We start from the raw sequence: 121896 nt of genomic DNA on the forward strand, positions 1-121896 counted from the left end.
TATTGTTGCCAATTGTGGTTGGATGTATTCCTGGAGGTTTCATCACATAGCATAATGTTTCATTAAAGATTAATCGTTAATTCCGGGAGACTACAGGACAATCCTGGAGGGTTGGCAACCCTAATGCTAATTAGCATTCAAAAGGTTGACTTCACTTCCAGGTCACAATACATGTACATCTCATACAGGCACAGAACCATAAACAAGAAAAGACCAGAATAAAATTGTGTAGAAGAGGGGGATATTAGGCTTATTAAAATAACATAGGACTTCCCCTAAAGGGGGTGATTATCATGATATAATCCCACTGAGAAAAAAATGGTCAGCGCAAGATACCTCACAACATCCCATGTGATTGGTAGCTATCTCATAGAAATATGAATGCTCTAATTCTCTATTACAAAGTTCAGTCTGGGAATCCTGACAGGCTACATGTGAAGGAGAGTAACTGTCTCTGTGAAAGAGTCTAAAACCCGGGGGAAGGGGAATTCATCCAGCAGGCTTGCAAAATGTTACATTTTTTCTGTTTCACATGTTTCTAATTTAGATTTAAAGACACTGTGCCAAATTCTGTCTGTGGTTAAACTCATGCAGTCTGAGTAACCTTAAATAGGGTTTTACATCTAAAGCCCACAAATAATTTGGTTCAGGGATTGAGAGATTAATGATACAAACAGGTGCCCCATTTCCCTCAGAAACAAACTGATCTCCATCTCTGAGAAACTATAAGGCTGACCAAGACTGTCTTGCAAATAGGGGTATTTGTCCTGTTATATTGTCCCTTAATGATCAAAATGATTGGCTTTCTCCTTCATGTATTTTTACTTTACGATCTACTTTGTTAAAAATTCTTCTGTTGTCACATGTTGGTTGTATAGTTCAAGTTTCTATGGCCATTTGCAACATTTATTTTATCTTGTAATTTATAAACTGTGTCCAGTTACAAAAACACTGGGACATAGGCACGACAATTCATAACACACAATTTTTAATCACAAAGACAAGGTGGGTGAAGTAATATCTTTTACTGGACCAACTTCTTTTGGTGAAAGAGACAAGATTTTGACCTATAGTGAGCTCTTCTTCAGGCTCAAAAGCTTGTCCCTTTCACCAACAGAAGTTAGTCCAATAAAAGATATTACTTCACCCACCTTGTCACTCTAATATCCTGGGACTAACACAGCTGCAACAACATTGCAAACAATTTTTAATCACCACAGCCAAAAGAAAAAACTCATCTCCCATTGTAGGCAAAAGCCTAAAGGTCTCTGAAGAAATTAGGATTAAAAAACAAAACAATAAACCAATGATTTTTGCTCTCATGAACAAGCAGCGGAAATGAATTCCAAAGCTAGAAACCTTCAACTGAAAACACCCTGCCACCAAACCTGAACTATTTAAATCTAAGAACTCTTAGTCCTGGTGTATACTAGGAGGTTATGTTGAATTTAGCAGCGTTAACTTGAATTAACCCTGCACCCGTCCTCACAACGAAGCTATTTAGTTCGACATAGAGGTCTCTTTAAATCGATTTCTGTACGCCTCCCCGACAAGGGGAGTAGTGCTAAATTCGACATGGCCATGTCGAATTTGGGTAGGGGTGGATGGAATTCGACGCTAATAGCTCCAGGAGCTATCCCACAGTACACCACTCTGTTGACGCTCTGGACAGCAGTCCGAGCTCGGATGCTCTGACCAGCCACCAGCCACACAGGAAAAGCCCCGGGAAAATTTGAATTCCTTTTCCTGTCTGGCCAGTTTGAACCTCATTTCCTGTTTGGACATCGTGGAGAGCTCAGCAGCACTGGCAACGATGCAGAGCTCTCCAGCAGAGGTGACCATGCAATCGCAGAATAGAAAGAGGGCCCCAGCATGGACTGATTGGGAAGTCTTGGATCTGATCGCTGTGTGGGGCAATGAGTCCGTGCTTTCGGAGCTGTGATTGAAGAAACGGAATGCGAAGATCTACGAGAAGATCTCAAAAGCCATGATGGAGAGAGGATACAGCCGGGATGCAAAGCAGTGCCGCGTGAAAATCAAGGAGCTGAGACAAGCGTACCAGAAGACCAAAGAGTCAAACGACCGCTCCGGATCCCAGCCCCAGACATGAGGTTTCTATGAGGCACTGCATTCCATTCTAGGTGCGGCCGCCACCAGTACCCCACCACTGTCCGTGGATTCTGACAATGGGGTATTGTCAACGGCCGCTTCCTTGGAGCTGTTCGCGGACGGGGAAGATGAGGAAGGAGATGAGGAGGATGAGGCAGATGACAGCGCTTTCAACGTTGATTTCCCTGACAGCCAAGATCTCTTCATCACCCTCATGGAGATCCCCTACCAACCCTCCCAAGGCGGTAACCCGGACTGTGAATCAGGGGAAGGATCAGTAGGTAAGTGTTTTAAACATTTATTTTGAACAGAATAGGAATGGTATCTTAACAATGGGTTTTTCATGATTACTTTGCCCTAGGCGCTTTAGTTTTTAGTCCTTGCCAGTGCAGCTACTGGAAAATTCTGTCAATATGTCCGGGGATAGAGCAGAAATCCTCCTGGGACATCTCCATGAAGCTCTCCTGGAGGTATTGTGAAAGCCTTTTGTGACAATGCGGTTCTGGCGGAACCCAACTGAGAGTGCCAACTCAGGACAAATTGCTCAAATAGGGCAGTTACAGCCCAAGGCTGGGGGTTTTTCCACCTCTGAGGCAAACCAAACCAGCCAGACTAGGAGGACTTCGGTCTCACCCCACTGGCTAACCGCAAGTCTCACAAGCAATCTCCTTAGACACTCCAGTTTCCCAGTATTACCACCAGTGCCACACGTTATGGGGACAAATGGTTATGAAAACCAATACCCCAGTAAAAGAAAAAAGGTTCTCCTGATCCCAAAGGACCAAGCCCCAGACCCAGGTCAATATACAAATCAGGTATTACCCACAAATCACGCTGCTGCCAATCCTTTAGAATCTAAAATCTAAAGGTTTATTCGTAAAAGGAAAAAGATAGAGATGAGAGTTAGGATTGGTTAAATGGAATCAATTACATACAGTAATGGCAAAGTTCTTGGTTCAGGCTTGCAGCAGCGATGGAATAAACTGCAGGTTCAAATCAAGTCTCTGGAATACATCCCCCGCTGGGATGGGTCCTCAGTCCTTTTTTCAAAGCTTCAGCTTGTAGCAAAGTTCCTCCAGAGGTATGAAGCAGGATTGAAGACAAGATGGAGATGAGGCATCAGCCTTATATAGTCTTTTCCAGGTGTAAGAACACCTCTTTGTTCTTACTGTGGAAAATTACAGCAAAATGGAGTCTGGAGTCACATGGGCCAGTCCCTGCATACTTTGCTGAGTTACAAGGCGTATCTGCCTTCTCTCAATGGGTCCATTGTATAGCTGATGGTCCTTAATGGGCCATCAAGCAGGCTAGGCAGAGCTAATCTCAGCTTGTCTGGGATGTCATCCAGAAGCATAGCATAAGTTTGCCATACAGACAGTATAGAGCCAATATTCATACTTCAACTACAAAACTGATACACACATATAGACAGCATAATCATAATCAGTAAACCATAACCTTGTCCTAGACACCCCATTTGACCCCCTTTATACAAGATTTGGGTGCCACCACAGGACCTTGGTTGCAACAATGATCTATACGGTCCCAGTTTATGTCAATAACGTCACACCCCCAACGCAAAATTGATGCAGGAAGGGATGACACAAACATCACTGACTGCATCCCAAGAGCTCCCCATCCTGGGTTCTGTCTCACTACAGCTAGTATTGGGTTAGAAGCCATACCCATGTATAACAGAAATGGTTAATCAAAATCATGTTCAACCACATGATTGAACCTCTTTACAAACTCAAGGTAACACTTAGTTAGAACAATAGTGGATTGGATCTGCTCTGGCAGCATCATTCCTGTATGTCTCATGTGATCTTGCCAAGAGCTAAAGAAAACTGCTACTTTATCCATACAAGCTCGGGCAAATGTTTGGAACCCCATTAACATCGAATAAATGCAGATATTAATGTTCTTCATAGTCCCGGAATCTTGGCATTTAGCCATGAAAGCAATATGGTAGTGTGCCTCAGTCTTCCTTTTCATACAGCACATTAGGTCTGGAATGTCTTTTCCCCTGTGAAAAGTTCCAATATTGTTTACAGGCATTACCTGTGAAACCCCAATGTAACAAGGCCTTTTAACATAATGTGTGTTTTCATGTATTCCTTTTAACATGTTCAAGGGATTCTCCAAAAGATTAGACACATTGTACATTTTTACAGTCTGTGGCAATAGCAACACATTCATTACAAACTTAAGCAATAACAACAAGTTCATTGCAAGTGTCCATCTGCAATCATGGTTGTCATGCCACCCCTTTGGCTTAATACCATTGGAGTTTGGGCATTTTAGGGTTAACCTGTGGCTTCCCTTTGCAAAATTTAGTTTTCTCTGTCCTCCTTGTCCTGCAGAATCAAACCCTGATTTTTCTTGCTTAACAGAATTCACTGGCTGATGGGGTGGGCCCTCTGTGCTAACAGCTATTAGCAAGTCCTCCCTTTCCCAGCCAGGCAAGTAATTTGCACTACCCCAGACCAGAGCCAGTCCACCAGTTTTCATATCCTTAACTGCTATAATTTCCAAGGCTGGACTCTGCCTTAAAGAGATACCACACAAATCCAAAGAGTCTGCGGGTGAGAGTTTGCTTGCTCTCCCCCGCATCCTCAAGCATTCAGCCATAAAACTGCTCTGCTCTGACACATCAGTAACCAAATCTGTCCTCAAACCCTGAAGCACAAACTGCTCGTTTAAAGAATCAGAAAGGAGACATTTCTGTTCCAACACCATTGTCTCCCCAACAAGTTGGCCCCACACAGCCACTTGGTTATAGGGCTGCCTCAATTCCTTAACAACTTTTACTTCCTCTGAGACCTTCCCAAAGCTACCCACACTGGATCTTTTAAAAGGACAGTCAGTGGATCCATTCACAACAGACAATTTCTGGCTGCTAGGAACTGAAACTTCCTTGATTAAATCACTCTCACACCCTTCAGTTGCAGGGAACTGCTTGCACCGAGTACCATGAGGATTCCTTTCTCCAGGAGCTTTTCTAAGCAGCAAATCACCCCCCACAGAAATTCTGCCCTTACCCTCTTCACCTAGGGCTTGCTCTAAAGGAACACTTTCCTGAGCAACAACAGACTCTGTCTGGGTTTTACTTGCATTCAGGATCACCTTTGGCCCATCAGGCAGATCTCTACACAATCCCCTTTCAGGCAAACCCATAGACTTCCTAGATAAAAGGTTAAAAATACTTCCCTTCTCTTTGCCACACACAAGCTTAGGAATTTTTTCCTTTTTGCTACAAGTTGTTAAACTGTCCGTAGGTACCACAACCAAACTACCTTTTCGCTCTCCTTGTGCCCTGGCTAGGGTACCACCCTGATCAGACAGAGTTGTTACACCCTTCTCCAACCACACATGAGCAACAGGCAAAATACAAGCACCAGAATTTTCTGGTCTCTGGGATTTTGCTAAGACACTAACTGGATGCAACCTAGTTATGGTGCCATTCTCCCCAGCAGATGCAAACTTAGGACCATTCCCTTCCTGGGCTTTAGTTGAATCCAGAACCAACTCTGAGACAGCTAAATTACTCTCAACCATCACAGGCCGAAAGGCACCTTCTGTCTGCTCCACAGACAAAAAAGAGTTGGAGACGCATTTTTCTTTACTAGACATACGGTTTGGGATTTCATTTCCCTTGTCCCAGCAAACCGGGCTGTTCACAGACAACTGCTTGGAGACTGGGGTAGCTTCCTCCATAGGCAAGTTAATACCCCTGACAGACACAGGCACATTTCCTTCACTGTCGCTATTCGCACAGGAAACAGATAAGGTATAGGGACACTCATCTTCCACTCTCCTTGCCTCCCCAAACTGCTGACTAGATAAAGCCATCAGTTCACAAGACTGCCTAGACTCATCCAAAATCTCCTTGTTCTCCTCTCCCTTCGCTTGATCTAATTCCAGATTTACTTCTGAGACATTAGATGGACATTCAGAAACTTCATTCACAGCCAAACAGCTACTTTCCAAGGACAAGCTTTTGGAGAAACCCTCCATAGGCACAACCTTAGGATCAATCCTCTCTTGTGCTTGGTTTGTATTAACTTGACTGACCATAGCTTTAATATCATTTCCAATCATGATATCCTTAGGGATTATGTCTTTTACTCCCACAACCATGGTGCCCTCCAAACCCTTCCATTTCAGGTGGATTTTAGCCAAAGGCACCCTGACAAAATACTTAGATAAGGCTACAACAGTTACATCTTCACCTGGCAAATAATCTTCCTTCCTGACAAGACTTGCTTTAACCAGAGTAATATCTGCTGCGGTGTCCCTCCATGCCATACACCTTACTCCATTCACTTCTGCACTGCTAATAAACTCTGCGTTATTTCCCCCATATTTAGCTTTAATGTGAGTTTTAAGGTCAAATTCTTCAGAGACCACAGAAACAGCATTTGCACACAGGGCACCAATGCTGGGCTCTGTGTGGCTTGCCTGTGAGTTTACAACAACAGGATTAGCATTTGCCGTGGCATTTGGGGTTGCTGGTTTTGGGCTGCCCTTCAGTGTCGGGCAGTCTGGTCTCATGTGGCCCAGGATACCACAGTGATAGCATGTAACCTGTTCCGTCCTGGGATGTGAGTTCCTACCCTCCAGGCCCCCTTGAACTCCTTTAGAAGAGTCAGGTTTATTTTTAAATCCTTCCCTCCTCTTGAACTGGGGAGAATGGTGATTACTTTTCCCCGGGGTTTTACACCCTTCTCGAGCCCTGTTTTGGGTATGGGCATCCGCAATCTCTGCTGCCCGTAGGACTGACTCAGGGTCCCTGTCACACACAGCTGCTCTCACATTGTCAGGCACAATGTCTAAGAACTGTTCCAAAGTTATTAAATCCAGCAGTTTTTCAAAACTCCCATGCGCCTTGGCTCCCACAACCCACTTTTTAACAAAACCCATCAGCTTATGTGCACATTCTACAAAAGTACAATCCTTAGGCATTTTAAACTCTCTAAACTTAACTCTGTAAGATTCAGGAGTAACCTTGAATCGCCTTAACACAGAATCTTTAAACTGCCCATAATCCAAGGCTTCTTGTTCCCCCAAGTCATTAAATACCTCCCTGGCTTTTCCAGTCAGTCTGGTCAGCAGGACAGGCATTCGCTGACCCTCAGGGATCTGGTACAGATTGCAGAGGCGTTCAAAGGTAGACAAAAACTCCTCTATATCCTCAGTATCGTTGTAAATGGGACACATCCTTTCCCAGTTTTTCTCATGGCGGGGGGGAAGTGGAGTACCCGGTGGGGATGACTTTCTCCGCTCCTCCATTACTTGGAGCTGAAGTCTGGCCGTCTCCTGTTCAGCCACGAGCAGCTCTAGACGCCCCTTACGAGCTCTCTCTTCTCTCTCATCAGCCTCCTTCTCTCTCTCAGCAGCCTCCTTCTCTAATTCTGCTATTTTTTGCTTCTCCAGCAATCGAAGATCTGCTAGCCTCTGTTCATGCTCAAATTGCAGTTGACTTGTCACCCTTTGCATTCTAATTTTTTCTGCCTCTTCTGCAGCCTCAGGTAAGGGCTGTACTCTTGCCCCCTGATCACTGGCTATTAACAGATTTCTCAGTTCTTGATTTGTAGCTTTCTTTCTAAAGCTTATCATCTTTTCTAAACACAAATTTTCCAGGGCTTTTTTGCCAAGTCCCTCATATGCTCTTTGCTCAGCCATTGCAGCAGCTCTTTAACCAACAAAACTCTCAATCCCAAAATTCAAATTTGGATAGCGTGGGGTTCTGACCCAAAGCTTAATTGACCTGGTTCTGTGGATCCAAGCACGACTACGCCACTGTGACAATGCGGTTCTGGCGGAACCCAACTGAGAGTGCCAACTCAGGACAAATTGCTCAAATAGGGCAGTTACAGCCCAAGGCTGGGGGTTTTTCCACCTCTGAGGCAAACCAAACCAGCCAGACTAGGAGGACTTCGGTCTCACCCCACTGGCTAACCGCAAGTCTCACAAGCAATCTCCTTAGACACTCCAGTTTCCCAGTATTACCACCAGTGCCACACGTTATGGGGACAAATGGTTATGAAAACCAATACCCCAGTAAAAGAAAAAAGGTTCTCCTGATCCCAAAGGACCAAGCCCCAGACCCAGGTCAATATACAAATCAGGTATTACCCACAAATCACGCTGCTGCCAATCCTTTAGAATCTAAAATCTAAAGGTTTATTCGTAAAAGGAAAAAGATAGAGATGAGAGTTAGGATTGGTTAAATGGAATCAATTACATACAGTAATGGCAAAGTTCTTGGTTCAGGCTTGCAGCAGCGATGGAATAAACTGCAGGTTCAAATCAAGTCTCTGGAATACATCCCCCGCTGGGATGGGTCCTCAGTCCTTTTTTCAAAGCTTCAGCTTGTAGCAAAGTTCCTCCAGAGGTATGAAGCAGGATTGAAGACAAGATGGAGATGAGGCATCAGCCTTATATAGTCTTTTCCAGGTGTAAGAACACCTCTTTGTTCTTACTGTGGAAAATTACAGCAAAATGGAGTCTGGAGTCACATGGGCCAGTCCCTGCATACTTTGCTGAGTTACAAGGCGTATCTGCCTTCTCTCAATGGGTCCATTGTATAGCTGATGGTCCTTAATGGGCCATCAAGCAGGCTAGGCAGAGCTAATCTCAGCTTGTCTGGGATGTCATCCAGAAGCATAGCATAAGTTTGCCATACAGACAGTATAGAGCCAATATTCATACTTCAACTACAAAACTGATACACACATATAGACAGCATAATCATAATCAGTAAACCATAACCTTGTCCTAGACACCCCATTTGACCCCCTTTATACAAGATTTGGGTGCCACCACAGGACCTTGGTTGCAACAATGATCTATACGGTCCCAGTTTATGTCAATAACGTCACACTTTTGCATCAGGTTCCTGGGGAGAGAGGCCTTATTGTGTCCTCCATGGTAGGAAACTTTTCCACGCCAGGCTAGCAGCAAGTACTCCGGGATCATTGCCTCGCAAAGCCTGGCAGCATACGGCCCTGGTGTTTGCTGGCATTCACGCAGCATGCGATCTTTCTCTGTTTCCGAAATCCTCATCAGAGTGATATCACTCATGGTGACCTGCTTTGAATTAGGGGAATGTTAGTATTGGGACTGATTGCCTATTCCTTTACATAACTGTAACTGGTGGTTTACAGCCACGTGGTGGAGGCGGGACAGGGGCAGCATGCAGGGATCTTTCCTGGGGACAGCTGCGAGGGGGGTGGGACAGGGGCAGAGTTTATGCTGGCCGGATTGCCGGCAGCAGGAACTGGCCAATGCTAGCATTGCTTGGAACGTGAAAGGAGGGCACTGCTATAAATTAAGCTTTAAGCAGCCAAAAGTCTACGGCTTACCATGTCCGCCTGCTAGCCGAATTCCATTGTCCGGCCCCGCTTGTGTGATCTGTACAGCAAGACCCCAGGCACTCAATGGGAAGGCTGAAAATTCGACCTTGTACTGAGTGCGCATGTGATAGGTACTGTGCATGGTCTTGTTCACAGAGAAAGAGTATATTCATTGTTCGCAAAACTGTATCTGTGTGAGGAATTCACTCCCTTTTTCCCATCCCACAGCTGCAAGTGTCTCCCGAGCTACCCCGGCATCTCCCTCGCAGAGGCTGGCGCAGATCAGGCAACGAAAGAGAAGGACACGGGACGAGATGTTCTCAGAACTTATGGGCTGCTCCCGAGCCAAGGCGGCACAGCAGACCCAGTGGAGGGAGAACATGTCTCAATACCAGTGATCACACAGCGAACGGGAGGACAGGTGGCGGCAGGAAGACCAGCAGGTGACTCAAACACTGCTTGGACTAATGAGGGAGCAAACGGACACGCTCCGGCGCCTTGTAGATGTTCTGCAGGACCGGAGGCAGGAGGACAGAGCCCCGCTGCATTCTCTCTCTAACCGCCCTCCCCTGCCACAAAGTCCCATCCCCCCCTCACCCAAAGTCCCAAGAAGGAGGGGCGGCAGGGGCCGTGAAAACAGTCACTCCACCCCTGCAGACTGCTCAAGTAGCAGAAGGCTCTCATTCCCAAAGATTTGATAAGTCCTTTCCTTCACTTCACCTCACCCAAGCCCCCGTCCCAGTTTCATCCCCTAACCGTGTAGTTGTTAATAAAAAATACATTTCTGTTAATTACTGTTTCTGTCATGTTCTTTTAGAGGAGAGTGTGTTTGAAGGGGGGGGAAGTGGGTTGGTAATTGGAGAGAACAGTCACCTTTACCAGGGTACAGACACGGGGGCAGGTTCAGCAGAAGGTCACACACACATTGCAGTCACTAGGCACCCTGGTCAGTCTGGGAGGTGGTTTTCATGTTCTGGGGGGGGGGGGGGGGGCTATGTGAGTTTGTGGCGGGGGAGGGCGGTTACAGATCTTATACAGCGGTCTTTGGCCTGGATGACAGAGCCACGCAGCAGGGGATCTGTAACCACCCTCCCCCGCCACAAAGTCAGATAGCCCCCACACACAGAGTCCCAAAAAGGAGGGGTGGCAGGCTCCATTGAAACAACCAGTCCACCACTGCGGACCGCTCTAGGAGCAGGAGCCTGTCATTCCTCGAGTTTAGAGCATCCTTTCCATCACTACACCCGTTCCCCACCACAGTTTGCGTCCCAGTTTCAACACTTTACCACGAAATCCGTAATAAAGAAAACGGTGCTAATGAACAAAGTTTCATTTATTTTATTTTTAAAGATGTGTTGGAAGGGGGGAAGGTGGTTGGTAACTGGAGAGGATAGTCAACATTAACTGGGTAAAGAAACGGGGGCAAGTTCAGCTTCTGTTTAAACAAACGTAATAGTCACAGGTTACCCTGCTCACTCTGAAACCTAGCTTTCAAAGCTTCCCGGATGCACAGCGCGTCCCCTGGGCTCTTCTAATCGCCTGGCTGTCTGGCTGGGCATAATCAACAGCCAGGTGATTTGCCTCAACCTCCCACTCCACCATAAACGTCTCCCCCTTGCTCTCACAGAGATTGTGGAGCACACAGCAAGCTGCAATAACAATGGGGATATTGGTTTCACTGAGATCAGAGCGAGTCAATAAGCTTCTCCATCTCCCCTTGAGATGTCCAAAAGCACACTCCACCACCATTCTGCACTTGCTCAGCCGGTACTTGAAGAGTTCTTTTTCACTGTCCTGGATGCCTGTATAGGGCTTCATGAGCCAGGGCATTAGCGGGTAGGCTGGGTCCCCAAGGAGCACAATAGGCATCTCCACATCCCCAACAGTTATTTTGTGGTCCAGGAAATAAATACCTTCCTGCAGCAGTCTAAACAGACCAGAGTTCCTGAAAATGTGAGCATCATGAACGTTGCTCGGCCATCCAACTTTGATGTTGGTAAAACGTCCCCTATGGTCCACCAGTGCTTGCAGCACCATTGAAAAGTAGCCCTTTCGGTTAATGTACTGGCTGGCCTGGTGGTCCGGTCCCAGGATAGGGATGTGAGTTCCATCTATAGCCCCACCGCAGTTTGGGAATCCCATCGCAGCAAAGCCATCTATGATCACCTGAACGTTTCCCAGGGTCACTACCTTTGAGAGCAGTAGCTCAACGATTGCGTTGGCTACTTGCATCACAGCAACCCCCACGGTAGATTTGCCCACTCCAAATTGGTTCGCGACTGACCGGTAGCTGTCTGGCGTTGCAAGCTTCCAGAGGGCTATGGCCACTTGCTTCTGGACAGTCAGGGCTGCTCACATCCGGGTGTCCTTGCGCTTCAGGGCAGGGGAAAGCAACTCACAAAGTTCCAGGAAAGTTCCCTTATGCATCTGAAAGTTTCGCAGCCACTGTGATTCATCCCAGACCTGCAGCACTATGCGGTCCCACCAGTCCGTGCTTGTTTCCTGGGCCCAGAATCGCCGTTCCACAGCATCAACATGACCCATTGCCACCATGATATTCATGGCGCGAAATCCCGTGCTTTGTGAGAGGTCCGTGCCCCTCTCAGACTTAATGTCCTCACTGCACTGCCGTAGCCTCCTCGCCTGATTTCTCAGCATCTGACTCTGAAAAAGGTGGATGATAAGGTGCGAGGTGTTGACAACGGCCATAGCTGCAGCGATGATCGCAGCGGGCTCCATGCTCGCAGTGCTGTGGCATCCGCGCTGTCAATCACCAGAAAAGCACGTGAACTGATTGCCCGCCAGCACTTTCATGGAGGGAGGGCGGGAGTGAGGGTTGAATGACGACAGTTACCCAAAACCACCCTCGACACATTTTTTGCCCCAGCAGGCATTGGGGGCTCGACCCAGAATTCCAATGGGCAGCAGGGACTGCGGGAACTGTGGGATAGCTACCCACAGTGCACCACTTCCAATGTCAATGCTTGCACCGTTAGTGTGGACTCACAAAGTCGAATTACTGTCCTTAGTGTGGATACACACGTTCGACTTTGTAATATCGGTTCCACAAATTCGCTTTAAGTAAAATCGAACTACTCTCGTAGTGTTGAATACCCTTAGCTCAAGTGCCCCAGCTAATCTCAACTGCTGTGATGACACATGGGGAGAGAGGTGTCTTATTTAAAGAGCCAGGGCTCAGCCTCAAGGCATTACACTGCACATAGATCAATGTCAGCAACTTGAATTGTAGTCTGAAGCAAATAGGATGCCAGTGCAGTCTTCAAAGAATTGAAGTAATGTGCTCCTTGAGGCTAACGCCACCAAGCAGACAGCAGATGCAGCTTAGTGAATATAGTGATCATGATAGGCACCAGACTAATGGCGCTGGAGACTGAAACACTCTATCCACAACCAAGTGCAATGTAAGGAATGTCAGTGCAAGCTTCCCATATAGCCCTGCCAATGTGCCTCAACTCTGACCTGAAGGGGCCACTTTTAGGGGGAGAGGGTGGTTTAGTGTTTATGCCCATTTGATCTTTGGCATCTCTACTGAGAGTACCAACAAGACTGACAATTGTGATGAGGTCACTTGTCTATTCTATCTCAGGAGTATCTGAACATCTTCAACTAGTGCATTAAGTAATGTGACTAACATCTGTCACGTGTTTGTTCTCTCATTCTCTCCCCAAGAGAGAAGTGTATACAGTGGAGTGTTATGTTTTGGAATCTCTTTTTTAATAAAATGTTGCTATATATTTATTATTGCAGTGTTGTTGTAGCCATGTTAGTCCCAGGATATCAGAAAGTCAAGGTAGGTGAGGTAATATCTTTTATTGGACTAACGTCTGTTGGTAAAAGAAACAAGCTTTCGAGCTACACAGAGATCTTCAGGCCTGGGAAAGGTACTCAGAATGTCATAGCTAAATACAAGGTGGATCAGATTGTTGAAGGCATAAGGAGTTGCAAGAGACCATTCAAGTTGAAGTGAGCAATTAACACCTCTGCAGTCATAGGACAAAGAAAGTTTAAGTGGGTTACAGATTATTATAATGAGACATAATCAGTGTCTCTACTGAGTGTATGATCTTTATTGGCTGGCTAAATTATGAATTTAAGCTATATGTTTATGTTAGAGAAGGCAAGGTCAAATAAATGCACCTTGAACTTAGATTGAAAGGTGGAGAGGTTTGTGAACTCTTTAGTTCCTGTGGGAGTTCATTCCACAAACTTGGGCTGGCCCATGAGAAAGCTTTGTCTCCTGCACAGAGGAGCTTTACCTTTATTGTACAAAATTTCATTGTGCCAGAGGAGCAAAGTTGTTGACCACAATCTTCATCCCAGAGCTTTGGCGATCTTTTTGATATCCTGGGCCAAGAGCTTTGAGCTCCTTGAAGATAAGGACTGAGACCTTGAACTCAGTTCAATATGCTATGGCAAGCCAGGGTAGGAAGTAGAGGACAGGTTGTGTGTGCTTGCAGTAGTCTGTGTTGCTAAGGAGACACACTGCTGTGTTTTGTACTAGTTGGAGTTTCCTATCACACTGCTGTAGTCCAGCTGAGCGGTGAAGGAGGCAAGAATACCTGAGGCCAGGTCATCATTGCCAGAATGGGATGAAATCTGCTAGTCAACCAGAGATAGTGACAATTTAGCATCAGTGAGCTCTTAAGCTATGGACTGAATGGACTAATTGTAGATGTGTATCTTCAACTAAAGGAGACTGTATTGTGACTGAAAACTCTTCAAAATGCTTTCCTCTGCCCACCAACCTCACCTTCTGCTCAGCTTCAGCTTCAACCAAAAGCTGATCTTGCCCAAGCACTGGGCCATCTTGGTGGTACTGGCATGGACGTATGTGATGATGGATAGGTAGAGCTGTGCACCATTTGCATATTGCTGGCATTTGAGTCCATGTCATCTGACCAGTTCACCAGTTCCTAGTGACTGCATATAGATACTGAATAGGACTAGAGAGAGAATTGATCCTAGTGAGACTCCACAAGTGATGTCTCTAGTATGAAGGTGCAGTTTCTGATCACCACTTGTTAGGCTTTTCCCTCCTGGAGGGACTCAAACCAACCTAGCACATTACCCCAGACCCCTGCCATCCCTCTCAGGTGAGATAGCATTAGCTTACGGTTGACAACATTGATTGCTGTGGAAAGGTCCAGGAGGATGAGAATGTACTGTCTGGCCTCTATCCACTGACAGCAGGAGACTACCCATTAGTGCCACTAAAGTTGTTTCAGTTCCATGTCCTGACCTGAATCCAGACTGTGCCACATCTACGATACTAGCTTCAATTAGATGAACTTGCAGTTGGTCTTAGGCTAGCTTCTCTAGGAGCTTGCCCAGGGATGGAAGATTTGACACAAACCAATAGGTGGCTAGAACTGTGCGGATTTCTTCAGTGGGAAGAAGCCCACTGAAAAAACCCACTGGGACCTGGACTGAGGCCACCAGTTCATTTCTAACAGATCACCAGAGGGCCATCAGACAGTGACAACTGTTGGCTGCCACCAGCTAGACTAAATTAGAACTGGTGACCTAGTAAAAGTGTAAAGCTCTGTAACCTATTAACACCTCACTGCTATTGTTATTAAACTTCACAAAACTAGTTTTACAAAAAGGATGTAAAGATATTTCATTACCTGTGTTTGTTCAACTTGAAATTATACTTATGTCATTTAGAGATTTATCTTCACAACTTTCATTCCCCTCATTCCCAGTCATGATATCAGCATGTCTGGCACAGTTAGACACTAACACAGTGCTTCAAATTTTAATGGTTTCCAAGAGATTCTAAAGAAAAGTCTGGACTTTTTTTTTTTAACTGTTGCTTGAAAATCAGTGTGACAAAGATTTGTTTGCTTCAGTGAGCACGGGAGTTGGTGATTTAATGCATATTTTTTATTTTATAAAAATAGCCTGCCTTCTTCCCTCCCTCTGCTGCACCAAGAGTGCTTGAAGATGGGACTGGCATAATAAGGTCAGTGCTGCAGTGCAGTATAACAAACTTGTCAGTAAATGTTAATATCAAAAGCACTGTTTCAAGATCATTGCTTTACTCAGCTCACCAACTTAGGGAACAGCTTCATGTCATGCAACTTGCTGCTTACAGCAATGAATGATGCATAGATTTAAAAAATAAATAAAAACCTTTCATTTAAAACCAGAATAAGATTAAGAATTTAAAATTTAAGTGACATCGACACATCCCTAATTCCTGTACATTTTGATAATATCTGCATGTCTGCTGTGCTAATCACCAGAGTATTTAGGTTCCTAAGTCCCTAGTAAATCCTCTTTGCACTGCTGTAGCTGAAAATTCACCTGTCATAGGGAAATCCTCTAGCAGTCCAGTGCCTTAACACAAGACCATCCTTCCACCCCTTGACGATATCAAGATTCCACACATTGATATGGCAGAAAGAGCCGGAGAGGGGCAACAAATATTGGAGCACTGAAAATATTTCCATACCAGGAGAGAGTGAAGGGATTAGCAGTGGACTATTGAGTTTTCAGGAGTAATGAATGCGAGGCGTGATAACAGAAAAATGTACAATAATGAGTGATACAGAGAAAGACAACAAATCACTCTTATGCTTTCACATAATGCAAAACCAAGGAGCTGCAACACAAATTAAAACCAAAAATCTAAAACTGATTACATATATTACTTTTTTAACATAAATACATAATTAATCTCTGGAACTCTTTGCCACAAGATATTATTGGGGAATAAACTAAGCGAAATTTGTAAAAGGATTAGATACTTATATGAATAATGAGGATACACAAAGTTATACTAGTTAGAAAAAAATGACAAGAGATATAAATCCCCATGTTCGGCACATAAGGCAACCACTAACTGCCTGGGTACAGGGAGAAAGTTCTTATATGGACATTTTATTGTATAATTGTCTATTATGTAGATTTCGTCTTCTGAAGTATCTGGCGCTAGCCTTTGCAACAAGATTCTAGACTAGATAGACAACGGTCTGATCCACTATGGCAATTACTATCTTCATTGCTCCTGTGATACAGGGCCTATGGAAGCTATGCTCTGCCACACTTAAAATGTGATGCCACCTTACATGCAAAATTACAGGGTTAAAGCTGTTCAGTCAAATACTCTGACTGTGAGTGTCCCCGAGTGCTTTAAAATTTAGCTTCTCCTCTTCTCCTGATGCTTTCTCCCAAACCTCCTCTTTTTCTTCCTTGCCTCCCTGATCCCATTGATCTCCATACTGAATTAGTCTTGCATGAGAAATTATGTACGTGTTTCCACTCCACTTCATTTATCTAACTGAAGGTCTCTTTGGCTCGCTTACTCCCTCAGCAATGATCTGAGCAAGCATCTTATTTTTTAATCCTATACACTGAAAATTTTTATTGAGCAGATGGTTCAAAATGAAGTATCTCTCTGTACATCATTCTGACATTCACAATTAATCTTTAGGCAGATGAATAATTTGTAGAAGATCAACATGCTAGCTAGCATTAATGAAAAGATAGCCTCTACCACGGGCCTTGGGAAAAATCTGTTTCACAGCAATTTTAATGTAAAGAATCATTGAATCAAAAGACTACATGCTTTCTGTAAGGAAGACAGGAATTGCCACTAGGAGTTGAGCTAGCCCGGTATCCTGTCTTTGACAATGGCCAGCACTAGATATTTCAAAGGAAAGTGATAGAATCCCTATAATGGATGGTGATGGCATAACTTGCCCATAGGGAAAATTTCTAAACCCCCATCCGTTAATGGTTGGCTAATAGCCTGAAGCATGAAGGTTTATATATTGTTTTATCCTATCTAATGCAACTGTGCATGTTTGCATTAGCCATATAAATGTCAAATCCTTTTTTTGAATCTTGCTAGGAGGCTAAAGGAAAAGGAGATAATGTAAATTAAGGGAACTTATTAAAATATACGTCACTCTGCTGAACTGATCAGTAAAATACAAAACATCAATAAAAATGGGGTTAGTTAATGGGATATGCTGGCTCCTTAAGGAAAAGAGGCCCCCGTGTCCAAGCTACCTGTTCTAAGCAGTTTCAACTGAACAAAGAGCCTGCAGACAACAGAGGCGAACATAGAGAGAGAGGAAATAGTCTTGTGTGAAGACCAAGTCCAGGGCCAGGGCCTATAGTGTATGGTGGGGCAAGGTTCCCCTCTCTCCCAATCAATCAACCAATCAATCCAACCAACACCAAAACGCTGGATGGGAAAATTGCACAAAAAGCTCCCTCAGTCTCAATGTGAAGGGGGAAATAGATAGGCACTTTGGACTGTCAACTCAGTGGGGCAACTCAGAATCCTCTTCCTAGGCTGTGGAAGAGGGATGGAAAAACCACAACAGACAGTCCACAGGACACTGGCAGCAAGGACTTTTGCTATTTATGTTTGAAGTCATTTGATTTTGAAAGACTTTTATGGCCTGCCCAGGTGAAGCTGGACCAGGGAAATGCAAAGGGCCGGCTGAGAAAGAGGGGGAGAAAGAGGCTCAGGGTGGTAAGCCCGTCACAGTTACCTTACTGTCTAGTTAATCGAGGCACAACCTAAATATGGCAATACAGTAGGAGTAAAAGGAAGTATCCCAATAGGCAGAGCTCAAACTGAATAGCCATGCACAGGTACCTTTAGCTGGCTTGTAATACTGCCACATAACTGATCTGTAGAGCTGTATACAGCTTCTAGGAGGCCACCCACCTCCAGGGATAGGTCACACCTAGCAGGGAATTCTGCTAGAGACTACAGGAGGGAGAGGGAGAGACCATCCCAGTGGCAGACAGGGGGGTAGGAAATAGTTGCCAGCTGAATAGTCTGTGCCGGTGAGCCCATCCAGACCTATGCACAGGAGGGAAAAGTTGGGTAGCGGCAGCTGAAGAGCCTAGGGCAGATCATCACCTGGTATAAATTGTCATAGCTCTACTGAAGTCATTGGAGCTATAAGAGTTTACACCAGTTGAGTATCTGCCTCAGGAATCTGTACTGGAAGTTGTCCCAGCCTGAAAAGAGGAATAATGGAGGAGTGAGAGAAGGTGGGGAAGAAAGTTAGGGTAGTAGTGAAGCACAAAGAGAGAGGGAGAGATATGGGTGAGAGGAAGAAGAAGGAGCTGAAAGGGCCATACATTGTTAGTGAGTGTGAGGGGCAACAACGGAAAAGGATACCCCAGGTTGAGGCAAGACTGGGATATTCAAAAGAGAGACTGGGTGGGTTTCTTGGCCCTCATGCAGGAAAAACCAAGACAGCAATCTAGTACTAAGAGGGTCCAGGAATGTTTAGGTAAGGAAGCAGCGGGGCTGGGAACCAGAGGAAGGATAGAAAAGGGGGTCCAGACAAAGCCCCAGGCACAGAAGGATAGTGTACGGACCCAGACAGAATCCAAGGAGTAACAGGATACAGTTGGGACCCAGACAGATTTTCAAGGTCAGCAAGTTACAGAGGGACCTTAGGCTTGACCTCACAGTGAACAGGCTAGCATAGGAGCTCAGACAGGGTTGCCCCAAGGGAAAAAGGTAGAGCAGGCTGGTTCTGAGTTCCTTCCTACATGCTGATGAGCTAATCAAGTAGCTGGAGTCAACGGAGAGTGAAGTGGAGGCTCTCAGGTGCTGGAGAGAGCAGCTGGCCATGGATCTCCAGTTCACTAAGGAGGAGAAACACCACCTGTTCCACTTGGTATACGACCTCAAGACAGAAGCAGAGGCTCGGCATATAGGGATGGACAAGTTGTGGCATACAGACCCCAAAATCCAGGAGGCAAAGGTGAAGTGAAAGGACTCTTAAATGATATCCAGGTAAGAGAGACCTGTGAGAGTAGACCCTGACTGAAGGGGGGCAAAAGGACTGAAAAAAACACTCTCCCAACAGACATCTGGGAGGGAGACGATCCTGACAAAGTGGGGCAAAAGAGTGTGGTAGAACCACCACCCCAATCCTGTCTGGGGGGGGGAGATGTGTGATGGGGTGAACTAGGCCCAGAGGCCCCTTGCTGGAGGCTTCAGGGTTCTACCATACCCCGTCCCAGAAAGGAGCAGAAAAGAAGTCTGCCAAGCAGCCTAGAGTGGTTTCAGGGGAGCAGCCAATGAGGGAGGCTGCAGGGAGCAGCCAATCAGGGCCCAGCAGACTCACATAAAAGGAACTATGGGGCCAGAGTCAGTCAGTTGCTCCCTGGAGCTGGAGGAATAAGACCTGTGTTCCTGGCTGGCTGAAGGAGCAGCAGGACCATGGACAGTTCAGTTGCTGGCAAGGACTTGGGAAGCAAGAAGGATCTCCTGGCTGGCTGCTGGGACTGAGTAAGGAATGAGAGTAGGGGCTGGTCTACATTGGGGGGGATCGATCTAAGATATGCAACTTCAGCTACGAGAATAGCATAGCTGAAGTCAACGTATCTCAGATTGACTTACCTCTCATCCTCACAGCGCGGGATCGATGGCCGCAGCTCCCCCGTCGACTCCGCTTCCGCCTCTTGCCCTGGTGGAGTTCCGGAGTCGACGGGGAGCGTGTTCAGGGATTGATTTATCGCGTCTAGACGAGACACAATAAATCGATCCCCGATAGATCGATTGCTACCCGCCGATCCGGCGGGTAGTGAAGATGTACCCTAGGGAGGGCTGCAGGAAGACAGTGTTTCTAGGTAGGAAGCCCTGGGGGCACAGCCCCATACCCGGGCTAGGGCTATTTAAAGCTTGGGAGGGCTACAGAGATACCAACAGAGGGGTACTGGCCCCTGGTGCACTGTATACCCCAGAAGGGTTCTGTTTTGTTTCACATACAAACTGCATGTGTGACTTAGCCGGAGGGCTAAGAAATCACCGCCTAGGGTCACCACAAACTGAGAAAGTGCAGGCACATGCATTCGACCAGAAGGCACTCGCAAGAGGTGGGTGCCACACCATTACACCAAGTACTTGCAAAGAACTGTTTTAAATCAATCCTGACTGTGAAATAAATTCACTACCACCAAAAAGAAAATCCAACCATTCTGAAAAATGAATAATCTAAAGAAATCACCGTCTGCTCATGGATTGCCCATAAGAAAAAAGAGGTGGAAAATTTATCAAATTATTCACTGTGAATTATTGGCTCAGCTCTAAAAATAATATACGTTTTTTTTTAAATGAAAGGAGGAAAAGAGATAATGAAATAGAGTTGGAAGAAAAGAAAGGGAAATGATTCCCTTCCATTAGCTCTCATTTATCTAGTTCTGTCTCAGAGTTAGTATTAATGGCCAAATTACTGTCTGCTATGAGGAAGGTAGATAGAACAGGAGAAAAGAGCTGAAAATGATAACACTGAACTCCAAAAGTCAATACAGCATGTCACATGTTGGTGGAAAGCAGCATAACTAACTGGTACTGTCAGCTTTTCCATTACAGTAAGTGAGAAATCTATTTTGGAGATCAGACAGATTATAGAAGTCAGGAATGAAGGTAAAGAGTAATGCCTGCTTGTAACTGCTATATAATATTATCTGGCTGTATCTTCAATACATTCCCTCTAACTTCAGTGGGAGGTGCTTGGTGCTCAGTACTTTTGAAAATTATGCAACTTATATTAAATGTATTTAAGAACTTAACTTCAAACACGATTTTTTAAAATCTTGGCCTTACTATAAGGCTGCTGTTCTCTGACTCTGCTTTTGGAAAAAGGAACAATTGATATGTATTCCTTTTAATTCTTCTTAATAGCTTATCCTGAACTGTTGTATAGCATTGCTGTGTACTGCACACAACTACTGGATCAGACCCCAAAAGTGGCAGCATTTCAGCAGTGAGTAAAGTGATCCTTATGTCAAAGAAATATTGTGACAAGGCTGAATTTGCTAATATATGTAAAATGCTTTGACATCCTGAAAGGTGCTACAGTACTGTGAACTCTTACTATGTCCAACATTTGTATACGTTAGTTATTTAAAAGATAAAGGCAAGATTTTTTCAAATGTGCTCAAAATACTTAACAACTCCCATTTAGGCACCTAAGTAAGTAGGTGAATTTTCAAAAGTATTCAGCCCCCAGCAGCTCCCATTGTTGTAAATAGCTCCCAATTGTGGATGATGAGCACTTTTGAAAATCTGGCCCTAATTATGCATATTTATTACATTAAGATGCAAATTCTTAATGTCTGTGCTACTGTACAACACAAAAAAATCAGAAAATATTGTAATATAGTACATAAAAATAAATATCATTAATATAGCACATAAAAACTAAACATCAACATAAGTATTCATATGCTCTGTTTCATAACATTTAGAAGTAATATCACTGAGTTGAAGATTAATGAAATAATAATATAATTGGAGGGACAGAATTTCATCTACCATTTAAAAGTAAAGAAAAAGAGCAAAGAATATAATTTTCCCTAAGAGCTAACAGCTAAAGCAATCTAAATTTCCATCCTGTGTTAGGCATGATTCATTAACATTCATGTTGCTAGGATTCATTAGCATCTGTAGCCCATTGTTTTGTGTTAATAAAGTCACAACTAAATCTACATGGGAATCAGAATTTCACAAACTACATATTGTACCTTTTGGCCTCCATCCTGCTTATATTTGCCTCCACAAGGTGCTAGCCTTTTAGATACTCTGCAAACCTTGGTTGAACAAGGGAGGATTCTGAGGCGCTATCCAGCCTGACTGCTGCATGGCTTGTTATAGGAGATATGGATGATCATAACCTCTCAAGGAACATCAGGCTTTTCATGTGGAGGTACCAACGATATCTTATCTAGCTGGCTGACCAGCTGTTAATAAGGGAAGAATTTTAAAGAGGATCTCCAGCCCATAAATTAACGTGGACAGGCAGGAAAAATGCAATCAAACTGAAGAATCTGCTCACCAATGAAGATCAGGGAAAAGGAAGGAGCAGGGAGACATACATGATAATGAGTAGAGATCCTCACTGCTACTGCTGATCACAGATAGGAGTAACAACTCCCAGAACAGCAACAGGCTGTGGGAATGTTTTCCTCTCTCCACCCAAATCAAGTTGGTTTTGGTCTGAAGTTTTGGTTTGGGTTGGGTTTTTTGGTCTATTTTTAAATGCAAGAGACAGTGTATTGTGAATTCAGACTAACTGAAATTAACAAAATTTTGAATTTCAAAATTAAAAAGGGGGCAGGGTTAGAGATATCTAAAACATAAGCTACAAAATTACATAGACATGGGATCATTAAACAAAAACGACTTCCATTATCATTGCTGGAACGTGAGTAGTGGAAGAGGAGTCAGAGGTCCCATGTTCCCTGGCAGGACTGTTATTGACAGGACACCAGGAAAACAGGGAATGTGGGGAGTTAGGCTGGAAGCAACTCAGCCACATGGGCAGATCAGTACAGGGGGTTTAACAAAGTCCCACTTGTTCAACTTGCATTCAGCATCACTCTTTCCAAAGGTAACATGGTGGCAGTGTCTGGGCTGTGAGTTCTCTGTGGTGCAGCAGCTGGCAGAGTGAGCCGTGGAACTTGGTCTAAAGCCCCCAGGAGCCCTGGATTTTGCAGACACAAACCTAACCCAGCTCTGACTATGGTGGAAGGAGAAATCTGAGCTGCACACAGACTTGGTTGTGCAGGAGGAAGACAACAGCAGGAAAGTAAAACTTGTTTTACTTTATTGGCGAACAAGGCAGAGAGATCTGCACCAGTCTGAAGCATACCATACCTCAATCCTCATAGCAGTCCTAAGAACCCTGGGGACCTATTTCTCCCCACAGCAGAACAAAACTGTGGAGCATCACAGGGTTTTCACTGGAGACCAATCCAAAGGGGAAGGGATAGACCCCTATTTAATTGCCTTACAAACACTGGCTGCTACATGCAATTTTGGAGACTTAGACTCCCTAATTCAGGACAAGATAGTCTGCAGCACTTGGGATCACCACCTGTGGGAATAGCTGGTCTAGGAAGGGATTCTCACATGAGACAAGTACTTAGACATGGTGCGTGCAGTGGAAGCCTCAAGAGAAAGGATGAAAGCCCTAGGAGGCACAACACGTCCAGAAGTACATGTGATGAGACAACAGCAAAGAAGAGTAGGTGCTAGGTTTCCATATGCATAATAAGTTACACTTACCCACTCGTGCTGTCTCTCACTGTAAAGGAGAAGTGCCCCCACACTAGGACAGCATAGCAAGGATTGTGGCCATTTGAACTGTTTTAGCATTGTGTGCAAGAGTAGAGGAAACGCTGAGCGATTCAGACAGACTTCTACAAGAGGCGGATGGCACATCAGGAATGGTGATAACATCGTGACTCTTTCCTTGAGTCCAAGAGCATATCACAGACAATATCGACCTCTGTGCATGCAACAGTGTAAACAGGGAAATGCCCTGTGAGATTTCAGCTAGATAGTATGGCCTCCTGCAATGTGATTTGTCAGAGTGAATTGGACTTAAACACACCTGTTACAAAGAGTAGGCACAATCTAATAACATACAATGAGATCATAACGCAGCCTGTAGGAAAACATGACCTCATAGTAACTAACCTGAAAAATAACAGATGGTACCAACTGACGTTTGTGTTGGTGTGTGGTAAACTCCACAGACCCTTCTTGGAGAATACTGCCATACAAGCCGTAGGTCTGATCAGGGTGCAGTATCAGAATTATATGATTGCAGTGCTAGAAGAAAATGGAAAGTCCCATGGACAACTGAGACAATTTTAAACTCATGTGGGGATCTTTTCAAATGTGATGGGTGCCTCAAAGGAAAACTGCAACTGGAAGTAGACCCCACTGTGGAACCCATGTGCTTCCCACAAAGGAAAATACCAGTGGCACTATGTAATCCAGTATTCAAGGAACTCAAAAGTCTGCCAAGCAGGGCTATCATAGCACGTGTAGAAGCCAATACAGCATGGTGGTGGTAAAGAAGCCATCAAGCAAATTATGCATCTGCATAGTCCCAAAGACTCTGAACTGAGCAGTTGAAAAGTTGCCACTATCCATTGCCCACAATTGATGACATCTTGCCAGAACTTTCCAAAGACAGAATCTTTCCAATGTATGATGTGAGGAACAGGTTTTGGCACGTAAATCTGGATAAATAATCCCATGTGCTGACAATCTTTGCAACACCACTTGTTCTCTACAGATGGCTGTGCATGTTGAAGGGCATAAGCCCAGCACTAGAGATGTTCCAGAGAAGACTCAAGCAAGTGCTGGAAGGACTGCCTGAGAGGAAAATAATTGCAGATGTAACATCTTCATTGAAGGTGAAGGGAGCAATGACACAGAAGCTGAATGAGACCATGACAGAAAGATTTTCTACAGCAATGTAGGGACAGAAACATAAAACTCAGCTCAGAAAAAATGCAACTTAAACAAAATGAGGTGACGTACATCAGACATCTGCTTGCAGCAGGAGAAATGAAAGCAAATCCCAAGAAAATCAAAGCAGTCAGAGACATGCCAGCTCCAGTCACATGTGTGCTTCATAGGTATGATAAATGTTCTTTCCAAATTCTGTCCACACTGAGCTGCACTAGCAGAACCCACATGTCAGCTCACATGGTAGGATGTTGAGTGAGACTAGGAAGATTCCCGTGATGCGACAGCAAAGGGTTAAAAAGCAGCTTTGGGCTCAGGAGGCCCCACCTCTCTGCCTGTGCCAAGCATGATCCACTTGGGGAGCGGGGCTTAAAAGGGAACCGGCTGGCTCAGTTGGGGTGAACAGGGCAGGGAGACGGACCACCTCTAAGAACTCCAGAGGGGGAGGCAGTCAGACCCAGACTGGGAGGAAGATCATTGGCGAGTGGCAGCTCTTACGGGCCACAGATGGGTAGGCTGCCCATGATGCAGTGCATGCCGGAACAAACTGCAGCATGTCACAGGAAAGGGGAAGATTGGATGTGACCCAGCGAGGCTGACTTGCGGCACCCCAGGGTGAAAGGTGCTGGACAGGCCTCGCAGGGCCCTGAGTCAGAACCCAGTGGAGTAGGAGGGCCCGGGTCCTCTACCCTCCTACTGTAACAACTAGATGGGGTGACCGCCAGAGACTGTAACCACTAGGCAGAGTGACCATCAGCTACTGTAACCACTAGGCAGGGTGGCTGCCCAAGGCAGTGGCCAATAGGTGAATTACAGTCTTAGTTTCCAAAAGGTAATAGAAGCTGCTGTAATACACAAGATCTATATGCTAGGGCTAACCAGGCCAACCATGGGGGATCCCTTGCAGATGCTTAGAAATCTTGTCCTCCCAAAGTCCAAACGGCACAGAGATACAGTTTCTTCTTGTTGTGGATTTTTATTCCCTTCCCCAGAGTTCAAAGTGATGGGATGAGTCATATGCACATCTCCTCTTTATGGGTGTGGTGGGGAGCAATTAACAAAGCCTTTTTTCTTTGATGTTTCACAATGGCTCATTTGGTTTCAATGGACCTTCCTGGTGGGCAGCACCAGGGGTGGCAAGTTTGTATAATTTTTGGTGGTGCCCAGAACAGGTCCAAGTCCCACTACCCCTCCCCACACACACACCTGCCTAAGGCTCTGGGAGGGAGTTTTGGGTGCGGGAGGAGGTTTGGGGTACAGGGCCTGGGAGGAAGATTGGGTGTGAGGGGGATACGGGCTTTGGGACAGAGTTTGGGTGCTGGGTGCAGGTTTTGCACAGGGGGTTGGAGTGCAGGAGGGGGTGCAGGCTCTGGGAGGGAGTTTGGGTGCAGGAGGGGGGTTGGGGTGCAGGCTCTGGGAGAGTTTGGGTGTGGGAGGGGTGCAGGCTCTGGGAGGGAGTTTGGGTGCTGGGTGCAGGCTCTGGGCTGGGAGAGGGGGTTGGGGTGAAGGAGGGGGTACGGGAGGGGGTTTGGGGTGGTGGGTGCAGGAGGGGGTTTGGGTGCTGGGTGTGGGCTCTGGGCTGGGACAGAGGGCTGGGGTGCAGGAGGGAGTGCAGGGCATGGGGGTGGGTTGGGGATGAGGAGTTTGGGGTGCAGCAGGCAGACTGTCCGAGGGCTGGGGCCAGAGAGGAGGACTCCCCCCCCCACAGCCTTCTCCCCACCGGCAGCAGCAAGTTAAGGCCTAGGGGCCTTGTCATGAGCTGGCACCTGGTCTGCCAGTGTCACATATATTACTCTTTTTCTGTATTAACTGAGTCTCGTATCAGTCATTCCATTATCTTGCCTGGGATTGATGTAAGAATGACCTGGGTCATTCTGTTTACCCTTTTTAAATATTGGCAGAACATTAGCTTTCTTCTGGAACTTCCATAGTGTTCCAAGACTTATTGAAAATCAACATAAAAGATCCAGCGAGCTTCTTGGCCAGCTCTTTCAAAACTGTTGGATGCAAGTTATCTGGACGTGCTGATTTAAAAATGTCTAACTTTAGTAACTGCTGTTTAACATCATCTTGAGATCATAGTGGAATGGAAAGAATGTTATCATTCTATATCATCTGTTTTTTCCTAAATAGAGAACAGAAATATTTATTGAACAAATCTGCCTTCTCTGCATTATTACTGATAATTCTACCATTTCCATTCAGTAATGGTCCAATAGCATTGTTATGATTCTTTTTGTTCCTAATATACAAAAAAACTCCTTATTATCCTTAAGTCCACTGGTCATAGACTTCTTCTTGTGTCCCTTTGCTTTCCATATCTATTTTCTACAATTCCTATCTTCTGATTTATATTCATTACTACCAACTTCCCCTTTTTTCCATTTGTTATATATGTATATTATTTTTATAGTGCCTTCAAATCCCCGCTAAATCAGGTCATGGATTCCATTGAGAAGCAGGCTACCTAAAAGCTAGACGCAGGGATGCTCAGCATTGCAATGCCTAATTCCCTTTGTGGATCTAGCCTGAAGTGCACAGCAATGGAAATCATCATCTTTTTCTTCATTCTGTTACTATGGTGATAGCCGTGCTGTTGCACAGCTTGTTCTGTTATTTCCAGTGCTGCAACAAGTGCCTTGGTAGGGCATATGTGATGTTTTCTACCCACATATTTAATGCCTTTCACAGACTAGTAGAGAGAAAATCCTTTTTTCCCCCACTATTTATGCCATGCTCCAACTTTGTTGGAGTGGCGTGTCACTGCCGTATATTTTTTAATGGTTTGAATATTGGTGCCTAGATATTTTGGTGATGGGTGGAATGCAAGTGACTAAGGCACCGATCCTACAAATACATATACTTGATTTTACTACCATGAGTATTCCCATTGCTGCCTTAAGACATCTAAGTATACAGTACCTTATCCAGCTAGTTCTGTGAAATTCTTTATAAAACAATGTCCAACTTAATCTTAAAATGTGAAAACTGTTAGAAAAGTATAAACATACTGTATTTTACCAAAGATTCCACATTTCTGGAATAAACAACAAGGAGTTGAAGTTAATAGGACTACTCAGGATAGGCAAGTTAAGCACCCTGCACAAGCGTTTGGTGGATCAGGGCCTAAGGCAGGCAGGCAGGCAGATGGCAATGTGCAGTTTCATTTTAAATGTTTTTTTCCTCCAACAAAATTTTGAGCAAACCCAAAGCACTGAAAACTGTCAGTTACTCTTAGCAATGGGCCCTGTCGGTGGCATATCTGCTCCTGTGAAAGGCATTGCCACGAAAGAGCCTTTTCCACTGTCCCCTTGTGTACTGCACACAGGAGCTGCTCTGATGATCAGTAAGGCTGGAATCAGAGGACTGCTGCACTCACCCCTCTTCACATGAATACCTAACTCCACAGACACTCTCAAATTTCAGTCGCCCAGCCAAGGGTTCCACAATGCCTCCACCCCACAGCTCCCAGACAGACACCTGTTACATATGTGTTCCTATCACCAGGCCATCTGTCAGCCAGCCAAGGGTCACGCCCCCTTGGTCCCATAACCCCTCATGGCAGGGGAGGTGGGGCTGTGGGCTATGAGGAAATGTCTGGAGGTGAAGACCTGGGCTATGGGGTGGAGGGACTGGAAAGGGAGGACTATAGGGATGTGGAGGGGTGTGGACTCCTCAGGCCCTATACCTGAGTGCAACATTCCTCCACTAGAGGTACAGTCCTCCAGAGGCCTAGAATGGCCAAGAGGAAATACTGACCAATCAAGAACGAGCAGACTATTTAAGAAGACTTGCCTACTTTTGCTCAAGGCAGAGCTGGGTGAGACTGGGACTGAAGAAGAGCTACCCAGGGCTAACCCTGATCCAGGCCCAAGCCCAAGCCCAAACCAAAGCCAGGGCCTTACCCTAAGCACTGCAATTAGGTGCTTCAATTGTGAAGATATCCCCCCCCCACCACCACCACCACCACACTCCTTTGTTTTAAGGTGCAAATAGCCAAATCCCGAATTGCTATTCTGTTACTTGTTTAGAGACTGATGTCAAGCTTATGGCCCTGGCTACCCTGCCCCAAGGCCAAACCCTATAGGCCAAGGCAGGGAGTGGCTGCAGTACCAGGTGTGGCCCTGAAGGGGGCACTACAGAGCAGCCCTGTCTGCCATAGACTTCTGCGCAACTTACGCCAGCAGGTTGCTTCAATGTTCTTTCACCAGTGTAGAAACACTGCTTCACCCTGTCCTCTGCTTTGGCCCAGGAGAGTCAAAACAGCACTACAAACTCTCACATTATTCTTAATTATATTTATTTATAAAACGTGTTTCCACAAAATTTCTTATTAGCTGGATTTGAGTGTATTATTTATCATTACAATTTTTGTATTCTGTTGACATGTTCAGTTCTTTGGGCCTATATTACATATAAATAGCCCTTTGAATATATAGTTTCATTTTTTAATTTGGACCTCCTTATTTTTGAGCATAGTCTCTGTGACCAAAACATGCCATTTAACTCTGCAACTAAGGCTGGCACTCAGGATATTATGGTGACCAGAGTTTACCTGCTATAAAGTTAAATGAGCAAGTGGTGTGCAATATTATGCTATTCTACATCCTGTGAGGTGCTAAGCACCCTCGATTCCTCTGCTATATTCATGTGTACAGGCAGTTTCATTTGCCATTGTCATTAATCTTGCACCTTCCATAGAAACAAATGTATAAGACTAGAATGCTGGGTTATATCCATTAAGACTAGTGGTAGTTACATACATTCATTTCATATACTTCAATGAGAGAATGGGTTTAACTCAGGCAATTTAGCAAATTTTCCCCTCATAATAATGTTTGTTGTCAGACTTAACTTTGTAATTCCTTACTAAACTGTTTTGATAAAGTTGTTGCCTAAAGTAGGAGATATGCTTTCAGCCACTACAAAATATGATCGGTAAAGTGACATTGACATAGTCAGTGAATTATGCTGTTTAATGATTTGTCTTCTCTGTCCTTGGTACTGAAATGTGAAATGGTGAGTTTTTCTGGATGAACAGATATTATGGTTTAGTATGTGCACAAGTAACAGGATTGATTTCTCGTCCTGGTGAATTCCTATGATATGCAGCATTTAGAAGCTTATTTCAGGACACTTTATATGGTCAGGAGTCAATTAATTAAAGCCAGTTGCTTGGATCTTAGTAAGTTCATCTATTTATTTTATCATGTGCTAAACAGAAATGAGAAGAAACCACTGTACTGCAGTTCACAGAAGCTCATTAATATTTGGTCTCTAAATCTCCGTGATTGCACCCTTGACTTCCATCATTTCCAGATTGGTTTTTCTCTTGTCTCTCCCTGTTTTAAAAACTGCTGGTGCTGGTTGGCTGTGTTACAGCACTATTTCCAAACAGTTACCATGTCACCATACAACAAGCCAAAAAAAATCACACAAGAAACTAGATATTTTTGGAAGGCAAAAAGCTACAACTTCTATTAACAGGCTGAGTGTGCTGAGTGTACAGAAATATCCCAGGATAATTTCACCTCTATTGATCAGAAAGAGCCCCCTACAGCTAATTACTCTACAAGAATACCAAGGAGTAAAACAGTACTTCTCCCCATCTAAATTCATCCATTTGGTTATACACAAGACAAAATGTAACGGTTTTCTTCAACTGCAGGAGAGGCTGTTTTCTACTTTGGTTAAGCACTGTGGTAGTTCCTGATTTTGTTGTGGGGGTTAAAATAAATTGTAACATTTATGTTATGGCCAGGTTAATGTTATCTAGGGGTAATTGACAGTCTGTTTATTTTAATAGTGTGTCAGGTTTGCCCAGAGCATGGGATATGGCTCTTTTGTTACAGAGTAGTACACCAAATTGAAATAAATATATAAACTAGCTGCTTAGGCAATGATATATGCAGAGAAGATGAGCTAATTCAAAGAGGTTGTTTACACAGCAAAAAAACCCCGCAGCAGCTAGTTTCAGAGTCAATGGACTCAGGTTCATGGGGCTTGTGCTGTTGGTTAAAATAACAGTATAGATGTTTGGTCTGGGACTGGACCCTGGGCTCTGAGACTCATCCCCCCCTCTGGATTTCAGCCTGGGTTTCAAGCCACGCCTGAATGTCTACACTGCTATTTTTAGCCACACAGCCTCAGTTGACCTAGAACTGTGGCTTACCACAGGTCTTTTTGCTGTGTAGACTTACCCTCAGTCATTTCTTGACCCATGTGACAAAATGGGAGTCCTAGGTGCAACTCTAGAAGAGTAAATCTCAGACTCTGAGGGATGCCATCTTTCTAGTGGATGAAATATAGTGGGTTCAAGGGTCAGAGTAAGAAAAACACCAGACTCGAAGATTCAAGTCAATAAGACAGTGGTGAAGATAACCATTACCACAAACAAGCTGTGGCTGACAGATAGCCTGCAGCAGCAGAATGAGGGGGGAGCAGGAGTTGTGAGACTGCCACACAACTGGATGGCAGGAAGAATATATAGAGGGGCACCCAGTGAATCCAAAGACAACAGAATTCTACAAAAGGTCAATAATTAATTTCCCTCCAAAAGAGTGATGGACTAGAAGAGCAACCCAGGTACTAGGTCTGAGAACCCCACAGAGCATAGTTGCACTGCCTCTCAGGGCTGAGATATCTTTTATTGTAACAGTACCGTTCTGTGACTTTCCTTTCTGTGAGACCTAGTGAAGAACCCTTTTTCTTACTAAGAGTTGGTGAATATTTATTGGGAACCAAACAAGGGTTAGAGTCTATAGGGGCTAGTGCCCAGAGAGCCAACAGTGCTTACTCAGAGTACATGACCAAATCTGTAAAAGGGACTGTTTTTTTCATGGCACCCACAGACAGACCCTGCAGTGGGACTGGTTACAGTATGTTTCCCAGAGCTTTGCTTGGTTTAGTATTAAATTACTCAAACCTTGTTGCTTTCACCACTTTCTTTCAAAGACTATTCCACAGTCATTGATATCACTATAAGGAATATTTTCCTGATATTCAAACTACATTTTTCTTGGCTTAATTTAATCCCATTACTCCTACTCACACCCTTTTTTCATTCTAAGCAATTTCTCCCTTTTTTAGAGAGTGCGTAGTATTCCAATATTAATAGAATTCTGCGTCGTCTGAGTCAGATGTCTCCATTTCAAAGACTGTCAAACATTTTGATTGACATATACATCTAAGAAGAGGGGTGGAATTATTTCAATATTGACATTTATGTTCATAGCATTTGGAATGTATTTTGCTGGAGCATTCTTTGAAAGGGCAGTAAACACGAGCATGACCAGGAGTTTCCAATCCTTCGGATTCATTTATTCATGCCTCTGGCTGGTTTTTGTTCATGCTTAATCTGAATGGGTGAGGCAAAAGGGGGTTATTTTTATATCAGGATATTTGGCTAGGAGCACTTTGTCAGATCAGATCAGTGTTCAATGAAATAGCAGAAGCAGAAATGCAAACAACAGTTTTACCATTAGCATTTTGCTTAGAACAAAGGGGCAGTTCAGCAGCACAGGACTTACTGCATGTTTTGCTGATTTCTGTTTTAGAGGATAGTCACGACGATTGTGCACTCAGGTTCATTTAAACCTCCTATTGCTTCACCCTTTGAGTCCAGACCAAGAAGGAGGTTACCTGTGCTATCCATTTGCCCAGCCAGGGTTCTCTGGAAAGACAGTACTGTGTTATTTCTTCTCTTCTTTTCCAAAGGCAAGTCTTTTCTTCTTTCAAGTTTCCGAGAGGTTTATGCTTTCTGTTTTATTCAGATTGTAGGATCAAATTCTGCTTGCCTTACATGAATAAAACCAGTAGAATTTGTCCCAAGAATCGGTATTAAAAAGATTAAGAAAAATGTTATTTGTAGGAGGAAAATTATTTGGTCATCTTTCATGTTCATAGCTCCAGAAGAATATTTAAATTATCAAGAAATCAACATGTTTTATTTGAGTCAATGACATAGAAATGGCAATCAACTAATGTGACAATAATCCCTACATTATAATTTTCAATACAATAGTCTGTTTAAAATCATTTCAGAAAAACTGCTTTGTTACTATTCATTCCAGGTGTAAATATGTTTACGATATGATTGATAAATAATAAATAAATCTGCTATATGGTGCAAATTAACGGTTACTAGTGCTCACTAGCCAAACAGTAATTATGAATCTGCCTGCAGTTTCTTTAAAAATCTTCATTTTTGGATCTCTTTATTTAGCTTTAAATATTTGCACCAGGACATAGCTTGGCATAAAAGGTGTCAATTTTTAAAAAACTTGTTTTGGTTGAAAGAATTTGGTCAGTTTTAGATAATGGAAATACACCTCTACCCTGACATAACGCTGTCCTCGGGAGCCAAAAAATCTTACCCCATTATAGGTGAAACCGCGTTATATCGAACTTGCTTTAATCCGCCGGCCTGAGCAGCCCCGCCCTCCCGGAGCACTGCTTTACCACGTTATATCCGAATTCGTGTTATATTGGTTCGCGTTATATTGGGGTAGAGGTGTAGTTTTTGTTGTTATTGTTGTTTTGGTTTTGTTCATTGGTTTCTTTTGTTTAATTTTAGGTATTTGTAAAAATAATTTTCTATTCAAAACTGCACATTTTTAAAATGAGACCATCTAAGCTTTTGTTTAAAAATGCAAAATAAAGATAAATGGAGTAATTCAAGTTGGTAAATTTCTAAAAGTGCCCACCTAACAATGTAATTGGCAGAGCAATGCACTCTTTTGTGGGAGATGTGGAGTCAAGAGCAATGGCAAATCTTTTGCTCCTGGGGCCTTCCTGGTAAATAGTCTTGCAGTTGTGAGGAGGTGGCATGTACAATATACATTTCTTTCTAACATTACCAGATTTGGGACTATTCAGAAGCTCATTGATGTTTGCTTTTTTCTTTGGCCTCATGCCACCTATGCTGTGAGGGAAAGAGGGAGATCAGTGGGTTTAAGTGGAGGAAAAAAACAATGATCTTGAACAAAGGGTGGGCAACATCTTTATGGATAGATGTCCTGGTTCGTCATGTTAATAATCATGGTATGCTATCTTTTCAACCTTTAGCAAATGCTTTACATTTTCCATGCTGCCTTCACAGGAAAAATGGCTAGAAATATACATTTTTGAAAAATGAAAGCTGAAATTCTCCTTTACATTTCTAATTCCTCCAACCCTGGTAAGCCCTCAGCTACGGGTCTTATTGGGCCAAATTCAAATTCTACCCTAGCTTACTTCATACTTAGCACTACTGAAATCAATGTAATTCAGGGTAGAATTTGGCCTCAGGAGCCAAAATTTTATTCATATAGGTGAGTACAATTTCATTTGACAGAAATAGGAATTGTATATGCATATGAGAAGAAAGACTGCATATCATATGGAATCATTCCTCTGGCAGTGGGTTAATGAATGTATTTTAGTATGAACTGTCAGTTTCTTTCTTTTTGTGAGTTGTCCAGATCCTCAGCATTATTTTAATTCCTTATTAAATCCAATTTTGATGCATTCAGTGCTGACAAAATTGCCCTGGAAAAGTCTGACTGTGCAACATATCAAAATTAGGGTTCTTTATGAATTCTGTTACCCTCATTGAAATTTTAAATGAGTACACTGTGTTCATAAATGATCATTTTATCTATATTTTGTTTCTATGATGTTATTTAAAGAAGTTAATGAATCCTTGGAATGAGTTTAAATGTGACTGAATTTTCCAGGTAAATTGTTTTCCTACCTTAAAAAATTGTGTATGGGACATCTGGCCAGATTCACTTTTATTGGCATAATTTGCACTTTGCTGCACCAAGCTAGTCTGCTGCACACTAGTGGATTCACCTGAATGGTGATAATTCCCAAAAATACTTTTCCTGGGAGTTTCTGCCTGGGAAGGACACGTTTACTGTCTGCCAGGATTTTGTAGGAGCTTTGTGGAGGCTGCTCAGGAGATGCACTGTGTCAACACATCCCTTGTTGTCCTGGACACACTTCTTTCATGGTGGTGGTAGGGTGACCAGATCACCAAAGACAAATATCGGGACGCGGGGGGGGGTGACGTGGGGGGGCGTGGCGGGGGGCGGGGCCAAAAAAAAAAAAAAAAACCCTTCCTCCGTTCCTCCGCAAGCGCTGGAGGGAGGCCCGGGAGACTCAGGGGAAGCGCGGGGCCGGGGTGAGTAACTTTCCGGCCTGGTCCCTTGCAGGCAGGACTCAGTCGGGTGGTAGGGAGAGGAGGGGGGCGACCCGCGGGGCCAGGCGGCGGCTGTTGTTCTCCCCCGGGCAGCGGGACTTGGGAGCAGCCGCTGCTGCAGCTCCCACTGCCGCGGGGGAGGAAGCGGCCATGGCGCTCCGCGGCTGCGGCGCCTCCGAACCCCCCGAGCCGGGGCCTGCTGCGGGGACCCAGCAGCGCGCACGCTGGGCCCAGCCCCTGGCCAGTCGCGTCTGGGCTGCTGCCCAGCTGGTGCTATCCCGCGGCGGCCCCGGAGAGGGGGCAGCAGGCCCCAGCCCCCCCGTCCCGCAGGGGAATGAACGGGGCTGGGCGGCCGATGCCTCCGCCCCGGGGCCGCCGCGGGATAGCACCAGCTGGGCAGCAGCCCAGACGCGACTGGCCAGGGGCTGGGCCCAGCGTGTGTGCTGCTGGGTCCCCGCAGCAGGCCCCGGCTCGGGGGGTTCGGATGCGCCGCAGCCGCCGAGCTTGGCCATGGCCACTTCCTCCCCCGCGGCAGTGGGAGCTGCAGCAGCGGCTGCTCCCAAGTCCCGCTGCCCGGGGGGAAGAACAGCTGCCGCCTGGCCCCGCGGGCCGCCCCCCTCCTCTCCCTACCACCCGACTGAGTCCTGCCTGCAAGGGACCAGGCCGGACTCTCACTCACCCCGGCCCCGCGCTTCCCCTGCGTCTCCCGGGCCTCCCTCCAGCGCTTGCGGAGGGAGGGGGAATGGCGAGCCTGGGGAAGAGGCGGGGATTCGGGGAGGGAGCCAATCGGGGGAGGAGGGGGCGGAGTCGGGGCGGGGGGGGGGGGTGCGAGCACTTCCGGGCTCTAGGCTCCGGGGCATTTCCTTGTTTGTCCAGTGTCCCGACCGCATGTCGGTCGGGACGCGGGACAAACAAGGAAATATCGGGACGGTCCCGATAAAATCGGGACGTCTGGTCACCCTAGGTGGTGGTGCCCATCTTGGAGATTGTATTAGTTAAGATAGCAGGCCGCCTGTCAAAAGAAAAGTTTCAGATGCCTTGTGCTATCACGACCCACATTCTGACTGGACTTTCTGGTGCCAGGGTCCTATGCTAGGGTCTACTTTGATGGAAGTCAGCACAAATCCTGGGTAAATCCAGCTCATGATATTTTCTAGGTACCACTGAAGAATGACATAATAATCCATAAAAACTAACTTAATTTTCATGTCTTTTTAAAATAAAGAATTAATATTTTGTGCATAAAAGTATATAGCATTTTGAGGAGTTCCAACTTTACTAATCTTAATTTATTAAAATCTGCATAGCCTTTCTGAGTAGCTAAACATTATTTTCATTTTACTGGTAGGTAAACTAAGGCACAGAGATACTAGGTTATTTCCTCAAGGGTCACAAGACAAATAAATGGTAGAGGCAGGAATAAAATGCAGGCGTCCTTGTTGCCACTCTTCTGCTCTAGCCACTAGAGAAAATTTCCTCTCATCATTGAGATATACAAGTTATTAAAGTTAATAGCATATATTCATAGATTCCTATGAAAGGACCATTGTAATCATCTAGTCTGACTTCCTATATAACACAGGCCATAGAACTTCCCCAAAATAATTTCTAGAGCAGATCTTTTATAAAAACATCCAATCTTGATTTTAAAATTATCAGTGATGGAGAACCCACCACAACCCTTGACAGATGGTTCCAGTGGTTAATTACTCTCACTGTTAAAAATTTATTACTTATTTTCAGTCCGAATTTGTCTAGCTTCAACTTCCAGCCCTTGGCTCATGTTGTACCTTTCTCTGCTAGACTGAAGAGCTGACTGTTAATTATTTGTTCCCAGGTAGATACTTAAAGACTGTAATCAAGTTACCCCTTACCCTTCTCTTTGTTAAGATAAATAGATTGAGCTTTTTGAGTCAATCACTATAAGGCATGTGTGCTAATCCTTTAATCATTCTTGTGGCTCTTCTCTGAACCCCCTCTGCAATCTATCAACATCCTTCTTGACTTGAGGGCACCAGAAACTATGTGTATTAGTTTTAACTGTGTGTGTGTGTATTAATACTGTAAACTCTGTGTATAGTTCATAGGCGCCAACTTACTCAGATCCCAGGGGCTGCTCAACCCACACTCAACCCTAGGCCCCACCCCCATTTCACTCCTTCCTCCAAGTCCCCACCCCTACCCCGCCTTGCCTCTTCCTGCCCCCATTCCACCCCCTCCTCCCCAGTGCCTCCTGCATGCTGCTGAACAACTGATCACAGTAGGCAGGAGGCACTGGGAGGGAGTAGGAGGAGCTGACTGGCTGGGCTGCCAGCAGGCGGGAGGTGCTGGTGGGGGAGGTGCTGATCTGTGTGGCTGCTGGTGGGTGCTGAGCACCCACTATTTTTTTTTCTGTGGGTGCTCCAGTCCCGGAGCACCCACGGAGTCAGCGCCTATAGTTAATACTATAAACTCTGTGCATAGTATTAACTATGTATAATTTATAAATTACTATCACTGTTCATAATTAAAGAATGTCAATTTTAAATCTGCCTAATCTAGCAAAATTCTTATTCTGTACAAAAAAGATAAACATTTTCAAAAAGGTACCTATGTCTTTCTTTTACATGACACATTTTAAACAACATTTGTAGTATATATGGATCACTTCTTCTGTCACCTGCGGGGAGAGAACATAGCAGCCACTTTAAATAGCCACCAGCACCACAAACAGTTTAGGACCATATGGAACTCAGCTAACCCTGTCTCCAGTGCTCAGCCCAAGTAGTTGGGCTCAGTGCTAGTAGCCTAGAGGATGGGGAAGGAGATGAATCCTTCATGCCAAGTGGTAGAATAGTAACAGTCTGTGAGGCCTCTACTCTAGTCTTAGGAAGCTCTTGCTCAGCTAATCCCGGAGGCACTCTGAGGGTTCACACCCTCTCCCTGCACAATGGAACCACAGCGGTTTCACTGGAGGCCAGGTTCTCTGGGTTTGGGATTAAGGGCCTGAAAATCTCCCATTGACTTCAATAGGTCTTGGATCCATCCATAAGTAAAGAAGAGTAACATCTAATGCAAGCAAATGGTGATACAGAACAGTTGAAAAAAATCATGAGCTGCCAGTATTTTCAGTGACATTATCGGAGACTAGCTTCTAAAAAAAAATTAAATCACAGTTGATGCATTAACAGTAGATAAGGTAAAAAGGAGAAATCTTCCTTTTAGCAGGGTGAACTTGTTAATGTAAATTCACCTATGAAACTGATGCCAATTAAACTTGTTAAATGTTCTGTCTGGGAAGGGCACTGGCAACACAGAACATAATCATCTCGAAGTAGGAATGCTGATACAGGTAACTCCACTAGTGACAATAGGCATTGAGATTATATATACAGACCTTGGTTATTTTGCTCCACAGCTATCTACTTCTCATAGATTCTCATCCTGAAGATACAGTCAGTGTGCAGGAACTAATAGCAATTGGAGTCATGTTTATAAATACCAGCACTAAATATTCAATCATATATGTAATTACTAAACACATTAAGTCACTAGTGTTCAACTATGGATGCAGAAATTTGCAAATAAGGAGCTGATTTTCCTCTAACTTACACCTGTGTAAATTGAGTGCTACACCAGTGTAAAATTGATATAAATCAGAGGAGCAGATCATAATTGCTTCTCAATGGACACTTTCACCCTGGTTAATACTTAGAGCCAAATTCTCTGCTGGCATAACTGCAGTAAAGTCAATGGACTATGCAAGCAGAAAATGTGACCCTTAGTTTTTAATCTTTTTTAGGAAAATGTGGAATTTGATGGAGAATCATTTTGAAAATTGTTTGTTTAGGTTTTTCAGTCTTTGGGAAATCTTTGTCACTGTATACTGAAAACTAAACAATAACAAATTCAAGTATCTGTGTATGATGAGACATTATATCAAGGACAAGCTTCAGCTCTCTCCTTCTCAGACGCTGTAAGCACATAGGGGCATAATGATCTGTAATGTACATCCTGGAAAAGGCACTATACATCATTTGCAGCTATGCACATCTATTAAAGCTGAATTAAACATTTTGACTTTAAACAAAAGCATGACTGCCATGACATGTCTGGTAGTGGCCCGGTGAATTCCTCAGACTGAGAATGCATCCACTGATATCAATTAATATTGTGAGGGTGCATGGTGAATGGGTTAAACAAAATAAATATTCAGTTTCCAAACAATGGAAAGCTCGTAAAATCAACATATTTTAAAATATTCTGTTATGTCTTAGAGGAAGAATTTTTAAAATCAGAAAGAAAACTATTTTGAAACTTAAATATTTGGCTTTAATACTTTTTGCAGCAGCACATTTTAACACCACTGGTTTTACATTAAAGCAGGGGAATGAGAACTGGAACTTTTGAGGCCTGATTCTCCATTCTGGCTCACTCCATACACGAACAGTGAGGGGAAGTAAAGCTGGGGAGGTAAATACTGTCTAACATTAAACAGAGTTAAATAAGGTTTGGGGTTTGGTACAGAGAGACTTCAGCCTACCTAGTACTATGGCAAACACACTATTAAATATTTTAACCTTTTATTAAAAATCAAGAAAAGAAGGAAAAAGTAAGGCTTTCATTTTGGCCACATCCCTTGTTTCCTTTCCCTTTAATTGGAGAGAGTTTTTAGAAGGAACAAAACCCTTGTTTGACAGTCTCTTAGCTGGTATCAAAGGTGGTAATAACGGTCCTTTGGAGGAAAAGAGAAATAGTTAATTGAGATGGGCTGGAGCTGTTGTTTCTGTTGTTAAAGTCCCATCCAGTTTTTTCCCTGGTGGTGTTTTGGATTCAGCTGGAGCTGGTAGAGGAGAAGATGTTATCTGGGTCCTTCTCGCTGGCCAGATCTGGTCAGGATTTTTGTCAGGATTGAGACGAAGAAGGTCCAGGGTCCCAAGAGACAGTGGGGTTGGAAGCCATGATGCTGAAACTAACTCCAGTAGCTACCATTTGTTCTTCCAACTTTTCTCCCCAAAGTCACTTTTTTAAAGAACTTAATAAGGGAGTGATGGGTGGAATAGTCCACTCCCTCATTATTTTGTCCATTGATTAGGCTTAATATTTGACAAACTAATTTTGGTTTATTAATTACCAGATTTACATTTTTTTTGTTTACTAAGCAAGATTTTAACACATTTTTGAGTTATATTAGTAGGCCTTTTTGTTTAAATTAATTTAGTTTTTCTGTCATTTTTGTACTTTTTTTTATTAACATTTATGATTATAGATTATTGTGACATTTTATGAATTTCTACATACTTTTTATAGTTGAGTTTATAAATGAGGGTGAATTTGTTGGCCTAATTATAATAACAGTACCCACTACAAGTTAGAGTAGGCTCAGGGTTGCTCTAAATTGCATCCAACTTCACAGGCACATTCCAGCAGCCAAGAATGGCCACTTCAGATATGCCCCATTTTCACTGGGAGTACTTTCAATCCTTGGTGATAGGAAGGTTCATATCAGAACCAATACTGGCTTTATACCACCAAAGGATTTCCCTTATGCCAGGTGAATTTCCTGGTGACCGGTTTTCCTGGCTTTATGGCCCTTTATGCTGGTGGGGAAGTGAAAACAGAACATAGAAGAACCAAATACCAGGTGCCACTGACTCACAGCGTGACCTTGGGGAAATCACTTGATTTCAGTTTGTGTGCCTCAGGTTCCCAATTTTTAAAATGAATATCTTAATATTTACCAACTTCTTAGGAGTGCTAAATTAGATTAAATTAATACAAGCAATATGCTTTGAGATCTTTGAAAGAATGATACTATAAGTGAAAAATATTATTATCTTCAAATGATGTTATGATAATATGTATAACACAGTATTTAATTTGTGATTTATATAGTACATTGTCAATACAGGATCAAGAAAGAGATGCTATTTTAACATGTTTGTTGTTTCCTCTAAAGTTATTTATTGAGCTTTCATACCTGAGTATATGGATACATGAAAGTTTAGCAGGAAACAGCTTGATATAATTAATTGATTTGTCCAACTAACAATTCAAATTGCAGAAGCATTGTTTTGGTTTGCAGAATGTTTTCCTTTTCCATATGTTCTACTGCTTAGACCAGAATTTTAATTGAATTAAATGGTTTTTATGCAAAACTAGTAAAACTCCTGTAAATTAATAAACATAGACTTTTTTTGTTTCATAAAATAATTAAATTTAAGTTTAAAATAAATTTTGAAATGAAAAGGGATTTCAAAATAAATAATCCAAACTTTTCATTCTCATAAGGTTTTGGAATGTTTTGATTTTATCAAGTTTTTTTTTAAATGAAATTTAATTGTAATTGAAACATTCTACATGAACATGTTGATTTTGACTAATCAACATTTTCCAACAGAAAAATATTTCATTGGAAATTTTGCTACCAGCTCTAGTCCTGCTATATGTTAAAACTGGCCCTTCCCATCATTGTAAGCCAGACACACAGCTTGTATTACTCACTAGTGAATCTCCCTTCTGAAGCAATGGATTTATTTTGCATATGTTAGTCCTCTGTTTACCACATTTGCTGAATTTGGTCCCTGAGTTTTCATGATTTCATTTTTATTGGCATGGAACTCAGCAGTAAAATTTGCTCCAGACTGAAAATTACAAACTAACAGGTGGGAACAATTTTATTTAATTTACAATTTTTCAAAAATAATATTTACTTGTTTGAGTTTTTAAATGCAAGAGAGTTCTGCAGGGGTGAAATTAAGCCCATTGCCCGTACCAAGTTGATGAAGTAAATTTTGTGTGAGGGACAAAGTGTAGAATTAATCAATCCAGCCTATGGACAGGCCTAGAAAAGTCTGATCAGATCTTTTGCTATTCAAGCCTGGGACAGAATAGCAATCACAACCCCTCTGCAGCCCCTACTCAGGAGTTTATGGTCATTGGACCTGTGTGAAATGTGATGGCATATCTAATTTAAAAAAACAAACTCCTCCTGTCCCTTCTCCAGCCGACCCTGCAGGGTTAAACTGAGCTGCAACAGGCCGCAACTGTGGCATGCAGCAGTTGAGTCCCTCTGCAGAGCTATTAGCAGTTTCCCAGTTATATGAGCAAACTAAAAAGTTCTATGTGTAACCCTTCTGCCCATCTGAGTTGGCAGCAACAAGGGCCGGGTTCAGTATCTAGGGGTTCTGTTTCAATAACGCAATGCAAAACCGGCTCGAGCCCCCACCCAGTGACCTGGGACAATTACATACCACCCCCCTGGGTGCCTCTAAGAGGCAATACTTCCCCTCTCGCAAGCACAGAGTCTGAGTGTAGCAGAAAATGTTTAATTACATGACGTAAACGACATCAGCAGTAAATTGGAAAAACACCACAAACAGGATTCATAACACAAACCCTGAGGAAAAGACCCACCCCAGCAAATTGGGCCGTGTCCCCAAAGTCCAACACCCCAAAAGTCTCTGCCCCTGGTCAGTGCAGCCCCAGAGTTCAAAAGTTTATCTGCAGGGTTTACCCCCCCCCGCCCCCAGCCTGGGTGGAAATGGGGGGGGGAAGAGGGCATGCAGGGTATTATGGGGCACCTTACGTGGTCCAAGGCCGACTGCCCACCTCTCCGTGGGGTTCCGCTGCAGCCTTCACCACGAGCCGCTCCTGCTGCTCCACGAACTGCTCCGCTCTACCAGCTCCTCCAGCTGTCCCCGCAAACTGCTCAGCTCCACTCTGCTCCGCTCGCCGTTCCATGGGCTGCTCCAATCGTCCCACAAACTGCTCTGCTCCACCAGCTGTCCCGCAAACTGCTCAGCTCTGCCAGCCACTTAGCAATATAGCTTCAGGCTCCCCCACTAGTTAATACAGCACTCAGTGATCTCAGCTCTTAGTAACTTTAGCTCTTTAGTGATTTCAGCTCTTAGTGATTCCAGCTTGTAGTAGGGGAGCCCCAGTGCTGGTGCACCATTGGCCCAAAGTGAATTCCACATAGCAACCTGTAACAAGACTCTCAATACAATCAAATTTAGCTCTGCTATTCAACAGTGGAGAGAGACGGTGGTGTAATTGGTGTTTCAGTCCCTCAAAGAGGCCCACGCCATCAGACACAAATACCTGCTCCCATCCTTTCTCAATTCACTGTGTTTTGGAACCCATGTCCCTTGTCTAGCAAGTGCTAGCAAGTGCTACTTAGGTGATGGTGAGACCCTCTGTCCTAAAACAGTTTCATTGTCCTTGATTCACATAATCAGGGTAACAACACTTTATTTCTCCTGCCCCAATAACAGAGAAACTGGGGATCCCACAGTAGCCAAAGGGACCATTTGGGGCTTCCGTGGGCTCCTGGCTAGGCAGGGTGGGTGTGCCTATGCAAACAAGATCAGTCCCTGGATTTCTTTTCCACACTCGCCATAATTCACCACCAGATGTCAGGGTAGAGCTCATCCTGACTCTGCTTACATCTGTCACAGAACTTTTCAGCTTCTTTGACTCCTCTGTACTGAGGGTTTTCTGTGGCTCCTCCATCCCACATTGATTTCTCTAAATGAAGAATGATCAGCCTCTCAGCAGCTTGCATGCTTGGATTATAGGAAAGGCTGCTTTAAAAAAAATACAGCAATGCATCCTTGGAATTTTAAGTTATGAAAGGCCTATCAACTTGGAGCATCCCATTTTTCCTTGTGCTTTCTTCTCCTCTATATGCATAGAGTATATTCATTTGCTGAGCTCTTTAGTGCATTTATCATATAGGATTGAGAGGATACTTGCCAGGAGATATTCCTTTTCAGACCACTTATAACAAGAGGTCAGACCACTTATTCACAGCACTGACAGACCTTACCTGCAGTTATGCTAATGGACATCACTATAGTGCCATGTACTTGAGTGCAGCTGTAAATTACTTGTGTCTTTTCAAATGTTTAAAAATATTTACTATTTAATGTCAAATGTCTTTTTTCCCCCTCAGAAGTAAAATCAAATATCAAATTTACTTGTTTCAGTAGAACTGGTTTGCATAAACTGCCCAATAATTTTTAAAATATTTCCTTCTTAAAGAAATGGAAGAATTTTATATAAAATATTTTAAAAGTATTACAAACTCACGTATGATTTGTGTGAGATGCTCATGTTCTGAAATTTGTCAAACTGAGTATCAAAAAAGGAGCAACTATTTTGTGAAAACACCCAGTGCTTCAGTGGGACTTTACCTCTGTGGGGACTGTAGGATTGGGTCCAAAGATTTAATTACAACTGAAATTGCTGAGCATATCGTGAATGGAAGCCATTTTAATGAAAAGTCCCGTCCTCACAACTTGAAATGACTTCAGAACTGCCATGCTGGATCAGACCACTGATCCATCTACTTCCATATCTTATCTCTGACAGCGGCCAGCACCAGATGTTTAAAAAGAAGGTGCAAGAAATCCCATAGTAGGAAGATGTGGGATAATCTGCCTACCAGGGAAATATCCTACTAATCCTAATAGTTAGAGATTGGCTTAAAGCCTGAAGCAAGATGTTTAATACCCCTACGCGAACTCTTTTTTTAGTATTTACTATTATAAATGTGCTTACCATTTGCATTAAACTATTCATTTGTAGATCCCCAAGTGATTTACAAAGATGTGCGAACATTATTATCCCCATTTGACAGATGAAGAAACTGCGACACATAGATTAAGGTCAGGATAGAGACTGGATTGCTTTTGTGTAACCAATGACACAAATTATGGTCCCAGTGCTACAAATGAACCTGTTCAGGCAGAGTCCTGCGGAGAACCCTAACAAAATGTGTCTGTGCAGTCACTTGCAGACTCAGGGCCTATGTTACATCTCAGCAAAATGGCCGGTACAAGCAATAGGTTCAGAAATGCCATCTGTAACCTGGAACCTTTTCAAATACATGACTTAATTTATATGTGGTCATAATTCACTCCATGAGCCCAGTCCTTTGAAAAGCTGAGGGCTTTCTAAAAGAAGGTGCTCTGCATGCCTGAGTCCCATGTGAACTTTTTCATTGTGCTTTCTTCTCCTCAATATGCATAGAGTATATTCATTTGCTGAGCTCTTTAGTGCATTTATCATATAGGATTGAGAGGATACTTGCCAGGAGATATTCCTTTTCAGACCACTTATAACAAGAGGACAGACCACTTATTCACAGCACTGACAGACTTTACCTGCAGTTATGCTAATGGACATCACTATAGTGCCATGTACTTGTGAAAACACCCAGTGCTTTGAAATAGTTGATCCATTCTCAAAGCTGGCATTGTCTCTACAGAAGAAGCTGTGTTTTGGTTTCTTCGTTCCACAGAACAAAATGTGTGCAGGTTTCCTTGATTTCACTATGGAAGTTCCAGAATGGTGGATACCAACTGAGGTTAGAATCTTTCATTTTAAAGTATTTTGGTAAATTACTGGGAAGACTTTCTGCTGGGAGATATGACTTCATATTCTTCATATTTTTCTGGTCCTGACAGTAGACTGGAGCAAAGCTATTCATAAGGATCTTGGGAAGGCAGAGAACTGACTGAGCAGAGAACAGGATTAGAGAGGACAGCGACAGCATGGATCTTTGTGTGAGGATGACTGAAAATGGGAAGCAAAGGTGAATAATGCCTGTGACTGGCTGCAATATGTATCTGGGAATAGTGTGGTTGTGGGTAGAATTTATTGCTTTGTGTGTACAAAACATGAGGTTCAGATTAGAGCAATGTGAAATTATAGTGCTGCCTTTGTCAATGACATTAATGGCTCATCCCTGAAAAAAAGGATAACAGAAACAAACACTTCTGCAGTGAAGTGCACCAAAGAGCAATCAGTTTTGAAAAATTCCCTACTGCTGCTATCTTAGATAACTATATATTAGTATCTCAGAACAGAGGTTTTGTAGCACTGAAGCAAGCAAAAGGCAGCCTGTTGCCAAATTGTTTAATATTGTATACACAATGGCAAAAGGCGAAATTCCATGTACTAACTTTCTTCATATAGCTGTCACAGAGTAGATTTGGGACAAGCATACATAACAGAAATGAGATGTAAGGAGTTCACTGATATCATACAAGTTGTAAAACATAAAATGATAACTGCCATGGAGCAGACTCACTATTTTTTATTATTCATCGATGGCTCTACCGACTCAAATGACTTAGAAATGATATATGTACTGTGTATAACATTGGATTGCCAAATGTTAAGTTCTTGGGTCTACATGATGGTAAGCATAATAATGCTGACATCCTGAAGCACACTCTTCTCACTGTCTCCTTAACACATAGATATTATGTAATAAACATGTTAGATTCATGGGAGATGGCACTTTTAACCTGGAAATCAAGAAAGAAGTCATTGTCCTCCTCAAGCAGGCTATATACCATTTTTATGTCATTGCATTGCCTGAGGCACCGTATGGAGCTGGCAGCTAAACATACTTTTTAAAATATTGGTTTTGATGATATTGAAATGCTTAACTTATACCAAAACACCCCTAAACATCTTTGTGATTTAAAAAACTTAACAGAGATTATGGAGGAAACTATAACCCGGTCTGAGAAAGCAAATGAAACCCATTGGGTACAGCACAAAAATAGGGCAAGTAAAGCCTTTTATTCAGTTATTTCCTATGGTAGTGCCACATCTTGAAAGCATGGTCAGTGAGAAAATAACAACTCTTGTTGATAAAACAAGACCCTATGGCTATTTGAGAACTCTGACAACCTTGAAGTTTGTGCTGCATCATTTACTAATAATAGAAATAGTTGATCCATTCTCAAAGCTGGCATTGTCTCTTCAGAAAGATTGTGTTGATTTGTTCTATGTCATATCACTGCTGGAGAAATTCTACCATACTCTAGAAAGGATAAAGAATGGAACTTTGTATGTTGCACTGAATGACTTGTTAGCTGACGCAGAAAAAAACCCAAAGTCAGTAACTTGCAATGGGATCAGACTACATGGTGATAGTAATGTGCTTAAGAATTTTAGGTCTCACTTACACTGATGACCTAGCAAACTGAGAAACAGCTTTGGAGACTTACATAAAGATTTGTCACTGTGTGAAATTGCTGGACATAAACATTTGGCCAGCCAAGAAACAAGCTCTAGAAGAACATGGGGTTAAAGAGCTTGAAAGATTTATTTAACTATATTTGAAATAGTGTTAAAATTATACAACGTTGATGATTCCCAGTTGGCCATTTGGGATTTATTCAGAAGTTTTAGACTGAAAAGTCTAACTCAACTCTCAAGGCAAAATCTTTGTCAATGTGTGCTGTCAAACTGCAAAGATAAATTGCCTAATCTTTATCATATGATTTATATTATCCAGTCATTTCCGGTTTCAATTGCTGTTCTGAAGAAAGGGTTCTTATTTCTCAAGAGGACAAAATCATGTTACAGAAACAGAATGTTTGAAAAAGTGCTTGAGAATCTGATGCGAATTTGCAGTGAGGGCCCTGAGCCAGACATATATGATCCTAGACTTGTGGTCAACCTATCTTTTTCTCTGCCAAGCAGACTAAGCATACTATCTTTTAGCAAGAGAACAGCAGAAGCCCTTGTTTCTGCGGCAGAGACATATATTTCTCCCGATACAAAAAATTATAATTTTTTTGTCACCTGACTTTATAACTAAATTCTTTTGGAGACATCCTTAAAGGTCCATTGACATTGTTATAAAAATTATAATGTACTGGGCATGAAATAAAAGTTGATCTTTTACTTATTTTTTCTTCTTTATAAATTGTAACATCACATATAGTAGATGGTGCATGCCGTAGTATTTCGAAAATAATTCTCATAGATTGTATGTGCATGTAACTGTACAATGGGAGATGAGTTAATTCATGTTTATACTACAATGAAAGTTAAATTTTAAAGTACCTAAATGGGTGATAAGTGTTCACAGTAAGTGGCAGAAAACAGGTCTCATGTTTCAGATAAAATTTTCCTATGTGATAAAATCAACCACCTAAAAATTCTTACTGCAAGGCATAGCACTTGTGTAAAATATTCATATGAATAAATTAAATTCCAATGATTATTAACTAGATGACCATTAACTTTCTTCATGTATGTCAGCAGTTCTTAACCAGGGGTCCGAGGCCGTCTGGTGGGCCACAAGCAGTTTTCAGGGGGGCCCAGGACAGAAAGCCAAAGCTCCACCTCCCCAAGTCCCACCATCTGGGCTTGAAGCTGAAGCCTGAGGAGCTTAGCCATGCGGGGGCCACTGCTACCAGGGGCGGCTCTATGATTTTTGCTGCCCCAAGCACGGCAGTCAGGCAGCCTTCGGCGGATCAGCAGCGTTTCTGCGGGTGATCTGCCGGTCCTGCTCCTTCGGTGTGCCCGCCGCCAAATTGCCGCTGAAGCCATGGGACTGGCGGACCTCCCACAGGCATGCCGCCGAAGGCAGCCTGACTGCCGCCCTCACAGCGACTGGCACGCCGCCCCCTGCGGCTTGCCGCCCCAGGCACGCGCTTGCTGCGCTGGTGCCTGGAGCTGCCCCTGCTTGCTACCCCTTAATGCCAGCCCTGGTTTTTATATGCAGAAAAACAGTTGTTGTGGCACAGGTGGATCATGGAGTTTTTATAGCATGTTGGGGGGACTCAGAAAGAAAAATTTTGAGAACCCCTGATGTATGTAACATTTAAAAGGATTGGTGAAGAAAATATACACACACTCTGTGCACTATTTGATGTTACATTTACAGTGAAACTAATATAATTGCTCTGGAACAACTTATGGTATTTGACAAGTTTCAGAGTAACAGCCGTGTTAGTCTGTATCCGCAAAAAGAAGAACAGGAGTACTTGTGGCACCTTAGAGACTAACAAATTTATTAGAGCATAAGCTTTCGTGGACTACAGCCCACTTCTTCGGATGCATCCGAAGAAGTGGGCTGTAGTCCACGAAAGCTTATGCTCTAATAAATTTGTTAGTCTCTAAGGTGCCACAAGTACTCCTGTTCTTCTTTTTATGGTATTTGCTTACTTTAGATTTCAACAAGCTAGTAATTCATTTTGTCAAGTTCTCTCTCGGATCTATGCTACAAGTATGCGTCCTTTAACCCCATTGGTACCATATAAAAGTAAAATGTTTTATATTTGTATATGTTTTATTGCACAAGATTTTCAAAAATAAAAAATATCCTCTTGTACTGCAATACATACCAGCTGTAATTTTAATACTGAGTTTGGGCCTACTCGGGCAGTCCTGACTCAGGCAAAACTACTGTTGCAGTCAATGGGAATTCCGCTTGAGTCAGGCCCATAGATTTTGGCTCTTTATGTTATTGATGGACTGATCTGCATTCCCTGAATACCTACAAGTTCTGTTGGCTTCAAATGGGTTCATGTGGAGCTTTAGGTTACAATGAATGCAGGATCAGGTCCACAGTGAGCAATGATACAATCCAATCAGCACTGACTTGCTAGATGCAAACATTCATGTTTTAAAAACTTCCAAAAAACTAATTAAAATTTAAATTGAAAAGTGGAACAATAAAAAGGATACAAAGAAGACAGTTTTACAACAGAAAAATAGAATAGTTAGTATCTGACATTAAGCAGCCAAATCTGTATACTCTCTCCACCTGAAACTCCAGCTGATGTCAATGAGAGTTTTGACTACACATGGCTAGGATTGAGTTCTGAACAGATATACTAAAACATAAGGAAATCAGAAATTCTACATAAAAGTGATTTTTAAAATAATTGTGATTACTAACATTTGTTCTGAAACTGAGGTGTTCTTTATTTCTTTCAAATCGTTGGGGTTCACATTGCCAAACAGTGAAGACACAGTATAGAAGTGGTGGGCATCCTGCGGCCAATGGGCTGCACGGGCCTATCAGGGTAATCCACTGGTGGGCTGCAAGACAGATTGTTTACATTGACCGCCTGCAGGCACGGCCGCCCGCAGCTTCCATTGGCCGGGAACGGCGAACCGCGGCCACTGGGAGCTGCGGGCGACCATGCCTGCAGACGGTCAATGTAAACAAACTGTCTCGCGGCCCACCAGCAGATTACCCAGACAGGCTGCGTGCGGCTCGCGGGCCACAGGTTGCCCACCACTGCAGTATAGTGTGTGCCAATAATTCCACTTAATAATCTAGAATAGTTTCCTAATAATTGATTCTGCAGACCTCACCTACAGCAAAACTTACCTTAGCTTCAATGGGGAATTGAATATCTTTAGAACAGAATCTGGCCTATTGATTATTGTGTGAGTTATGTACAAGTAAGGAATGCAGGACCAAGTTCTATTACAAACCCTTAACAAATTGGGGGTCTAATCCTCTAATACTTACTCAAGTAAAACTCCCAATGAAGTCAGTGAACCCACTTTATGCTGCAGTAAGAGATACACATGTCCTTTATGGCTGCCTAAAGCTAGCTGCACCAGTAGACGCGATGCTCAAGAGGGAGAGAAAAGATCCTTGGCCATGTGGATGCAGCACTGCTGGAAGAAGGGAGCACAGAACTTGTTTAAATGAGCTTTCTCACTGCCCCAATGCAAAGCCCTAAACATTTCCAGGCCCTTTCTTTCCCTGCTTTATCCAGCTCTAACACTGTATCTATTCCTTGGGTGGGGGAGCAAGAGGGAGAACCAGGACTGGGTCCCCATAACTTTTTTTTAATACACAGGGCGTGTGTGAGAATTGCAAGGGGACTGTGTCCTCCATAATCCCCATCCTCAAGTGCTAAGAGGCATTTGGACTGATAACGTGTATGCACTGAGCAAAGGGATTGGGTGCAGGCATGTGCAGCTATAGAGCCAAGGCAATTCCTGTGGGCTATGTGCCCAGACAAGCTTTGCTACTCCCGTGGGCTATATGCCACAGATGCTGCTGGAGCCAAATTTGAGCTGGCGCCAGTAGGCATTTTGCCTTAGTACAGGCCTACAGATCAATACCTTGTTCTGGCAGTAATGTAACTTCACTGAAATGTAGTTGAGTATTAGCAGTAACTTAAGTGAAGCTGATGTATTTCTTCATTGGTATGTACAACACAAGTCATCTCAGACTCGATCTGTCTCTTTCAACTACATAAACCAGAATATAAATCAATAATTTTAACATCTTTGCCCTTCTAAGATTAGTGGGAAATGTTAATATTTCCATGCTGATACTTGTTTTGTCTGTGTTTTACACAGCATGTAGGATAGACATAAATAAAATCCCAGACTAATAATATAAACAACTTTGAGACAAAGTGGAATTGTTTAATACAGTTAATTCTTTCCTTTCATGTTTATTTTATAAAATTAAGTGTAAAATGATTAATGGTTTCATGTTCTCCTTGTAGGGATTCCTGAACACATTAAAATCTGTATATACAGCACAACAATGGTGCTTATTTTCAAACTCTCGAACATCAGCCTATAAACATATATCGTCTACTGGAAATGGTGCAATATTTGTCCTTTTTTTAAAAAAAATCTTAAACTATTAAAGCTTATGTATCAAAGCAATTTTGCTGCAATGCTACTGAAATGTATAAAAAGCATGTTATTCTGATCATTTGAATGTGCCGGCGCCTAAATAATTAAGTGATAGGTGCCTTGTAAGTGCCCAAGATAGACAGAACATGTAGTTATCTTGTTGAAAAGAAACTGGGTAGAGTAACAATGCATTTCATAGCAAGCTCATTTACATGAATAATGTTCTTAAGCAGCTGATATAGCTGTCCTAAACCAAAACATATTCATAAAACTGCTTAAATGCCACATTTTCCTGTTACTTTTATTCAGTAGAAGTGATGATTTAAAAGCTCCCAAAGACTTATTGCGGACTGTTGCAGTCTATTTGATTACTGTGAAAATTTACATCCAAAATAACAGAAACAAACAATCCTGTTCCTATTTATGTCAATGGGAGTTTATCATTCATTATTTCTATTACAGTAGCATTCCCCCAAGGCCCCAAACAGGGCCACGTTGCACTAGATCATACAAATCAATAAAGTGGCCTTGCCCCAAAGAATTTACAGTCTAAGGCTCCAAATCTGGATTTGCACTGAGTCTGCCTATGTAGAAGCAATTGTAGGATCAAGGCCTAACTAGATAATTGATTGTAATACAGAATAGGAGGGAAGAAAGGCAGGAAGATCATAAGTGAAAGGTAATAAGATCCTGTGCTTGTATAGGCTGATCCTCTGTACAACTCAGCAGAAGTAGGAGCAGGCTAAGGTTGCCAGGCATCCTTTTTTTCGACCAGAACACCCAGTCAAAAAGGGACCCTGGTGGCTCCGGTGAGCACCGCTGACCGGGCCATTAAAAGTCCAGTCAGCGGTGCATCGGAGACCTGGGACTAAGGCAGGCTCCCTGCCTGCCCTGGTAACGTGAGGTTCCCGGAATCGGCCAGCCCCTAAGCACATGGGTGGCCAGGGAGGCTCCATGCACTGCCCCCATCCTGAGTGCCAGCTAAGCAGCTCCCATTGGCCGGGAACCACAACCAATGGGAGCTGTGGGGGCAGTGCCTGCAGGCGCGAGGGCAGCGTGCAGAACCTCCCTGGCCACCCATCTGCCTAGGGGGCGCAGGGACCTGGCGGCCACTTCCTGGGAGCCAGGGTAAGTGCCGCCGGGACCCTGCACCTCCTCCCGCACCCCAACCCCTGCCCCAGCTCTGAGCCCCCTCCTGCACCCCAAACACCTCATCCCCGGCCCCACCCCAGAGCCTGCACCCCCAGCCAGAGCCCTCACCCCCCCGGACCCAAACCCTCTGCCTGGAGCCCTCTCCAGAACCCCTCATTTCTGGCACCACCCAAGGCCCACACCCCTAGCCCAGAGCCCATACCCCCCCATACACACTCCAACCGCCTGTCCCAGCCTGGAGCCCTCTCCTGCACCCCAACCCGCTACCCCAGCCTGGCCAAAGTGAGTGAGAGTGGGGGAGAGCGAGTGACGGAGGGAGGGGGGATGAAGTGAGCGGGCGGTGGGGCCTCCGGGAAGGGAAGGAGCAGGGGTGTTCAGTTTTGTGCGATTAGAATGTTGGCAACCCTAGAGCAGGCCCATAAAATTATGACCAAAATATAAACATTGTACTATATATGGAATAAATAAGATAAGAGTTTGGAAAGATTCTTGTTCTTGTTTAGTGCTAATGATTTAAAATTCTGAAGCCACAGATATGTTAACTGAAATATTCACATGCATTGATTTGTACATGAAAACCGATATATTATCCATTTATTTTGTTCAATTTAAGATCCCAATCCTACAAACATGTACACATGTTGTTAATTTTACTATCATAAGTAATCCCAAAGGGCTTAATTTAGTACTATAATTAAGCTAAAAAGCTGTCTGCAAGATATGAAAAATATTTTTAAGAAAGTAACTTTTTAACATTGTTCTTGCTTTGTTATTTTATTTTCCATGTTTTTATGATAAAAAGACACTTGCAAGATTAGTAAATCCCAATTTTGACATTTTTATTTTTTGTTTTCTTCTTACAAAAAATTACATGACTTTGCAAAAATATGTGATGTTTTTCTTCTTCGAGTGATTGTCTACATGGATTGCACTCTTGTTGCACATTCATCCCATATGTCTTAGATTGGATTCTTTTGGCCAGCAGGATCTGCTGGGGCACATCTGCATGCTAGGTGCTTTTGTCCCCCGAGCCCACCAAAGAGCAGAGCGGGCCCAGCCCTTGCAGTGTCCATGTGCTTCTCTGCAAGTCTGCTGTAAATAATGATTATTTAGTGTAGTTACATAATATAGTACTTAGTTTGCCCACTGGCATTTTTTATTTTCTTTTAAAGAAGGAAAATTTTTACTGTTTTATTGTATTAGTTTTTCATAGCTAATAGTACTTGGAGCCATTCCCACCTCCTTGTACATAGATTCAGGCCATTATGGTGGAAGATAAATCCTGTGTCCTTTTATTAAAATTGTGTCCTCCTAAATAATGACAATGCAAATTATTGTTCCAGGCTCCTCTAAATAAGTTTGGGGTTTGATTATGAATAAGCTGGGCTGATAATGTTAAGACTTAGGCATGTGAGAATAAGACTCATTAAAGACTACTCATGTGGTTAAAGCTACTTACATGAGTGTTTGAGGGTTATTCTTTATATGCAAAACTTTCGCTGAATTCAATCAGACTCATAGTTCTACTTACAAGATCTGGCCCATTGTCTTTCATTTCCCTTCTCCTTAACATCCAGAAATGAAATGAATGATGAAGGATAAAAATAAAAAGTGATGATCTTGATTCAGAAGCGACATGTAACTCTTGATAATGGGAAGGGGCACAATTTTAAAGTTCTGGGGGGCACGTGACCACCTCACAGAGGTTTTCAAACTGTGGGGTGCACCCCACTAAAGGGGAAGAGGAATGTTCAGAGGGGGCAAGTGGCGATGCCATGCAGCGGGCCAGCGGAGCTCAGTCGGGCCAGCTCCGCATGGCAGGGCAGCAGGGTTCGGTTGGACCAGTGCCATGAAGCGGGGATGAGGAGAGAGTGCCATCTCCACCCCCTGACTCATCTCAGCGGGCCACCCAGCCTGCCTGGGCTGTGTGTGTGTGTGTGGGGGGGGGGGGGCACAACCAGAAAATCTCCCATATGTCGCCTCTATCCTGACTCCTTGTGGATTACATTTTCAATAATTACTATATCCAAATGAACACTTCATCCTGGCAGCATATCATGCATATTAAAATCCTTATGAATTCCCATTAGGTTTAGTGCCTCTACAGTCGTAGTTATCCGAAGAAAAGAACACAGACATATTGTAACAGACTGTCAATGTTTGCCTGAAACAACGCACCCTTTTAGGAGATGTTGAGTCTTCTGGGAAATGGTTCAGTGGGTTCTGCTTAGTTGTTATCCAACCTGGATATAAAGAGGTGCAGGGAGTGGCTCTTTGGGAAGACTGAATCAAGGTTGTGGGCTGCGCAGTCTTGAGGGAAGATTTCTAGGAGTAGCCAAGCGTAGGGAGAAGGTTTGAGTTGATCTTTACCATCTTATTGCTGCTTTCTTTAATAAAGTCAATTAGAAAAGCAACTGGGTTATACATAGCTTGGATGATATTTATAGAGCAGGTTAGGAAAAGAGCCTTATCTCCATCTATCAAAATTAGGAACCACAAAAGATCATTCATACATTTTTGTGTATGTGCATAGAATCTTCTGTTGCCCTCTATTGATAAGTTACCCAACTACATTTTATATTGATTTCCCATCTCTAGCCTTCATTCAAAATATTTTCTTTCCAATATTTTTAATACAGAGGTGCTTATAGTCTTCTCTTTCTCCAAGGTTTGATCTTGTTGATTATTTTAAAATCATCCTGTCCCATAGTGTTATTAGAATAGTTAATGAATAACTTTTTATTTTACATTTCTTGCACGATTTGCACTGTAGCTTATCACCTACACATTGACCCCCAAACTTTCAAGTAAACGTTTAAGATCACAAACTTATTCTTAGTATTCATAAATAATCTAAAATGTTTTTTCTTGGTTTTAAGATCACTTGTATTTTGTGCTTTCATAATCCTTATCATTTCCATCCCTTCCCTAGTTTTGAAAAATGAATTTCAGCACCATTTGAGTAGTTCTTTTTCATGTTATGGTCTATGTCATATTTGTGGAAAAAGAAAATTGAAGTGTCATAGGCCTGAAGCCGGCAAAAGAAAGCTGCTTCATAATTCATTGTCAGGATGACAGGACCAAATCCTGCTTATGCTACACAACTCCTGAGGGAGATGATCATCCAAAAGTAAATTTGGCTCATAAGCAGCATAAAAGAGTTTTGCATTTTGCTGACAAGTGCTAAGCAGTTCACAGAGTTGTAGGGCAAATTAATTACATTCTGGATCAGTAAGTTGGAATACTTGGAAAAAAGCATCTGCAGGACCAATGTGCAAATGGATGGAGAGAGGGGCTATTAAAATGAACTTCATGGGAAGCACCATGAAGGTTTCCATAATATGGCTGAGGTTTTTCTGAATAGTTCATACGAACAACTTCCATTACTGAGATATTCATAACTCTGAGGTTCTACTGTACTACAGAGAAAATAGTGAAACTGACCATGAACCTGCAGAGATTTCTCTCTGTTGCTGTATGGGGCCTATTACACAAAGTGTATTCAAATACACAAAGCAAACAAGCAGAAAAAAGATTTTTTTTGTCTCATCTCAGTTACAGTTATCAAAAGTGGTATTTGTAGCAATAGTATGTCAATATTTTTAAAAGTGATTTGTTTTAAAATGTTTCTTTGGTCAGGAAAACAAACTAAATTGGTTAAAATTATCAAACGAGGGAGAAAAAGCAAAATAATTCAACAGAGGATCTGGAAATAATCATAGAATCGTAGGACTGGAACTTCTCAAGAGATTATCTAGTCCAGTCCCCTGCACTCATGGCAGGACTAAGTATTATCTAGACCATCCCTGACAGGTGTTTGTCTAACTTGCTCTTAAAAATCTCCAATGATGGAGATTCCACAACCTCCCTGGGCAATTTATTCCAGTGCTTAACTACCCTGACAGTTAGGAAATTTTTTCTAATGTCCAACCTAAACCGCCCTTGCTGCAACTTAAGCCTATTGCTTCTTAGCCTATCCTCTGAGGTTAATAAGAACAATTTTCCCCCTTCTCCTTGTAACAACCTTTTATGTATTTGAAAGCTGTTATCATGTCCCCTCTCCGTCTTCTCTTTTCCAGACTAATCACACTAATCTTTTTCAATATTCCCTCATAGGTCATGGTTTCTCGACCTTTAATCATTTTTGTTGCTCTTCTCTGGACTTTCTCCAATTAGTCCACATCTTTCCTGAAATGTGGCACCCAGAACTGGACACAATACTTCAGATGAGGCCTAATCAGTGCAGAGCAGAACAGAAGAATTACTTCTTGTGTCTTGCTTACAACACTCCTGCTAATACATCCCAGAATGATGTTTGCTTTTTTCACAACAGAGTTACACTGTGGATTCATATATAGCTTGTGATCTACTATGACCCCCAGATCCCTTTCTGCAGTACTCCTTCCTAGGCAGTCATTTCCCATTTTGTATGTGTACAACTGATTGTTCCTTCCTAAGTAGAGTACTTTGCATTTGTCCTTATTGAATTTCATCCTGTTTACTTCAGACCATTTCTCCAGTTTGTCCAGATCATTTTGAATTTTAATCCTGTTCTCCAAAGCACTTGCCACCCTTCCCAGGTTGGTATTGTCTGCAAACTTTATAAGTGTACCCTCTATGCCAGTGGTTTTCAACCAGGAGAACGCGTACTGCAAGGGGTATGCAGAAGTCTTCCAGGGGGTACATCAGCTTATCTAGATATTTGCCTAGTTTTACAACAGGCTACATAAAAAGCATTAGCGAAGTCAGTACAAACTAAAATGTAATTTAGACAAATGAGAAAGTAAGCAATTTTTCAGTAATAGTGTGCTGTGACACTTTTGTATTTTTATGTCTGATTTTGTAAGCAAGTAGTTTTTAAGCGAGGTGAAACTTGGGGTACACAAAACAAATCAGACTCCTGAAAGGGGTACAGTAGTCTGGAAAGGTTGAGAACCACAGCTCTATGCCATCATCCAAATCATTGATGAAGATATTGAACAGAACAGGACCCAGAACTGATCCCTGAAGGATACTTGATATGCCCTTCCAGCTTGACTACCCTCTGTGAACGTTTTTTCAACCAGTTATGCACCCTCCTTTCAGTAGCTCCATCTAAGTTGTATTCCCCTAATTTGTTTATGACAAGGCCATGTGAGACAGTATCAAAAGTCTTACTAAAGTCAAGGTATACCAATGGACCACTTCTCCCCTATTCACAAGACTTGTTACCCTGTCAAAGAAAGCTATTTTAGGTTGGTTTGATATGATTTGTTCTTGACAAATCCATCCTGACTGTTACTTATTACCTTATTATCTTCTAAGTGTTTGCAAACTGATTGCTTAATTATTTGCTCCATTATCTTTTCTGGGTACTGAAGTTAAACTGACTGGTCTGTAATTCCCCAAATTGTCCTTATTTCCCTTTTTTATAGATTGGCACTATATTTGCCCTTTTCCAGTCCTATGGAATCTCTCCCATCTTCATGATGATGATGATCTAATGGACAGTTAATATTATTTGAACAAAGATATGACTTTAAATCCTTGGAATTATTCCCATATATGTGGAGTGTTGGGAATAAAATGTTTGCTAGAACATTAATGACTGTTTCATCACTTTAATGTTACCCTGGAAATTTTTATGCAAAAATATCCCAAAGAGATAAAAGGGGATATATACTTAGGAATATTAAGGCAGCATGAAGACTTCATTTTGTATATAATTTGTTCCTTAGAACATCAGGCAGGCAACTGTTTCAAGCTCCAAATGGAAAGCTATGGAGAGGGCTGTGACTGAATATTAAATCATCTTTTCCTTAGCTGAGTTGCTATGGTGATGGCAATGCTGCACAGCTTAATCTGCTGTTTCTATTGCTGCAACAGCTTTGCTGGCGCATATGGGATATCTATGCACACATGCCATGTACAGCTCACTAGAGAAACACACAAGAGGAACACATTTTCTAGTGGGATGGAGGACTGAATTTTTATTTCTGTGGTTTAGGTGTAAGGTTGCAGTCTTGCATTTTCAATGGGGACTCTGGTGTCACTGCAAGAGGTGGATGTCTGGGACATTTTCTGATGTGTTTCTGCCTGGCTGACTATGAATGTATATTTCAATAAATACACTTGTGTAATATTTTCCAAGTATACTGCACCTTTCATCCAAGGATTTCAAAGGACTTTATAAATATAATGACCCCCTCACATCTGTGATTTACAGGGCTGATCTGAAAGAGAGTATTGGCAATGTCAGGCACGGGCTGGCTTGATTTTAATTGGCAGAGCACAGTTTGGAGCAATGGAGAAGATGTGGATCTAATCCCACTATTAGGTTAATAAATTAGTAATCTAATTGTTTGTGTATTTAACAACTAGCCTGACAACTTCTATTGGTGCAAAGTAGAAGGTACAATGTTTGCTCCTGCAGGTTTTGAGAAGCACCTCTCCTTTCACTCTGCCTACATGGTTCCCGGAGCTCCACAAAAGGGCTGATTTCTGAACAGCTATTTTTAAACACTCACTGTTATTTAATATTTATATTACAGCAGCACCCAGAAATCCCAATCAGAATTGGTGTCCCATTGTATTGGGCACAGTCTATGAAAACAAAATCCTCCCCTAAGAATTTTACAATGTAAGGGGCACTGATCCTGTAAGCAGACCAGCCCCAATAGACAGCTCCCTAGGCAGAGGCTCCAGAGCTTCCTCCCCCGCCTAGATCAACATAAGGCTGACACTCCGATCCTAGAAAACCTGTTACTCAATCGAGTAGTCCCACTCAGCTGAGTAAAGCTGGGGCCTGGGGCAACAGACATGAAGCATGGAGGAGAGACACAATACAACAATTTTAGGTACCTTTCAATGTGTTGCTTAAAGATGAAGTGCCAACTCCCCCCTCCCGCCCCTTAGCTTCCTTCCTAGCGGCAAACGGGGGGACGGGAAATTGTAACTAACTCCGGCCTCCCTTGCCTGCAGCTACTGCCGGCCGGCAGAGGCGCCTGCTGCCAACCACCCACCGGCGGCTGCCGGTGTCGGCGCTGACCTCTCCCAGCCCAGAGGCCGCGCTGGCCTGTCCGCAGGGGCGGCGGGGCGCTGAGCTGCCAGGCGCCGGAGCGGCAGGAGGCTGCACCTGGCCGGCAATGGCAGAGCCGGGGCCCCACGGCCCGGGGTGTCGCTGCCTGGGCTCGGTGACAGGCGGAGCTGCCGGGGCAGGACTCGAGCCCTGCCCACAGGCTGCACGGGAGCCCAGCAGGGAGCGGGCCAGCCCGTCAGGCGGCTGCAGAGCCTGGCTGCGGCGGCGGCGGCACCACGTGTCGGGGCGGGGGAGCAGCGCGCTGGGCTGGGCTGGGCTGGGCTCGGCACTCCTGGCGGAGCGGAGAGCGGCGGGTCCCTGCGGCAGCCCCAGCTCAGCGCGTCTCCTGTCCGCTCTCTCCCAGCCAGGTGCCCCCGGGCCGCGCCCGACTGAGGCGGGATGGGACCGCTCCGCGAGGGCAGCAAGGTGAGCAGGGCCGGCGAGGCGGCCCCGGAACCCTTTGGCCGCAGGTGGCGAGTCCCGGGAGACGGACCGCGGGTGACAGGAGTACAGGTGCGGGGGGAGACTCGCAGGCGGGACGGGGATTGGATCGGGGGGTCTGAGGAGGGGGGATCGGGGCTGGCGGGGGGGCTGAGGAGGGGTGATGGGGGATCGGGGTTGGCGGGGGGGCTGAGGAGGGGTGATGGGGGATCGGGGTTGGCGGGGGGGCTGAGGAGTGGGGATCGGGGCTGGCGGGGGGGCTGAGGAGGGGTGATGGGGGATCGGGGTTGGCGGGGGGGCTGAGGAGGGGTGATGGGGGATCGGGGTTGGCGGGGGGGCTGAGGAGGGGTGATGGGGGATCGGGGTTGGCGGGGGGGGCTGAGGAGGGGTGATGGGGGATCGGGTTTGGCGGGGGGGCTGAAGAGGGGTGATGGGGGATCGGGGTTGGCGGGGGGGCTGAGGAGTGGGGATCGGGGCTGGCGGGGGGGCTGAGGAGGGGTGATGGGGGATCGGGGTTGGCGGGGGGGCTGAGGAGGGGTGATGGGGGATCGGGGCTGGCGGGGGGGCTGAGGAGGGGTGATGGGGGATCGGGGCTGGCGGGGGGTCAGAGGAGTGGGGATCGGGGCTGGCGGGGGGGCTGAGGAGGGGTGATGGGGGATCGGGGCTGGCGGGGGGTCAGAGGAGTGGGGATCGGGGTTGGCGGGGGGGCTGAGGAGGGGTGATGGGGGATCGGGGCAGGCAGGGGCGGGGGTCAGAGGAGTGGAGATCGGGTTTGGCGGGGGGGCTGAAGAGGGGTGATGGGGGATCGGGGTTGGCGGGGGGCTGAGGAGTGGGGATCGGGGCTGGCGGGGGGGCTGAGGAGGGGTGATGGGGGATCGGGGTTGGCGGGGGGGCTGAGGAGGGGTGATGGGGGATCGGGGCTGGCGGGGGGGCTGAGGAGGGGTGATGGGGGATCGGGGCTGGCGGGGGGTCAGAGGAGTGGGGATCGGGGCTGGCGGGGGGGCTGAGGAGGGGTGATGGGGGATCGGGGCTGGCGGGGGGTCAGAGGAGTGGGGATCGGGGCTGGCGGGGGGGCTGAGGAGGGGTGATGGGGGATCGGGGCCGGCAGGGCGGGGGGTCAGAGGAGTGGGGATCGGGGTTGGCGGGGGGGCTGAGGAGGGGTGATGGGGGATCGGGGTTGGCGGGGGGGCTGAGGAGGGGTGATGGGGGATCGGGGTTGGCGGGGGGGCTGAGGAGGGGTGATGGGGGATCGGGGCAGGCAGGGGCGGGGGTCAGAGGAGTGGAGATCGGGGCTGGCGGGGGGGCTGAGGAGGGGTGATGGGGGATCGGGGCTGGCGGGGGGTCAGAGGAGTGGGGATCGGGGCTGGCGGGGGGGCTGAAGAGGGGTGATGGGGGATCGGGCCTGGCGGGGGGTCAGAGGAGTGGGGATCGGGGCTGGCGGGGGGGCTGAGGAGGGGTGATGGGGGATCGGGGCCGGCAGGGCGGGGGGTCAGAGGAGTGGAGATCGGGTTTGGCGGGGGGGCTGAAGAGGGGTGATGGGGGATCGGGGTTGGCGGGGGGGCTGAGGAGTGGGGATCGGGGCTGGCGGGGGGGCTGAGGAGGGGTGAATGGGGATCGGGGCCGGCAGGGCGGGGGGTCAGAGGAGTGGGGATCGGGGTTGGCGGGGGGCTGAGGAGGGGTGATGGGGGATCGGGGTTGGCGGGGGGGCTGAGGAGGGGTGATGGGGGATCGGGGTTGGCGGGGGGGCTGAGGAGGGGTGATGGGGGATCGGGGTTGGCGGGGGGGCTGAGGAGGGGTGATGGGGGATCGGGGCTGGCGGGGAGGCTGAGGAGGGGTGATGGGGGATCGGGGCTGGCGGGGAGGCTGAGGAGGGGTGATGGGGGATCGGGGCCGGCAGGGCGGGGGGTCAGAGGAGGAGAGATCGGGGCTGGCAGGAGGCTGCGGGGAGGGGAGATCAGGGCTGGCAGGGGCGATGGGGCTCTGAGGAGCAGGGACGGGGGATCCGGGCTGGCAGGAGGCCCTGAGGAGGGGAGATTGGTTCTGGCAGGAGGCTGCAGGGAGGGGAGATCAGGGCTGGCAGGGGCGGTGGGGCTCTGAGGAGGGGGGATCGAGGCTGGCGAGGGGTCAGGACCGGCAGGGGGCTCTGAGGAGGGGGGTCAGGGCTGGCAGGGGTGGGGGGGGCTCTGAGGCTGGGTGGTCAGAGCTAGCAGGGGGCTCTGAGGAGCGGGGATTGGGGCTGATGGGAGCATTGGGACTGGCAGGAGCTCTGAGGAGGGAGTGCTGGCAGGGGTGTTGGCGCTGGCAGGGGCTCTGAGGAGGGCGGATCGGGGCTGGCAGGGGACGGCTAGGGGGCCCTGAGTCGGGAGTAGCGCTGGAGAGATGGTATCCAGGCCCTTGATTCCATCAGCAAAGGCCAGACAGGCGGTATTCATTTGGGGCCACCTTCCACCACACCTGCTGTGCAGAGAGCAGGAGGAGGAGAAATGACTGCTACCATCACTGGGTGAAACGGGCTGAGTCATAGAATCACAGAAGTGTAGGACTGGAAGGGACCTCAGTAGGTCATCTAGGTCAGTCCTCTGCGCTCAAGGGAGGACTAAGTAATAAGTAGATCATTCCTGACAGATGTTTGTCTAATCTGTTCTTAAAAACCTCCACTGTTGGCGATTCCACAACCTCTCTAGGCAATTTATTCCAGTGATTACTACCCTGATAATTAGGCAGTTTTTGCCCAACCTAAATCTCCTTTGCTGCAATTTAAGCCTATTGCTTCTTGTCCTATCCACAGAGGTTAAGGAGAACAATTTTTCACCCTCCTCTTCGTAACAACCTTTTATGCATTTGAAAATTGTTATCATGTCCCCCCTCTGTTGTCTCTGAAGAGACAGATGCATCTGTCATCTCCCCCTGAGCCTTCCCCATAAAGGAATCTCCATCAATATATGTGTAAGGAGGAGAGCTCAAATGTGAGTTGGGATGGGTTATTCCTGGGGTACTTGGGATGATGGGTGCTTATGTGGAAGAGGTTACACTGGGGCATTTGTGGGGGAGTTGTGTGGAAGAGGTTAGTCCTGGGGCATTTGGGGGCAGCTTGTGGATAGGAGTTTACTCCTGGGGTATTTGGGAGGTTGTTGATGATTAGGAGTTACACAGCAGGGAATGATACTTACGTAGATTGTATCTTGTTATGTCCACCTTGTTTGTTTTTGAGTAGGAGCAGAAACTGCAGCAGGAGAAGGAGATCTCCCGCAGCCGCATCCCCCGCCTGCTCCTTCGGCCTTATGTATCCCAACAGCAACAACAGAAAGTGTCCCCAGCCTCCGAGTCACCCTTCTCAGAGGAGGACAGTAGAGAGTTCAACCCCTGCAGCTCTTCTGGAGGCTCAGCAAGGACCATCAGCAGCAACAGCTTCTGTTCAGGTACCAGCACCAAACAGAGATGTCTGGTCTGATTTTCCTCTCATTTAACCCCAGGGTAAATTAAGAATAACTCCATTGACATATGTGAAGTTTGTGTTAATGATTGAAGAATCAGGTCCTGTGTGTGTAATGTGTTTGGAGAGTAAGAATACGCTGGCATGCAATTGTTTTTCTTTATATGCTTAGTATAGTCATTGATGGAGATAGTGAGTACATTTACTGCCCTATTTGTTTATTATTATTTATTCATATGGTGCCTTAGGCATGCATAGTGCTTTGCAGACAAAAATAAAAATTGATTTCCACTGAAATCCAATATCTGTTTTTTTTTCATATATGTCTGCAAGTGACACCAGATGTTTCCATTTCAAATTCTAAAGGCTTTTCTTTCCTATCCATTGCTAAAAAGTTGGCATCTTTATTGCAACAGAACAGTTTATTAGGGATACATTTCGGTGAAGAAAGAGTCTTAAAAACTATGGTGTTTATCTAGAGAATGTGGACAAACCTGAGGCCAAGGGAGCTAGATATGTAAAATAGGAGAGCTAGTTGCCATAGGGGATTACAGACCTGGGTCATGTACTGTGGTTGAATTTTTTTACATAGAACTCCACACTGATTTCATGTAGTGTCCTATGTGTGGATCAGTAGCAGAATATAAACCAGTGTGGCCAGGCAGAAAAATGGTGGCTGCAATCTTTAGTGTTAAAATGAAATTAACATTGTTTGAAAGTTTAACCTTCTTCCAAAGAAATGTAAATATTTAGCTTCACATACAGCATACAGGACACAGGTCCTGTGGAAAGTGCAATGGCTCAGTGATGTATCAGATGACAGAAATAAACTATAATTCTTGAACTACGGTACATGCTGTCTTTTGCTAAGACTGACTTTTGTGAGACTTTTTAAAATACATAACTAACTACCCTTTATGACATAGAAAATGTTAAACCAACTATCTAATATTACGCAATTGCTTCTATAGAATCTAGCATACTTTCAGATCCTATCCTGCAAAACTTATGTACATACTTAATTTTATGCATTGTGAATAGTCCTATTGATTCTGTGGGAGTACTCACAGTGTGTAAAGTAATGTACGAGAAAATATTTTTGCAGAATCAGGGACTATTTCTTTTAATTCCTTGGTACACACTATGCCAAACTACAAGATGCAATTATTTTTTCCAAGTGAAGCTAGAATAGAATAATTTCTAATGGGCATTCTGATTTTTCCCTCCAAAATTGGATCCAAATTATTTTGTATTGTTTTCCCTAAACAGTAGTGGAATAGTTAAAATACATGCAAAAATAGTTAACTTTCTTAGATAAGGAATAATATTTTCAATATCCATCCATGGTTACAGTATTGCACCCTTATCTCTGATATATTTCAGAGTGCAATGATCTATTAGATTATCGTTTAATGAATAAAGGGCATCATTAAAAACATTGAGGGTGAAAAAAAGGCTTCCTCCTTATCCTTCCGTGACTTTTGAACAGTTCCATCTTATGCTTTTTTAATTTATGAGTTTATATATTTCTTCATATATTACTGTACACAGGATATAGGAGTTGCCTAAAGGAATCTTCCACTGAAATTATTTTTAAAAAAGTGCCTTTTAGAATTACATTTTTTAAATATCTCCAAAATTTGCCCCTTCTTCAATAGTGCCAGAACCTTTGCCCGTGCCCCAACAGTCTCTCACTGTGACTATTGCAACATCCTCTTTTCTGGTCTCTCTTATTTTCATCTCTGATTTTTGAAGTCCATCCAACATACTACAACCAAAATTATTTGCTGCTGCTCCAACCGTATAAATCCTCTCTTTGAATGCCCATAATAGCTTCCTACCTCCTTCGGTGTATATATATCTATAATTCACTGTTTTTGGCATTTCTAAAGCACCAATTACAGCAATATTAAGAAGTACAATATTCAAGCTCTTCTGCCTCAAGACCCTGCACAGTTTTTAATGTCTGCATTCTGTTTCTAATCATCTCGTATTAACTCCACATGCCCTGTGCTAGTTCATCTTGATGCTTGTTGTTTTTTCCTACTAGTAGCTGTATGCCTTTTTTCGTGCCACCCCTTTGGTTTGCCAGGAACATCCTCTCCAACATGGTATACTACACAATTGGACTTGACAGAGGCCTCCTCAATATTTGCTGCTTTCAGTTAAAAAATTATCACTGACCACCAGCCTGGCCTTGCCTAACTGTCCTCCAATTTTAAAGCATGTATTCTTTAAAAAGAGGATCTTACAACATGCATGCATAACATAACAATACATGCACCTTGAGATTGGTCACTCCTGTCTCCCTTGGCCTCTGGTACCTCCTTCCCAACTGTTGTTTATGGTCATCCCTTGCCTTGTTGTGTCCAGTTTGGATTGTAAGGACCTCAGAACAGGGACCTGTCATCTTTTTGGTTTAAAAGTGACATACGCAGCTATAGTGGTTAAGCTTAACAAGTAATAACTTCGGGAAAGGTGGACAGATCATCAGGAGGTCAACATGCTGGTGACGAAAAAAGCCTGTGAGCATTAGAGTGAAAAATCTAGAACCTTCCCCTCCCATAACCACCATTACACACATGAGAATCCAAAATAAAAAAATTACCTAACTGTGTAAATAGCAACTGCAAGTGAATCAACACCTGGAATAATTCCTTTCCCTTCACCCCTTCCCTTGAAAATCTCTACCTGCCCTTCATCCCTTATCATTGACACTATGCTCTTCTACTATGGAAAGCTCTTTTTAAAAAATATAGAATCAGCTCTCCTCCCTAGTGCACTGTGCATATGGCTCTGCTGTTCGTATCCCCAGAGCTTCTGAGCCTGTTAATTTTCCTTGTCTGCCGGCACTGGCCCTGATGTATACCAGAAGGCTTCAAGTTCTTCTCCCTCTGTAACTGACAGGAGAAGAATCTTCTGGGGCCTGCTAATGTTGTTTCAGGCAGGCAGCGGGCAGAAAATAAAAGGGTTCAGGACCTCTGGGAACACTAATAGTGCTGCAATCCTGGAGGCAGGCAGGCAGCCGAGAAGGAAATACCACTCAACGGTGCAAAAAAAACCACTTAATTTTGCTCTGTAAACTCTGCACTGGGGGAGGGGTATTAATATTTGCTGAGCTCAGATTTAAGGTTTGGGAATCATTTCCCCCTTTCTCTTCTAGAAGACTTCTTATCAGGGAACTTAATATATGTTTATGCAACTTATTGCATATTTAATAGTATTAGTATAATGTACTCATTCAATTTGTGGTAGGAGCTCTTTCCAAATTCACACAAAGTTATGGTGTATGGGTATTAACATACCTGTCTATTAAATTCTTGATAAAAACAGATTTTGAAGCATAGACTGCTTCTGTCCAATGTATTTTAGATATTCTTTCTGAAAACAGGTCAGACAACTTACATTTGTATAGCAGTATTTATAGTATGTAATCTTTATTAAACAAGCTTGCATGGCTTCAATAGGTGCTGCTTGTCAGCTGACAGTGAAGCACTTCTCTTCCCCAGCCTCTACTCTCCTTTGATTTGGATGTCAGCCATAGGATTCAAATGTCAAGCTGTGAAAAACATTCTCCCAGCAACATAGGCTGGTTATATTGCTACTGAGTATTTCCCCATGTTATGCATGTTTTCCTCATAAATTACACTTTTGGCTTTGAACTACACACCAGATTAACCTTGTCAATCTGGAGAAAGGTGCACACTTTAAACTCATAGACAAATAATCCAGTTTATGGCCCCTTTCTACAGCTGCTCCAAAGGAAAATTATGGTTTCCTAAAGACTTCTTTGAGAATTCCAGCTAATGAATCTACCTTCTAGATAATAAGACACTGAGGGTGGAGTGTTACCCTTGATTTGTGTGTACAACTCCATTTAGATTCATAGATTTTAAGACTAGAAAGGACTATCATGATCATCCAGTCCGACCACCTGCACATCACAGGCCACAGAACCTCATGCACCCCTCCTGGGGCTGTAATAGACCAAGAACCTCTGGCTGAGTTACTGAAGACCTCAAATTATGTTTTAAAGACTTCAAGTTAGAATCCACCATTCATTCTAGTTTAAACATGCAAATGACCCATGCCACATACTGCAGAGAAAGGCAAAAACCCCTGTGGTCTCCGCCAATCTGACCTGGGGGAAAATTACTTTCTGACCCCAAATAACACAATCAGTTGGACCTTGAGCATGTCGGCAAGACCCACCAGCCAGATACTTGGGAAAGAATTCTCTGTAATAACCTAGCCCTCCCCATTTAGTGTCCTATCTCCAGCCATTGGGGATATTTGCTACTAGCAGTCAGATGGGCCACATGCCAGTGTAGGCAATCTCATCATACAATCCCCATCACAAACTTATCAAGGCAGTCTTGAAGCCATTTTAGTTTTTTTTTATTTCCCCTATAGCACCTCTTGGAAGGCTGTTTCAGAACTTCACTCCACTGACGGTTGGAAACTTTTGTCTAATTTCAAGCCTAAACTTGTTGTTGGCTAGTTTATATTCATTTGTTCTTGTGTCAACATTAGCGCTTAAATTAACTTAAATAAACTTAAACATTAGCGCTTAAACTTAAATAACTCCTCTCCCTCCCTGGTATTTATCCCTCTGATGTATTTATAGAGAGCAATCATGTCTCCCTTCAGCCTTCTTTTGGTTGGGCTAAACAAGCCAAACTCCTTGAGTCTCCACTCACGGGGTAGGGTTTCCATTCCTCTGATCATTCTAGTAGCCCTTCTCTGCACCTGCTCCAGTTTGAATTAATCTTTTTTAAATGTGGGAGACCAGAAGTAAACACAGTATTCCAGATGAGTTCTCACCAGTGCTTTTATAACGGTAATAACACTTCCCTATCTCTATTGGAAATACCTTGCCTGATGCATCTAGGATCACATTAGTTTTTTTCACAGCCACATCACATTGGCAGCTCATAGTCATCCTGTGATCAACCAATACACCCAGGTCTTAGAATCATACAATCATAGAAGATTAGGGTTGGAAGAGACCTCAGGAGGTAATCTAGTCCAACCCCCTGCTCAAAGCACGACCAACACCAATTAAATCATTCTAGCCAGGGCTTTATCAAGCCAGGCCTTAAAACCCTCTAAGGATGGAGATTCCACCACCTCCCTGGGTAACCCATTCCAGCACTTCACCACCATTCCAGGGAAATAGTGTTTCCTAATATCCAACCTAGACCTCCCCCACTGCAACTTGAGATCATTGCTCCTTTTTTTGTCATCTGCCACCACTGAGAACCTCTGAGCTCCATCCTCTTTGGCACCCCCCTTCAGGTAGTTGAAGGCTGCTATCAAATCCCCCCTCGCTCTTCTCTTCTGCAGACTAAACAAGCCCAGTTCCCTCAGCCTCTCCTCATAAGTCATGTGCCTTAACCCCCTGATCATTTTCGTTGCCCTCCCCTGGACTCTCTCCAATTTGTCCACATCCTTTCTGTAGTGGGGGCCCCAAAACTGGACACAATACTTCAGATGTGGCCTCACTTCCCTCGATCTGCTGGCAGTGCTCCTACTAATGCAGCCCAATATGCCGTTAGCCTTCCTGGCAACAAGGGCACACTGCTGACTCATATCCAGCTTCTCATCCACTGTAATCCCCAGGTCCTTTTCTGCAGAACTGCTGCTTAGCCAGTCCGTCCCCAGCCTGTAGCAGTGCATGGGATTCTTCCGTCCTATGTGCAGGACTCTGCACTTCTCCTTGTTGAACCTCATCAAATTTCTTTTGGCCCAATCCTCCAATTTGTCTAGCAAAAAGAAGAACAGGAGTACTTGTGGCACCTTAGAGACTAACAAATTTATTAGAGCATAAGTGGGCTGTAGTCCACGAAAGCTTATGCTCTAATAAATTTGTTAGTCTCTAAGGTGCCACAAGTACTCCTGTTCTTCTTTTTGCGGATACAGACTAACACGGCTGCTACTCTGAAACCTGTCAATTTGTCTAGGTCACTCTGGACCCTATCCCTACCCTCCAGCATATTTACCTCTCTCCCCAGCTTAGTGTCATCCGCGAACTTGCTGAGGGTGCAATCCATCCCATCATCCAGATCATTAATAAAGATGTTGAACAAAACTGGCCCCAGGACTGACCCCTGGGGCACTCTGCTTGGTACCGGCTGCCAACTAGACATCAAGCAGTTTATCATTTCCCATTGAGTCCGACAATCTAGCCAGCTTTCTATCCACCTTATAGTCCATTCATCCAATCCATACTTTTTTAACTTGCTGGCAAGAATACTGTGGGAGACCGTATCAAAAGCTTTGCTTAAAATCAAGATATATCACGTCCACTGCTTTGTTCTCCTCTGTCTCTTCCAACTGATACTTCCCCAGCTTATAGAAAAAATTGTTGATGTTAGTCCTTAAGTGCATGTCCTGGCACTTTGCACTATTAAATTTCATCACATTTCTATTACTCCAGTTTTTAAGATCATCCAGCTCTTCTTGTATGATATTCTGGTTCTCCTCCATATTGGCAATACAGGCGAGTCTCATCTTAGGCGGGGGGTTCCGTTCTGCGGTTAGCGCGTAAAGTGAAAACCGCGTATAGTCAAAATTACATTGAGTTGAATGGGGGGTGGAATCACCCGCACTACAGGTACAGTATTAAAATTGTTATTTTTCTCTGTTTTTTTGTTTTTTGCCGACCGCGTAAAGCTGAAATCGCGTTAAATGTTAAATGCGCGTAAGGTGCGACAGACCTGTACCTCACAACTTTGTGTCAGCCACAGATTTTATTAGCACAGTCCCATTTTTTTGTGCCAAGGTCATTCATAAAAATGTTAAATAAGACTGGTCCCAAGACTGATCCTTGAGGAACTCCACTAGTAACTTTCCTCCAGCTTGACAGTTCATCTTTCAGCATGATCCATTGTAGTCTCCCCTTTAACCAGTTCCCATATCCACCTTAAATTTTCATATTAATCTCCATCTTCTCCAATTTAACTAATCATTTCCCATGTGGAACTGTATCAAATATTTTACTGAAATCCAGGTAGATTAGATTTGTAGCATTTCCTTTGTCTAAAAAGCTAGTTATCTTCTCAGAGAAAGATAGCGAGTTGGTCTGGCACAAGCTACCTTTTGTAAAACCATGTTGTGATTTATCCCAATTACCGCTTACCTCTATATCCTTAACTACTTTCTCTTTCAAAATTTGCAAACAAGGGGAGTTACTTATGGATTGAAGGCAATGTTTGGCCTAGAGTAACTAAATTCCATAGTCTGTTTAGTCTGTCTTTTTAATAGTGAGACAAGGTGGGTGAGGTAATACCTTTTATTGGACCAACCTGTGTTGGTGAAAGAGACAAGCTTTAACTCCACCCTCAGTGTCTTATAAAGTAGAAGGCAGATTCATTCGCTGGAATTCCCAAAGAAGGCTTTAGGAGAGCCTCATTTTCCTTCTCTCTCTCACCAATAGAAGTTGGTCTGATAAAAGATATTACCTCATCCACCATGGCTCTCTAATATCCTGGGATCAACAGGGGTACAACTACACTGCAAACAGTTTTTAATAGCTAGTCAGTTGGGGGCGGGGGGACAACATCCTTTTTAATTTTTCATTTTCTGAATAGCTCATCTTTTTAATCAGCATTTTAATGCTGATGTTTTTTCTTCTCAATCTTTGTATTCATCTTTGTTTAAGACTCTTAACTTATTGACTTACGGGAAACAATGCAGAAATAGTTGGTTAGCTGAGGCGTTTTAGCCTTAAGGAAGTAGATGTGTTTTAATAATCAGTTGTAGTAACGGGCTGTTTGCGCTAGAGGAGCTGTTTTATTTCAAATGCAAAGTACTCTTCTTGGCTTTTATTTTCACCTGCAATATCTCCTTGTTAATAAGTATACATAGTACTACTAGTCATCTAGGAGTTAGATGACAACCAGTGGTTATAACAGGTGCATCTTTGTTACTCATTTAGAAAATTCTGGCCAAGATTTTCAAAAACAGAGTATAGAGCCTAAGTTTAGGCCTTTGTTTTTGAAAATCTTGGCCTCTATGTTCGCTGTGTTTACACTGTAAATTTACTGTGCCTGCAGCAGAAAGTTCTCTATTATCATATCCTGTTCACATTACTCACATGCATAGTCCACTTTAGACTATTTTGCCGATTGGTCCAGTTATTGGTTGATACAGTACTTGAAGTGAGTTCAGGAATAGTGCTTGAGCGAGTAAAGCAAACAAGATTTAGCCATGCATATATACTTATTTAAATCAATTTGAATAAGCTATGCTTATTACTAGCTGCAAATAACTGAGTCTGAGGATCTGTACACGTTTATAGAAGAGACATCTTCATTCACTGTATGCAGTTAACATGCTATACCTTCAGTCATGGCTGAAATAATTTCTCACTAGGACAGTGAGGTAGCTTGTGTATTAGGAAAGCTATCCAGAATGGAGCATTGTTAAACTACATGCTTAACTGTATATTTCTGAGGAGAAAAAAAGAGAAAATTGGATCATTTTAATGGGTCAACAATGCAGAAACCAAATGTAAGGTTATTATAATTAGCTTCCTTATATGTTACAATCCCCCTATCTTTATATCTATTTTCATCAGAAGGAATGTTTTGTTAGCATATTCCCCTGACTCGTAGTTTATATTTTCTTTTATTGATATTTATTGCATCAGATAAATGTGTTTTAAATTGCCCCCACATTTGATATCAAAAGCATTTTCACAGTCCTTCTTTATTCCATTTGCTTGAACTGTATGATCTGAAGCTGTGCGAGTTTGTTTGTGTGACTCATTGCTGTAGATGCTCTACCTGGCATAGCTGTGTGGGACCCTTGAGCTTCATTTTCTAAATTCATAGGGCCAAATTCTGCTTTCATATACACACTTGTGGCTCTTATTCAAGGGCAGCATTTGGTCCTTTGTGTCCATTTTTCAGTGCTCTTTACTTGGAGAGTCTCCTGCTAGGGCATAGGAATGATTTGGGAATTTAGTTAGCTTACTGGTTAGTGTTTATATTTTTATGGAGAGAGGTTTTAAATGTGGAGGTTAAAAAAGCTTATATGTACGGAAGTGCAGACTCCTGCCTGCTTCTCTCTCTTTCTCTCTCTCTCCACTGTTGCCTCATACAAAATGACTGCCCTTGTACCACTACACCGTACAACAGCTTGGGAAGCCAAGACATTTGACCTTCTGAATGTCCCTGTCACCTGCTCTACATATCAGTCAGCACTGTGAGCTCTAAAAGCCTGAGCTAGAGCCTACTGAAGTCAGTGGAAAGGTTCCTATTGACTTCAGTGCATTTTGGATTACGCCCTAAGAAACGAGCACCTAGCATCTTCCCCCTTCTGGAGTCCAGGTTTGTCCCCTCTGTGTATGACTTACCGGGAATTCAATGTTAAGAAGCGCTGTGTGTGTATCTTTCATTAAAAATACTTAATCCAAGATATTTTGTTTTAAAGTGGTTTTAATACAAATTTGTATTGCGTTAAATGGTGTCATGTGTATCAACAAGCATTGCAAAGTTTAAACAGAATAAGAGAACCTTGTCCTTAATCAGAAGCCCAAAATACTGCTGAATAAAAAGAACATGTTCCATTGTAGGAGATTCTGTGGTATTTTAATAACAAAATCTGTATGTCATATCTTGATCCTGATAAATTACACTCCCACTGACATCAATAGGAGTTCCACATATATAGAGACAGCAGAATATTAGGATTGAGAGATGTCAGGCAAATCTTGGACCGTAACTTTGCCTTCATCCTCTACCACCACAACTCTCCCCGCCAAAACATTGGGTAGGAGTATGCAGTGATTCATAGCCACCAACTGGGATTTGGGTGACCCTAAAGCCAGTATGTAAAATATGAATACAAAAGGGGGTCAGGGCTCTGAGCTGGGGATACAGGCTCTGGGGTGGGGCTGGGGATGAGAGGTTTGGGGTGCAAGAGGGGCTCTGGGTTTGGGGGGGCTCAACGCTGGGGTAGGGGATTGGGGCACCGGGCCCAGGGTGGTGTCGGAGCAAGTAGGCAGTAGCCTGCCTTAGCTAGGCAGCACTGCCGATGGGACTTTTAACGCCCGGTTGGCGGTGCTGACCAGAGCGACCCAGTGTCTGACATGCCGTGACCCAGTACTGGGTCACGACCTGAACTTTGAAAAACGCTGCTTTAGGGGAAGGCAATTCCTCTCTCCTCCTCCATACAAAATTGTACCATATAGCCAGTTGAGCATGGCTGTACATAGGATGTGCATATATGTGAGAGAGAATTTCTTCCTGATTTCCAGTGATCAGTTTATACCCTGAAGCTTTAAAGTCTGATTAACCATATATAGGTAAGATAGAAGACCTTCTAATGTTATCAGTAGTCATAGTAATACTACAACTGAGGTTGTACTTTATGCTTACACTTTTTTTAAGATTTGAATTTTAGCCAGTCCATGCAAATGTCACAACACTCTGAATAGTTTTCTTGCTGATCCTATTTGTCTGTAGGTTTTACATGACACTACTCCTGTAGTGACGTTTGAAAATTGGCAGGTGCATCATCAGATCTTAGGAGTAGTGATTAAAGGCAGTTTTGCAACAATAAAATCCAGTTGACATTCAAGGTGAAGATTAATTTACAAGATGGTCTTACAAGGGCGCTTCCAAAAGAATAAAATATAGATACAGCGAAGAAAACAATGAAAGCTATTCAATATATTTCAACATATGTGCTCTGGTGTGCTTTGAGCAGGGGGTTGGACTAGATGACCTCTTGAGGTCCCTTCCAACTCTGATATTCTATGATTCTATTCTATGATTTGATATTTTCTGTACTTGTAAAATAAAAGTAAATGATTCCTAAGCAGGAGGTCAACAGTGATACCATCTAAAGAGGGTTCTTCAAGCCCTCTCTCTGTGATAGTTTCCTAATACTCATATGTCTTCAAGAGAACTACCATATGAAGTGTTCCACCTGGGCCTGAGTTTTCTTACTCAGGCAAAATTCCCATTGAGTTATGAAACTGAGTCCTTAGCTGACCATAATGCAAACTACATTAATATTTTCTCTGCAGTAGTTAATGGTAAATTCCATTTTGGATTTATATGCTTCAGTTATTTAATTAACAGCTTTAGGAACGGGCTCCTTGCCTTCCTGTCCTGTTTCTAGGTAGTTCAAATATTTCACAACCTCTCTCTTTCCCAAAATGGCCAACAGCATTTAAAGGAAGACCTTAAATGGTCTACATGACATTTTTAAAGATTGTTTTGAAAGAAACTCTGTATTGGCAGTAAATGCTTTTAAGGACTTATCCTTTTATAAACCTGAGTATATGTGTGGGATGAAAGTTGGCTACACTAGTGTGACATGCTGCCAAGCTTCACTCTTTCTAGTGGAGTAAACATGCTATTGAGATTTGTTTAGTGCTCTGCTTTGTAGGAAATTTAGCTGAAATATTGTTTTTAAAGCTAATTTTTTTTAGATTTCCGTAGTAGTCATGAGAGAGGGATGAAGAACAGTGATGGGTGATCTTGTTTGGAATGTGCAAATGTGCACCCCTTCCAGTGTTTTTCCTTCCTCTTCCATTTTTTTAATGAGCTGGTCAGCTGCAAACTGATTAGCAGAGGTACATTCTCAACTCACAGCTGAGGTTATCTTGCCCCGTGTGATAGACAGTACTGCTGCATGTGCAGCTGCTACTTTTGGCGATACTGAACATTTTGATCCTGTAGAAGACACTGCATTGAAAGGTACATCTGATACAGCTAAGGAAAAAATGTCTCTTTGGCAGCATGAACTAGATCCAGAAAATGTTTACAGGTTCACTTTTTCCATACTAATGATTAAATTACAAGTTCACATAGAAGCCTTAGGTGTATAGCTTGTTAAAACAACAAACAGTAACAGGAAAGAGGAGTACAATAAAACCATTCATTTTCTGCAGATGAAGTTAAAACTCTGACTCAGTTGTTGAAGTGTCTAAAGGTCAGAAATGATATGACTAGAGAAGACTTATTGTTATTAGTGCCAAGTTCACTTTGTTCCCTTGATAAGTGTCATATCACAATGCAAGCTGTGGCGCTTAATCAAATTAATTATAATGGGACGTGAAAGCAGTACATTATCAGTGGCCATATTAACTGTCCGCTGATCAAAACGTGCATTTTCTATGTATTTTCTTTTGCTAATCGGCTTTCTTATCTCCTACATTTGTTGTTGGTTTTGCACATTTGTTGCTTTTGTTTTTAATGCTTTAATTCAGAGTTGTGGGTAGGAGTCTTTTGTTTGTTTTAAACTAAAACACCTTCACAGGATTTCATCAGCTCCTGAGATACTTTAAAGTAGAGTTTCTCCCTGGTATTTAAAATACTTTGTGCCTAAACTGTATTCTAAATATAGTGTTAAGGTTTAGTAACTTTTGGAATGCTTCGGAAGAGAGGGTGTTTCTAGAAATAGCGAAATTTGTTGCTTAAACAGAATTCAATAATTCACTCAGCAGAACCAATCCATGTCCAGTAGATAAACTGTGCATACTCTTTCCGTATTTATGTGGTAAAAAACGGTGAGTCCTGCTGACTAATTCACAGAAGAAAATTAGTATTGATCTTGAGAAAATTGCCTTCTATTTTCCTCTACATATTGAATTTGATCATGAGATTTATATGAATTAGTAAAATAAAGAACAAGATAATATAATGTAAGGAAGAACCTTGTGTTAGCAGGGCATTGGACTGAAAGGTTTAATAGATCTTTTAACTGTCTCATTATCTTATGAGGAACTGAGACTAATTGGGGGGTAGGAAAAAGGTACCCGCAAAATTGACAAAAGGAGACAAAAAAATTCAGTATGGAACTTAATTTATCTGCAGCAATCAAAGGTATTAGCTAATGAAGTTTGCAATATGGTCAGTCTCTCAGGCCTGGTCTACACTAGGAGGTTATGTCGAATTTAGCAGCGTTAAATTGAATTAACCCTGCACCCGTCCACACAACGAAGCTATTTAGTTCGACATAGAGGTCTCTTAAATTCGATTTCTGTACTCCTCCACAACGAGGGGCGTAGCGCTAAATTCGACATGGCCATGTCGAATTAGGGTAGGTGTGGATGGAAATCGATGCTAATAGCTCCAGGAGCTATCCCACAGTGCACCACTCTGTTGACGCCCTGGACAGCAGTCTGAGCTTGGATGCTCTGACCAGCCACACAGGAAAAGCCCCGGGAAAATTTGAATTCCTTTTCCTCTCTGGGCAGTTTGAACCTCATTTCCTGTTTGGACATCGTGGCGAGCTCAGCAGCACTGGCAACGATGCAGAGTTCTCCAGCAGAGGTGACCATGCAATCTCAGAATAGAAAGAGGGCCCCAGCATGGATTGATCGGGAAGTCTTGGATCTGATTGATGTGTGGGGCGATGAGTCCGTGCTTTCGGAGCTGCGATCGAAAAGACGGAATGCAAAGATCTACGAGAAGATCTCAAAAGCCATGACAGAGAGAGGGTACTGCTGGGATGCAACACAGTGCCGCGTGAAAATCAAGGAGCTGAGACGAGCGTACCAGAAGACCAAAGAGTCAAACGGACGTTCTGGATCCCAGCCCCAGACATGCCGTTTCTACGAGGCACTGCATTCCATTCTAGGTGCGGCCGCCACCACTACCCCACCACTGACCGTGGACTTTGAGGATTGGATATTGTCGACGGCCGCTTCCTCGGAGATGTTAGCGGACGGGGAAGATGAGGAAGGTGAGGAGGAGGACGAGGCAGTCGACAGCGCTTACAACGCTGATTTCCCAGACAGCCAGGATCTCTTTATCACCCTCACAGAGATCCCCTACCAGCCGTCACCAGGCGTTAACCCAGACCCTGAATCAGGGGAAGGATCAGTCGGTAAGTGTTTTAAACATGTAAACATTTATTTTGAGCAGAACAGGAATATTAACAATGGGTTTTTCATGATTTGTTTGCCCTAGGCGCTTAATGTTTTAGTCTTTGGCAGTGCAACTACTGCAAAAGAATCTAACAATGTCCGGTTTATCATGATTAGTTTGCCCTAGGCGCTCTACTTTTTAGTCCTTGGCAGTGCAGCTACTAGAAAAGAAGGTCTATATGTCCGGGGATAGAGCTGAAATCCTCATGGGACATCTCCACGAAGCTCTCCTGCAGGTAATTGGAAAGCCTTTGCATGAGGTTCCTGGGGAGAGCGGCCTTATTGTGTCCTCCGTGGTAGGAAACTTTTCCTCGCCAGGCTATCATCAAGTACTCTGGGATCATTGCCTTGCAGAGCATGGTGGCATACGGCCCTGGTTTTTGCTGGCTGTCACACAGCATGCGTTCTTTCTCGGTGTCAGAAATTCTCAGCAGAGTGATGTTGTTCATGGTGACCTGCTTAGAATTAGGGGAATGTTACTATTGGGACTGCTTGCCTGTTCCTTTACAGAACTGTCACGGGCGGTTTACAGCCACGCAGTGGAGACGGGAGAGGGGCAGCATACAGGGATCTTTCCCGGGGACAGCCGTGAGAGGGTGGGACAGGGGCAGAGTTCATGCTTGCCGGATTGCCGGCAGCAGGACCTGGCTAACGATAGGAGCATTGCTTTGAACGTGAAAGGAAGGCACTGCTATAATTTAAGTTTTAAGCAGCCAAAAGTCTACGGCTTACCATGTCAGCCTGCTACCCGAATTCTGCTGTCCTGCCCCGCTTGTCTGATCTCCAGTGCAAGACCCCAGGTACTGAATGCAAAGGCTGAAAATTCGACCTTGTCCTGAGTGCGCATGTGATAGGTGCTGTGCATGGTCTTGTTCACAGAGAAAGACTATGTTCATTGTTCACAAAAAATTATTTTTGTGAGGAATTCACTCCCTTTTTCCCATCCCACAGCTGCGACTGTCTCCCGACCTACCCTGGCATCCCCCTCGCAGAGGCTGGCGCAGATTAGGCGGAGAAAGAAAAGGACACGGGACGACATGTTCTCAGAACTTATGGGCTGCTCCCAAGCCGATGCGGCCCAGCAGACCCAGTGGAGGGAGAACATGTCGCAATACCAGCGATCACACAGCGAACGGGAGGAGAGGTGGCGGCAGGAAGACCAGCAGGCGACTCAAACGCTGCTTGGACTAATGAAGGAGCAAACGGACACGCTCCGGCACCTTGTGGATGTTCTGCAGGACCGGAGGCAGGAGGACAGAGCCCCGCTGCATTCTATCTCTAACTGCCCTCCCCCGCCACAAACTCCCATACCCTCCTCACCCAAAGTCCCAAGAAGGAGGGGCGGCAGGGGCCGTGAAAACTGTCACTCCACCCCTGCAGACTGCTCAAGTACCAGAAGGCTCTCATTCCCAAAGATTTGATAAGTCCTTTCCTTCCCGCCTCACCCAAGCCCCCGTCCCAGTTTCATCCCCTAACTGTGTAGTTGCTAATAAAAGATACGTTTCTGTTAATTACTGTTTCCATCATGTTCTTTTAGGGGAGAGTGTGTTTGAAGGGGGGAAGGGGGTTGGTTATTGGAGAGGACAGTCACCTTTACCAGGGTACAGACACGGGGCAGGTTCAGCAGAAGGTCACACACACATTGCAGTCACTAGGCACACTGGTCAGTCTGGGAGGTGGTTTTCATGTTCTGGGGCGGGGGGGTCATGTGACGTTGTGGCGGGGGAGGGCGGATAGAGATCTTATGCAGCGGTCCTTATCCTGGATCACAGAGCCAAGCAGCAGGGGATCTGTAACCGTCCTCCCCCGCCACAAAGTCAAATAGCCCCCACACACAGAGTCCCGAAAAGGAGGGATGGCAGGCTCCGTTGAAACAACCAGTCCACCACTGCGGACCACTCTAGGAGCAGGAGCCTGTCATTTCTTGAGTTTAGAAGTGTTCTTTCCATCACTATGCACGCTCCCCACCACAGTCTGCGTCCCAGTTTCAACACTTTACTGCGAAATCCGTAATAAAGAAAATGGTGTTCATTAACGAAGTTCCATTTCTTTTATTTTTAAATGTGTGTTGGAAGGGGGGGATGGGGTGAACGGGGTATGTAGCTGGAGAGGATAGTCAACAGTAAGTGGGTAAAGAAACGGGGGCAGATTCAGCTTCTGTTTAAACAAACTTAATAGTCACAGGTTACCCTGCTCACTGAGGAACCTAGCTTTCAAAGCCTCCCAGATGCACAGCGCGTCCCGCTGGACTCTTCTAATCGCACGGCTGTCTGGCTGGGTGTAATCAGTGGCCAGGCTATTCGCCTCAACCTCCCACCCCGCCATAAAGGTCTCCCCCTTGCTCTCACAGAGATTGTGGCGCACACAGCAAGCTGCAATAACAATGGGGATATTGGTTTCGCTGAGATCAGAGCGAGTCAGTAAACTTCTCCATCTCCCCTTGAGACATCCAAAAGCACACTCCACCACCATTCTGCACTTGCTCAGACGGTAGTTGAAGAGTTCATTTTCAGTGTCCAGGGCGCCTGTATAGGGCTTCATGAGCCAGGGCATTAGCGGGTAGGCTGGGTCCCCGAGGATCACTATAGGCATCTCCACATCCCCAACAGTTATTTTCTGGTCCGGGAAGTAAATACCTTCCTGCAGCAGTCTAAACAGACCAGAGTTCCTGAAAACACAAGCGTCATGAACCTTGCCCGGCCATCATACGTTGATGTTTGTAAAACGTCCCCTATGGTCCACCAGTGCTTGCAGCACCATTGAAAAGTAGCCCTTTCGGTTAATGTACTGGCTGGCTTGGTGGTCCGGTCCCAGGATAGGGATGTGAGTTCCATCTATAGCCCCACCGCAGTTTGGGAATCCCATCGCGGCGAAGCCATCTATGATGACCTGGATGTTTCCAAGGGTTACTACCTTTGACAGCAGTAGCTCAACGATTGCGTTGGCTACTTGTATCACAGCAACCCCCACGGTAGATTTGCCGACGCCAAAGTGATTCGCGACTGACCGGTAGCTGTCTGGTGTTGCAAGCTTCCAGAGGGCTATGGCCACTCTCTTCTGGACAGTCAGGGCTGCTCGCATCCGGGTATCCTTGCGCTTCAGGGCAGGGGACAGCAACTCACAAAGTTCCAGGAAAGTTCTCTTCCGCATATGAAAGTTTCGCAGCCACTGTATTCATCCCAGACCTGCAGCACTATGTCCGTGCTTGTTTCCCGGGCCCAGAATCGCCGTTCCACAGCATCAACATGACCCAGTGCCACCATGATGTCCACGGCGCGGGGTCCCGTGCTTTGTGAGAGGTCTGTGCCACTCTCAGACTTCATGTCCTCACCGCGCTGCCGTAGCCTCCTCGCCCAATTTCTCAGCATCTGCCTCTGGAAAAGGTGGATGATAGGGTGCGAGGTGTTGACAACGGCCATAACTGCAGTGATGGTCGCAGCGGGCTCCAGGCTCGCAGTGCTGTGGCGTCCGCGCTGTCACTCACCAGAAAAGTGCGCGAACTGATTGCGCGCACGGTTGGATGACGACAGTTACCCAAAACCACCCTCGACACATTTTTTTTCCCAACAGGCATTGAGCGCTCGACCCAGAATTCCAATGGGCAGCGGCAACTGCGGGCAACTGTGGGATAGCTGCCAATGTCGACGCTTGACCCGTTAGTGTGGACTCACAAAGTCGAATTACTGTCCTTAGTGTGGATACACACGTTTGACTTTGTAATATCGATTCCACATATTCGATTTAAGTATAATCGAACTACTCTCGTAGTGTAGACATACCCTTAGTTAACTTGGAATAGACTGTTTGCAAACACTCTTCACCTGTGGGCCTTGCAGGTAATTCACAAAGTAGGTATGGTTGTCCTCCTGACTCAGCAACATTGCAAGAAGCAGGCAAAGCCCCCCAGAACTAACTCGGATTGGCCACTGTTACTTTTGGGCTAGATTGTTATATGTCTTACTCAGCTGCGCAGGGAGTATGTTCCCTGTTTGGCAATGTAAAGGGCTGGTTGTTCCAGCCAGACTGAGAAGAGCAAAAACAGCTTGTCTGAGACTCACTCTTGCAAGCAAGTGGGTGGAAAGGGTTAGAGAGTGCATTCATTGGCCAGGGTGACTGACCAGGCACATAAGGGGAATAAGATGCTTCACAAAAAAGATGTAATAACTTTACTCCCCTCCCAAAACAAAGTGGGAGCAAGAGAGGAATTAGGATTAATAACCATTCTCTGGTCTGATTCTAGGTTAGCTCTGTGCTGCCCCTTACTCTCAGTCAGACTGCAACATTATACATTCTAGCCCTTTCTTTACACCCCTCTTCTCTGGGTAGACATGTTTTTCAGCCTGGTCCCCATGCAGAGCTTATTGCAGATGCAGACCTGAATTATAGACATGACAATGAGCAAACTGCAGTGTAACAGTGGTTACAGAAATGTGATTGTGTACTTAGTTAAGGTATAGGTACATCTGGGTGTGTCACATTATAGAGTATGGAGGGGAGTTTTATTCATGAAGACAATACAAGATGAATACACAGTGCAAATGAATAGTGAAAGACACTGGGTTTATCTTACCCTTGGAAAGAACAAATAAGTGACTCAGTTCTCTGGGACATGGGATATTTATGACCTTAAAGTGACATCATGGTTCGGTTTTTTTTTTAATATAATATATATTATAATTTAAACAAATAAGTCACTTATTGTGGGCATCACAAAAGAGGTGAGTATTCAGGAGGCATTCAAATAACAGTAGAAAGGATTTTTTTCTTAAATATGTTGACTTTCTGGATACCTTTTTACGATGACTTGTATTTCAGTGCCAGTAGTTTTATTGTATTGGTACAACTTTGAATAAACCACCATTTCTGAATCTCCAAGACATGAAAGCTAATGCTTATGCACACTAATGCTGGTTTACCCAGAAGTACTGTTCATATCGTGCAGCAGTTTTAGTGCCAGGTATCATACAGCCACTTTCTGAAAATGAAAAATGAGGGGGTGGGATAGCTCAGTGGTTTGAGCATTGGCCTGCTAAAACCAGGGTTGTGAGCTCAATCCTTGAGGGGACAATTTAGGGATCTGGGGAAAAAATCTGTCAGGGATAGTGCTTGGTCCTGCTGTGAAGGTAGGGGACTGGACTCAATGACCTTTCAAGGTCCTTTCCAGTTCTATGAGATAGGTATATCTCTATATAATAACAAAAGTTGCTTTAAAAGAAAAATATTTCATGTTGAGGCATGTTTATTGTTTTCAGTAAAATGATAATTACATTTCTGAATTTCATGCATATAGATTGTACATTGCAACAATCTAATGAATGAATATTCTGGATCAGTTTGCTTATATTGTAGCTATTTATAGGATAATAAAATACTAGAGTTGCTCAGTAAAAAAAACAGAAAAATACCAAAGCAAAACAAATACTTCAGTTGTAATTATCCATCACAGAGACAAAAATGCCCAACCAAAATCTTTAAGCAACCCTAGATGCATTGTACAATGTAGTAAATAATTAAAATTAACAATATACATTATATTATCTGCAGTGATGTTTTGCTGTAGACAAGTGTACGTCAAAGACCCAAATAAATGAGTCCAAAATATTTGGTATGTGCATTGAATTGCATTCTAGCAAAGCGTGTTAAGGCCTTAGTCTAATAAAGCACTAATATATATTGTATAGTCAGTAGGACATATTGTCATCAAAACGGGTATGTGTTGATAGTGCACTCTCAGTTTGGCCAGCTGTAATCACACAGCTTATGCCTTTGGACTTGAAGGCCCTTCCGTAGTAATGGTACGAAGGATCTGTGGGGAAAAAGCTGCCCCATTCTTACTCTTGGCCCATAGTTACATACATACATATGGGAGGTGCACAGTCAGAAATTGGCTATATATGTCACACGCACACAAATCAATTCTTATTTTAACACATTTCTTAATTTGTGTACTTCATGTTATAATATTCCATTACCATGCTGAGTAAGAGGAGGTTAATCTTGGCTCCAGGTTTTCAAAAGTTGTCTCTGATTTTGTACCTTCACAGAATTATGGAAACAAATATTTACAGTGGCATTTTATAACACTTAGGTATCCAAGAACCATCTTGCACCCACAAAATGGTGTGTTCAATTGTTGGGTGCAGAAACGCAGGAACAAAATGGGCCTTATCTTTGTGCACAGGTTGTGTGTTTTAGAGGACTCTGTTTCTGATTTGTGTGTAATATAGTCCAAAAGTTTTCTGCCATCTTCATTTTACTTATTAGTTAACAAATCTTGTGTTCATTTTTTGTGTTTTCAGATGACACTGGCTGCCCTAGTAGCCAATCAGTATCTCCCGTTAAGACTCCTTCTGATGCTGGAAACAGTCCAATCAGTTTTTGTACTGGCAGTGATGGAGACTATACCAAAAAGAAATGTAATGCTGGAACGGTGGGGGAAGGAAACACACAGTCTGTGCGATATAAGAAGGAAACAAAGGCAAACCCTGTAAAACCAGGTAAGTGCATTTTAGATCATTTCATTTTATTAATTTCTCTTCAATGTATACAATATATTTTAAGAGTTCTCATCAGGCAGCACAGAGGATTTTGTTTATGTAGCTGGTGAACCAAAAAACAACTGGGCCCTTTATATATGATAAACTGCAAGATTTGAACAGCAGTAAGTAGTGGATCTTTTTAGTGACAACATAATAATTTGAGACCTTGATATAATTTGTTTAAGACCAGATGTGATGTGAAATGTGCTGAAATGCAAATTTTTCTGTGTAGAAGAATTTGCACATATTTTTGTTTGTCTTCCTATGTGACATCCCTATAAATCATTCTGGGACGGGGATAGAAGGAGCTTTGCTTAACTTCTTTAAACACATGTTTTTTTTCCGTATCAAGCCTCTTTAAGCCAGATTTTTAAAGGTATTTCAGCATCTAAAGATGCAGATAGAAACCTAGGGGGATTTTCAAAAGTGCCTACGTGCCTAACTCCCATTGTTTTCAAAAATTCAGCTAGGCACCTATCTGTATGTTTAGGTGCCTAAATACCTTTAAATATCTTTCCCTTTGCTCATAAGTGCACCCTCAAATGTGTGCATCTGGGTGGGTGTGATTTTAATGAGAGCTCTTTGTGTGAATCCAAGAGGGTAATTTGGCTACTACTGTTTTCAGACACTAACTTTAACTTAATAAAATGTGAAATAATAGATTTAATAAATGTAAACATCATTGGACCACATGGTCCTTGGTGTGAGGATTATGTGAGATCCCAAGTAAGGGAAATTGGGGAATGGAGAATGTTATGCAACACTACTGTTTACCTCCTTTTTAAATGGCTTTTGTGTGTTTGCCTTTTCAAAGGGCTTGTTTTCTTCATTTTTTCCAATGTGGAGTTGAGAGTTAAACATAAATGTTAGTATGAGTTTTTTACCGAACGGTGAAATGTTTTAGCAGTAGTATTACACTCTAATAAGTGAAGTTGATGATTCAGTAGACAAGGTCTGTTCCTTTTGAGCTCTGAATCAATGACCTAACATGGTTTTAGAGGGCACTCTGTTACCAAGGTGTTATCTCTCAAATGAGGGGTAAAATTAAGTCTCTGATCACTTACGTTCATTAAAGATTTCTAAGGACCCAACTGACCCTGCACCATTAAAATCAATGGGAGCTTTCCCATTTACTACAGTGGACTTAAAATCAAGCCCTAGGTTCTTACTGCGGGATGGACTAGCTCAGGTGCACTCCCAGATTCCAGTTTGGGAAGGTATCTTCTATTTTAAATTCCACCTACAGTTCCAACTAGATACTGTAATTCACTTTCTTTCTGTCTTAGACTGTTGGGTTGAGGTGCTGTTAAGCAACTACAATGTTATACCCTGAAGGCAGCTGCAGCTCTTTTTGAGAACAAAGTGATTATGTATAATAGAATCATTTTGTGCCATAAGTGAATTGGGCAAGTCATTCAAAGCTTATGTCATATCATTACAATCTTGTTAAGCCACACTTTTAATGTGTTTTTCTTTAAACTCATTAAAACCATTTTGGAAATTGTTTTAATAAGTTTAAAGAAAAAAAAAAACCCTAGCAAGAGGCCTTCGTGCCTTGAATTAAAGTTTACCTGCCTCATAAGAAAAGCAAAATTATAACTGATTTTAGAGATCTCTAGAACAGCGCTATCACATCGTAATGTCATGCTTTTACAGTCCAGTATCTAGAAGTCTACCAGAGCTGAAGACAAAATGCCTGTTACTATTGGAAAAGGAAATTCGTGTCTTTCTAACATTCTGAGGTTTTTATATCAACCCAGGTGGCTCATGAGATATGGGCCTTTAACCTTACGCTCAGCCAGGAGTAAATATCATCAGAACTGTGGCATCACAGGCCTGTGTAATATTTGTTTGTGGGGGAGAGAAAGAAACATTTCTATGGCACATGTTTGTGTGTTGTTTTTTGTTTTGTTTAAACAAGTGCCCTAGTGTGGAGGGTTGTTTGGAGTGGAGTGAGTAGAGCACATGAGTTGATCAAAGCTGCAAGATAAATACAGTCTGTTGAATGAAAGTTATATGGATATGAATATAGCCAAAAGTAATATTTGTAGAGCACTTTGGAAATCTTTTTGGATAAAGACCCCTGTACATATAAGATTATTAAGTTACTTGACACATTAACTAATTGTGTTGTTTCAAATTATTACATGTGCATTACAGTATGACATGAAGTTAATAGTCTCTTACTTACAACTGGAAGCAGACTCCATTTGAGATAAGTCTCTGCAGACTGGCTTGCTTTGGATATTTAAATAAACTACTTTTTAAAATTGTGATAGTCCTTGAGCAACAAGAACACTTATATCTTTGAGATCCCCACCCATTCATTCTGGAGAAACATTATTTTGTCCTCATTACGATTGCCTCCTTCATGCAGGCAGATTGCCTATTTTGTGGCTGTCAGGGCCAGTACATAGGTGAGTCCACAATACCGTGTTCCTCTAGTAAGGTTGTAACTCTTGTCCTGAGAGCTCAAGCACATCAGCTCTTGTGACGTGCCAGATCTCCACTGTGAGAGAGGCAGTAGCTGAGGTGGTACTTGATTCTTGGTTTCCTATGCCACAGAAAGTAATTTCAAGCTCCTTTCACCAACCACACCACACCTTTATTGGTGAAATGAGATTGAAATCTCTTCCTAACTGGCAGGAGAAAATATTCTTGAAATGGAGAGAGATAGCTGAGCTCTATTCCCTTCCCTCTGGCTGTGGGGATTGAGGCAATGTTTGTTTAGCTCTACTTTCCCTGTCTCTCTCTTGGTCTGAGGTAGGTCCATTTCCTACACCCTGTCTGTGCAAGAGTTTCTGGTGATTCTCTCGCACAGGGAGATATGGCCCCATCCCAAGAAATTTATAATTTAATTAAACACAATATACAGGAGTGAGTGTAATGAAGAAACAATAAGAGGGAAGTGGGAGGAAGTACGAGGGTAACAGGAATAAGTCCATGTGATTATGTACATAATCTACTTATATGTACAACTTGATGGTTCCCACCCATTTGAAAAGATATTTTTAATTAAATATATAAATAACATCATTCCTCTCTCCCAACAATTCACACTGGTTTTATGAAGATAATATCTGTATAGGATTTACACAGAAGAGTAGCAGAACAGTAGTTGTTTAGGGGGAGCTACAAATAAACCACCCCTAACACCACCTTAATTTACAGATATGCTGTGCTGAGCTAATCTTATATAATTATATATGTGTATCATACTGCCGCCTTATTGGGCATTTGTCCGTTGTTTTTGTCATTTTTACCGAGGGAATCCTTTCTTCCAGAAGTAACACTCAAGCAAATATTTAGATAATTCCAGAAATCTCAGTGTGGGATAGTCGTTAGATTGTGCTCTTGGGACTTCTCTAAGCCTGTTCCCATGCTGTTGTCCAACAATTTTTTTGTTGCTCTGACATTATCAGTTTCTCTCTACTTCCTACATTTGAAAAAGTCAAATGCAACATGGGATCAGTTCCTGGAGCATAAGACACTGGCATATTGTAGTAAACCATCTGTGGCTCTTGTCTAATAAAAATGTAAGTTTTAAGAATCCATTCATAATTTATGTTGTCTGCCTAGTGAACCACTCTTAATCCCCCAGTGCATTGTTGCTGCCTTGTGATAAAACTGTGACTGAAAGTTTTGTATACTTAGAAATGTTACTTATTCATATCAGTTTATAATATATTGATTGTGCACTATATCTGATTCCAACAAGTGTTATTACAGAAGAATTTCCAAACCAGTTTGAAAAAGGAAACCAATACCCCTCATTCAAAAGAAATTGCACAACACACAGATGAATGCGTGTGTTAGAATTTAAAATTTGCACTGAGTCTCTCCAGAAGGATGAGGAGAAACTGGCAATAAGTACTATGGCATTAATCCACATTAGCCAGCCTGGCAAAGAGTCGTGACACTTTTCATCTCAGGATTCATGAATCCTGTTTGGGTGTCACTGATTTTCTCAGTAATAAAAAACAGTAGAAAATGTGTTGCAGAGAAGAGTTCTGACAGGAGAATGTCCTACAAGACACCAGATAAGTCCCATCTCTAAATCCTGCAAGTCACATGAAAATCTTATTAAGAACTTTGGCAGGTTTTTTGTTCTTTTGAGTTCTGTGTCTTCTCACTTATCCAATTTCAATGGGAACATTCCTATGAAAAATTGTTTACTGGTGTAAATAAGGCATTTGCAGTCAGGCCCTAAGTTTGTAATTCATGATAAATTTATAGACATGCTAAAAAAAGAGGAATCAGGGATTTACTGAATTAAATATAGCTGAATTAAAATATAGCTGAATTAAAAATGCCTTTTTAGCAACATATAGTATTTACCTGATAAAGTTGCACAAAGCTACATTCAATTTTAAGTATCTAAATATTCATAATTTAGACTGGCACATAGATCTAGTGGGAGTGCTCTGCATTTCTGCTCAGAAAATCCAGGACCTACGGTCTTGCTTTCAAAGTGTCATGGGCATCTTGAGTCCAGCGTAGGAGGGAGATTCCTTTTGGACCTAATCACTTACTACTGGAAATAGCTAAAATAATCTTTGTTGAGCAATATGAGGCACAGGTGCCCGCTTCTGTCCCCAAAGATCAACTGTGCTTCCTCCACAGCAATTCTCGGTAGTTATTTCTTCAGCTAGGGAAGGAAGTTTCTTCCCTTCATTGGGTAGAAAGTTGTAACTATAGTTGTGTCAATAGATCATGGTGATGTTAGGGACATTTTGGACCTTGTAATGACCAATAGTCCAATAATAGCAATCATTTAGAATTGAGCCTTGTCATTCATCAACTTTTTTTTCTTTAAATAGATGTGGACTGTATCACACCAGAATCAATTAATCTGTAATGGCAGTGTGCACTTGCCCTGTTCCTGCTCTGTCTCTGATACTTATGTGCTGCCAGTTCAGTCCTATCCAGGTCACATGAATGAGTGAAAGGCTTAACGATCCATAGCTATTTTAAAATGTCATTCAACTTGCCGTTACACTGAGTAAATGTTACACTTTCTGTGCAGTGCTGTTATGATCTGTTCTACTTTTACTGTTGTGAGTAACTGTCAAGTAACAAGTGATTTTAATGAGGTGGTAATAAACTATCCAAAGTGTAACTGGTAAAGTTAATGGTGGTTGATTTGTGAACTGTATGGGGGAAAGTGTTTCGTATTTTGATGGGGATTTATCTATGGGGGTTTAGGATTATGTTTTATCTCCACATGAGTGAATACCAGTCTAGAGTCAAGTCACCTTTATATTGACTGTGGATACTCAGAGGCTGTGCCCCATCAACTAGCACTGTAATGTTACGGAAAGGGCAGAACAACGTTTCCATGAGCTGGAGGATGAGGAAGAGACAGTTTCCCTAAAGTGTTGGTTTCTCCAGTTCTTGTTAGAACAGTCATGAAGAGAGTAGACAGGAGACTGGGTTATTAACATTGAACAGTCCTGCTGATTTCATCTGGTGCCTCATCTTTGGGAACACAGGACAATGGCTGCTTGGGACTCTACTCTTTGGTCCAGGCCATTCAAAGCAAGTGTAGTGGCTAATAAGTCCATCACTATCCAAGAGTGAATAATCAAAAAGGCCCCTAATTTAGTTTATATTGTTGAGACCTGGCTGGATAATTCAGATAATCCTTTGTCAGCTTCCTCTGCTTAACATGATAAGACATCTGACTCCAGAACATAGGTGCTCCACTCCAAAAACAGAATAGTTTGTATGTATCCAGACTGTCTGTAAATCCTAGGAGAGGATTATATTAGGAACAGTTGTGATACATAGATTGCCATGAAGAACCTTACATTTCTCATGGTCATTAAGCTGTAGAACGATAGGTTTGTTTTCCGAGAAGGGCAGGAAAAGAAGCTGTTTTATTAATGGCTTTATACGACAGCATTTGTATCTTGCATTTAGGTTGCTTTTGTTTGTTCTCAGTTTGTTGCACATTTCTGCAAACAATGGAAAAAATAATAGAACTGTGTCTGCTGTTCAGACTCAAAGACACAGAATGTCCTAGTTTGAATAGATGCTATGTAATGGGAATGGTTCCATTGTTCTTTAATAATAGCGAGTTGTGCTTTCACTATCATGTTGAAATGCATTTTAAAATCCTGCCAGTGCTCATTAGAAAATGTATAGCTATATTCTAAAAGCAGGGTCATTCTGTTTTATTGTGAAATTAACATATCTAAAAAGCTGTACTTGGGGTGTAGCGTTGCTGTTTCCCCCCAATTTGATCCATAAAATCAATTGTTGTGCTTGATTTTATTTGTTGATTCATAGGGGGTGGGGTGTGGAGGGGGAGGGAGACTGATTATAAAATACATCCCTTTCTGTTGTCATTTATTTTACAGTACTTAGTAACCTCGTTTAATGTTTCTGCATTTCAAGAGCACTGTTGGGAGGTATAATTGTGAACAATGGAATATCAAAGAGCATAGTATTTGGTCATAAATCTGGGCTTTGGTTTGGGCATGCACTTGTGGCTCCTATCCTGCAAACACTTGCGCATAAGCTTAACTTTACTTGTGTACAAAAGTTTGGAGGATCAGTGCCTAATTCCTGGGAGCATTCAAGGAAGTTAAATATTGGATAGTGTAAAATGTGTCTGACTGTTAGAACACTTAGTGCTGATCTGAAAATTGAAATTGCAATCGGACGCAAGTTAAGTCCACTCCCAATATTTACTTAAATATAGGTTTTATAACAAAAAACATGGAAGATGGATTGAATGACATAAGGGATTGATTGGTAAGGGTATATGGAACCTCTTGCCTGTGGTCATTGGTTTTACATACATACTCAGTCTCTGAGTCTTAGACATTTTGATTTAATAATAATTAGTGTGTAAACCAGGATCTGAATGAGCTCTCATTCATACAAGTTTTCTCCTGGTATGCACAGACTCAGTGCTTGCAAGTTGGGAAGTATTGCCTCTAGGAGGCTCCCAGGAATGGTGTTTAGTGTTCCCAGATTACTGGGTGGGGGCTCGAGCTGGTTCTGTTTTGTATCGCTGAGAGGAACCCTTAGATACTGAACCCGGCTCTTGTTGCTGCTGACTCCACCTGGGTGTACAAGTGTTTTGCTGATGTGGTTGTTTGTATTCACAAGTGGTGGTGTAATGATTAGGGGAGTCTGAGAGTAATAGAGGTGAGTGAATTGCAGGTTCACTGAGTCAAAGCCATCTGTGTTATGTTTATCTTGAGCACCAGATTTCTTATTGTGCTCAATGTTTAGAAGAGAACAATATGTATACTGGTCAACTGATTGGGATTTTGGGGGGCTTCCTACCTGCTTTTTAGAATGTCTGCTTTGCAGTAAAAAGAGAGAGAGCTCCAACATATGCCACGTGTCTTAAAATGATTATGTGCTTTTCTTGTTTAAAGTGTGTACACCCTAATTGTGGACATAACAGAGACATCGGAAATAGCCCTAAGTAGAAACATAATGTCATCCAAAGTTTGTTCCCACTAGAATTTTCTCTTGTTGTTCTCTCCGATTTGTGTGTGGACATAGAGCTGATTATTCAATTGTTCATACAAAACTGGAACAGCTTTAAGAGAGAGATTGAGGCAGACCCACCCCAGAATAGCCAATTTCCTAGTAGCTAGAGCATTCTGCTGAGGGGAAGGAGATTTAAGTTTAAGGCCTGATCTACAGTGGAGATTCAAACCTGGATCTCCCATATCTCAGGTGAGTGCCCTAACCACTGGATTATTGCATCTAACTGGCACTGTTTTACCAATTCGCTAAATGTTTCGGTTGACTCCAAACTGCATTTTTTGGCGAAAAAATGTTTTGGCCAAAAATGTTTGCCTAGCTCTAGCATGGACTTCAAAACCAGATGCAGAATGATAAAGTTTGGCAGGTCCTGTCTACCACATTGTCTAGCTAGCAAATATGTTGTAAAACAAATATTTTTTGACATTGCTCTTTTTTGCTTGTTTCCTTTCCTTGCATTTTGGCCCTTCTCAAAATGGATGATGTCCATTCATAAAGCCAGCCGGTGCTTTCAGTTAATATGCTGCATGCAAAGAGCCCTGCTGCACATTTTACTGATAGGCTCGATTTTACTTTCACGACTGTTGCTATGGCACTGTGTAGATTTGCTTACTTGACCTGCTAACGCAATGAGTTATTAAAAGCTCTGTCTCCATGGATACACCAGTATGAAACTATATTCAACAGAGAAATTAAGATACACATCTCTCTTCAAAAGTAAAAGATGCAGTGCTTTGGTATAAGGCTGTACTCTTGACTGTTCCCAAAGCTTGCATTCTAAATATGAGGATAGATAACATCACAGTAAAGGATTAGAATAATAGAATCATAGAATATCAGGGTTGGAAGAGACCTCAGGAGGTCATCTAGTCCAATCCCCTGCTCCAAGCAGGACCAACACCAACTAAATCAATTCTATGTGTACCTCTTTATGTGCAAGGAGTCGCTACTGTATCATAGAATCATAGACTATCAGGGTTGGAAGGGCTCTCAGGAGGTCATCTAGACCAACCCCCTGCCCAAAGCCAGACCAACCCCAACTAAATCATAACTGTTCACACACTGAGAGAAGCACAGACAGCAGGAAGTCATTAGACTTAACGCGCAGATTGTGACTGGCTCAAGTGGCTGCTTAGCGATGAAGAACTTTACCCTCTCCATCCCACTTGTGCTGCTGCCCTGGTGCTAACAGCAGCTTCTGCAGGCCCAGGATGCTGAGAAGGCGGCAGGGGGATATGTGGTCATGACCCTGCCCCCTTCACACTGACTGGCAGAATAGAGCTGACAGTGGAGGCAGCAATCTTCTCCCCCACAATGAATGGAGCAGACTGCACTCTCCACCACACGTAAAGAGTGGCACCATGACAGACTGTGCCTCTTTGAGGCAGGCTTTCTCCAGTGCTCCTCCTAGACCAGTGCCACTCTACCATGCCCTGACTTTGGGCCGTGCCTTCAAGTCACCACAAGCGTTTTCCTGTTTTATAATCTCAGATGTATTACTCACATAGGCAAAGAAATGATTTTTCCTGGCTGGCTGCACGTGACAGTGATACTGTGCCAGCTATTAAGGCATTAGTTTGCGAGAATGTTTGCTTTTTTTACAGAGACTAGGTGGTCTTCCAGTGTGGTCTTCACGACATTCCACTTTATTTAACCTCGTCAGCACAACTGTGGTGCATCCACCGCCTGGAACAGCCATCAGACAGTTACAAAATGCAGTACCTGGGGAAAGGAATAATGTTTTAATTCCCAGCCTGCTAGTCCAATAAAGCATTGGCACTGCTCAGTTTTCAGACCTGACTGTCCAAAGAGATTTTTGGCTAATATGAAACACAAGCAGAGAGGACTGTAACAGAGCTCACAGTGACTATTAAGGGGTCTTCGCCATTTGATTGCTAAGTAATTTAGCAGATTATCTCCCCAATTTAAGTACACAAATCAAACTAATCCCACAACTGTTGCCATTTTTCAGACTATGAGTGAATAGTCTTTTTAAATCCTCTGACAGAAAAATCTGTACGTTTAAAAATTAGTTTTTCCAGAGTAGTTGAGTTGCTATTCACGTTCTCATCGAGTTTCACTTTTATGTTCATGGCTGCCAACTCAGCCATAAATCCAATTGTATCAAGACAAGACTGAAATTTAAACCTATTTTCGTTTTTTTTACTTCCTGTCAGTAATAATTACGCTGCTAAAAAGGGCTTGGTTTTCAGAGGTGCTGAGTACCTGCTGTTGTTCACCTCAGCTGAAATTGTGGGTGCTCAGCACTTCTCCAAATCAGGCCCTCAATATTTTTTCCTTAATCTAGGAACTATCCGATTATTAATAACTGAAGATAACACAGAACTGTTTATTTGAGGCTGGAAGGTGTTCAGTGCTTCTGCTAATTACATTTTATGGTAGTGTTAAAAAAGAAAATAGATTTATCTCTTGTTGTGTGGATGACATATGCATACAGCTCCCATTAGCCCTAATTTGAATGAAGCATGTAGAGTAAAAAGTTTAGTCACTTAGGCTCAGATTAGTAAAGGTATTTTGGCATTGCTCTGCTCCACTTAGCATTACAAGGTCTATGGCCCAGATCCTTAAAGTTACTTAGGTGCCTATCTACCTCTTTAGGCACTATTGTATTAAGTTAGATGGACTATATGGGCCAAGGCTGTTAACAGAACCCAGTCACTGTCCAACATTAAACAGTGTTAAACTAGGGTTACCATACGTCCGGATTTTCCCGGACATGTCCGGCTTTTTGGGCCTTAAATCCCCGTCCGGGGGGAAATCCCAAAAAGCCGGACATGTCTGGGAAAATAGGGACATGCTGGGCCGGGGGCCGGGGCCGGTGGTGCTGGACTGAGGGCCGGGGCCGGCCCGGGGCCGGCGGTGCTGGGCCAGGGGCCGGGGCTGGGCCGGCGGTGCTGGGCCGGGGTCCGGGTCCGGGCCGGCGGTGCTGGGCCGGGGTCCGGGTCCAGGCTGGCGGTGCTGGGCTGGGGTCCGGGCCGGCGGTGCTGGGCCGGGGGCCGGGCCGGCGGTGCTGGGCCGGGCCGGGGGTGCTCGGCCGGGGGCTGGCCCGGGGCCGGCACCCCAGGACCCGAGCCGAGCCAGGCTGGGTACGCCGGGGCCAGGGCCGGAGGGAGCCTCTCGGTTGGGGGGGCCAGACTGGGCCGTGCCTCCTCCCCCCACCCGCACCCCAGCTTACCTGCTGCCTGCTTCAGGCTTCCCGCGAATCAAATGTTCGTGGGAAGCAGGGGAGGAGGCAGAGTTGGGGCGGGGACTTTGGGGAAGGGGTGGAGTTGGGGCGTGGGCGGGGCTGGGGGCAGGGTCCCATGGAGTGTCCTCTTTTTGGACACTCAAAATATTGTAACCCTAGTTAAACAATGTCTAGTGTTTTGTATACAGAGGCCACAGCCTGCTTAATGCCATGGCAAACATACCATTTAAAATCCTTTTAACCTTGTATTAAAAATAAAGGAAAGAAGGAAAAACAGTTTAAGCATTTGCAATGTAAAGTGTTAAATAAGGCTTTCACTGTAACAGCATTTCTTGTTCATTTACCTTTAGCTGGGGAGAGTTTTAGAAGGAAAAGGTTACATGGTGTTAAAGATGATAATAACTGATAACTGGGTAAAAGAGAAGTTAGTTGAGATGGGTGGGAGCTTTTTTTGCTGCTGCTGCTGTTAATGACAAAACTTTTTCAATCTTACGTGTGTTTGGGATTCAGCTATAGCTGGTAAGGGTAGCAATGTCATCTGCATCCCTCTCTCTGGCCCGGTCTGGTTAGGACATCTCTTGGGATCGGGATAATGAATGCCCAGGGTCCCAAGAAACAGTGGGATGGTAGCTATGATGGTGAAGCTCACAGCAGTAGCCTCCATCTGTTCTTGCCTAGTGTCCCCCCCCAGAGTCTTTCTGTAAGGTCCCACAAAGTGAATGACAGGAGGAATAGCCCAGCCCCTCATTATTTAGTCTACCAATTAGGCCTAATATCCGACACACCAATCTTGGTTCATTAATTTCCAGTTCCATATCTTCTGTTTTTATACCAAACATGATTTTCACATAGGCCTTGAACCAGGTCAGTAGGCCTTTTTGTTTAGACTAACAGTTTTTTTGTCTCCTTTCTGTACCTTTTCCAATCAATATATGTTGTTATAGGTTAATGTATTTTCATATAAACTTTATATTCTTTTACAACTGAGCTTACAATTAGGATAAATTTGTTGGCCCAATTATCATAACAGCACACAATTCCACCATTTAAGTGCCATTGACATTTTCATTGCTGCCACTCAGCTGCCACCAAATCCTGTAGGTGCCCAAGTCGCTTAGGTGCCTAAGACCCCACTGGTGGGATTTGTAAAGCTGCGTAAACACCGATGCCATCCCAGAGCTCATGAGCAGCTTGAAGCCCTGCCTCAAACTGAAGCCCCAGAGACTCCAAAGCGAGATCTTAAACTAGGTGGGGGAATGCCTGTCTTGCTAGAAAGGCCCAATCCTGTAGGCATGCTCAGAGTACACCTAATACCTGTTGCCTATCAGCCCCTGTATCAGGAGAGCAGCAGAATGCCTGCATAAAACACAGCCAGGGCCATAGGGAAATGTAAGGTGAGTGTGAGCAGGTGACAGAAAGACAAATTTGTCTGCCAGGGCATGGGTTACTTAAGCCGCTAGCTGTTAGGTGCTAAATTCCAGGAAGAGGGTTCACAGGTTAGGGTCCTGAGCAGAGGGAGGCTCCTATATCTCTGGCTCATCAGTCAGTGTACCAGGGCAGCCATTTTGCTACCTAAATGCCTCTCTTCTTCTCAGCCCTCTCCTTGGCATTTCACTCCTGGTCCTGGCTAGCTTAGATGGTTCCCCATTCAGCTGGCCGACTACTTAAAATTCCATCCTTAGGTGCCTAAGTCTCCCCATTAATTACATGGGGCACCTTGACGCCTAGCTCAGGGCTGAAAATTGCACTAGGCAGCCGGCCTCCTAGGGGTTAGGCTTTGTGATGCTGAGTACCTTATGTGTATGCATAAGTACCTTAAAGGATCTGGGCCCAAGTGACTTAGGCAGCTAAGTACCAAATGACTTGGCACAGAAGTCAGTTAAGCCTTGCAAATCTGAGTAGAGTAACACCTAAATACCTTGGAAAATCTGGGCTGTGGGAAATTAGGGTAAAATATTCACAGGCGCCTAAGTGATTTAGGAGCCTAGCTCCCATTGAAAGTGAATGGCATTTAGGCTTGTATGTCACTTAGACACTTTTTTTCTGACACGGCCATTTTTATACTGCAGTCTCTTACTTTAAATGTTTATTTACCAAAAAGAAAAAGATTACAAAATACTTTAACACACAATATTAGCCAGCAGCCTGACACGTTTTCTCCATAGTTGACTATTTAAAGCAATATTGAATGGTTTTCACTATATAAGAGTTAAGAGTCACCTTGTGCATCCAGCAGCAGAATTTTACCCAAAACTGTTTTCTTTGCAAAACTAGAGGTCACTGCTATTTTTTTGCTTTACTAAATAAATCCCACTTTTGAAAACACTTTGGATAAAAATGTCCAAAGCACCTAAGCAATTAAGTCTTATTGGAAGTCAAAGATTAAAGTATTCTTTTACTTCTGGTCTTATATACTTAAACTTTGATCACATTTTCTACATCAACACTAGGCAGCTTGCAGCAGCAATTATAGGATAGCTAGCTTCATCTTTGTTCAAGAAATATTTTTTTCAAACATGCAATATGAAGTAACAGCATAGTGCACTTTAAGCTTAAAATGTTTTGTATTTCTGCACAAAAGTCTGCAGAAGTCTATTTTACTAGATATGGCCTGGATAAGTAAAAGTTTAATTCTGCATATAAGGTTTTCACTAGTTCCAACCAACCAGTGAATATTATGTTACACAAGAGCATTAAACAAGAAGAATAAAACTGTCCTGGATCAGAATGGAACTGTTAATGTTATTAAGCTGCCATTGAGACAATGATGGCCAAATCATAGGTTTTAGGTTCCCTCCACTTCCAAAAAAAGATTTCAGCTGTGGTTCAATATACAGTAGATACAATATATGCTTCTTGGTATTTTTAAGATAATCGTTGTATGATTCAAGTTTTGGAAAAAAATTGGGGCAGGTGGAGGATGGGAAAAGCTGTATTTCCTTGGGCAAAAATACTACTTTAATGAACAGTAAGGGCTCTTTTTTCTACACCAATCCAATATGACATCTAAGCCAAAAAAAATGAAACTGGTGCCATACGCACTGCACACAGCCTGCATTTATTTTAAAATATGTTAAAGGTCGACCTAGAATGTGCTTTGCAGTTTGTATATTTACTTAACTGCCATCTACTTTTCCTGGCTGTTTTCTGCTGTCTTCAGTCTATTTTGCCTTCATAAGAGAAATACTGTGGTTATGAAAGAGGTCATAATGAATCCTCCTTCAGGAGAATTTATTTTTGTAATTGTGCTGTGCTTTTAAACTACAGTCTCCGTCTGTTCGACAAATGTTTGAAATATCTTGCTGAATCCCTAATTCCATTAAAAGAATTCTGGGCCTGGTCCAGCAAGATTTTCCCATTTTATTCCCACTGAACTCAGCTTTCATTTTAAGTTATTGCTCATGCAGTACCACTCATAACAATCTGAATTTTTCATTAATTTTTTGTTACTTTTCTGCTATCATGTCCTCTGTGGCTGTTTTCTTTTTAGCTTAGAATTTACAAATTAAATTCCTTTAATCTTTCTTCATAAACCATGCCATCTAATCCTGTTATTATTATTGTTGTCTTTTGGTTTTCTTCCAGTTTATTGATGCCTTTTCAACAAGGATGCTGAGTTTGTATTGTATTCCGAGTGATGCTTAATCAAGAATTGATTAATGACTTCCTTATTTTTCTTACATGCAGTAGGCCCTATATATATGTAACATTTTGAACACTAATTCTCAGAGTACCTTTTTGAGTATATGTATTTGGGGAAACTTGTGGTAAAAAGGTTAAATTGTTGTCAAGGTCAGGATTAGAACACTGATTTTCCTAACTCATGCCATCAAAAGGTGGATAGAAAATTGGCTAGATCATTGGGCTCAATGGGTAGTGATCAATGGCTCCATGTCTAGTTGGCAGCTGGTATCAAGCGGAGTGCCCCAAGGGTCGGTCCTGGGGCTGGTTTTGTTCAATATCTTCAATAATGATCTCGAGGATGGCGTGGATTGCACCCTCAGCAAGTTTGAAGATGACACTAAACTGGGAGGAGTGGTAGATATGCTGGGGGGTAGGGATAGGATACAGAGAGACCTAGGTACTTAGACAAATTAGAGGATTGGGCCAAAAGAAATCTGATGAGGTTCAACAAGGACAAGTGCAGAGTCCTACATTTAGGACGGAAGAATCCCATGCACTGCTACAGACTAGGGACTGAGTGGGTAGGCAGCAGTTCTGCAGAAAAGGACCTAGGGGTTACAGTGGATGAGAAGCTGGATAGGAGTCAACAGTGTGCCTTTGTTGCCAAGAAGCTAACGGCATTTTGGCTATATAAATAGGAGCATTACCAGCAGATCAAGGGACGTGATCATTCCCCTCTATTCGACATTGGTGAGGCCTCATCTGGAGTACGGTATCCAGTTTTGGGCCCTACACTATAAGGAGGATGTGGAAAAATTGGAAAGAGTCCAGCGGAGGGCAACAAAAATGATTAGGGGGCTGGAGCACATGACTTATGAGGAAAGTCTGAGGAAACTGGGATTATTTAGTCTGCAGAAGAGAAGAATGAGGGGGGATTTGATAGCTGCTTTCAACTACCTGAAAGGGGGTTCCAAAGAGGATGGATCTAGACTGTTCTCAGTGGTAGCAGATGACAGAACAAGGAGTAATGGTTTCAAGTTGCAGTGGGGGAGGTTTAGGTTGGATATTAGGAAAAACTTTTTCACTAGGAGGGTGGTGAAGCACTGGAATGGGTTACCTAGGGAGGTGGTGGAATTTCCTTCCTTAGAGGTTTTTAAGGTCAGGCTTGACAAAGCCCTGGCTGGGATGATTTAGTTGGGGATTGGGCCTGCTTTGAGCAGGGGGTTGGACTAGATGACCGCTTGAAGTCCCTTCCAACCCTGATATTCTATGGCCTGGTCCACACTAACCCCCCACTTCGGACTAAGGTACGCAAATTCAGCTACATTAATAACGTAGCTGAATTCGAAGTACCTTAGTCCGAACTTACTGCGGGTCCAGACGCGGCAGGCAGGCTCCCCCCTCGATGCCGCGTACTCCTCTCGCTGAGCTGGGCGTCTAGACAAGATACGATAAATTGATCCCAGAAGATCGATTGCCTGCTGCCAAACCAGGAAGTAAGTGTAGACGTACCCTATGATTCTATGAAAACTCTTGGAACAAGCATTATACCATTAGTTGATCAATGTGCTTCCTCTGTATTCCCTGCTCCCATCCCAAATCCTGCTCCATGTTACTTTCCAGTCAGTGTTGTCCAGCGTTGTTCTTCCAGCTATGATTTCTTTCTCACTCTTTCAAATCTAAATTAAATCCCATCTGGATAATTTCTACCTAATATCTAAATTCCCAAGATTGTTTTGCAATCTTCTTTGGTCCCAGTTGTGTTGACAAACTGCCCCCAAATTTGGTAGCATCTGCAAACTTCATCAATTTACAGTTTCTGTTTATTAATTATTTGTTTATTAATAATCTGTTTATTAATAATTTATTGGAATGACTAGACAGTGTTGGCCCAGTACGGATCCTTCATGCTTTCTCTCTCAATACCTAACCCTGGTTTAATGCTGCACTGTTAATAATTAAATACCCTCTGTTTATAAAAACAACAAGGAGTCTGGTGGCACCTTAAAGACTAACAGGTTTATTTGGGCATAAGCTTTCGTGGGTAAAAAACCTCACTTCTTCAGATGCATGGAGTGAAAATTACAGATGCAGGCATTATATAATGACACATAAAGAGAAGGGAGTTACCTCGCAAGTGTAGAACCAGTGTTGACAGGGCCAGCACTCAAGGCAGGGAGCCATCTAACTAGCCAATAGGAGATTATGACGAGAGGGATATGTCTTAAGCCCTGCCCCCTCATAGAACAAGATATCTAAGTCTGGGCTACTGGGAACCCCTCTCCTGGAGTCAGAGGGCTTAGACACTGAAGTAATTTCTTGTGAGGAGTTAGGTGCCTTGTAAGAATGGAGTAGGAGGCGGATGCTAGTGCCCATTTTATAACTTGTTGCCCAGTGGTTAGAGCACTCACCTGGGATGTGGGAGACACAGGTTCAATTTCCCCCTCTGCTTGAGGGGGGAAAATGATTTGAACAGGGGACTCCTACCTGTCTGGTGAGTGCTCAATCCACTGAGCTATGGGATATTCTGGTGTGAGGGTCCTGCAATGTCTCCTGTTGAAGTTGTTCCACTTTGGATAAATAATTACAGTAATTGGAACATGGAGACCTGATCCTGGGTATCTCACCTCCCATGGAGGTGCCCTAATCACCAGTTTAGTGAGTCATGCTCACTCGATCTCTGACCCAGTTCCTCTTTAAGTATTTATACACAATAGAACAGCTTCAACAGGGAAGACTGAGGGAGCCCCACATCTGAATATTGCATAGCTCAGTGGTTCAAGCACTCACCTGAGAGGTGGGAGACCCCTGTTTAAATCCATGCTCCCCCTCAGGCAGAAGGAGGAATTGAACCTGGGTCTCCACATACCAGGTGAGTGCTCTAACCACTGGGCTAAAAGTTATAAAGTGGGCGTCACTGGCACCACCACCTTGTCCTTCTATTCTGGCCAGTTTTTGAACTGAGACCCGATCTAGTAGGTGGCCTCTGAGCATGCCTACCAGACTGGGCCTCCCTCACGAGTTATGTGGACAAATGCCTATCTTCCCTCTGTTCATGGATTGCTTTGGGGCTTAGGTGGGAGATGGATGTCTGAGCATCTTGAGTGGGCCAGCAGTGCTCATGCCCAGAGGCAGAAACGGAGGTGCCTATGGAACTTCTGCTGCAGACACGTAGGCACTGAGTGAGTTTAGGCATCTATTGGGTTAGGTGGCAGCTAAGTGGGAGTTTTGTAGATTGGAGTAGAACCTAAAACTGGGACTTAGGCACCTAAGTACCTTTGTGAAGCCTTACTCTCTTGCTCAGTTTACCATCCGCAAAATGAGTAGAATATCCACCTCACAGTGTTGTTATGTGAATTAGTGAAGGGTTTTAAAGCACTTTGAGATCTTCAAATTAAAGTCAGGGCCGGCTTTAAGCCGATTCAGACGATTCGGCTGAATTGGGCCCCGCGCCTAAGAGGGCCCCGCAGCTGTCCACTCCGCCCCCAACTCACTTCCCCCCTTCCCCTTCCGTGAATGCTCCGCCCCCTGTTCCTCCCCCTCCCCTGCTTCCCGCGAATCAGATGTTCGCGGGAAGTCTGAAAAGGGGCAGGCGGCGGCAGCAACAGGTAAGGCGGGGGGCGCGAGGAGGGCTCCTGGGAGGCGCGGCGCGGCCCAGTCTGGCCCTGGCCGAGCGGCCCCGGCGGCTCTGGCTCCAGCCCGGCACGGGCCCCGGGACAGCGGCCCCAGTTCCGGCCGAGCACCCCCAGCACGGCCCCACGGCTCCAGCCCCGGCCGAGCACCCCTGGCCCCGGCTCGGGCCCCGGGGCGCTGGCCCAGCCCCGGCCCGAACACCTCTGGCTCAGGCCCCGGCGGCTCTGGCTCAGGCCCCGGCGGCTCTGGCTCAGGCCCTGGGGCGCTGGCCCCGGCCCCTGCCGAGCGGTGCCGGCCGAGCACCCCCGGCCCGGCTCGGGCCCCACGGCTCCGGCCCTGGCCGAGCACCCCCGGCCCGGCTCGGGCCCTGGCGGCTCTGGCTCGGGTCCCAGCACGCCGGCTCGGCCCCGGGCCGAGCGACTCCGGCCTGGCCCCGGCCCCAGCGGCTCCGGCCCGGACCCAAACCCCGCGACCCCAGCCCAAGTGGGGCCCAATTCCTGGGGGCGGGGCTTGCCGCTGGCAAGCCCCGCCCCCAAGAATCGGGCCTCGATCTTGCTAAGGCCGGCCCTGATTAAAGTTATTAAGAAATGTCCTCAATACCACTGCCCCTGTTCAAAAGTTAAAATTGGAAAAACTTTAGGAGAGAGCCATAGTCTCAGCCTATTGAGAAAAGATTAAAAAGAGAGTGGAAATTACTAAATTAAGACTCCACACCATTTGCTTTTCATTTTTACGTAATCAGTAAAAAAACCGAGATTGGAAAACATTCATATTTTTATCAAGCAAATAAGTAATATATGCAAAAATTATAAGGAAAATTATTTCAATGCTACTGTAAATCTTGCAAACACAGATACAGGAGAATAGAGTCCATTATGTTTCAGGTCTTACTTTTCACAGGTGTTTTGTAACTATTATCTGTGTCTCCTAGGATATAGCGTAACAAAATAGTTAAGGCTACATTTTGGCATTTTTTAGTGCATCTTACTGTATTAGTAGTTTTGTAAGAATTTTGATTAGATTTTATTTAAAAAAAACCAACCCAAACCTTGAAGTATTTGTTTCACTTGTTATGAAGATCTAAGACTGTTTGTTTATAGGCGTGGGACATTTCAATGTAGTTCTTATCTTCCTCAGTTTTAGAATTCAGTCAATAAGATATTAACTCTCTAAATCTAGGAATTGAGCTTTCTGACAGTGCCTAGTGAAACCGACCCCCCCCCCAAAAGGTCCTGACTGTAAACCCTCAAGTATGAATATGCTGAAACGCACAGTCTTGGTGTCTTTGTCATTATTATTTGTTAATGATACTCTATTGAGAAACAATTAAGATGTGATAGCAGTAGTAACCCATGATGTATTGCTTTTTATCTAGAAACTGCCTTGACTTCATTAGCCTGAAAATAAGATTATTAACTTATTGACAGCTTTGTTGTTTCAATAAGTGACATTTGAATAACAAAATTGGCTTTTTTTTTAATGCTTTCAGTATGTGTGTTCAGAGTCAGTAAATATTAGATGAGATTATGAAAAACATCTTGCTCTTTGTCCTTGGAACTGTAGATTTATTTAGTTTAGTTGCTTCCCATATAGATTTCTCATTCCAATGTTTTTCTGTTTGCTAGAGGAAAACACATCAAACTGAGTTAATTTTTATGTATATTGTAATTAAAAACATCTGATTCATATTAGAGGTGATTTGTTTAAAAGCTTTCAACATAAAAAGGTTTGCATGTGTTTGTAAGTATTGTGTGTGTACTGTACATTTGTTCCTGAACACCTAAATGACATTAACCCAACATCAGCTTGTCTTCCCTTTAGTTATCAGAGCCAGGCTCAAAGTTGTGCAGGAGGGGCCTCCAGAAGACCCTTGTTAAAATTCAGTGACCAAACTGAATGGAGGGTTGCAATGACTTCCCAGTCTCAGATGGAACTCCCTTTCTGTGTGCTGTGAAATCATCCCTGCCAGAGCGAATTGCACTAAGTGTACAGTATCTTCCAAAATATCCAAGTACAAGTTGAGCCCCATGCTGTATTATTAGCAATATTCTCAGCATATTTTTTCAGATGCCGAGTCTGAACATTTCTTGTGAAGAGCACTTAAAATCTTTGTTGGCCAACTGAGGCTGCATCTCTCGTTCTCTGTGCCTATGAGAGTAGTTTTGTTTGTTTAAACAAGAAGATTCCCGAAATTATTTCTGCCTGGGGAGCAAATGCTCCCTTGGGACAAAAGTTTTATCCCAGGCTAAGGAGGGAAATTTCATGGGGCCTCTTGCTGAACTATTGTCAGCACAGTTCAAACGTTATATACGAGTAGAAAAAATATTTAGGGCATGTAGAATTCCAGGTGAGGGATCCTTTCAGTATATACTAAATAGAATTAAAAATCATCCATTTGAAATAATGTTTGCCTGGTTTAACATCTGCTTGTGGACGTTTTGCAATCCATGAATTAAAACAACAGTTAAGAAAAACAGAAGCTCAAATCCTAGTTCTGACTGTACAGTATACCTCACACACTCAGAAGATACCAGCAATTAGGTTTCTAGTGACTACTGGTTGCAGGAAGGAATATGATTGATTAATAGCACATAGGAATTTTACAGCATACACAGGTAGTGCTCTGTATTCAATCTGAGATATGCAAACAGAGTTGTTAATTGTCCAGATTAGTGATAACTGTATACACTGGCAAGAAAGTACATTCTCTCATTGCCTGGCCTAGACGCCAATAATTTTTCAGGGGGTTACCTAAAAGATACCTGAGGCTTTGGAGAGAGGCCTCACCTCTCCCTAGACCATGTTCCATCACCCCTACATCTTAATGATACAGTGTTCCTTTCTGGATTGAGTGAATGGATTTTTGCACAACCCTGTGTTTGCAGAGACACTCAGAGCAGCCCAGTGCTAGATTAGGTAGAAGAGGCGCTGTGTTTGTATTTACCAGTAACATACTCTTTGTTGTGAAAAATTAGCTCTCAGAATTACAGATTTAGCTATGATATAAAAGGTTTCAAGATAAATTCTACTGAAACTTTACATCCAAATCCTTCCAGCAGCATCCACTGTAATTACACTCTCTTCCCTACTTTAGCTGCTTCTAATGGTTTCACTGGACCTTTTTATACTTTCAGGCCCTATCTCCTCCCTTGGGGACTTTAAATAAAGCTATCTGCAGAGAGACTGTTTCATTTAATTAATTATTTACTGCATTTCGTTTTGGGGCCCTTTTATTGATACTAGAGCTGGATGCTTTATTAAGGCAGCTAAGATCAAAGAATTAAGGGCTTTGCATCTTAAAGTCAACCTGCCTTTTTTGTCAGTATTGTTTTATCTATTGCACTGTTATATTTTATGATTGTAAGAAAAACCCAGCATCAAGGTTTGTGATGCATTCAGTATTATGGAGCCATAATATGAATGAGTTGTGTGGATTATACATATTCCCAGCTACATCTCAGCTTGAAGGAGTGATAAGAATAACATACGAAAGGTGGTTAAATTGTAATAGCTCCACGCTTGCGATACTGGCCTTGAAGAATCCGATCCCATAGATCAGGTGTCACAGTTCCTGCTGCAAATCTTGTTTGAACTATTCCTTCTGTGTTTACTATTAATCATTTAAACAGGAAAATGAACCATAAAACAACAAACAGGAAGCATCAAGCATCAATCTGGATTTACACACAAAAAAAAAATTAATTGTTCAAGCTCCAGCTACATCTTTAAGACCACTAATGTACCTAAGATCAGGAGTATAGACAGTATACAGTACCTGGATGATGGATAATACCTAGGCACAATAGAGTAGGTTACTCTACTCTGTATACCGTACGTATAATTTCTGTATATATGTTACTGTATTTTCTGGCGTATAAGACTACTTTTTAACCCAGGAAAATCTTCTCAAAAGTCGGGGGTCGTCTTATACGCCGGGTGTCGTCTTATAGGGCGGGTGCTGAAACTTCCGAGCCGGACTGGAGAATCTGTGGTCGCTGCATATGGTGGGGGGAGCTCAAAAACGGCCGCGGCCGCATCCCCGCCCGATGACGAGGTGAGGGGGCGCCTCACCGGGAAGGTGTAAGTGAAGGGCGGAGCAAGCTGCAGGCGTCCAGGACGCCCGGGGTATGGAAAAAAGAGAGAGAGCAGCGCTGTGCCCAGAAAAACACGCCTCTTTCACCCGTCTGGCCCGCCCTTGTATCCTATTACCGTACCTCCTTCTCTGCCTCTCAGATCTCGCTCCTGAGGACTGCAGTGAAGCGGCGCAGGCACGCATGTGCGAGATCTGAGAGGCAGAGAAGGAGGTAATAGGATACAAGGGCGGGCCAGATGGGTGAAAGAGGTGTGTTTGCGCTACCGCTCTGATAGTCTTGGAGACAGGGAGGGCTGGGCAGGCAGGGAGAGCTGACCAATCCAAGCAGGCTTTGTATACAACAACCAGCCAATCGCCGGTAAGGTACATCGCTTGCCGTGATTGGCTGATTGTTGTATACTGGGTACCACATACAGTACAGCACCAGTATCTGTACCTGTTCATATAGTATAGCACCAGTACATACAGTACAGTATACAAATGTCCAACAGTCAAAACCCCATCATGGCTCCACCAGCAAGAAGAAAGAAATATGAAGCCAGTTTCAAACTTAAAGTTGTAAACTTTGCCATGGAACATAATAACTGCGCTGCTGCAAGACAATATGGAGTAACAGAAAAGATGGTTCGGGACTGGAAAGCAAATGAAAAAGCATTAAAGAGTGTGCCAAGGGGTAAGTTTGCATTAAGAAGAGGCACTCCACATTGGCCAGAACTCGAAAAACATGTAGCAGACATGGTGAATGAGCATCACCAAAACGGTTATGTAGTGACACGAAATAAAATACATTTGTTTGCACTTCAGTGGGCCAAATCTAACCCAGATCACAGCAACAGATTTAAGGCCACTGTATCCTGGTGTACTAGATTCATGGGAAGGCATAATATGGTACTGAGGCAAAAGCTGAAAATTGCCCCAAAATTACCTGCAGATCTTGATAGCAAAGTAAATAGTTTCCATCGATACGTAATACAACAGCGCACTAAACATGGCTATGCGTTAAGTAGTATTGGAAATATGGATGAAACTCCAATGAATTTTGATATGGTTGGAAATAAAACTGTCCATCAAAAAGGTGAAAAAACAATTTTAATTAAAACAACAGGACATGAGAAGTCCAGTTTTACAGTGGTACTAGGATGCACAGCTGATGGCGCCAAACTGAGACCAATGATTATTTTTAAAAGAAAAACAATGCTGAAATTCAAGTTCCCTGTTGGTTGTTTTGTACATGTGAATGAAAAAGGCTGGATGGATGAAGAAGGGGTAAAGCTATGGCTTGATAATGTATGGAGCAGGCGACCAGGTGGACTTATTCAAAAATGTAGTCTACTGGTGTGGGATATGTTCAGGGCTCATTTAACTCCCAGCACCAAGCAAATGCTTGCAAGACTAAACACAGGTGCGGCAGTTATTCCTGCAGGATTGACATCGTTGGTACAGCCACTGGATGTGTGCCTAAACAAGCCATTTAAAGATCGCATTCAAGAACAGTGGAATGAATGGATGGTTAGCGGCGAAAAGTCATTCACAAAAGGAGGAAACATGCGTGCTCCACAGTTGGATGTTTTGTGCAAGTTTGTCATAAAAGCCTGGAATGATATTGATGCAGAAACAGTAATCAAGTCTTTCAAGAAGTGTGGCATACCAAATTCATTAGATGGTATGGAGGACGACTACTTGTGGCAAGATGAAGAGGAAGCCGAAGCTGAGACCACACCATCTGATACGGAATTCGATCCATACGATGACTGCCTTACAAATGTATCACAAGATGTCATTGATGTACTTATGATATCAGATGACGAACAGGAGGATTTTGAAGGCTTTTAAAGGGAAACTGTCACGCCAGCAAAACCTGTAAAAATACCGTAGCTTGCAGTTATGATGGGCGTTGCTAACTCGCCAGGGACTTGCCCGGCACTTGCTCTCTCTCTCTTGTTTGTTATCTTCCTCCTATCATCATCAGTTCCAGTTTGGTTGACAGCTTAGAAAACAAACAGCATGGCAGCTCCCATGGGTTTATTGTCTTATCCTTCCTTTCAGCTTTAGAGTGAATTAGGAAAAGTTTAATCCACTTGCACTGTTTTATGTTTACATGTTTGATGACAAACAGCCTTATGTTTATAAGTGACAGTTTTCCTGCTAAGTACCTGCATGTCATAAGCATTTGAATTAAAATTACCATATTGAAATCAAATCTGATTTTTTTAAATTTTTTTTTGGTGTGCGTTGGAAGAGGGGTAGTCTTATACGGCGAGTATATCCCAAACTCTATATTTTAACTGGAAAAGTTGGGGGTCGTCTTATACGCCCAGTCGTCTTATACGCCGGAAAATACGGTATATGTAAATTACTTCTACCTATACATAATGTGCATTTATTCATATTACATACATTGTTCTGTGTTTTATATATTCCAGTGCTTAGATAATATGATGGTGGACACTATAGGAGAACCTAATATAGGTGTAATGAGCAGTAAGTGCTATATGCATTATATGTTCAAAGCACTGTATTAGGTTGGTGGCATTATCTTAGTTTTACATCTTGGGAAACTGAGATGCAGAAGTTAAAGGTGTGACTTTTCTAAACTGCCTGTGCACAAAACTGCATGTGTAATTACTATAGTTGAATGCACAGGTTGGGTAAACGTATACAATTGCCAGTTAGAGGCAATATTGACCAGGAGGTACAATTGGTGACACAATTTGTGCTGTAATTGTGATGATGCATTTTGGAAAATCAGGCCTAAGTAACTTGTCCACAGCCACCCAGCCAGTCACTGGTAGAGCCCAGATTAGAACACAAATTTGACTTCCCTCCTTCTAGACATTACTTCTTATAGAGTCAGTCAAGACATAAAACTATCACTGTTTGGTGTATTAAAAACAAATTTTGGAAAACTTCTTAGTAATTTGTTGGCCACAATTATACCATACTACTGCAGAGCACCATATGTTGTAAAGCACTGTGATTCCCTGTGCACTGCTCCACATGCTACTACTTGGGAGCCCTTTGCTAGACAGTTGGAAACCATAGCAATGGACTTTCCAGCATCCTGTGGGATATATGTGGCACAAGTGTTGTATAAGAGCATGCTATGCTGTCCATTGGCAGCCAGTATGTAAGCAGGTGATCAGATTCACCAGTGGCTAGGGCATGGGGAAAAATATGTTTTTGGATGAATTTCAAATGAGAAATGTGTGAGGCATGATGTATGCAGCATTTGACTTGTTTTACAGTAAAAAAAGAGGTGACTCTGTCATCTAAAATAAAGAAACCTCAGGGTAGGTCTAATGCTATGAGGACAGAAGAATATATAATACTTGAGAGATTTAAACTGCTTCCACATTTAGTGTGGCTTTGGAGGCCATTTTGCTGTTCAGATCTGTGAGCCAAAAGTGTATCATAGACTCTTATAAATACTCCCAAAGCAGTGTAGCCTGGCAAATGGGCACAGGCTTGGGAATTAGGAGAGCCTGAGTACTAATCCTAGCTCTACCATTGAGTTGCTTTGAGCCTTTGGCAAGTCACTTCACCTTTTGTTCTGTTATCATTTCTGTCAGCTGGAATACTTACCTACCTAGGTCACTGGGGTAACTGCATATTAATGGCTGTGCTTGAACACATAGTGGCCTTATTGCTTTAGGCAAAGATGCATGACAAGTGGAGAAAATATTTTTTTAAAAGTCTCAATAGCATGTGTGAGCTTGGGTTACAGAGAGTTCTAGCCTAATGTTGAGTCTGTCTTGCTTAGAAACACCAGCAAGTTTGATACTTTTAATATAAAAGAAGCTGTGAAAGATCCTGTAAATACACATGCTCAAAGTTAAGCATGGATATAAGTGTCTGCAGAATTGAGGCCATAGAATTCTTGATCAGTGGAAACAGCCCCAGCCCCAAGTTTAGTACAGTTCTCTTTTCGAGATCCCAGAATTGGAGATGGTTACATTTTCAGTATCTGCTTAGCCTTATCTACAATGCCTGGTTTGGCAGCCCTTCACAGTACTTTACTCCAAGTGAATCAGTTCAGAAGGAGGGTATTATTAAGCTTTGCTTCCTTGGAATACTCTCAATAACAAGATCTGATTATGATATGGTCTACTTAATCATAGACTTCCCTCGTCTAAGGCTGTCTCTGTCTGCATAAAAGCCAATACTTTACTTCACTTTAGAAAGCCACCGACTTCCTGTTTGGGGCCGGAGCATAGTATAGGTATGGAATATTCATAATGTGTTTACCTGCCCTAGTCTTGTTTGTAAACTTATGTTTGTAATTTATATACATAGATGTTATCTCCTGAATATTTAAAACAACATGATTCTATATATTATATAGGAATGGAATACAGGAATGTTTTGTTTATAGGGAAAACTCTATTGTTGCTTTAGGCATTATATCCCATTTTTAGTTACTTTGCATCCCCAAGGATGGACTCAGTGGCATATGTAGGTGGATTCAGTCTGTAAACACTTCAGTACAAGAAAGCAGTGTTGTTTTTCCTCTCCACAATCCTTCACCTTTCCATTTTTTTTCTGTGTGGTTAAGCTGAGCAAGTTGTTGAGGCTCTAATTTGGCTTGTGGAATCTGTATTACTGGTTGTGTTTGCAGAGATGGCAGTTAGAAAAAACATCTTTTACATGTAAACTGAGTGTATTTGATATGGAACCAGTTAGCGGCAATAGAACTGGAGCCTCATGATGCCATTCTTCTAGAATCACTTTTTAAGAATTGGGCTGTAAATTTGTGTTTTGAGGTCAACAAAATGAGTTCATAGACTTATCAGACAGAGGTGTGAGGGTCTGTGCTGTGCGCATTCGAGGCAGAGCCCAGAACTTGCAGCCCAGGAGTGTGAGGGTAGCTTTAAGCCACCATTGCGCCTTCCCTTCCTGTGCTGCTCCAGAGGCTAGAGAGGCACCCAGTGGGCTTGTCTAAGTCCAAGCAACAGCTGTCTCCCCAGACTGCCCTATTGCTACATTGCTGCCGGCTGCAGCTATGTCCTGCTGTGGCCCACCATGTCCTCTACACCAGTGGTTCTCAAACTAGGGCCGCCGCTTGTTCAGGGAAAGGCCCTGGTGGGCTGGGCCGGTTTATTTACCTGCTGCATCCGCAGGTTCGGGCGATCGCAGCTCCCAGTGGCCGCAGTTCACCGCTCCAGGCCAATGGGAGCTGCAGGAAGCGGCGCAGGCTGAGGGACATACTGGCCGCCGCGTCCCACTGCCCCCATTGGTCTGGAGCGGCGAACTGCGGCCATTGGGAACCTAAGTCTGCTACAGCCCCAACCAGCTGACACGATGTTAAACAGACCGGTCCATGTCAAGTGCAGCCGCCTGTTTAATATCATGTCAGCTAACGTGTGCTGACACAATGTAATTTTCCAGTGTTGAGCACTTGGGACCATTGGAAGATGTTCTGAGCTGCCCACTTGCTTTATGAAAGACTTAATGAGCCTGAGAACTCCAAGATTCAAAAATAAAGGGCAGGGTTCAACCTCAGGAAACACTAGCATTACTCACAGTGCTGGGCTCTGGAAGTGGAAACGGCCTAGCCACACTGTGCCCCCAGCCCTCACTTGCTGGGAGGTTTTCAACCAGCCACCACAGCTAGAGAAGTGGATGGTGCTGGCTGGAGAGGGGATGTGGCGAGGGGATAATTTATTCAGCATATCCCCCAGAGAAGCCTCAACCATCAGGTTTCCTTTGAGCCTAAGCCACAATTTAAAGCTGTCTTCCTGTAGAGAACTCCTGTGGAGGAGGGCAGTGCACCACTACTTTATCCATCCTTTCTCCTCCCCTCAAGGGCTGAATTCCCCTCCCCAGTGTAGCTGCCAAGCTGGCATGGGAAGGTTCAACATGCACACTTCCAGTTCCTCCACTGACTTGCTACATGACCTTGGATGACTCACCTCTTCCTGCTTCCATTTACCCATTTGTAACTTGGATATAATTGATGAGTTTTTGCAGGGATTAATTAATGGTTGCAAAGTGCTTTGGGATCCAGCGATGAAAGACATGATCTACATAGTAATTTTTCTTCTGGCTGATAAGCTATTATTAAAGCAAGTTGGAAGCTTATTTCCATCCTCTCCCATGGAGCTCGCACATTGGCATCTTTTTTTTCATGGCTGTTTGCAGCACTGGGTTTGGATCTGACAAGCCTGAAAAAACCGCCAAGTATTTTTCAGGCGATAAGAGCTTCTTACCTAGTGAACTGTCATACTTCTGGGCTCGCAAAATGGGTGCCATGTGCCTTTAAATAACAGAGTCTGGAAAATGAAAGCTGTAAATCATAGAAAGTTAGTAATCAGATAATATGGCTTAATACCAAAGAAGCAGCCTAGAGCCAGGCATTGTTATTAGATTACTGTAAAACTGTTTAGAGGTACCTTACTATTTCTCTGTGTCAGATTAAAGCCTGTATGTGGATATCAGAAACAGATGAGCTGATAAGTGGATCCCCTGTCCCCCAGATAAATAATATTTTCCTGTTTAAAGTGTGGAGAATCCAACAGCAGTTGTTTGCGTAGTATGACTGTGCAATTGAAAGAATGGTCAGCAGCCCCACTCAGGTAGCTGTGTTTCCACACAAATGTTTATAGCCTGCTTCTAAAGTTACTTACACAGAAAAGAAGTTGTAATGTTCTGTTGTGTTCTATTGTTGTTGAAGTGTCTGTTTTGAGGGAGCTGTTGAAAGTCTGGAATATATCCACAATTTCTCCTAGAGGGTGTGTTTGAAAACACAGGCTGACTTTTAAAGTTCACATGGGACGGGCAGGGGAAGGATGGTTATGATTCATCGTCACTTTTAAAAACAGTATCTCAGTCCTTGAGTTAGAATTTCCATCATGTTTTTACTCTTCCCTTTTCCTTTCCAGGGAGTGAAGCTGATTTTAGCTCTTCAAGCAGCACAGGCAGCATTTCAGCTCCTGAAGTTCATATGTCTGCTGCTGGGAGCAAAAGAGACTCTTTTTCTCGCAAGTAAGCAATGCAATTTATCTTATACTATGAGTGTTGCTTAGTGGAAGGCCAGGCTTATCCACCACTGTTATACCTTTTAAAACAATTTGGACTACAGTGTGTTCTCCGATAGTACTGATGTGGCTTAGAATCTGTGATCTAGGAGAGAACAAATGTGATGTATTTGGAGAATATAAACTGTGATACAGTAGGATCATGTGACCAACAACAGTTCTGTTCATTCATGACATACCTTTGAGATCCTGTCAGCTACATAAAAAAAAAATGTTTAACATAGAAAGAAGGGGAAACAGCTGGGTGTGTGCTTAGTTAAGTGTAACCATTCAAACCAATTGACCTTAACCTTCTGATCACATCACTTTGTTTTCCTGCTGTGACAAATTGTCAGCTCACCACATGCCTTGCAGGGTCATCATAACATCATTTGTTGAAGGAAAAATGTTGATGCTTGTGTCTTTAATTCCTGTTGCTAAAGATCAAGTTCCACTCCTTTGTATTAATAGGTATAAAATACCTGGTCTTGAAAGGTATGTATTAAAAATGCCTTTGATGAAATATTTCTGTAAGTTGCCTCCACGTCACATGTCAGATACAAACCTAGACAAAATTTGTATCCACATCCAATCCGCAGTCTGCAAACATGGTCTATGGATATCTGCAGATTTGCGGGGCTCTAGCCATACGCACATTGTGCTGTGCCTACACAATCCCTGCTGCTTACAGTCTTTGAGCAGTCAGGGAGGGTTGAAATTGACAAGACGAAATCCCTGCTCTTTGTGGAATCACAAGACTGAAGCTGGCAGGGAGAGTGGAGGGACAGCATGATTCTCATATTTTCAAGTCACCTGAGCTCATCCATGATTATAACATACCCAGCATGCAGGGATTGGTAGCATAATGCCTAACTGAACGAGAATCTGATCTCTGTCTTGGTATTGGTATGCAAATAAACAACAGTTTAGCTCTGTTCATGCTGTATTTAAGGAGAATAGGTAGCTGCTGCAACAGTGGGGTTTTGTGTTTAACTCAAGTGTAATAACTACATGATTAAATCCTAAACCTACTTTATTTCTTACTAGCAGCATGACCTCTTGTTGTAGCTTTAAATATTCCACGCAAGACACCAGCCTTAATTTGCCCTGAAGTCATGATAACAGTCCTTCAAATGCAGCTCTTGGGACAGTCAGGAACTGTGCAGATTCTGGCTTGCAAAAAATAAATAAATAAATCAACACATTAGAAATAGTTGTGAGCAAAGAAAATTTAAATAGTCCTTTCCTTTCACTTTTAATTGTTTTAAAATGTTTGCCTTTGCTGTGTTAAGAATTAAAAAAAAAAAAAAAAAGAGCAGTTGGACTTAATTGTGTCACATTTAATTCTGTAGCATTTCAGTGACGTCATAACCACACTCCTGCATTTTATTGTAAGCTGCTTATGAAGTCACACAAACCACAGCACTGCCATGCTGGCTTGCAGCACCACCACGCAACCATCTGTTCCATATAAAGTGTTCATTTGCAGAAGAGGGAGGAAACCAGGTCAGACAGTTTTAAAAGGAAAGGATTTTTGCTTCATGAGTTCTGTAGTATTTTCAATGATGTGTAGTATCCTCCTCATTTTCTGGCTGGATTTCTTCTTTTCCATTTCTTTGGAAATACGTTTTCACTGTTTGTTACAATTTAGAGGAACAGCTTCCATGTGGGAGAGTGATAGTGACGTTTCATGAAAGTAGCTAGAAGTGTTTACAGACTAAAATGTAACTTTATAAAGAGTTTCCAGAATGTCACAGGTCCTTGCCAGATGCCTGGGTATTGTCCAGCACTGATCGGAGTTGTTTTCAAGCGCAACTAGTGAATAGTTCAGAATGTTTTATTAAGACTGGGGAGGGACATGGACTGTCCTTGGAGGAAGACTTGGAGGAAGCAGCTGTGTTGTCTTGAAGCTCTCCAGGTACTGAGCTATTTCAGCATTCCCTCAGTCAGGTTCAGACCATATCTAAGTATATCCATAGTTGGCAGTGACCGTTTGAAGTACACTATGCCGAAAAGGCAAAGGAACAGTGCTTCAAGCAAAACGTCTTTTTACTGGCCACTATGACCTCTCAGGCCACTTGCTAAGGATCAAGAAGTCTTGCTACAAGCCTTAATTTGCCCCCAAGGACAGGGGTCCTGCTACAAGCCTGACTGAGGAAGTCTCTTGGTAAATACCAAATTAGACTGCAGTCTTCTAATTACTTGAGTGTAGACCAGAAAACTTAAATGTGCAGCTTGCTAACTTAGATGGGTGTAGTGGGAATGAGGAGAGTAGGGTGGAATCAGAAACCTAAGTATAGAAAGATAGATCTTGTAATTTTCTCTAAACCATCTGATTCTGACTAACTGCTTCATGGTCAGTGAAAGATACATGATACCTGGAGATGATAAAGGCATGTCTAAACTGCAACTGGAAGTGTAATTTTCATCTCAGGTACATGTACATGTGCTAAAAACAGCAGTGTAGGTGTGGTGAGACAATGGGCTAGCTGCTCCAGGTACAATCTTACCTGAGATCCTAGGTATGTATCCAGGAGGCTAGTCCGACCCACCACCAACCATCCCCATGGCTACGCTACTATTTTTAATGTGCTAGCTTGATCAAAGCTAGTGAGGGCATGTCTCGAGCTGGAATTTACCCCTCCAGCTCCAGAGTAAAAATATGTGGAGATATACCTATCTCATAGAACTGGAAGGGACTCTGAAAGGTAATTGAATCCACCCCCCTGCCTTCACTAGCAGGACCAAATACTGATTTTGCCCCAGATTCCTAGGTGGCCCCCTCAAGGACTGAACTCACAACCCTGGGTTTAAGCAGGCCAATGCTCAAAGCACTGAGCTATCCCTCCCGCCCTCAGACCTTCTACTCCCCAGCTGCTCTGATTTATTTTATAGAGTATCATGGGGTGACCTTATAGCAGGACATGCTGTGAGTTGCATGGTGCAGTATAACCCAACAAACCTTACTCATTTTGGTTTGCCTTCAGTCGTGGCCCTCATGGACGGAATAATGGATCTTCATCATACAAGTCTGGAGCCAGTCCGCCTACTTCTCGTGAGAAGGACCTATTGTCAGTACTGTGCAGAAATCAGCTGAGTCCTGTTAACATCAATCAGAATTATGGGGCTTCTTCAGCCAGTAGCAGTAACTCAGGTTCATACAAGGGAAGTGATAGCAGCCCAGTTATGAGGCAAGTGCTTGTTCCTTTCTCCCAGTTTTAATTCTGTTATCTTATCCTCACCATTCTGTACTGTGGGATCAGTCCTCTGACTGGAGAATAAAACATCTTGCACCTCAGTGCCACTGTGTAGATTTACAGGCAGGGACTGTGGTATTGGTAAAGGGTTAGTCAGGAACACACTCCATCCTACTTTCTTGCCACCATGGAAACGTGATCACCTCAATGTCACAAGATATATGGTCTCCACTAGCCTAAGGGCTGTATCAGCCAGATTTCACATCCAAGTCTGATGCTTTCATGTAGTAGTACGTGGTTTAGTGCTCTTTGCTCTTGCTTCACACACACTAACTCCCATTAACTAAAGAGGAAGTTGAGTGTGGAGTGGAAGCAGAAGTTAATGTCTACTCAAGGCTAGATCCACAAAGGGATTTAGGTACCTGACTGACATTTTAAGTGGCTAAATTCAAAATTAGATCTTGAAACATGCCTGTTCGGCTGCTGCCTGTAGACACTTGCATTCCCCCAGCACTTACGTTTCTGCTCATTAAAGTCCCCTAGGAGCCTTAATTTCTCCCACTGGGCAGGTGCACGGCCATCTAAGTCCTGCTGCCTGGGCACCTAGATCACCCTAAGCCTCAGCACGACCCTCAAACTTAGTGTTCCCCCACCTCTCTCTCCTGCAGAGCCCAATCTGGTAGATGGCATTAGTTGAAAGGATATTACAATATCCTAGTGGATGAGTTACTTTAGGAGGAAGCCAGTTCAGACTGTGTGTGTGGTTATGCGTACCTGTGCAGACTGAAGGCTAGATCACAAAATAGACTTAGAGACGCAATGCCTAATGTTGTGTTATGGGATATTCAGGGGTGGGTTTCTCAGTCTGTCTTGTTATTTAAATAAATCCATTGGGCTAGAGTGTGAGTGACTCCATAACCCAGTGATTAGGGCACTCCCCTGAGAGGTGGGAGACCCAAGTTCAAACCCGTGCTCCTCCTCAGGCAGAGGGGGGGGATTTGAATCTGAGGGTCTCTCATTCTGGTTGAGTGCTCTTACCACAGGGCTAAAGGTTGCAAAGACACCACCATTGTTTTTTTTACAAGAAAGGGTTTAGGCACCTAACTCAAGGAGAGGGTTTGCACCTGTGAAACCTGAGCAAAGACCAGTGCCTCTCTTTGGCCCAGACCTAGGCATCTAACTCCCTTTTAGGCCCATCCCTCTCCCTCTGCATTTCCTATTGTCTAACTGAAGTGACTCCCAGCTCAGCCTGCTGGCTTTTGTGGCTCTTAGGCATCAAACTCTCCCCATGCATGGTATAGGGAGCCTAACTTAGGGCTGTGGATTCCACGAGGTGGCAGGGCACGTAAACATTAGACAGTGCAACTCTAAGTCCATTTTGTGATGTAGCCTTCAGGGTGTGCAAGTACACATAGCCACACACAGTCTGAACTGGCTTCCTCCTAGTAACTCATCCACAAGCTGTAGCTATTGTAATATCCTTTCAACTAATACAATCTACTCAATTAACAGTCTGCTTCCTGCTGAATTCCTAACAACATCATAGTATGCTGCCTTGTCTATATTGGTGTCAGACATCTCTGCCAGTGACCTTACTGCACACTTGTAGAAAGCTTTACCCTATTTTAAGTTAGAGAATGTCTGGGTATTTGAAAGTCAAGTCTAGTCTGGTATAATCGCACTGAATCCAAGTACAGTAAATAGCAAAATTCTTATTGAAGTCACTGGCAAATGCCTCAAGCACTATGATTTACCAGACTAAGTCACTAATGTTTACTGTGAGATACCCAAATTGAGTCCACTGTAAAATCAACTTTGTGCCAGTCAGGTTTGGTGTGGAATCCATCCTACCTAGGAAGGTAAAGAGTTGCAGGAATAACACTGGGCATTTTTGTTTCAGACGGTCGGTGAGATATACTTCTTGTGGGGAGAATCATGGCATTAAAGCACCACATCCAGAGCAGTATTTGACCCCACTGCAGCAGAAAGAAGTTACAGTGAGACACCTAAAAACAAAACTGAAGGAATCTGAGAGCAGACTTCAAGAAAGGTACATCGTCTCCCAGAAAAATAATTTAGGGAGAGATGAGATTTATTCAGCAGTTTCCACTCGGGAAAAATCCTGAAGTTCCTACTCCCTTCTTGACTGCAGTGAGTTTTGACTAAGGAGCTTAGAATTTGTCTGTATCTGATTAAATTAAATTGTTTACAGACATTGCAGGTTTCATAACCCGTTCCATGAATGCATACAGTATAGTTAACTTTTGGAAAGGAATCAGTGATCTCCTTTGAGCCTGGACTGCTTTATAAATATTTTGAAGGGATATTTTTTAAGTCAGTCTGATATTGCACCAATAACTTTTGCCCATGCAACTGTTGAGGCCTTCAGACTTGTAACTGTGTTTTCAGGGACTAGCTTTGCGAGTGGCTCAATCAGTTGTCAACTTCAGTCATGCCCAAAGAGTGTATTTCTGCAAATGTGAGAAGTTACTGCACAATATCTTGTCTTGTTCTAAACCTCTTTGTAACAGAAAAAGTCTCTCCCTCCCACAGCAAAAACTCTTTGACAGGAGATCCTGCCTGGTTGTGTTTTGGTTTGTTTTACTCACAATAAAACTATGTAGTGATGTTCTGCAGAAGAGCAACCACTTACATTACACAACAAGAGATATTTCTTTAATTGAGAGGTTTATGGTTTGGGTCTAAATCATGGTACCTTTGCACAGAGGGACTGTGCAGGGGGTGGCATACAAACAAAGGCGTGGCATAGATCACTTCTCTCATGCTGCCTCTGGAACTTGCTCTGTAGGCCTGACGTGTGGTTAGGTCAGTGAATCTGCTTAGCAGTGGACCAACTTACCTTGCCATCCATTGTACTCATGTTATACCTCTGCCAGTCCACTGTGAAACTGTATTATGTGCATAGGGGTATTGGTCCAACTTTTTGCAGCATCTTTACATCCTCACCATCCCCATGTAATGGAACTTCTCTGAATGCTTTAATTGACCAAAGAACAGAAGTTTTACAGTGATTTTGCTTTTGCCACAGGGAAACAGAAATAGAAGAGCTCAAGTCGCAGCTGGCTCGCATGAGGGAAGACTGGATTGAAGAGGAGTGTCATCGAGTGGAAGCACAGTTGGCCTTGAAAGAAGCAAGAAAGGAGATCAAACAACTTAAGCAGGTTATTGAAACCATGAAAAACAGCTTGGCTGAGAAAGACAAAGGGATTCAGAAGTATTTCATAGACATAAATATCCAAAACAAGAAACTGGAGTCCTTGCTTCAGAGCATGGAGGTGGCTCAGAGTGGCTCTCTGAGGGATGAGCAGTGTATAGAGTATACATGTGAGTCACCTGGTAAGTCTTTAGGTCCAAGTACAATATATTCCAAAATGGTGGGCAGCCTAGTTATGGAGGACCAAACCATGGAGGACAGTAGGCTGTTGCTCAATGATGATATGGCTAATGGGACTGACTTTTTTGAAGAAATTATTCTGGCCGCTACACCTGAATCTGGTGATCCAGCCCTCTTCACTTCCAGTGCTGGGCCTGCTGCCCTAAACCAAAATGCACTTGAAAGGGTCTGTGCTGAAAAAGTAACATCCTCACAGGCAGAGGAGGAGAGCGACAACAGCATGACGATGGAACAGGCCATTCAGACTGATGTGGTGCCGCTCGTTCAGAACATATTCAGATCACAACGTATCAGTTCCATGAGCCCATTTGCTGCCTTAAAGGGATTGGATGGATTTCCTGCTGGATGCTTCAGTGAATCTGCTTTGCTACTGGACTTAAATCCAAGTGATCCAAACTCTGCCATCCTTTTGTCTCCCATGGAGTCTCCAGGTAGCAAGGGGGATGGGAGCGTTAGTGAAAACCGTGTTATGAAGGAACTTGACTTTACAGCCTCTCATGATGAAACATTCAGAAATGTCATTACTGTCTCCCAGGCAGGCATCACGAAAAGGTACTGGAGCAGCAGTTTCCTTGTTGATCTTTTGGCTGTAGCAGCCCCCATTGTACCAACAGTAATGTGGGCATTCAGCACTCAGCGAGGTGGAACGGATCCGATCTATAACATCAGCGCATTGCTTCGTGGCTGTTGCCTGGTGGCGCTACACTCGCTGCGTCATGCACCTTTCAATATCAAAACCTAAGTGCAGCTGCCCAGTCGTGTGTGCTGGTTGGTGGGGGAAGAATTACAATAGACCATAAAAGTGTGTGTGTATAATGGCAGAGTCTGTCTTTTTGCTCCTGAATATTTGATTTGCACTATATTTAGTTGAAAACATGTTTGTTGTTTGAAACTGAAGGAAGGCTCAGTGACGTGGCGGCTTGGTCCTACTAAATGTACTACATGTGTACTTTAGCAAGCATGCTGTCGCTTTTCATTTGTAGTTTGATGTATTGATTCTTACACTAAAAGCTCATACTTCCAAGGCAGCTTCGGGCACGTATTGTATGTCTGGCTTGCTTAGTGCTCTTGTAAAATATATAATTGCCCTAGCATTCCACTGGTCTTGTGTACAAGGGGACTGTAACCAAAAATGCATTCGTGTAGGTTGTTGGGCATCTTGACTCTTGCTATGTTTGATAAATAGGGGGTGAATATATTTTATGCATATTATTTTAAAGTCTTAAATGAACTTCTATTGTAACCTGCTAGTCATTCAAGCCATGTGAAATACTCTAAGTGTATTGTGAATTAACTTATTTTTTGCTTATTTAATCATGTTTTATTGGAAACAGCAGATTTATAATCACAAATTACAGTAAAGCATGTTACAAGTATGAATTGGTGTTTTATTTAACAAAACCCTCACCTGCAATAAGCTATTAAAAATTAGTGCAGCTTTAAGGTTGAACTTTTACACACAGAGGAGGCAGGAGCCCAGTGAATACTCTAGGGCAGTGGTATTCAAACTTCAGGTCACGACCCCACTATTGGGTTGCGGAATGTAAAGCACTGGGTCACGGCGACTCTGGTCAGCACCACTGACCGGGACGTTAAAAGTCCCAGAGGCAATGCTGCCTGGCTAGGGCAGGTTAGTCCGTACCTGTTCAGCCACCGCGCTGCACCCCGGAAGTGGCCAGCAGCAGGTCCAGCTCCTAGGCAGGGGGGCACGGGGCTCCATGTGCTGCCCCCGCCCCGAGCACCCACTCTGCACTCCCATTGGCCAGATACCGGCCAATGGGATCTGGGGCAAGAGCTGCACAGAACTACTTGTGCGCCTCCGCCCAGGAGCCGGACCTGCTGCTGGCCGCTTCCGAGGTGCAGCGCGGTCCGCAGTGCCAGGACAGGCAGGAAGCCTGCCTTAGCACCCCTACTGCACCGCTGACCGGGAGCTGCCGGAGGTAAGTCCACACCCCAACCCCTGCCCCCCAAAACCCAGAGCCCCATCCTGTACCTCAAACCCCTCATCCCCATCCCCACCTCAGAGCCTGCACCCTCAGCCCAGAGCCCTGACGCCCTCCTGTACCCCAATTCTCTGCCCCAGCCCAGAGCCCCCTCCCCCACCCTGAACCCCTCATTCCCAGCTCCGTTGGGTCATGGACATCAACAATTTTCTTCAACTGGGTCGCCAGAAAAAAAGTTTGAAAACCACTGCACTGGGGTACTGTAGATTGGCATTGTTACAACAGCAGAATTTGACCTGGAAAACTTGGTTATGGCTCCCACAGCAGCTAGTGAGATGAAGTGTTCTATATTCAGTCACCAGTCCCCAAGCCATCAGAGTTCCACCCTTCCACCTAATCACTGTGGATTGGGTTAAC

At 43.7% G+C, this 121896-nt stretch overlaps 2 protein-coding genes across 3 annotated transcripts; both read left to right on the forward strand.

Moving 5' to 3' along the window:
• Positions 1–59822: 59822 nt before the first annotated feature.
• On the forward strand, positions 59823–120912 carry SYBU (syntabulin). Of its 2 annotated transcripts, none has more exons than XM_054020245.1 (7): positions 59823–60056; positions 63199–63403; positions 83605–83802; positions 112790–112892; positions 115912–116115; positions 118022–118171; positions 119171–120912. In XM_054020245.1, exons 1-7 carry the CDS (start codon positions 59943–59945, stop codon positions 120276–120278), a joined length of 2082 nt encoding a protein of 693 aa, XP_053876220.1. In that variant the 5' UTR covers positions 59823–59942; the 3' UTR covers positions 120279–120912. The 2 variants fall into 2 exon arrangements, with proteins under 2 accessions (XP_053876220.1, XP_053876221.1); XM_054020246.1 differs by having other exon boundaries at positions 59825–59969.
• On the forward strand, positions 71336–78816 carry LOC128832688 (uncharacterized). Its single transcript, XM_054020248.1, has 3 exons — positions 71336–72752; positions 76634–77265; positions 78257–78816. Exons 2-3 carry the CDS (start codon positions 76689–76691, stop codon positions 78724–78726), a joined length of 1047 nt encoding a protein of 348 aa, XP_053876223.1. The 5' UTR covers positions 71336–72752; positions 76634–76688; the 3' UTR covers positions 78727–78816.
• Positions 120913–121896: the final 984 nt, after the last annotated feature.

Source organism: Malaclemys terrapin, chromosome 2, assembly GCF_027887155.1.
Source record: "Malaclemys terrapin pileata isolate rMalTer1 chromosome 2, rMalTer1.hap1, whole genome shotgun sequence".
Classification (NCBI taxonomy): domain Eukaryota; kingdom Metazoa; phylum Chordata; order Testudines; family Emydidae; genus Malaclemys; species Malaclemys terrapin.

Bases quoted from the DNA above. Each gene is read 5' to 3' on its own strand.
- SYBU (XM_054020245.1), top strand. From the start codon at position 59,943: ATGGGACCGCTCCGCGAGGGCAGCAAGGTGAGCAGGGCCGGCGAGGCG. The intron at 83,803-112,789 runs GTAAGTGCATTT...TTTCCTTTCCAG, and splicing joins GGCAAACCCTGTAAAACCAG to GGAGTGAAGCTGATTTTAGC. The intron at 116,116-118,021 runs GCAAGTGCTTGT...TTTTTGTTTCAG, and splicing joins GATAGCAGCCCAGTTATGAG to ACGGTCGGTGAGATATACTT.
- LOC128832688 (XM_054020248.1), top strand. From the start codon at position 76,689: ATGCAGAGTTCTCCAGCAGAGGTGACCATGCAATCTCAGAATAGAAAG. The intron at 77,266-78,256 runs GTAAGTGTTTTA...CCCATCCCACAG, and splicing joins ATCAGGGGAAGGATCAGTCG to CTGCGACTGTCTCCCGACCT.